We start from the raw sequence: 144179 nt of genomic DNA on the forward strand, positions 1-144179 counted from the left end.
TGTGGGTGTCTTGCTTTCGCGTTTACACTTGAACTCCAAAACAAAAATTGAAAATCTTTTTCATCTCATTAAGATGAACAGGATGCATGGAAAACAACCCAGAAAACAAAATTGAAGATTTAAACCATTTAAAAACAACCTAATGTTTTCTCATAACAATTGCTCTTCACATAATTATATTGAATAGAATATACTTAATGAAAATGAAAATGAAAATTAAAAATTATTTATATTTCAGCTAACTAAATCCAGGGAAAAAAAACTGAATTAGAGCTGTCAAAGATATATAACAAGAAGTAAGGTAATAATCAAAGGCAAAAGTAGTTAGCCTCTAGTATATATATTTTGGACCTAACATGAACCCCTTAAATTTAAAATAAAAATAGTAATTTAAAATTTCATACTCTAAGCACTATGAATGCGTTCCTCCTAATGCCAGCTCCAAAAACAGTTTTAAAAATTAGGTAAAGCTTATAATTAAGATTAAATGATTGAATTCAAGAAATTTCAATTTTAAAAACTTGTACAAATTTTAGTTCTAGAAAAATTTAATGTGGAAAACAAAATGCAATAAATTTTAAAAATTAAATTGCTATAATTCATATTAAAAATTTTTAATATTATGATTACTTGCTACTTAATTAGTACAACAAACTGAAGCAAATAATTTGACTGCAACTGTGCCTATCCAGTGCAACCAACTGTTTCCAACTGGAAAAAAAAAAGGTCAGCCCGGTGCACAAAGCTCCCACGTATGCAGAGTCCGGGAAGCGGCAGACCACAATGGGTCTATAGCGCACAGCCTTAGCTTGCATTTTTGCAATAGGCAGTTTCCACGCCTCGAACCCGTGAGGTCACACAGCGACAACCTTACTGTGTGGCCAATACAGAGTGGAAGCTCTGGGTTCAGATCTACCAAATAGGAATAAGGGAGAGGGACAAGTCAAAACTAACCTCTCTAAGTATCGAAAAATGCACTTCATGTGTTGCCAAGGCTAGCATTATAAGGTCAGCATCCTGCATGCAAATTCCTCAACGATTCAAATTTTAAAAATGAAACAAGGTAACTCCTTTAAAGTGAGTAAGGCGGAGAGTTATCATACTAAACCATAGAGGCAATGCCGGGTATTTGGATCATAATCTGGAGAGGTACGCTGTACGCGTATAAAAGACATTATCTTGTGTTCCCCCTCACCAGGAACATTGGCATCTGAAAGGATCACCTAATTACAAAATGAAGATTAGAAGCTTTTGTGGAAAGAAGTAACAAAGAGATGAGAGAAAGGTGGTTCACAAACTCTATTTTGGTTCATAATTTAATATATATATTGATTTATTTATTTTCTATTAAGTTATAACAGGTCATATTTTTTCCAACTAAAAATACTACAAAGATTAAAAGTCGATGAGCATGCAGATCAAACCTTAATATCTTTCCAACCTGAATCATTTCTTAGCCTTTCACTGATGTAAGATTGCAGGGCCTTCGACAATTCAAACATAAATTTCGTCCCTGGAGTAATTATGTTAGAATCTGTAACTTCAGACTCTACTTTTGGAAGAACATGTTTGCCTTCCATTTCAAACATTTTTTTTATCCTGCTTTCCTCTGCTTCCTACATATTACAAAAACACTCAATAAACTACCCATCACAAAATATCCATACTGTAAACTAAAAGGAGATGCTCCAAATCATTTAAAACTGTTTTTTGGAGCAAGCAGTTCAAGCCTTGGATTTGGATTTCTGCAGAATTCAATGAAACACAACACAATTTTGTCTTTTATTTTGACCAAATCCATATAATTCCAAATTCAAAGTTAGAAATCCATGCTAATGCAGTCTAAGGGAAGAGATGACACACGGCAATTTCATTGTCTTTTGCAGTTCTGAATCGTCTTGATCGTTGTTGGTTCATTTTCGCACGAGGTGCTACTCCATCTGTGCCAAATAAATAATAAATAAGCAGCATCTTAAAATAAAATTTTCACCTGATGCTAACATAGATAGGGTTAGTAATGGCAATTATTTTGTATATATGCAAAGAAATTAAAGCAAAACTAGTCCTACTCTGTCTATTAAAAAGTACAATGCGTCTGAATACTATATTTTAAAATTGAGGTCTGATATCAATCCATAAATCAGCTTATCAAATATAGTTTCCCCAAGACAGAGGAGAAGAAAATTTAAATTTTTTAACATTCCTTCACCAATATTGAAAAAGAAAAGTTAAAGATCACAAAGTTCTCCTTTAATTTGCATGCATCTTCTCAGCAACCACTCGGTTAACTGTTCTCTTTGTCAATTATATTAATAGAAAGGAATAAGTATCTGAAAACCAATAAACCATGGCCAAATGGTCAATGAGACAATCCAACTTTAAATCGGCTCAATGCAGCAACTATTTTTTTAATTTGATCAATCTAACCTGATCTAGCACAGGGCAAATGAAGGTGCACCACACACACTGCAGGGCCTAAATGTCTTGCAAAGATGGATTTTGAAAATGAGTTTCAAGTTGCAAGCTGCATGATAGTCTCCACAGATTCTTACGTTTTTGGCCACTTGATGAACTGTTCCAGGGCTTAGGTTGATAAGATCAAAAGCAGTAGTAAGCTTCTTCTCACAAATTTCAAAATTATACTCACTCTTCTTCAATAACATCACACAACACAAAACTAGCATCTGGGATGTAAGTAACTGCCTTTATCCTCACAGACAAGGCCTCAAGAATACATAAATTTCCTTCTTCTACGGGTGAAAAGTGTCCTCCAGGAAGCAAATGAGCTTACCCATTTAACTCCAATATGGCTGGACCCATGATTCTCTCTTATGCCTTCAAGTTCTAAGAATAGATCTTAAGTATGCAACCCCAGCTCCAACAAACATATTCAAAAGCAGTACATAACTCCCACTGTTTCCCCAGTTCCAACACAAAAACAGCTTTCTAGCTGCTATCTCTGCAATCTCTAAATTCCAATGGTTCTGAAAAGCAGCCAATAGTGTTGCCTTATTTCAGCTTAATCTACAAACCCTCTTACATCATCTCATCAAACACTGATAGCACCCATTCGGCTACCCATTCTGAGTGAACCGACGTATCATTGCAGTCCAAGAAAAAGTATTGTTACCAGGCATATTCCCAAACAAATCCTTCCTTCAGGCAGCCTGCAATCAACTTCAATGCATTCCACAACGAAATATCTTCACTATCCATTGCATCAAACATCTCTCTCACATCTATCTTGAACCCACATTTCACATACACATCAAGCAGGGACGCAGAAATTTCCAAAATAAGTAACAAATTCCGATCTCTCGGAATTGTATCAAAATTCTATGCATTTTCCTTTGCTTGTGTTGCAGTTGTTCAACCTTCACTGACAGATAGAAATACCAAAAGAAAAAATGGATACCCAAATGCCTCACTGAAAACTTGTGTACCCTTAAAGGTGTATAAATGTTTGTCACCTCTTCTTCAGGCTCCCAAGCAACGTGCACACATGCAGGAGGACACAAGATAGCTGGTTGCTTGCGCACAACTCCGGTGCGGCAGTAGACCACATACCTTTACCTCCAACTTCAAATTTTTTACAATCAAATCTCCTAGACTCCTACTTCCAATAATAACTAGTTGACTTTCTTTTCTATCTGGGCAAGTATATTAAGGCATACTCCTCATCACTGTCAAACGTCTTTCTAACCAAGTTCAGCTCTGATTTAAAATTCAGTTAACTACAAATTTGGCGGCCACCCAGACTCACCCTAACTATTCGGGCATTGTTAAGTGGGTTTTAGGATCATGATCGTAATAGAAATACGTGCAGTAGCAAACTAAAAGACTAAATCCTTGTTGCATAGAACGAAAGTTCATCATTCATATCAAAATATTGAGAACACAAAAGAAGTGAAAAATAATAGCTCACCGATTGCCATGTACAGTAGCTTTCGTGGACGTACAATGCTGAAAAGCCTATCGATGTACTCAAAAATGCTCTTGAACACCTCCCGGAATGTCGTCGGAGGAAAAACCTAGTAAGAGCAGTGAAAAAGAAAGTAAATATTCAATCTTAAAAGATCGCAGTATTATCAACATTACTTGGAAGATGCAGAAAATTGATAGTTAGGAAGAGAAGGTAGGTACGCTATCCTCGGGATGGAAGCAGGGATGGATGATCCCATTCATATCGAGATACAAATTATCGAATCCCCCATTTGGGTTTGGTGCAGAACTATCCGTATCATCCTTCTCTTCGATTGCTCTCACCACTATGTTCGGATATTTCCTCACCAACCATCTGTAAAACGAAGGCACGCCCATCTCTCTCACTCTCTCTGAGCTCAATCAAGACTTTCTGCTCAGTGATGGACCGAGAACATGAAATGGGAAAGTTATAATAGCTCGATTATCCAAAAAGTACACCCAAGGAAAGAAATGAGCTACAGAGGCATTAATGGGACTTAAACTGTCAAACTGGATGAATCTAGAGATGGGTCGGTGACGATTAATCGCCTCCAGTGCACAGCTCTAGGCAAGCATTTATACTTTCTGAGAGGACAGCCGACAGGACTGATTTTCAAATTATCGTGAAACTCAATTTACAGCAAGTCAACAGCAGTTTCATTTCAATTGGCTTTCGCGGCGGGCCCCTCCACTGCCGGAACGAAAGCGGGATGACGATCAGTTAGTGTTTTTCTTTGTTGATATTTTGTCCTTTGTACTCTTCCGATTCATACGCATGCTATTAAGCTTTACCTTCGAGTGAAGGAATGCCCCATCACCTCAAATTTACAAAAAACAGGGCAGGGAAGGCATTCTCCTTTCGTACTATCTTTCCCTCTACAGACTGAAAGCATCTTTCGACATTAACCCTGTTGGAATTTAGAAGCAGTGACATTTTGAATTTAAATTTTTATGAACTCGAATGAAATTTTATTCATACTATAGTCGCAGGCACGCGGTTGCTCCCATTCTATTTTTATAATTTTAAAAAAAATTATAAAAAATTTAATGGTATAAGAATATTTTAAAATAATAGTAAAAAATTATAGAGTATTTTTAGATAATTATAATAATAAATTTGACATTATGATAAGATTATATCGAGATAATTGTGGGTAAGTAAATGAGCGTTTCAGAATAATCATTGATTATATCGGGATAAATTTAATATTTTTTAAAATAATATCAAAGGAGAATCTCCTTTATAGTAAGTATTAGAGAGATTTTATTGTTTTCTGCCGAAACTTAGATTTATGAAATTTTAAAATTAGGATTTGTCAAATTAATAGTAAGTGCCTATAATTTTAAAATATTTAAGAAATATTTGAATTCTTGCTTTTGAATTTCAAGAAAAGTAAGTATTTTTATCATAAAAAAAATTTAGGGAATAAAACTTTTATTTCCATACTTATTTTTGTCACACATTAAGTATATATGGGCTTCAACATTAACGACGATCATATTAAAATACATGAAAAAAATTATATTAAACTAAACATTGATATTAATATCTTGCAAAAAAATTATATAAGATACTGACCAGGCTATGCGTCCCTACGCTTAATTATTTATACACAACACATAGTGACGAATCCTAAGTCCTATAGCTGCCTCCGGTGAAATGAGTTAAGAGAAAGAAAATGGGAACTTGTTCAATGTAACAACCTTAAGGATATGTGGACAAATCAATTCTAGAATATCTGGTCATATCAAATGGTAAATTTTGAAAATTTTACAACATAAACTAATCAAAATATTTTCACAATGCAACCATCAGCCATCTCATTCATATAAATGAGAATCTCAATAATTTCATTTTGTGAGAATATTTTAAATTTTGTGAACCACATAGCACACATCATCTAAAAGGGATAGGTATGTATCTCTAATATAATAAAAGGGATTTTACCTTTGATATCATTTTAAAAAAATGTCAAATTTATCTCTATAGCTATGAATTATTATACAAATATATTCATTTAAAGACTCACAACTATCCCAAAATATCCTCATTATTATGTCAAATTTATCCATATAACAGCTCATACTTATCTCAAAATGTTGTTGTATCTATTCACAACTATGCCAAATAGGGGTATCAAAACGGGTTAAGCGACTGAGTTCGGGCGGATCATAAACGAATCGAGGTTAAACGGGTTCGGGTTGACCCATTTATTAACGGGTGACCCCTATGTAAACTCAAACCCGCTCATTTAATATACAGGTCACCCGTTTTAAAATTATAATTTATTTATTTTAAAAAATTTTAAACATTTCATATAAAATAACATATTTAAAAATATAAAAAAAAACTCCATTTTATTTTTAAATGGGTCGCCCGACAGGTGACCCAACTCAAACTTGCCTAACTCGTCTAATAAATGGGTCAAATTCGGGTTGACCCGTTTATAAATTGGTCAGCTTGTATTAAATCCAAACCCAATTTAAATAAGGGGGTCACAGATCACCCGTTGAGTTTTGACCTGTTTTGCCACCCTTAATCCCAAAATACCTTATACTATTTAATTATTTATTATTTTATTTATAAATTTTTTAAAACATTTATAAAAAAAATGGAGAGTTGTGGAGCACACATATAGTATATGTCCATGGCTAATATTTAATAAGAATAAAAAATTAATCAGCAATTCTCATAAAAAAAAAAACTAAAAAAATACAAGACGACAAAGAATATAAAGAGAAATTAGAACAAACAGGTTGCATGCATTAGAAAAATGTTGGAATATATGTACAAAGTCTACTCCTCTACAATGAATATTAAAATAAAAACCTATAAACTACTCAATGGGATAGTAATAAAGATTAATTGAACATTCACAAGTTAAAAATAGATTCGAGAAAGAAATTAAAAATATATTTAGCATCAAACTATTTTGTACATGACAACAACAAATAAAGCTTTTAAGTCCACAAAGTCAAATGACTACATGAATATTTTCATGACAATTTACACAACCTTACAACTTTGTGGATGTAATCAAATAAATTAAAGGAAAAAAGTAAAATTGAATAACACAAATAAGTCAGTTTCACACTATATTTTGATAATTTACATTAAGCCCAGCACTATGAAAAACTCAATCTCGTACAAATAAATCCAAAATTATGGAGCTTTTGACAAGAAAAAGATGAATCAATCGCAAGACAGAAGTAATACCTTACAACAAATGAGAAAAAAAGATTTTGATCATTAAAGGAGAATAATTTTTTTTTTTTTGAAAGATCCAACGAATACCAAGGCTTGAGATTTTGTACACGAGCGCTATCGAATTGAAGAAAATGCATATTTGAATGACAAATGTTTCAATAAAACTCGTGAACAACTAAAATTATAAAGAATTACCAAAAACCATAGTATGACATTTAACTAATGCATAGCATATCAAATATTACGATACTAGAAAAAAAAATTATCAATCAAATGCAGCAGTGGTAATAAATTTGAAGAATAGAGGTTGAATCCATTTCTCTAACAACAATGGAGAAATTTATGGTGGTGAAAATTAGCCATTATGGCTGGAAAATTTTTTAAATTTGATTCAAGGATCAAGAGGAGATGAAGGTTTAGCTGTAGGTGAAAATTTTGGTAGATTAATTAAGAGCAAAAATTGAAATATAATATGAAATTATATGAGAGTTACGCTGTGTTTAGGAGCATGAATTTTGGACCTTAGATATGAATTTGAATAAATTTTAATATAATTTTGTATTACATCTTATATAAATCTAATATAAAACCAAATCCAAGATTTCTTCAACTATAAGATTATCTTGTGTTTGAATAGCGTTTAAATTTGGATTTGTATAAGATGTAATATAAATTTTTATTAAAATTTATTCAAATATACCAAAATCTAAGTCTAAATTTTGAAATCCATATTCCGAAAACGCAATATTAAAGTATTTTATAGTACAACAAATAACCTTCGAAGAAAATTTGAGAAAATGTGACGCGAGGCCAGTGAATGGAAGGTGCAAAAGGGAGGCATATATGTTTTTGTAAACGAGTCTTTTATTAATTAAATCCTTAACTCATTTTTGAAAAAGTGAACTAACGAGAATGAGATATCCAAACAACACCATGAGATTTTAGATAGGGTTTTTTTTAATAAGAAAATCCATAATTAGAGATACATTTTGGAGGCCCGTATTGCTTTTCATGTTGTTTTTTGCACTGCCACTAGCAAATTGCTTATAGAAGAGAGAATAATATCTATAGAAAAAAAAAAATCTATGGTAGAATACCGTAAAATATAATATTAACGTATGAAAAGGAGAAAAGGGTAATATTTCGTAAAATATAATATTGACGTATCTAATGCTAATAGTATTTTTTTGGATAAACGATTTACAATATTAGTTTTTTTAGAAAATTATATACATTTATTGTGCACATTTTTTTATAATCGCAATACAATTAATGAAGCATTATACAATGATTTTGGTAGAGCATTTGTTTAAGGATTTTTAATTTGGGTAATGTGCATTTAAAAAAGGACCCTTACTTAGCTTTATGTTGGACCGCAGCTTTAGCATCGCATATGAGGGGATGAGATTCGTAAAACAATAAGAATAACATTAAGAGTATATTATTATTCTGAAAAAAATGTGAGGAACAAAATTCCTATGAGTCCGTTTAGTTGTTTTGAAAATAATTTTTATTTTTAATTAAATTAAATTAGATTATTTTTATAATTCTTTAGAAATTTAAAATTTAAAAAATTAAAGAATAATTTTCACAATGAAACAAATCATACATTTGTAGGGAATGGTATTCATTATTTCTAATAAAATAGAATTGCAATTATCATATATTATGGAATATACAACTAAAATTTAAATTTAAATTTATGTAAATTTAGATAAAATATTTAATATAATTACTTTAAATTTACACAAATTCAAATCCAAACCTCGAGATTAATACTCCCAAAGATAGCATTAATTAATTATTACACGTATAGTATAGAGTTCACAAATAACAAGATGTTATTAAAAACACAAAAAAATTAGGCCATCATAGAGCACCACGCTCTCCTGTTTGTCATTTCCAACCACTCTAACTTTATTACCCCTACTAAACCATTGGCGTGTGGGTCCTACTTGTCTATGAATTAATTTTGTTGGGTGGAGAGGGCAAAAAAATAGTAAACTGTTATAAAATATGCAGGAAAATTAATAGATATGAGATAGAAATTTACGTGATTCGACCATGCCTACACCATAAGCAGAAGGGATAAAAAATTTCACTATCTCGGGAGGAATTGTATGATAATTTGGAGCCGGCCTTATACAAAATATCTTTTTTCTCTCTATATCTCCTCTTCTCTAATCCTTTTTATGTGCTCCTCACTGCAAGCATGCAATATGCATATATAAGCATGCAATATGTATATTACAAATGAGAGAGAGAGAGAGAGAGAGAGAGAGAGAGAGAGAGAGAGAGAGAGAGAGAGAGAGAGAGAGAGAGAGAGAGGATGCCCCTTTTGAGGGTAAGGGGTAAAAAATGAAGGGGTGGAAGAAGAAGAGGTGAAAATTGAAGTGGTGACATCCACATTTTTTTTTCATAACACTCTCATTTGGATGTCACCCATATATTAACTTATTCTGTTAAGATCTTCAAGATGTCTCATTCCGATGAGATGAACCAATTTCTTGAATGTTATAATAGGCAAAGCTTTTGTGAACATTAATTGATAGGATTTGCCGAACATCTATATCACAATTCTTTTGAAGTTCATGTGTATAGAAGAATTTTGAAGAGATATGCTGTAACATCCTCAAAATTCTTACCATTGAGTTTAAGCACTATTTGTGCTACGGGATTCGTCGACAAGTCACGTCACCTCGTCAATAAGTCCTTCAATAATTTCGTCGACGAACTTCCTCCTTCGTCGACGAATTTCAGTCTGTCCCAAAAACCATTCTTGGTATCTTCTCGTGGACGAGGTCCCCTTATGCACTCATCAACGAACTCCCTGTGTTCATCGATGAGGCCCTGTGGAAAATCTTTCAGCTTATTCCATCCAAAATGCAATGTCATCGATGAATGCCTACTACCTCCTTCTGTTTCTGTTTCCATTTCTCTCTCTCTTTATTATTTAAATACCATTATTTTTCGGGTCATTACATTCTCCCCCCCTTATAAAATTTCATCCTCGAAATTTACTATCTGTATTTCTATCCATACACTCCATCATCTAGTGAAGGAAAAGGGTCTACTTATTTTATTACCTGCCCACACTTATGGCGGAGGAATACCGTGATTACATGGGTAGTTCTGGGAGATTACAAATATAAAATAAAATTCTCCCAAAATCGAAATAGTACCTATCCTATACACTACATTACAATTCCACTATGCTAAACAAAATAAAATTACTATTACTTTAATTATACATTACTGCTATGACCCACTAAATAAGTGGGGATATTTCTGTCTAATCTCGCTTTCAAGCTCCCACAAAACTTCTTCTATTGTGTGATTCCTCCACAACTTTTACCAACTGTATCTTCTTATTGCGCAATTCATGTTCTTTCCTATCTAAGATCTGTACTGGAACTTCTTCATATGCTAAAGCCTCACTGACTTCCAGTTCCGCATGACTGATGATATGGGAAGGATTTGGGACGTATTTCCTTAGCATAAAAACATGAAATACGTCATGAACTCAAAATAGAGATGGCGGTAAAGCTATCCGATAGGCTATTGACCCAATCTTCTCAAGTATCTCAAATGGGCCAATAAATCTAGGCCTCAACTTACCCTTCTTCCCAAACCTCAAGATCCCCTTCAGTGGAGTTATTCTCAAAAATACATGATCACCCACTTCAAATTTCAGTTCTCGGCGACGAGTATCCGCGTAGCTTTTTTGCCGACTCTGCACTACACTGATCCTATCTCGAATAAGTCGGACTTTATCACACGCTTGCTAAATTATCTCAGGACCTAAAACTCGTCTTTCACCTACTTCATCCCATAAAAGAGGAGATCGGCATCTCCTACCATATCATGCCTCGTAGGGTGCCATGCCGATGCTAGTATGATAACTATTATTATAAGCAAATTCAACTAGCGGAAAAAACTGAATCCAGCTACCTCCAAAGTCTAACACACAGGCACGAAGCATATCTTCTAAGACTTGGATTGTTCTCTCAGTCTGACCGTCGGTCTGAGGGCGGAAAACAGTGCTGAATGCTAACTGAGTCCCCAATGCCTCCTGTAAGTTTCTCCAAAACTGTGATGTAAAACGTGGATTGCGGTCTGAGACTTTGGATACCGGCACTCCATGATGTTGAACAATCTCCTGTATGTAAATCTCTGTTAACTTGTTCATAGGGTAGCTAACCTTAATAGGCAGAAAGTGCACTGTCTTCTTCAATCTATCAACCATCACCCAAATAGCATTCTGACCATGTGACACTGGCGACAGCCCAGTAACAAAATCCATGGATACGTGGTCTCACTTCCACTCGGGAATGAAAAGTGGCTGCAATTGACCAACCGGCCTCTAGTGCTCAGTTTTAACCTGCTGGCACATCAAACACTGTTGCACAAACTCTGCTATCTCCCTCTTCATGCCACTCCACCAGAAATACTCTCACAGATCCCTATACATTTTCATACTGTCGGGATGAACAGTGTATAGAGATTTGTGTGCCTCCTCTAGAATCGTCCTCCTGATGTTGTCATCCGCAGGCACACACAATCTGGTGCGAAATCTCAAAGCCCCATCGTCAGAAATGCTGAATTCTTCCCCTTGACCATCCTGTATTCTGGCTATCACTTCTATTAATTCCGGATCATCCCTCTGAGCAGTTTTAATTATCTTATAAAGTGTAGGTTGTACAACCAAACTAGCAATAAACGGCTGAAGATCATCTTCCACTAACTCCACACCGAGTCTTTCCAATTCTATCTGAATTGGATGCTGAACTATCGTTGTTAGCTATGCTGTGTCTCCTAATTTATGGCTCAAAGCATCAGCCACCATATTTGCTTTACCTGGGTGGTAACTGATAGTAAAGTTATGATCCTTGATAAGTTCTAACCACCTCCGCTGCCGTATGTTCAACTCTTTTTGTGTGAAGAAATACTTTAAGCTCTTATGATCAAAGAATATTTCACACCTCTCACCGTATAAGTAATGTCTCCAGATCTTTAGTGTGTACACCACTGCAGCTAATTCCAGATCGTGAGTAAGGTAGTTCTTTTCATATTCTTTCAACTGTCTGGACGCATACGCCACCACCCTATCATGTTGCATCAATACACACTCAAGTCCTTTCAAAGATGTGTCACTGTAGATAACAAAACCATCACCTCCCGATGGAATCATCAGAACTGGTGCAGTGACGAGTTGTTGCTTTAATTCTTGGAAGCTCTACTCGCATTCTTCATCCCACACAAATCTAGAATTTTTCCTAGTTAATCGTGTGAGTGGTCCTGACAAAGCCGAAAACCCCTTAACAAAACGATGGTAATAACCTGTCAGCCCTAAGAAACTCCTAACTTCCTGCACATTCCTCAGCCTGGCCCAACTTACCACCGCATCGATCTTGCTGGGATCCACTAAAATACCGTCCCCTGAGATCACGTAGCCTAAAAATGTCACCTTCTCAAGCCAGAACTCACACTTGCTAAACTTGGCATAGAGCTTCTCCTCTCTGAGTGTCTACAGCACCTGCCTCAAATGCACCTCATAATCCTCAAAACTCTTCGAGTACACCAGTATATCATCAATGAAAACTACTACAAACTGATCTAGATACTGGTGAAAAACTCTGTTAATCAAGTCCATGAACACAGTTGGAGCATTCGTTAGACCAAACGGCATAACGAGGAACTTGTAGTGCCCATACCTGGTCCTGAAGGCTGTCTTCACGACGTCCTCTACTTTTACTCTCACTTGATGATACCCGAATTTGAGGTCGATCTTGGAATATACCTGTGTACCCTGGAGCTGATCAAACAAATCATCTATACGGGGTAGTGGATATTTATTCTTAATAGTAACCTTTTTAATTTCTCTGTAATTGATACACATCCTCATAGACCCGTCTTTCTTCTTTACGAACAACACTAGAGCTCCCCACGGTGATACATTGGGTTGTACAAACCCCTTGTCCAGCAAGCCTTGCAACTATTCCTTTAATTCTCCTAATTCAGCTGGAACCATACAGTAGGGAACCTTAGAAATCGACGCTATCCCTAGAGTTAAATCTATCCACCTCGCGTACAGGAGGCAACCCAGGTAATTCCTCTGGAAAAACATCTGAAAATTCTCGTACCACTGGGGTGTCACGTCCTGAACCCAGAAATGGGACCTAGGGGTGAGTTTAGTAACCTAACATGTCTCTGTATCAATTAAAACATACATGATACAACATAAAAAGAGGGTCCGACCCCGTAGAGTGAACGGATGTCCTAATACATACATACAATCGTCCATACTCATCAAAATATACAGCGGAATACGGTCTTTCTATACATAAACTGTACCATACCAGAGTCTATACCATACAAGGATATACATCCCTATGAATATCATACATACTACGGGCGTCTACAAAATCCATCACGACAACCCGGTTACAAAAACTCGTACCTATCAGACACTAGTAGTAGCTAAACAACACCCCTCGCTTCCGGATGCTAGGATGCTAGTTTCGGTTACCCGAAGGACCTAAAAAACATTTGTATATATTCGGGGTGAGAAACCTCTTAGTAAGGGAGAAAACAGGTTATATCAGTGTGTGGCATACCAGTGTCATTTTACATACTTCATAACACTATGCATATGATACAGTTGAAACAATTCGTACAGTTTCAAAACAGTTCCATATAGTTCTAGTATTTTCACAAAAACCATTTCAGTTCATACGATACCCAAATACATACATACATACATACATACATACATACATACGATCAATGTCGTCACACTAGTTCGCAACAACACAAAGTCACCTCGTCTCATAGCGATTACATTGTGTTAGCTTTGGTGCAATCCCAAGAGGGGGGGTGAATTGGATATTTAAAATTTATCACCTAGGTTAAACCAGATAAACAGTATTACTTAACCTAGGGTTTGTTTATGCAAATGTAAACCTAATCATTCACAATATAACATACACGTGCAGTAAGTAAATTGCAAAAATGTAAGTGAACATGCACGATATGTTATCGAGGTTCGGCCAACAGTGCCTACGTCCTCGCCTCTAACTCGCAAGCCAGAGGATTCCACTAATAGATCACTTAAGGGTGGAGCGGCACCGTTTACAACTAGGTCAAATTAACACAGGGCTGACCTCAACCTTAACCAGGTCAATTAGCGGGGCTGACCTCAACCTACACGCCTTAACAGGACGACGCACCTAGCTTTCCTAACCGGGTCTAAGCCAATCCGGGACTATTCCAGGGCTAGTCTCCCTCTTCAGGCCCATGCTTGGAAATACAACCAAAGTGTATAAAATTTGTACACGGAAATATGCTTCTAGAAAAGCAGATGTGTGCACCAATACAGCTCAATCAATAAAGCAAGCACGAATGATATGTAGATATGCTCAGTGCTCTAATGTGTGCTAAACACTCAATCAAGTATGATAATCAATCAAGATCTAGAGTGTGTATCTAAGAAAGATTTGAAACACAATATTCGAATATCACAAAATCAGATCAGGGTTTCAAATATGCTAAGCAAGATAGATCAAACAAACTCAATACGATATTTCAATGTCTAAAGCACAATGGAGTTGTTTGAAAGATTAACTTTTCACAAAAAGATTTTTGCACACAAAATTTAGGTTTAGGTATCTTGCAACAACAATGCAAGAACCACAACCCTTAAAGTCTTCCCACACAAGATTTATCAAATGAAATCCGTGGAAGAACTTTAAGCTATACTCTCAAATAAAATCAATCAAACTTTATACCAAAAGAGAGTATTAGCTAGAAAGATTACGCACTATAACCTTATAGAAATACTCACAATGCTTAGAGAAATAAAGATTGGAGAGTATGTGAGTGTTTGCAAGAAGTTTTTGGCTAATATAGGGTTTTAAGAGTTGAGAGAGTTTTGCCCTAATCAAGTTTGCTAATACTTGCTAATAATGATAAATGAATGGGTATATATAGGCAAGGAGGTATTTTTGACCGTTGGGGACCTATTGGGTATTATTAAGAAAGATTAATGATGTTTAAAGCATTTTAACCCTATTTAAAAAATATTAACTACGATAAAAAATCAGGGCAACCCGAGAGGTCCGGTCGACCAGAAATGGTTCGGTCGACCAGGACTCAAATGGCTCGGTCGACTAGGGGACTTTTGAACTGAAAGGCTCGATCGACCGAAGAGGACGATTTCCCAATTTTTCGAGTTTCGGTCGACCAGGGCATTTTGAACTGCCTGGTTCGGTCGACCAGACCGCTGGAAATTCTCCCAAATACCTTTCGGTTGACCAGGTAGTTGTAGTTCAAAAGCTCTCGGTCGACCGGATGGTCAACTGTTGACCCAGGAGGGTTTCGGTCGACCAGGGCCTTTTGAACTACAAGTTTTGGTCGACTGGGTAGTTAAAATGTTGACAAAAAGGAGTTTCGGTCGACCGTAGTGAAGGCTCGGTCGACCGTAGTGAAGGCTTGGTCGACCGGGGCTGAAATCAACGAGTTTCGGTCGACCGTAGTGAAGGCTCGGTCGACCGGCCTCTACTTTTCTGCACAGAAACTGTTCAGTGTTTTAGCCATAACTTTTTATATACAACTCCAAATTGGATGTTATTGATACCAATAGAAAGGTAAGAGAAAATACCACAACTTTCATGTTGAACACATTTTAAGAAAATGACTTTTGAATTGAGAAAAATGTCCATCAATGAGACGGAAGAAACATGAAGGGAGTTTTTCTCTTACCGACACATTTCAGTGTTTTGGCCATAACTTTTTCTATGTAACTCCAATTTGGACGTTCTTGCGATCAAACTCAAGCTATGGTAAAATTCCACAATTTTCATTTTGAACATGATTTGATATGACATCCAATTGAGTAAGAAAATTGTTCATTTCTAACATTCGGTCGACTAGCCGGTTGACCGACCCCTTTGAAAATTTTAGTTTTTGCCTTATTTTAACTTTAAAACCATTTAAAAACCTTTGTATAAGTTAGGCATTTTATGAAAAAAGTTTTTCATGTTATTTGGAGGTCCTATGGTCAATCTAAGGTCAATTTGAGCATATCTACCTATCATGCATGATACAAATTATTACAAGCCATATGAGTGTACAGTCCATAATAAAATTACATCCGAGAATGAAGAAACTGAAAAATAAATACAAATGCAGCACAAGATTCTTCATTCATCGGCACGAACACCGCACGCCATCATAATAATTCTTTTAGTCCTGAAGCGCGCACAAGGTGATCCTGCATGTAGTTCTTAGTACAACCATTAGTACCAAGAGTATTTGTCATTATCAAAACAAGGTGTGACCAATCAGGTCAACATTCTCCCCCTTTTTGATGATGACAAATACTTTATGCAAAAGTGGGTACAGCCAAGAAAGGCTCCCCCTAACTTTGTGCATAAAGATAATTAAAGTAATGGGTAATTAAAGATTAAGCATGATTAAGCATTGTTTTACCCACTTTTGCCTTTTCTCCCCCTTTTGGCAACAACAAAAAGGGTTTAAACAATAAAACTCGAAGGCAAAGGATGTCATTTAGATACAAAAGGGATATTGGGAGGAATTTTTGAAAAATTCAGCAGCATGTCGTTTGAAAATAAACCATTCCCAATCATAACTTTGTACCTAAGTGACCTGTGTTGAGTTCCAATCAATAGCATATGGCACATATTCATCACGTAACTCAACTAGTACAGTATTTTCAACACACAAAAATAGAGGTATAACTTTTAGACATTCAAGAAATATACTAGTCATACAAGGCAAACAGAATGACGAAAATAACCTCAACAATTAAGCACACAAGTAATACAACTGGTCATTTAAATATTTTAAATGTCATGAAAAACAAAGTTAGATTGTAGATATGCACCGACCATTTCAATTGACACATATCATAAGACCCGTGAAAGATTTGAATAAAAAAAAAAAAAAACCACGACATATGATACCAAACAGGAAGTTTAAGCATAAACACAATCTAATTAGTTCGCATGCATTTTTATGTGTAGGTATAGAACCAGTCATGCGACTTTAAAACAATATATGTATGTAATAATAATAATAATGAGGCAAGAGAAAAAGTTTGAGTTTTGAAATTGGTTCTTGCCATAAAGTAATAAATATATATATGTATATGTATATATATATATATATATATATATATATATATATATATATATATATATATCTCCCTTATGATGTTTGCCAGATGGTGCTGGGGTTAGCTTGTAGAAAGGAAGCTTTAATTAAAAACAAGCAAGCATAAATTTTCTGGTTTGTCAATTAAGTACATACAAAAGTATAACCAGAAAATCACAACCATGATGATCCTAAAGATTTAATAATTCACATGCGGGATCATATGGCAAACACAAACAACATGTGGCAAAGGACTATAAGTCAATGTAAGATTTTTAACAACAACATATCAGTTAAGCACATGCCACATTTGATTCGACACCATATCTAAGCTAAAAAGTTGGCAAGCATAATGTGATAGGCATTTCAATTTTAGATGCTCCCCCCTTATCAATTTGAATTATTGCTTAGATACTGAAAATTACTTATACTTTGAGAGGGATTGATTTCATTGAATATGCCAAATTATAAGTGAGCACACAAACCATTCTTCAACAACTATACTGGATGTCTATTAACAACATTTATCTCAAATCAGTATAGTCATACTTATAAATAACAAGTGCATCGAAAATAGATATTAAGGCACTCAATGCAACTCTTGATCCAAAAACATTTCATATCAAAATATAGGACTTTACGTGCAAGATACAATGTTCAGGGATATAGGAAGAGCCTCAATATTTCAATAAACAATGGTGATGCATGTGATACCTATAAGTTCTTTCTATAGGGTAGGTGTTCAGCTCTTTAAGTGTTTGATGATTATACAAGGATGACATTTAATTTTCAATTAGTTTTCACTCATCCTTTCAAAAATATTTTAAATTTAATTTTATTATAATCATCTTTAACACAAGGTTTTATATGGGAAATCCTAGCAAAATTCCGGCAGCATGCCGTTTGTATATAGGACATTTTCCCATACAAATTGTACCTAGTAGTAGGTTGCTTTCAACAGATAAATTACATAACGCAAGCAACAACCTAATATCCACAACTAGCATGCACAATATATCACTGCATCCGCCATGCAGGAGGCATTCAATACAAGCATGCTTTCCAGTAGTTCAATCAACAACTCATAATAGAGATGAACTATCCAACATATGACATGACCAATAACTTAACAATGGACAGTTATGAGATAAATGCAGAGTTGTTCTCACAAAGGCATACAAACATATAAGCATAAAAAATTTGAGAGCATTTTAAAGAATATGAAAGATGAATGCTCCCCCTCAATTATGCGCTAATTCATTTTATGCCTTTTCTTATTTTTCAGGTTCTTTAGGCCAAGTGTGTTAAGATATTCAATGTTATATGCTTGGCTTTGGATGAATAGGCTTAGAGGACCAAAAGGTCACAAGATATTTATCTTTAAATAAGCTAAGCTAATATTTGCCTCTTTTCTTATGGTTTACAATATGTGAGAGGCTCAAGTTTAAATGACTTTTCATTTTAAGGTTCATGCATAGGTTTCTTTGAATTTTTGTTCTATCATCTAGATTGAAACCTATATCAATTAAATTAGCCATTTTAACTTAATTCATGAGGATGAAGCTCTTAAATGATTTTATATAAACTTTGAGAGCTTGGAAGATAATTGAATACTCTTAAAGATTAAATGTTTTATTTGGCATTTAAGTTCAACGAAGGGTTTAGGATTAAATGATATATAGTGTGAGATGGATTCCCTAAACCACAAGATAGGCAATGGACAAAATGTATGCTTAACTTTTAGATATTCATATTTACGCATGAGTTAAGCAATTTGAAATTTTAATACAAGGCAAAAATATCATGTCCATTTGGAAGTGGATTTTCATTCAAGCAGCCAATAATTTCATATTTCAACCAAGGAGTGTATGCATTAAGTTCAGATTGGTTATATGCTTGGATTTGCAGATTGGCTTGATTTTTCAAAATACTTAGTATGTAAGATTTTAAATAGTTGGTATATACTAAGATTTTACATTTTCAGTCCCGAACCATCTCCTAAGCCTTTAGAAGATACTACCCCCTATGGCTAATCCTAAACGATAAGGAAGAATTATGTGATTATGTAATTCCTGTTTGAGCAAATTCTTCATTGAATATCAAGGAGTTTTCTATCTTAACAACCCATATCATTTTTCTACCTTTTATTCTCGATGGGTTAGGACTAGGTGGTACTTTGACTCTCCAAACTTGTTTGGGTTTTACACCTTTTCTTTTAAATGGACAATCAAATTTTGTGTGCCCTTTCTTTTTACATAGAATGCATATGGTGTGAGTGTATGGACGGGAGGAGGTACTAGCATAATGTTTTGATTCTTTTACAAAGTACCCCATGTATAGGTTCTTCTTTTTCTTATTTTCAATTCCATTAAAACCTATACCCTCCTTATCTAAGGTCATTTTTTGTGAGCCAAGCAATTTATCAAAATTTTCTTTGCCTCTAGTGAACGTGTAGATGATCTTAGATTGGTCTTCTATTTTCTTATCTAGATCTTGAATTTTTGAGTTTTTCAGTTCTTTGCAAACACTTTGAAGTTTCATAAGTTCTTTTGACATATTGTTTGCTTTATTCTCAAGATCATGGATATGAAGATCCTTTTCATTTTCAATTGTAAGTTGGGATCTTACTGCACTCAATTCTTTTTCCAATTTTTCATTCTTGTTTACTAATTGTTTGATTTTAAGGTCATTTTCTCTTTCAACAAGAACTTTTAATTCACATTCTTTCTCACATGCCTCATACTTGTTTTTCAAAGCAGTATATTTTTTATTAGCTTTAACAAGTGACTTATGAGTTCTAACATATTCAACTTGCAATTCCTCATAAGTAGGCATGCTTTCACTATCAGTACTATTACATGATTCAGTATCAGATGCATCATTCAATTCATCACATGAATCATTACCAAATTTATCTACTAAAGCAGAAGGAACAGAGATAACCTCATTATCTATTAAGGCAACAAAGCACTGGTTACCTCCTTCAGGATTAGTAGGGCCTGAGTCACATGGAGAGATCACATTGTTTTGCATAGGTGCTCCATATCTTCTCTCAAGTTCATCCCAGATCTGCTTAGCATTACTACACGCCATGACCTCACATAAAACATTAGAATCTAAAGCGTGCAGTAAAGTATTCATGGCATCAAAATTTATTTGCACTAAGTTCCTATCATGATCATTCAGTTCACACTCAGATTTAGGAACACTAGTACAACCAATGAATTTAACAGGTACACTATCACCCTGATCAATGACATTCCAAAATTTCCAATTTAAAGCTTTCACATACACAGTCATTCTGAATTTCCATACAACAAAATTATCACCACAGAATACTGGTGGGTGTGTGACTAACCTACCCTCACATGCATAGGATGCACTAACATGAGCCATCATGATCTTTTACTAAATAATATTTAAATCTAAGTTACGAGGCTCTGATACCAATTATTAGCTTTGGTGCAATCCCAAGAGGGGGGGTGAATTGGATATTTAAAATTTATCGCCTAGGTTAAACCAGATAAACAGTATTACTTAACCTAGGGTTTGTTTATACAAATGTAAACCTAATCATTCACAATATAACATACACGTGCAGTAAGTAAATTGCAGAAATGTAAGTGAACATGCACGATATGTTATCGAGGTTCGGCCAACAGTGCCTACGTCCCCGCCTCTAACTCGCAAGCCAGAGGATTCCACTAATAGCTCACTTAAGGGTGGAGCGGCACCGTTTACAACCAGGTCAAATTAATACAGGGCTGACCTCAACCTTAACCAGGTCAATTAGCGGGGCTGACCTCAACCTACACGCCTTAACAGGACGACACACCTACCTTTCCTAACCGGGTCTAAGCCAATCCGGGACTATTCCAGGGCTAGTCTCCCTCTTCAGGCCCATGCCTGGAAATACAACCAAAGTGTATAAAATTTGTACACGAAAATATGCTTCTAGAAAAGCAGATGTGTGCACCAATACAGCTCAATCAATAAAGCAAGCACGAATGATATGTAGATATGCTCAGTGCTCTAATGTGTGCTAAACACTCAATCAAGTATGATAATCAATCAAGATCTAGAGTGTGTATCTAAGAAAGATTTGAAACACAATATTCGAATATCACAAAATCAGATCAGGGTTTCAAATATGCTAAGCAAGATAGATCAAACAAACTCAATACGATATTTCAATGTCTAAAGCACAATGGAGTTGTTTGAAAGATTAACTTTTCACAAAAAGATTTTTGCACACAAAATTTAGGTTTAGGTATCTTGCAACAACAATGCAAGAACCACAACCCTTAAAGTCTTCCCACACAAGATTTATCAAATGAAATCCGTGGAAGAACTTTAAGCTATACTCTCAAATAAAATCAATCAAACTTTATACCAAAAGAGAGTATTAGCTAGAAAGATTACGCACTATAACCTTATAGAAATACTCACAATGCTTAGAGAAATAAAGATTGGAGAGTATGTGAGTGTTTGCAAGAAGTTTTTGGCTAATATAGGGTTTTAAGAGTTGAGAGAGTTTTGCCCTAATCAAGTTTGTTAATACTTGCTAATAATGATAAATGAATGGGTATATATAGGCAAGGAGGTATTTTTGACCGTTGGGGACCTATTGGGTATTATTAAGAAAGATTAATGATGTTTAAAGCATTTTAACCCTATTTAAAAAATATTAACTGCGGTAAAAAATCAGGGCAACCCGAGAGGTCCGGTCGACCAAAAATGGTTCGGTCGACCGGAGAGAGCGATTTCCTAATTCTTCGAGTTTCGGTTGACCAGGACATTTTGAACTGCCTGGTTCGGTCGACCAGACCGCTGGAAATTCTCCCGAGTACCTTTCGGTTGACCAGGTAGTTGTAGTTCAAAAGCTCTCGGTCGATCGGATGGTCAACTGTTGACCTAGGAGGGTTTCGGTCGACCAGGGCCTTTTGAACTACAAGTTTCGGTCGACCGGGTAGTTAAAATGTTGACAAAAAGGAGTTTCGGTCGACCGTAGTGAAGCCTCGGTCGACCATAGTGAAGGCTCGATCGACCGTAGTGAAGGCTCGGTCGATTGGGGCTGAAATCAACGAGTTTCGGTCGACCGTAGTGAAGGCTCGGTCGACCGTAGTGAAGGCTCGGTCGACCGGCCTCTACTTTTCTGCACAGACACTGTTCAGTGTTTCGGCCATAACTTTTCCTATACAACTTCAAATTGGATGTTCTTGATACCAATAGAAAGGTAAGAGAAAATCCCACAACTTTAGTGTTGAACACATTTTAAGAAAATGACTTTTGTATTGAGAAAAATGTCCATCAATGAGACGGAAGAAACATGAAGGGAGTTTTTCTCTTATGGACACGTTTCAGTGTTTTGGCCATAACTTTTCCTATGTAACTCCCATTTGGACGTTCTTGCTATCAAACTCAAGCTATGGTAAATTCCACAATTTTCATTTTGAACATGATTTGATATGACATGCAATTGAGTAAGAAAATTGTTCATTTCTAACATTCGGTCGACTAGCCGGTTGACCGACCCCTTTGAAAATTTTAGTTTTTGCCTTCTTTTAACTTTAAAACCATTTAAAAACCTTTGTATAAGTTAGGCATTTTATGAAAAAAGTTTTTCATGTTATTTGGAGGTCCTATGGTCAATCTAAGGTCAATTTGAGCATATCTACCTATCATGCATGATGCAAATTATTACAAGCCATATGAGTGTACAGTCCATAATAAAATTACATCCGAGAATGAAGAAACTGAAAAATAAATACAAATGCAGCACAAGATTCTTCATTCATCGGCACGAACACCGCACACCATCATAATAATTCTTTTAGTCCTGAAGCACGCACAAGGTGATCCTGCATGCAGTTCTTAGTACAACCATTAGTACCAAGAGTATTTGTCATTATCAAAATAAGGCGTGACCAATCAGGTCAACACATTGCTACCTACGCAACTACGCTGTGACGATCAAGGCCCAATAGTGAATCCATTGCTTCATACGCAACTACACAAGGTCACCTAGTCTCACAGCGATTACATTACTACATATGCAACTACAAAGATCTACTACTCAGGCCCAATGGTGAATCCATTGCTACATACGCAACTGCACAAGGTCACCTAGTCTCACCTCGAATACATTGCCACATGTACAACTATGCTGCGACGACCTAGACCCACTGTGAATCCATTGCTACATACGGTGTAGATCACACCCACTGGTGACCAGCCGGAACATACTGGTGATATTTCACACCTCGGATATAGAGCCAGCCACTCTCGCCACGGTAACTACCCGATACCTGGCTGTTTTACAAATCCCTGAAATCATTTTGGAACTCACGTTCCTATACATTTCAGCGTATGGTAATTAGCCGCCACATAGCTGTTTCACAAATATATGGAATAAAATACATACATACCACACTTATTTGGTTTATGGCAAATCATATCGTTTACAAATTCAAGTATACAGTTTATGCAAATATGGATTACAGTCACCTCAATAATACAGTTTTAATACAACCAACAATTTTCCAAACAAAGTAGAGATGATACCCAAAATTTCCAATTTTCCCAAAAACTGTAACCCAAAAATCCTGTATTTTTACCCGATAGATTTTCCCAAATAAGTAGCCAAAACGTATATATGATCGTAACCTACAGGCTTACCGATCCTGATTTTGAAAATGAACTGATATAAACAGAATCCCCTTACCTTAACCCGAATTCCAACTACGAACTCTACGATCCTCAAAACTACAAACCGAGACTCCAAAACCTACAAACCACAGTACACAACATACTTACAATCCGTACTACTACATATATACCGAATCAGAAATGAAAATCGAACCTTACCTCGATTTTAGCCCGAAACCCGAAAATCTCTGAAACGAGATTCCGATCCTCTAGAAACGTAAAGGATCCTTCGTTGATCCTCGTAGTAACGTTGAATTTGCGATTCAAGCGACAAACAACGATGAAATCGAGGAGAGAGGGAGAGAGAGAGAGAGAGAGAGTGAGAGAGGATTTCCAAAACTTAGCAATGAAGCAACCAAAAATATCCTTATAATGACCTTTAACCCGAGAGGCTTTGTCGACGAATTGGTGTCTTCGTCGACGAAGTCTTCAGGGATTTCGTCGACGAGCCAACGATTTCATCAACGAACCCTGATATTTAAATTTTCCAAACCTCTAGGATTTTCTTCATCGACAAATCTCTGAATTTCATCGACAAAAAGCCTTCTACCTGCGTCGACGAATTATGGCCTCGTCGACAAAGTCTATGCAAATTCCATTTTTACCCCTCTTTTACATATTAAACCTATATATCACAGTTCGGGTTCTTACATGGGTGTTGTCAATCTTCAATTCATTTTTGGGTACTTCTTTCACAAACGCTATAAATCCCTAACCTCCGTCCAGAAGTAATCTGCTCGCCTGCGCGGCTGACACCAGCTGTGTTGGAGCACGTACCTATGAACCAATGCATCTGAATTCCTACATACCAGGGGATCTGAAAATTACCTCTTTCCGACAACAATCAATGCTGGTGTGATTGGCAGCCAACCAGTCCATACCCAGTATTACATCAAACCCACACATATCAAATACAATCAAGTCAGCTGGTAACACTTTCTTCTGAATTTCTATCAAATAACCCCTAAGTACCCTCTGACATCTGATCACTGACCCTGATGATGTAGCTACTGACAGCGCTATATCTAATAACTAGGTCTCACTCTCAGATAATTTAACATAAGATGCAGAGATGAAAGAATTAATAGCACCTGAGTAAAAAAGAACAATGACTGAATATGATAAAATAGCAAATGTACCTGTCACCACATTCCCAGCAGTCTCAGCATCATCTGGCGTCAGAGCGTATACTCTCGCTGGGACCATATTCCTCTACTGGCCACCAAGAGATGCATGATATCCTCCCCGAGCTTCCTGATACCCTCCCCGATAGGGCCTGGGAGCTGGGACCTAATCTGGCAGACCTGGACATGTACGTGCCGTGTGGTCGGGCCTCCCACGTCGATAGCATACATCACTATTTACCTAGCACTCCCCTGGATGACGTCTCCCCCACGTCTGACATACCGGACGATCGGTGCACCCTAATTTCCCCGAGGTCCCGCCATCTGCCTCTGGTCTCCCCTATCGCTACCTCCTCTCCATGGACCCCTATTGGAGCCAGCCTGAAAACCCTTAGGTGCAGGTCTCTTCCTCTGACTCTGAGCTGCTACACCCTTCTGTATACCACTTTCAATGACTGCAGCTCTATCTACAACCTTCGTAAATGTCTAAGCTCTAAAGCCAATCACCTGCTCAAAAAAATTCTGCCTCAGTCCTTCCCCAAACTTCCTTGCCTTTTTCTCTTCATTAGGTGCTAGATGTGGAGCAAAACGCAACAACTCGATAAACCAAGCTGCATACTAGGATACGGTCATCTGCCCTTGTACTAGATGCAGAAACTTTGTTGTCTTCGCGCTTCGAAAGACAGAAGGAAAATATCACTCAAAGAACAGCTCCTTGAATCGATCCCAAGTCACTGGCACTGGAACCGGCCTTTGCTCCTCTATCAGTTGCGTTGCTCTCCACTAGCACTTCGCCTCCCCTGTCAACTTAAATGCTGCAAATACTACCTTCTGCTCATCCGTACATGGAAGCACTGCCAATGTCTCTTCGATATCCTGGACCCAATTCTATGCTACAATCAGATCATCTCCTCTAACAAAGAATGGGGGCTGCATCCACGTAAACTGCTCGATCGAATAGCTACGCTCCCCTGAGCTCCTGGCCATCTCAGCCATCACCTGTTGAGTGACGCTACGCAGTACAAAATTTGTATCTCCTCCACCTATGCTGGAAGGTCCTAGCTTATCCACCCCAGCATTCGTGCCACTGCTTCCTGGGTCCATCCTGAAAACAAGAAACACACTTAAGCACTTTATCTCCTATACAGACCTATCCTGTACCAATTCAAAATTAATTACCTTCTTTGACCTTAATTCAATATGCAGTTCTGTCACCTAGACACACGACCCGAAAATAGTTTATTATGGCTTTCCTGAAATCGTCACCCCAAGAAAAACATAGAAACCACCACGGAAATCCTATATCCAGACAACCGAACAAACCTCAAATCCTTTTCCTATACTCTGGTATTGCTTCTGTTGCACTCTAAAGTCTATAGAACCTAGCAACCTAGGCTCTGATACCAAATTGTAACGACCTGCTATTTAACTAGGGTTTTTATTTATTTATTTTATATATGCTATAACATTTAAAATGCTCTGATACCATACTGGATTAAACCCAATCATCAACCTAAGCAGCAAGAAGCAGAAATCAAATAAAACAATAACCATATGTAGTTAAAGTACTAAAGTGTTTCCCAAAATATACATATATGTTTGTTTTTCAGAATACCCTCAACTGACTAGGGCTATACAAAAATACTCCAAAAAATACTCACACTACTGTCAGGGTAATATCGAGGCCCCTCTATCTGTGAGTCTGATTTGCTCGCTTACCTGGATCACCTGAAAAATGTTAAAGTAATTAGGATGAGCCAACGCTCAGTAAGACGAAATATGCTATTACTAGTGTGTGGCAAATGAGTTACAATACCGTGAAAATATATTACTATATAGTCATGTATCACTGAATCCGTAAAGTACAATACCAATAATATAAATTTTCATCTTTTACCTGTTGCTTAACATTTCTATACTTTAGGTTTCTACTCAAAATACTGCTAATATATAATTTTTATTTCTGTAAACCTGTATAAACATAGTAATAACTATAAACTTCCCTGTGGATAACTGTGTGTCATGATTTAACCCCTCATGACAAGGTTGTGCGGCCCGTAGGCGAGATTTATCCTGGTTGGCCAACCAGGAATAAATCACTATACTCCATAGTCTGATCAGCCCTCCTCAACCCATATCTGATGGGGAGCCTGTCCACTTGTGGGCTCTATGCGATCGACCTTTATACCACATATTATCTAAATAGGTGGTTGCACTCTATAACTGTATGTAGCTACGGTACCGTGTTCTGTAATTGTATGGTCCAACAGGGTCTGATACTATATAATACATTTCTATATACAACTATCTGTTTTACCATGATTCTATAATAATTGTATAAACCATGACGTTGTAGAAAACTGTATCTATATCAACTGTGTTTTTATAATTAATTGTAAATCTGTATGTCATGGTATTGTAAAACTGTATAATCATGGTATTTCTATAATTGCTGTAAAATATATTCACTGTACATATATTCTGTAAAACATAACTCAGGAAAATGCTGTAAATATTTCTGTACTATATCTATATTCTCAAGCCACACAGTAATTTTAAAAAATATTAATCATACTTGATAAAATGTATAAATCTCTACTGTGAATAATACTTTCGGAGAACATTTATAATTTTATACTGAAATCATATTCAAATAACCTAACATAGCATATTTCGCTTACCTATTTCCTGCTAAAAATCCCCTACTATAACGGGTCCAACACCCGCAAGGTTCTCCACTCAACACCTTGAAAATCATAAATTTCATAACAAAACATTACTATTTTTACATCTATTACATTTCTTACAACTGCTGAAAACTCAAATTCTGAATAAAAGACCTTACCCTGGATTTGGGATGAATCCCAACTTCGTTCCACTGACAATCCGCTCTGGTAGACTTGAAGAGAACTGCGCCAGGAACGTCGTGGTGGCTTTAGATCGTCGATCCGGGGACTGATGGGGCCGAAATCTAATAGAGAAGAGGGAGAGGCCGTATGAGAGAGAGAGAGAGAGAGAGAGAGAGAGAGAGAGAGAGACAAGAGAGCGATGCGGAAATTCTGCATAAAACTGAGTTTAAACACTATTTATATTGCAAGATTCGTTGACGAGCCACATCACCTCGTTGACAAGTCCTTCAATAATTTCATCAACGAACTTCTCCTTCGTTGACGAATTTCAGTCTATCCCAAAAACCCTTCTCGGTATCTTCTCATCGATAAGATCCCCTTATGCACTCGTCGATGAACTCCCTGTGTTCGTCGACGAGGCCCTGTGGAAAATCTTTCGGGTTAGTCCATCCAAAATGCAATGTAATCGACAAACACTTACTGCCTCCTTCTGTTTCTATTTCCAAAAGTACGTAGGTGCTTGTGTGGGCCACATACTGACATGTATGCAATTGCTCTGTGTAGGCCACGTACTAAGGACATTGGAAGATGAAGTATGAGATGCATGATTCCTGTGTGGATGTGTTGTGCACATGTGAATTTAATTATAGCATAAAAATAATGGTATAGCATATTGTGAATGCATGTGTGTGCATACGGCAAGGTAAAAATACCACCGGGGGCTTGTTAAGAAAGGAGAGTGCTCTGCTAGGTTGTTTCTTGGTATCAGTGCAAAGGGATGCTACTTGTATGGGCAGGTAGACATCCCGACCCTTGGAAACCTTTGACTTTAAAATAATAAAGATGTGTGTATTGGCAGCGAGGTAATACTTCACTTGAGGGCTTACTGAGTAAGGTGACTGCTCTGGTAGGTAGTTTTAGTACCAGAGCAGAGGGAAGTGTATGGGCGGGTAATCTTCCCTATCTTTGGGGACTTTCGCCTGCGTAAAAATTATGTACTTGTGCATATTGGATGTGTGTATGATATTAGATGTCGGGGATGTTATTAATGGTACATTTTTTCAGTTGTTATTTGTAAGAACCCGAAAAATGTAGAATGGTTTCTGCATATTTCGTCGACGAAGGCAGTAGACTTTTCATCGACGAAATTCAGAGGTTCGTCGACGAAGAGAAGCCGAGAGGTCTGGAAAAGTTTAAATATCAAACTTCGTCGATGAGGCTGCCGACATCCGTGACAAAATCCTTGACTTTTCGTCGACAAAGGTACTTTTCATCGACGAAAAATCAGGCGGGTCAAAGACTTAAAAAAGGGATATTTGGGTTTTCTTCTTCACTAAGTTTCTCTCTCTCTCTCTCTCTCTCTCTCTCTCTCTCTCTCTAAACTCTCTCTCTCTCTAAATTCCCTCGCCGGTCATTAATAGAATCAAAAATCTAAGGTTACCACGAGGATCGGAGGGATTCTCTACAACTTTTGTGGATCGATATCTCGGTTCGAGCATTTTCGGGTTTCGAGCCAAAATCGAGGTAAGGCTCAATTTTCATTTTTGATTCGGTATATGTGTAGTAGTATGGATTATAAGCATATTTAGTATTGTGATTTGTAGATTTCGGAGTCTCGGTTCATAGTTTTGAGGGCAGTAGAGTTCGTGGTTTGGTTTCGAGTTGAGGTAAGAGGATTCTGTTTATATCAGTTCATTTTCATAATTAGGATCGGTAAGCCTGTAGGCTACAATCGTATGTATGTTTTGACTACTTATTTGGGGAAATCTATAGGGTAAAAACACGGGATTTTCAGGTTACAGTTTTCGGGAAAATTGGGGATTTCGGGTATCATCTCTTATTTGATAGGAAAATTGTTTATTTTGTTTAAACTGTATTATTGAGGTGACCGTAATCCATATTTGCATAAATTGTATACTTGAAATTGTAAACGATATGAATTGTCGTAAACCAAATAAGTGTGGTACGTGTGTATGTATGTATGTTGTTCCAGATATTTGTGAAAAACAGCTATGTGGCGGCTTATTACCGTACACTGAAATGTATAGGGATGTAAGTTCCAAAGTGATTCCAGGTTTTGTGAAAATCGGCTAGGGGCGGCTAACTACCGTACGCAAAAAACGGCTAGGGGCGGCTAACTACCGTATGTCGTAACAGCTAGGGGCGGCTAACTACCGTACACTGTAACAGCTAGGGGCGACTAACTATCGTACGCTATGCCCTATAATGGTTAACTACCGTGGGCCACTCTAAGTGGCCAGCTCTATATTTGGGGTGCGAAATATCACCAGTATGATTCGGTTGGTCACCGAATGTAGCAACGGACCACGGTGGGCCTAGGTTGACGCAGCGCAGTTTGCACATGGTAACGTAATCAGGGTTAGACCAGGTGACCTTGTGTAGTTGCATATGTAGCAATGGATTCACTATTGGGCCTGAGTCGAAAACCTTCGTAGTTTAATGTGTTGGAACGTAACCGCTGTGAGACTAGGTGACTTGTGCAGTTGTGAGTAGTTTGACGACACTGACCATATGTATGCATGTATGTATTTGAGTATCGTATGAACTGGAATGGATTTTGTGGAAATACTGGAATTGTATGGAATTGTATGGGAATGTATGGAACTTGTTTTGAAACTGTACGTATGTGTTTCAAACTGTATCGTATGTATGTGTTATGAAGTATGAAAATGACACTGGTATGCCACACACTGATATAACCTGTTTTCTCCCTTACTAAGAGGTGTCTCACCCCGAATATATACAAATGTTTTCAGGTCCTTTGGGTAGCCGAAACTAGCATCCTAGCATCCAGGAGCGGGGGTGTGTTTAGCTACTGTTAGTACCTGATAGGTACGAATTTTGTAACCGGGTTGTCCTGATGGATTTTGTAGACACCCGTGGTATGTATGGTATTTGTAGGTATGTTCAACCTTGTATGGTATAGACTCTGGTATGGTACAGTTTGATGTAAAGAAAGATCGTATTCCGCTGCGTATATTGATGAGTATGGACATGTATTGTATGTATGTATATAGGGCATCTTTTACCCCACGGGGTCGGACCCTCTTGTATATGGTATCATGTATATTTTATATTAATACAGAGATAATATTAATACAGAGATAGGTTAGGTTACTTAATTCACCCCTGGGTCCAATTTCAAGGTTCGGGGCGTGACATTATTGAATTATGTGAGAAGCAGTTTATTTTGATATGTAAATATTGAAACTCAGTTGTCACACACTGTTATAATTTATTCCACCCTTACTAAGAAGTGTCTCACCCTATTGGATTAACAAATTTTCAGGTTCTTCTGAAGACCGGGTTTGAAGGCTTAGGCTGGGATTGTATTTGGTGGTTTCTTTTTGGGGTATTGTGAGATACTGGTATATATATACAGATGTATTTGTACTGGGTTATGTTTTAAATACTGGTTGTGGATATGGATATCTGGATGTTGTAGTGTTCGTTTTTGGGTTGTTATATAGAACTCTGGTATTTATTTGAGGTTATTTATTTTTGTTCCACTGCGTGCATGTTAATTATGGTATCAGATACAAGTGATTGGAACACGTGGCACCCAGGAACCACTTGGAGGGTTTCGGGGCGTCACATATGTGACCCTGTTTGCCACAATTGTAGCAGTTACCACAGAACAGCTGGCATTCACCGTCATGCCATTTACGACACTTGGTGCATAGTGCAGAGGATGGATCCCCCTGAGAACTTTACCGTTCGATATTCTGGCAATAACCCGAACCATAGTTCTTCTTCTTCTTCTATTGTCCCTATCGAGGACCAGTCTGAGAACCATAAGATACTGACCTCTTCTTCTGTTCCTGTACCACCTCATCCCCCTAGAGGTCTGCCTCAACTATGGTGGCTTTATCCACAAAAACAGAAAACTCTTGAATCTGTAGCATACCCACAAGTCTGCGGATGTCCTTCCCCCTTCTCAAACCTTCGAGTCTTCTCATACTCATTCGAGATCAAATACGACACGAAACGAGATAGCTTAACATATCTGGTAGCATATCTCTGCACCATCAGGGTTCCCTGAGTCAAGATCAAGAACTCATCAGCCTTTGCATCACGAGTGAAAACCGGGAAGTATCTCTCGGAAAGTACCTCCTTGAAGTGGCTCCAAGTCATACCAAATGGACCAGCTCTCTGCTTCTCAAGCAGACTCACAGTCGTCCACCATATTTTCGCTTCTCCTGCTAGCTGAAAGGTAGAATAGAGAACCTTATGCTGGTCAGTGTAGTGCAGAACTTCCAGCATCTTCTCGGTCTTCTACACCCAGTTCTCGGCTACTATCAGATCGGGTCCTTCTGTTAACGTCAGAGGGTGCATGCGGGTGAACCTCTCTATGGTACAACCCATGGCGGTAGGAAAATGCTCACGTCTCCTAACACTTCGCCTCGATCTCCTGCATGACCTGCCTCATCAAACCCCGAGGCACAGAAGAAGACTCGTCACTCGCAGTCCCCTCGGAACCACTTTCCAAGTTGTTATTCTTGGGCTCTGTTATGAAAATAGAATATAATCTATCAGAATTCCTATATTATACACAGTTAACACAATCATTGAAAACTAATCATGTTAACTACAACTCTCACAGGTCCAAGTCTATCCTACCACACCGACACGAAACCATCAATGGTTTACCATGATTTTACTAAAGTCGTCATTCTAGGAAAAACACAAAAAACTACCAATGAGTCCCCGTCTAGAAACAAGACAACCCTCGACCTACTCTACCCTTTTCCTACATCCTATACTCTGGTATGTACACATAACTACGCCTAACCAAGTTTACAAGACCTGACAACCTAGTTTTGCTCTGATATCAAGTCGTCATACCCCGAACCCGCAAATCGGTCCCAAGTGTGATTTTAGTAACCTAACATGTCTTTGTATCATTTAAAACACACATGGTACTACACTGAATGAGGGTTCGACCTCGTGGGGTACACGTAAACCCTATACACATTCACATACACATACATACACCTCAAATATGCAGCGAAAATATTCTTTCTTATCCATACATCGTACCATACCATACATGACTACAGCTTATGCTCCAAAATACAGTACATATCCCGGGTGTCTACAAAACCCAACAATGACAACCCGGTTACAAAATTAGTACTTACTCAAGCTCTCTACGTAGCTAACCGACACCCACGCTCCCAAATGCTAGGATGCTAGTTTTGGCTACCCGAAGGACCTGAAAAACATTTGTATATTCGGGGTGAGACACCTCTTAGTAAGGAATAAAGCAGGTTATATTAGTTTGTGACATACAAGTGTTATTTTGATATAAAACATAACACAATACAATTCCAATATTTTTCACAATCTAGTTCCAGTACATACGATACCAAACATATGGTTAGTGTGGTCACACTCAAGCTCCCGATACCCTACAATAACCGTAGCCTCACAACTATATCATGCTAATACGGTGTCCACTCACACCCATCAGTGACCATCTGGAACAAACAGGAGATATTTTACACCCTCAGATATAGAGCTGGACACTCTCGCCCATGATATTTAGCCGAGACATGGCGTTTTCCCATGGTAATTAGTCGAGACGTGACAAAATTTTACAAAACCTAAAACAATTTTGGAACTCATGTTCCTATACCTATCAGCGTACGGTAATTAGTCGTCCCTAACTGTTTTACAAAACTTGGAACATTTTACATACAACAGTTCATTTCACACTTGTTTAAGTATACAACAATCATATCATTTTCAATTTGAGAATACCGTTTAAGACAAATACAGGTATGGTCATCTCATTACTACAGTTTTATACAACAGATGATTTTCCAACCGAAATAGAGATAATACCCAAAACCCCAAATTTTTCCCAAAACTGTAACCTGAAAATCCCGCATTTTCACTTGATAGATTTTCCTAAATAAGTAGCCAAAACATACATGCAATCATAAACTACATGTTTATCGATTCCGATTTCAAAAATAACTGATATAAATAGAATCCCCTTACCTTTTCCCAAATACCAAAATATGAACTCTACGGTTCCAAAACTACGAATCGAGTTCCTAAAACCTAAACATCCAAGAACTATATTTCACTATAATTCTTACTACTACATATATACTGAAAAGAAAATAAAATCGCACCCTTACCTCGGTTTTGGGTCAAAACCCAAAAATCCTCGAAATGAATTTCTAATCCACTGTAAATGTAGAGATTCTCCTCCTAATCCATGTGGTAACGTTGGATCGTTGATTCCGGCAAATGACAGCCTGAAATCCTAGAGAGAGAGAGAAAGAGGTTTTTGGTTTCTTAATCATTAAGCAAGTGAAAAAGATATTTATAACCCTTTGACCCGGCCAGTCTCGTCGACGAGCTGCAGAAGGAAGTTCGTCGATGCCAAGGTGGCCTCGTCGACGAGCCTGAGATTTCAAGATTTCCCAAAATCTTTCGGCATCTCCTTGTCAATGAGCTACTGAATCTCGTCGCCAAGCAAACAAAAGGCTTCATCGACAAGCAAGGAAGCCTCGTCGACGAGCCTTGCAGATTTTTTCCTTTTAAATTTTCCTTCTCTTTTCACCATTAATTTAATACACTTATCTTGGGTCGGGTTCTTACATGCGCAGTCATTTAGCGATTGCTAGCCCAATTGAGAATCTAAAAGTGATTCCATCCATTACGGGAGAATATGTTTTCTTATAATCAATTCTGGGTTTCTAGGAAAAACTTGTGCCACAAGCCTTGCTTTATATCGAATAATTTCATTATTTTCATTTCACTTGCGCACAAATACCCATTTGTATCCAACGGGTTGAACATCTTCTAGTGTCTAAACTATAGGTCCAAAAACTTTTCTTTTTGATAGAGAGTTTAATTATGATGTGATAGTCTATTTCCATTTTGGCCAATCACTTCTACACCGACTTTCATTAACATATTTAGGTTTAGGATCCTCATTACTTCTGGTAATGGTATTACTTCTGATAATGTCATCATTACTTCTAGTAATGTTAGTAGATACTGCATATGCAAATGTGTTGTTGAAAACAAATTTATTTTTTATTCCTTATTTCTCTTGTGTAATGAATTAAGATCTCATTATTATTTTCAGGTACCCGTCCCTTTTCAAGGGATATCTCCTCAGGAGTTTTCTCTTCAGAAGATTCCTTTTTAGGAGGTTCCTCTTCAAGAAGTTCCATAATAGGAATTTTATTTTCAGGAGAAACGAGTTTGTGAATGTTGAATGGATTATCCACCTCTGTAACTTCTTTTGAAATGTTTACAGATTTTAATTTTCTTCTTCTGGGAGTTTTATCTTTTGCACCAAAAAAGTCTTCCACATTTAACTTGCAGCTTAAGTTTATTAGCTGGTTGTTGTCCTTTAGGGACATCAATACCTACTGTAATATTTGTAACAGGTATATTAGATTTTAATATGGCCTTGGTATCTGCAAAAAAAATTTAGTAACTGATTTGCAATCCCTTGCAAATGTATAATCTTCTGAACTTCAAGTTCACTTTGATTTGTGCGAGAATCTAAATGAGAAAAACTCATGACATTCCACAATATTTCATGTTGTGCTTCAGGTACTAACTTTTCTCCCCCTAATGTAAGAAATACTGTTTTATTAAAATGATAATTAATTTCTATTAAGAACGGTCAATACACATGAAATCAGTTGATAAGAGAATCTTCTAGTTCTTTGGTGGATGATCATGTGAATTTTCAATGATTATTTGCATTGTTACATCTTCAGGATGTCCAAGATGATTAGGCCAAAGTGTAAATAACTTTGCATAATTGCACTTCTGGTGCAAGACATTATATGATTTAACTGCTTTAATATTTGTATAATAGAAATTAGAAAATAAAGTTTTTCTAAAATTTGTTTCTTCTAAAAACAAATAAGTGATATAAAAAAATTATTTATTGCCTTCATTTGTAGTTTCAATGTGATATCCATTAAATCTTTAAAGTTTAACAGATTTCTTCTAGATCTGCTGGAATATAAAGTTTCATCAATTTGTAATAAAGTACAATTGAGTAACTTTATATTAATTCTTACGGAGTCTTCCATCAAATTTGTAAAACTAAATATTGTATTAACATTTGTTAAAGATATATTCAAATAATGGAAATATTTTCCATCTCGAATAATTGTGTGTTGTGGTACTGTCATCTAAACAAACTTTTTTCCATAGACATCTTAGAATCAATCAAAACTTTAGGACAATCCACGGTGCAATACATATTTTAAAAACCCATTATTATAATTGAATATAGTAATAATATATAAGATAATAAATCCAAATATCATATTGTTTACTTTATATCTTAAGATATTTCACTATTATTTTGATTTGTAAGAAAATTAGCAAAATTTGTTTCAATTTCTTTACTTTTTTTTTTTTTATGGAGGCTTGGTATAAATCTACCAAGTGTCTGGGCATACAACAGGTATGCGCCCAATGATATGTTTCTCCGCATCTGTAGTATTCATTTTTATGATGCATAAGTCATTGATTTTGATCATTATTCCGCTTTTGGGGGTCATCCCTCTTCTAGGGGTTATCCCTTTTATAGGGGATTGTAACCTCACATCGATGTCTGTGGTTATTTCGACCACAGCCATGATCATGCCCACGACCATACCTACAACATCGTCCTGAACAAAGAAATGTGTTCATATTCACTTAAGGGAAATTTAGTAAAAGTTTTCTTAAACATGTATTCGTTAGTAATATTTTCACCATATAATTTTAGTTTCGAACTAATTTTATGTAGAGCTGAGTAATATTTATTGATTGTTTTAAAATCTTACAACTTCAAGTGCAATAATTCATATTGAGTTTTTGGTAAAATTACAGTCTTTTGATGGTCTAATCTATTATTTAAAATTTTTATAAGATAAGTGGGTCTTTGATAGTAAGGTATTCAGTCTTTAATTCTTCTTCTATAAATACAACAACAACAATAATAATAATATATGAGAGAGAAAACAATTAGAGAGAGATAACAATTATAAGAGAGAGGGGAATTATTAATTAGATAGGGAACTGAATGTAAAATAGAAGAGACAAATACGTCTGAGCTTATGCATGATTATATATATAATAATATATAATATTTTCTTAATAAGTCACCCACTCTATGCACTTTTCACGCATCATCATATATACACGTGTAAGGAAGATCATGACTTTTGCACGATCCTATAAGGGATGCAATATTTCCATCTAAAATAGTATTTCCAAATTTCATGGCATTTAAATGAATTTCAATATCAAGAATCCATTATAGATAATTATTGTCTTTGATGTCTAGGGAAACAAATTAATTTTGCTTATGTTTGACATGTGAATAAATTAACAATAATAAGACAATTTGTAAAAACAGAATGTAAAAACTGAAATAATAATATAATATTAATTCTACCGTTTTGGGGTACTTAAATATGTTTTACTCAGGAACATTATTTTATTTTTCTCAATTTGTACTCTTCAAGAGTATGATTCCAATTTACAATATTAAATTGGGTAATAATTTACTACCTCTTTTGAAGGTTAGATATACTACCTCATATAGAAGATAAACATTTCACATCTTTAGAAGGTTGATTTGAACATCTTTTCGAGAGGTTAAAAATATACCCTCTTCGGGAGGTAAATATTTACCATATCTTATGGAGATTAGATATATATAGTCTATCCAGGAGGTTTATCTCTTCGAGAGATTAAATATGTTGATGAGAAATTTAAATATATTGCTATTAAGGAGGTCTGTCTTTTCGGGAGATTAAATTATGGAAGATTTAAATATATTGTCTTTTCAGGAGGACTATCTCTTCGGGAGATTAAATATATAGTTTTTTCAAGAGGTATGTTTTTTTTTTTTTTTTTTTTAAATAGAGGCTTGGTATAGATCTACCAAGTGTTTGGGCATACAACAAGTACGCGACCAATGATCTGTTTCTCCGCATCTGTAGTATTCATTTTTATGATGCCTAAGTCATTGCTTTTGATTATTATCCCACTTCTGGCGGTCATCCTTCTTCTGGGAGTTATCCCTTTTATAGGGGATTGTAACCTCACGTCAATGTTCATGGTTATTTCAACCACAACCATGACCATGCCCACAACCATACCAACGACATTGTCCTGAACAAAGAAATGTGTTCATATTCACTTCAGGGAAATTTAGTAAAAGTTTTCTCAAGCATGTTTTCGTTAGTAATATTTTCACCATATAATTTTAGTTTTGAGCTAATTTTATGTAGAGTTGAGTTATATTTATTGATTGTTTTAAAATCTTTCAACTTCAGGTGCAATCATTCATATCGTGATTTTGGTAAAATCACAGTCTTTTGATGGTCAAATCTATCATTTAAAATTTTTATAGGATAAGTGGGTCTTTAACAGTTAGGTATTCAGTCTTTAATTTTTCATCTATAATAATAATAATAATAATAATAATATATGAGAGAGAAAGCAATTAGAGAGAGATAACAATTATAAGAGAGAGGGGAATTATTAATTAGACAGGAAACTGAATGTAAAATAGAAGAGGCAAATACGTCTAAGCTTATGCATGATTATATATATAATATTTTCTTAATAAACCGCCCACTCCATGCACTTTCTACGCATCATCATATATACACGTGTAAAGAAGATCATGACTTTTGCACGATCCTACAAGGATGCAATATTTCTATCTAAAATAGTATTTCTAAATTTCATTGCATTTAAATGAATTTCAATATCAAAAATCCATTATAGATAATTATTGCCTTCGATGTCAAGGGAGAAAAATTCAATTTTACTTATGTTCGACATGTGAATAAATTAATAATAATAAGACAATTTGTAAAAACAGAATGTAAAAGCTGCAATAAAACTAAAATAATAATATAATATTAATTCCACCGCTTCGGGGTACTTAAATATATTTATTCAGGAACATTATTTTATTTTTCTCAATTTGTACTCTACAAGAGTATGATTCCAATTTACAATATTAAATTGGGTAATAATTTACCACTTCTTTTGAAACTTAGATATACTACCTTATTTGAATGATAAATATTTGATCTCTTTAGGAGGTTGATTTGAACATCTTTTTGAAAGGTTAAAAATATACCCTCTTGGGGAAGTAAATATTTACCATATACTATATAACCTATCCATGAGGTTTATCTCTTCAAGAGATTAAATATGTAGACAAGATATTTAAATATATTGCCTATTCAGGAGGTCTGTCTCTTCATGAGATTAAATTACGGAAGATTTAAATATATTACCTCTTCAGGAGGACTATCTCTTCGGGAGATTCAATATATAGTCTTTTTAAGAGGACTATCTTACTATCTCTTTTGGCGAATTTATACTCTTTAAACTTTTAAAGACATATTTTCTTTTAAAGAATATTATATTATTGTGGAGTTAAAAACTTATAAAAAAAATAAATTAAATAAGAATTAAAGAAATTACTTAGTTGATTAGAGTCTCGTATTGATAACGTATTATAAAATATGCAGGAAAATAAATAGAGATAAGATATAAATTTACATGATTCAGTTATGCTTACTCTATGGGCGAAAGGAATCAAAAACTTCACTATTTCAGAAGGAATTATAAGATTTGGAACCAACCTTATACAAAATATTTCTTTTTTCTCTATCTCTCCTCTTCTCTAATCCTTTCTACATGCTCCTTACTTCAAGTATGCAATATGTATATCACAAATGAGAGGAATAATGTGTCCTTTTATAGGACAAGGGGTGGAAGAGGAAGAAGTGGAAGATGAAGGGGTGACATCCACTGATTTTATTTTATTTCATGACATAAACCGCATTAGTCCTCACCTAATTGTCATTATAGAAGCTCAAATTTAAGCACTCATGGAGGGCCCAAATATTGTTACACATAATCATTGATTAATTAAAAAATATATACAAACAAATCACATATCAAACATAAATATAAAAACAAAAAAACTGATATTTCGGATTAACTTTAAACCATAGTTCTCCAACAAAGAATGATATAATTTTAAAGGAAATAAAAAATTAAAGCATAAGAAAATTTCAAAAACCTTTTCAAATATCTAGATTTATTCTCTACTTGAGGTTTGATTGGGGACATTCTAGCTACCATAGACTTTTGTGGACTATCAATTTAATTATTTAAATCATGACAAAGATCATTGAATGAAGTTTAAAACGTCCTAATGTTTTAACTTTTTATTTAATAAGGGCAACCTTAAATCTTAAATTTGATTATCGCCGGCCTCCATTCAAAATTAAATTCCAATGGCGTTCCCGTCCATTCCTTTTGCCCCATTATGTTTTTATAATTAAATTCTCGGGGATGCATACTCAGTATACATGCATCTGTCTCTCATCACAAGATTCAATGTATGATTTTTTTTCGGTTCATTTTTATACGAAGAAAGAAAATTAGGAACAGAATTTGCCATTACCGCATGTGAATGGCACCGCAGTATTAATGGCTACCGTGCGAACAGGCGAATACCCTCTTCTTCTTTTTGTTCTATTGAGCTTCCATGATGTGCTTAATAGATTTTCAGGACATCATCACATAATTTCTTCTTAAGCATGTATTAAGTAATAATTACTAAACCATTTGAGCTACAGCTTGTTTTCTCATCATTAATAGAAGCTTAATATTAATCCGCTGATTTAGATCTACAATTCTTATAATATATGATCAAAACATGAAGAAGGAGAGAGAAAAAAAGCGAGCAATCTTATTGATAGTAAAGAAGTTCCCATAGACGCATAACAAAGATCAAGGGCTCAAGGGCCACACACAAACTTCTGAAAATAGAAAAAGCACAACGCTACCACCACCACTACTACCCAGATTTCAAACAAGCAGAAAACTCCTTGACTACGTAGAAACAGAGAATTCCCAAAGCACTAACCCACATAATATAACACCCACCACATCAAATCACGTCACAGTCCTCAAAACCCATGTATCTTAATCTGCTCTTTCTTCACTATCCCCGCCTGCAATTCCCAAACAATAACCAAAAACGTGAATCAGCACAAAGCAAACACAACGGCACATACGTTCGAAGATGGGATTTGGTTTACCTGAACAAGGAAATGGGAGGCGTTTTTGCGCTGATCGCCTTGGAGTTGAATGACCTTGCCGAGTTCTTTGTCGTGAACAACATTCCCATTACAACAGAACTCCTTCTTGAGGTCCTTCAGGATCCTCTCGTAGCTAAAGTCCTTTTTCAGTCCCTGCACTGTCGTCAGGCTCTTCTTCCCATTCCTCTGCTGTATCCGGATATGCACATACTCCTTGGCCCCAGGCGCACCTGTGTCGTTTGCCTCTGTGAATGGGTCAAATGCTCCAGGGATCTGTGCGTCTATGTCAACCATATATATGCCTTTGGGTACCGGTACGGTGATCGAAACTTTTAGCTCGGACTAAGCGGAGCCGCGCTGCTCGACTGGATGCAAGTAAGAGCTGAAAATTGGAGAGAGAGAGAGAGAGAGAGAGAGAGAGAGAGAGAGAGAGAGGGAGAATTTCTAGACGAGTAAGGATGGTTTCTTAAAATGAATCGCAAAAAAAAGGAAGCAAACCCTCAAGTTTTCGGCTCGAGTGGTTCAAATCTTTGAGTTTGAAAGAATTTAGACAAAACTAAGTAGGTATTTACATTAAACATTGTCTAAATTTAAGCAAATTCAGCTTCAACACCTAAAATCATGCTCCAAACACAGCCATAATTGAGAAAGAAAAACCAAAGGATTAAAAAACCTACAGATCCAATTTAACTAAACAAAAATGTACAAACCCCCACAAGAACATATCACAGAGAGTTATTCTTAGATATTCCAATTCCAAAAAAACAAAAATCATAAAGAAAATCGATGCACACAGAAAAGAAATCGAATAAAAAAACACATGTTCTTCCTCTAACGTCAATCAAATCAAACAAATAACCAGCACACGAAGATCACATAAGAAGAACCAGCGGTGTGAATCAAATAAGGAAAGAACGAATTTAAAAAAAAAAAATACAATACCAAAATTTGTATAACATCAGCCATAAAAATTAGAAAATCTGTACTAGAACTCTAAAAAGAAAAGAAAAGTAGGAAGGATTATTAGATTACCTCAGAATCAAAACGCGTAGACGAGATCGGACGAACTCAAGAAGACAATGAGAAAAGGAAAGAGCGGAGGGGCAGAGTTTATATAGGCGTGGAAACCGGAAAGTGGCGGTGGCCGCATACCCTTCTCGGCCACCAAAAAACTAACCGGGATTAAGAGTTGGGTTGCGTATTGGGACACCTGGGGTCAGTTAACCATGGATCGGACGATGGAGATGAGAAATGAGAAGTTCAACGGGTGAGATCCGTGCTGACGTGGACAATGAGGTTGGGTTGGGTGGGGTTTGCACACGACGAACGCACCACGCCATACGGCAGAGTACAGCACGTTGGGATCACGGAATACTCCAGATATGGGGCCCACCAAAATATTAAAAATATAATCTGAAGGACCTGTTTGGTCAAGTCGTGAAACCCAACTAAGACCGAAAAATATGTCCTGTATACGCGTATTGGGTACGTATTGAGTGTTAATATGGTTTGAATACGGCTCAATATAAATAAATATACCTATAAATACTTAAACATTGTTAAAAATAAACGATAAAAAATTAAAGAAAGAAATTGCGAATGCTAAAAATGTACCTTTTACTAAATAAATTGCTAATACACCATGTGTAACGATCCGAAATCTATACTATTTTTTTTTAATTAAACTTTACTATATGTTGAAACTTAATTTATTCTGATACCTTTGGATTATTTATTATAACATCTCAGACTCCAAATGAGCACTGAGGAAACCCTGTTCATTTTGCACACCTATGTAATAGAAAATATAAAACTGTACATCCATATTTATAATACCAAAATTCAATAATTCTCCAAAATATACATACACATAAACACATCTCTTAGTAACATCTACCAAAATTCCTGAAAAACTACCCAAAAACACATCTCCCTAAAAACACTTACTCCAGAACCAGGGCAGTGCAACAATCCCTCTATCAGCGAACCTGATCTGCTCGTCTAGTTAGATCACTTGAAAAATGTTAAATCACTAGGATGAGACAACGTTCAGTAAAAGGAAATATGCTATTACTAGTGTATGACGACTGAGTTCCATAGATACTATACTGATAAATATCTGAAACTGTAAAAGTTGGTAAAACAATATACAGTACAACTTGCATCTATTATAATTTAAAATACAACTGTATTATCTTAATTTTCTACTTCTTCATACTTTTAGTATCATAATATATCTGCTGATATTCTATAAATATGTATACATATACATAACTGTGATATTTATCCTGAAAAACTGTACATCATGATTTAACCCCTGATTACAGGGTAGTGCTGCTCATAGGCGGAACTTAACTCTAGTTGGCCTACCAGGATAAGTTAACTGTAACTCTATCAATCCACAACCCGACCATCTGTAATCCCTCTAAGACAAGGTACTAGTATCTACCTCGTCAAATTGACCACCTCAACCCAGTTTTTTTGGGAGCCTGAAATCTCTCTAGGAACGATTGACGGAATCCTCCACACTTTTTTTTCTTTTTTGAAAAAAAAAAGAACGACACCTCCTATTTTTATTAGAAAGCCCCTCACTTATGGCGGAGGAATACCGTGGTTCCAACCTTATGATTTGGGGACAACAAAATCAAACCCCAAGACTCTAAAACTAACTTAACCAACTTATTCAAAACCAATAATGTAACAACCCGAAAAATAATGGTATTTAAATAATAAAAAAAGGGAAAATGGAAACCGGAAACAGAAAGAGGCAGTCGACGACATTGCATTTTGGGAAGGAAAATCCTGACGAATTTTTCAGCTCCTCGTTGACAAGGGTATAACAGGAGCTCGTCGACGAGGCTAGGATTCGTCGACGAAAAGATACCGATAGAGGATTTTCAGAAACCTAAAATTCGTCGATGAGGATTGACGTTCGTCGATGAACTTTCTACAGGACTCATCAACGAGGTGACGTGGCTTGTCGACGAATCCCGTAGTATAAATTGGGTTAAACGTGATTTTTAGTCCATTTTGCTGCGCCGAATCCCTCTCTCTCTCTCTCCCCATACAGTTTCTCTTCCTTCTCTCTTCGATTTTGGGCTGGATTTCCTTCGATTCGACGATCTGAAGCCACCCCGATGCTTCTGGGAAAGTACTCTGCAAGTCTGTTGGAACGGATCGTCGGTGGGGCTGAGTTAGAAACCATCCCAAATTTAGGGTAAGGCTTTTTACTCAGTATTTAGTTATTTGACAGCTGTAAGAAGTGTTATACGTGTAGAAATACTGAACTTTAGTTTTGGCAAATGTTGTTTCTAGGGTGTTGATTTGGGAATCTTATTGGTGCGGGGCAGATTTTCTTAGGGGCTTTTCAAGAATCAGGTAAAGGGATAAACTAAGTTAGTATTTTATGATAATATGTATATTGTTATAACATTTGATTTCAGGAAATAAATATATATTTATATATGATTTATATTTGGAAAAATATTGTTGAAAATGATGGTGTTGAATATGCGAAAAACCTGTTAGTGTGGCATGAGTAGAAATTGTTATGAAATGCTGTTTTCTAGGAATGTGTTAATGATACAAAATTTTATAATGGAAAACCAGTGTATGGGCTGAGATTTTGATATATTTGTCAGCATACGGGCCGAGCTATGTGTAGGACTTGTCAGCGCGCGGGCTGTGCTATGATTTACTAGTGTACGGGCTGAGCTATGTGTATGATTTGCCAGTTTACGGGCTAAGCTATGGATATGTTTGTTGGCATAAGGGCCGAGCTATGGAAATGATTTGCCAGCATACGAGCTGTGCTATGATTTTTCGGCGTACGGGCCAAGTTATGGTAAAATGTGTAATACCGACGTACGGGCCGATGATTTTCATGATATACGTATATATGCAAAATGATATGATTGATTTAAAAATTAATGATATGAAATATCCATGTATCACAGTTTCAGTATATGTTATATGATATCAGAACCTAGTTGGCTTGGTCTAGGCTAACATTTGCACGGTACCGTTGCTATGTGTCCATGGTCTTCGTGATCATGATATCAGTGTTAACGCTGTTGTATGAAGTGGTGTGAGATTGGATGGTCGATGTGGTTTTTAAGAAGTGTGTGAGCGCCCCTAGTGTACGGACCATGTAACGTCCCTCAATTTCTTAACATAAAATATGACATAATAAATAAAATGGTCAACCCGAACCCGTGGGTAGCGGGACACCTGTCAAACACAGCAGAAAACCTAGCAGCAGTAAACATAAAATCTCAAACATTCAATCATAAAACATAATACCAGAGCATTCTATACATCCTCACATACATCCAAATATCTCTAGGGTCAAACACAAAATAACTCTGACGTTATTACAAAATCTTACCCTTCTCACAGGGTAATCTCACTAGCTCAACGGCGGCCCTGACTCGCCAGTCTCTCAGGAGCTCCTGAAAAATTAATTAAGTTTGGGGGTGAGACACTTCTCAGTAAGGGAAAATAAACTAAATACAGCTGTGTGGCAACATGAATATTTAATGCATTTGTACGTATACAGTACATTTCATAATTCTATAAACATAATCATATCGTACTGGGTAAACATATATTTTCACATCTGTTAATAAATCATATCATACATAAAATCATCTGTTATAACTGTAGTACTGAAAACAAACCTAGGATGACTAGTTAGCTGGTATCATGTATTACCCTCCATGACGGGTTGTGCAGCCCGAAGGCGGGACCCGACAATGGCTGGCCGACCACTGCCGAATCAAATATGTCTGTAAGTACGATGAGCCCGCCACACCCTAGTCTGGACTGCCAGGTGGACGTCCACACTCTATTGAAAGCCACATCGACTATCCATCTCCCATCCCCTCGTGGGACGGTAGTACTAATAAGGCCTCGGGCCAAAATTAACCCATAGCTACGGTACCGAACTCCTGGTCTGAACTAAACTAACATCCTGGTTGTGAAAATATATAATACATGATCACACGTAACATCATTACGGCCTCGTGCCGAAAACATAGATACGACCTCGCGCCGAAATCATACATATGGCCTCGCGCCAAAATCATAGTAAATATGGCCTCGCGCCAATAATATAAATACGGCCTCATGCCGATAGCATAAATACGGCCTCGTGCCGATAACATAAATACATGGCCTCGCGCCAATAACATAAATACGGCCTTGTGCCGATAACATAAATATATGGCCTCGCCCCACAAACATAGATACGGCCTCGTGCCGATAACATAAATATATGGCCTCGCGCCAAAATTGTTTCAGGTATATATATACTGAAAATACATCATTTATTACATAATCGTCAAAACCATCACAACATAACTCATATTTTCATAATACCTGAAATCATGCTTGGTTCGTAAAATCTTTCACATCATAATACATTTCACATAAAATAATATTCATGCCACACATATGCTGTTAAAAGTCATACTTCATATTCTAAAATCGTGAATTCCTTACATCTCATACATACATACATATATATTTTAATCATCATAGCAGTATTTTCCCAATCGTACATTTCATTCGTAATACACAATATAACATGTGCTTTTCTGAATATAAATTTACTCATAATCAATAATAATTATTATGAAAAATTACTGCTTTAGTTTATTCCCTTACCTGACTACTGAGAAATTCGTTATGACCCAAAATTTCACGCCCTTGGCACCCGAAATTTAACTCCTGAAATTTACATTTTTCCCAGATCAATTAATCTATTTCTCCAAAATAATACTCATCTAGTCTTCCCTAGGCTCCATATACCTCAAATTAATATTTAAACTATTATTTAACATTCCTACTTAATTTTTCAAATTTTACCTGCGGGTCCCAAAATTACACCCGCGGCGCTCACTCGGGGCCTAAATTCCAGAAATCTTATTTCAGTCCCAAATGCTTAATATTCTAGTATTTCTAAATTAATTCTAATTAATTAAAAATAAGCCCCTTAATAATCGCCGCACCCTAAATTTGGAGTTTTGGCTCGACACCCCCATGAGAATTTCGTCCCACTAGACTTGTAGAGAATCATCTCTAGATTCTCATGGTGGTGTCTGTTCGTCAATTGGGCTTATATTTTGCAAGAAATTAAAGAAAAAAGGAAAAATAGCTTACCCCAGGGAATATGCTTATGCCGCTCCTACCACCGATTCGCTCCTGTAGAAATGACGGTAGCGGCGAATGGAGTCCAGTGGTATCTTCGGATTTTCGATCGGGCGAAAATACGTCACGAAATTGAGGAGAAAGGGAGAGAGAACGTGAGGAGAGAGAATGTGAAAGCTGCGTTGCAACAAAAAGAAAAGAAAAGAAAAGTAAAGAAGAAGAAGAAGAAGAAGAAGAAGAAGAAGAAGAAGAATAAATATGAATCTTTGAATCTCCTGAAGCTTGTTGAAGCTTCAGGAGGATAATAATAATAATAATAATAATAATAATAATATTTAATTAATTTAATTAATTATTAATAATAATAATATTTAATAATAATAATATTTAATATTTAATTAATATTAATAATAATATTTTTTAATAAAAAATTTAATTTTAATTAATTAATTTTTTTTCTTTTTCTTTTTCTTTTTAAATTCTTTTAATTAATTAATTAATTAATTAATTAATATATTTATTTTTTATTTTTTTATTTTTTTGGAATCATTCTATTAATCTTTTATATCTCTTTTTGGGTTTTTACATTCTTCTCTCCTTATAAAAATTTCGTCCTCGAAATTTGCCATTTCCCTATTTCCCTTCCTTAGTGAAAACACTTCCAATTTTTATTGATTACTCTCACTTATGGTGGAGGAATACCGTGGTTACAACGAGGGCTCTGGGAGATCACAACTATTCAAAATTCTCCCAAAACCATTCACATTTCAAAACTAAAAACTCTATCTATCTTACGTTACAGTATACAAATAAAAACTACAACAATATTCCATTCACTTGACTGACTCAACCTTAACTCCACTGAATAAGTGCGGATATCTCTGGCGCATCTGATCCTCTAATTCCCAAGAAGCCTCCTCAATGGCATGGTTGCGCCACAGAACTTTTACCAGTGGAATCTTCTTCGTACGTAACTCCTGTTCCTTCCAGTCAAGAATCTACATTGGCACTTCCTCATAAACTAAAGTATCGCCCAATTCCAGTACTTCATATCTAATCACATGGGAGGGGTCTGGAACATATTTCCTCAACATAGAAACGTGGAATATGTCATGGATCCTAGATAGGACCGGTGGTAATGTCAAACGATAGGCAACTGGACCCACTCTATCAAGAATCTTGAATGGTCCAATATACCTAGGGCTCAGCTTACCCTTCCTCCTGAACCTCATAACACCCTTCAACGGTGCCACCTTCAGGAACACGTGATCTCTTGTGTTAAACTCCAATTCTCGCCAACGAGTATCAGCATAACTCTTCTGCCGGCTCTGTGCTGTCCTGATCCTGTCTCTGATGAGTCTGACTTTATCCTGAGTCTGCTGTATCAGCTCTGGCCCCAATACTTGTCTCTCTCCAACCTCATCCCAGTACAACGGGGATCGACACCTCCTGCCATATAGTGTCTCATACGGTGCCATCCCAATGCTGGCCTGGTAGCTGTTGTTATACGCAAACTCAACCAGTGGCAAATACTGCATCCAATGACCTCCAAAATCCAGCTCACATGCTCGCAGCATATCCTCCAAAATCTGTATCGTCCTCTCTGTCTGAGGATGAAAAGTTGTGCTGAACGACAACTGAGAACCCATGGCCCCTTGCAGACTCTTCCAAAAACGAGATGTAAACCGTGGGTTTCTATCTGAAACTATGGACACTGGGACGCCGTGGAGTCTAACTATCTCCTGGATGTATAACTCAGCCAATCTGTCCATGGAGTAGCTAACTCTGATCGGCAAAAAGTGGGCAGTTTTCGTCAATCGATCCACCACTACCCAAATAGCGTCCTGTCCATGCAATACTGGCGGTAATCCTGAGACGAAATCCATCGCTATATGCTCCCACTTCCACTCAGAAATGTGGAGTGGCTGCAACGGTCCCGCCGGTCTCTGATGCTCAGCCTTCACTTGCTGGCACATCAAACACTAACCCACAAACTGAGCTATCTCCCTCTTCATGTTGCTCCACCAGAAGGACTCTCGGAGATCCCTGTACATTTTAGTGCTACCCGGATGTACAGTATATAGGGATCGATGTGCTTCCTCCAGAATGACTTTCTTGATCTCAAGATCGGCAGGAACACATAACCTGGTATGGAACCTCAGGGTTCCATCATCTAAAATGCTGAACTCTGGTTCCTTACCATCATATACCTTTCCCATAAGCTTTACTAGTTCTGCATCATTCCTCTGAGCTGCTTTAATCCTATCCTGTAGAGTCGACTGCAAAACCAAGTCAGCAATGAACGCCTGGTGATCGCCCTCTACCAGATCCACACCGAGCCTCTCCAGATCCATCTGAATCGGATGTTGAATCTCCACTGCAGATACAGATGATTCCACTGATTTTTGACTCAAAGCATCAGCAACCACATTAGCCTTTCCCGGGTGATAGCTAATAGTGTAGTCGTAATCCTTTATTAGCTCCAACCATCTCCTCTGCCTCATATTCAATTCCTTCAGCGTGAAGAAATACTTTAAACTCTTATGGTCAGTAAATATCTCACACCTACCCCCATATAGATAGTGCCTCCAAATCTTTAGCACGTAAACAACCGCCGTCAACTCCAGATCGTGGGTAGGGTAGTTCTTCTCATATTCTTTCAACTGTCGTGAGGCATAGGCTATCACTCTCCCCCGCTGCATCAACACGCATCTGAGCCCTTTATGGGACACATCATTGTAAATTACGAACCCCTCTTCTCCTGAAGGAATCGTCAACACAGGCGCAGTGATGAGTCGCTGCTTCAACTCCTGGAAGCTCTGTTCACATTCATCAGACCACTCAAACTTTGCTCCTTTCCTGGTCAATCCGGTCAACGGGCCTGACAATCGAGAAAAGCCCTTAACAAACCTGCGGTAGTACCCAGCCAATCCCAGGAAACTCCTGATCTCATGCACGTTCTTTGGTTGTACCCAATCAACTACCGCCTCAATTTTACTCGGATCAACAGAAATACCACCCTTGGATATAACGTGTCCAAGGAAGGTAACCTGTTCCATCCAAAACTCACACTTCTTGAGCTTCGCATATAGCTTCTTCTCTCGCAATACCTGCAACACTATACTCAGATGCTCCTCTGGACTCTTCGAATACACCAATATATCATCAATAAATACTACCACAAACCGATCCAAGTACTGGTGAAAAATCCTGTTCATAAGATCCATAAACACTGCAGGAGCATTCGTCAACCCAAACGGCATAACTAGAAATTCATAGTGACCATACCGTGTTCTAAATGCCGTCTTCAGAACATCTTCAGCCCTGACTTTCACCTGATGGTACCCGGAGCGTAAATCTATCTTCAAAAAGATCTGTGTCCCCTGTAACTGGTCAAACAAATCATCAATACGCGGAAGCGAGTATTTATTCTTGATAGTTACTTCATTGATTTCTCGATAGTCGATGCATAATCTCATCGAGCCATCCTTCTTCCTCACAAACAAAAATGGTGCTCCCTAGGGTGACACACTAGGTCGAATGAAACCCTTATCTAACAGCTCCTGCAACTGCTCTTTCAATTCTTTCAGCTCTGCCGGTGCCATTCTATACGGCGCCTTCGAAATCGGCGCTGTCCCTGGAACCAGATCAATAACAAACTCTACCTCACGATCAGGAGGTAGTCCTGGCAAATCCTATGGAAATACATCAGGAAAATCTCTCACCACTGGGATATCCTCCACCCTTAGTTCCCCTTCTAATACAGCCTTCACATAGGCTAAATATCCCTGACAACCTTCTGATAGCAATATACACACCTGAATAGCAGATAATAACTGAGGTGGGGTGCGCACACGTGATCCCATGAATCTGTACTCCTGTCCCTCTGGAGGTCTAAACACTACCATTCTCTGATGGCAATCAATGCTAGCATAGTGGGTAGCTAGCCAATCCATGCCCAAGATTACCTCAAACCCAATGTCTAAAATCACCAGGTTAGCTAACAAATACCTCCCTTGAATATCCACTGGACAGTCCCTGAGTACCTTCCTACATACCCCTACGGTCTCAGTTGGCGTAGCAACAGACAAGCTAATTTCTAATTGTTGAGGCTCAAACCCACATAATTTAACATAATCCCAGACGATAAATATGGTGTTGCCCCAGAATCAAACAAAACAGTAGCTTTAAATGACAGTATTGAAACAGTACCTGTCACCACATCTCCTGCCGCCTCAGCATCGCCTGGTGTCAAAGCAAAAACTTTGGCTGGGGCCGTATTCCTCTACTGGCCTCCTCGTGGTGCTTGGTAACCTCCTCTTGCAGGTCTAGGAACAGTACCAATCTGTGTCGGACACTCCCTCATCATATGTCCTGGCTCCCCGCACCTGTAGCAGACACCTCGCCCAGCACGACACTCTCTCAAGTGTCTCTTCCCCCAAGATGGGCAAGCGGGAGATGGCTGTGCACCCTGGAAACCGCGATTCTTGGTCTTCTGTCTCCGGTCCCTATAATAGCCACCTCTCTTCCACGCGGCACGGTCGGCTCCCTGCTGGAAATCAGAAGGTATGGATCTCTTCTTTTGCCTCTGCTCCTCAGCCTCCAATCGCTCACCAATCTCTGCTATAGTGGCTTGGTCAACCAACTCGGTGAAGTCCTGCAACTTCAATATCGATACCTGCTTGTAAATTTCTCTCCTCAAGCCTTTTTCAAACTGTCGTACTTTCTTTGTCTCATTTGGAAAAATGTACAGGGCGAAGCGAGATAGCTCGATGAACCTCGCCGCGTACTGCTGACAGCTATCCCTGCTTCAGATTCAAGAATTCCGTAATCTTAGCCTCCCTGGAAGAGGCTGGAAAATACCTGTCGAAGAATATCTCTCTAAATCGCTCCCAAGTCATCTCTACAGGTATAGTCCTCTGCTGCTCTAACAATCTCACTGCTGACCACCATCTCTCGGCCTCTCTAGTCAGTCTGTAGGTGGCAAACAGCACCTTCTGCTCCTCTGAACACTGCAGTACTGCAAATATTTTCTTCATCTCTTGCACCCAATTCTCAGCGATTGCAGGATCCGTTCCTCCTGAGAAAGCTGGAGGATTCATCTTTATGAACTTCTCGATCGTACAACCGTGGCCTATAGACGGACCACCCTGTTCTCTCGAACTCCTGGCAATTTCTGCCATAACCTGCTGTGCTACGCTGCGTAAGACTGCATCTGAATCACTATCCGCAGCGCCTGAGGGTCCAGCACCCTCACTCCCACTGGCGTGGGCACTATTTCCACCGTGGTCCATCCTGAAAGAAGAAATAACTTAACTCAAAACCTCTTTTCCTACGTGTATCCCCCAACTCATATAGTATATTTTCCTAATTAACTCATCACTCTTAATCTTAATTCAAGGTTCAATCCTGCAACCTAGATACCCGACTCGACGATAGTTTACAATGAATTTCCTGAAATCGTCACCCTAGGAAAATCATACAAACCACCACGGAAGTCCTGCATCTAGACTACAAAACCAGACCTCAAATCCTCTCATCCTATACTCTGGTATTATTACTGCTGCACTCTAGAGTCTACAGAAACTAGTATCCTAGGCTCTGATACCAAATGTAACGTCCCTTAATTTCTTAACATAAAATATCACATAATAAATAAAATGGTCAACCCGAAGCCGTGGGTAGCGGGGACACCTGTCAAACACAGCGAAAAACCTAGTAGCAGAAAATATAAAATCTCAAACATTCAATCATAAAACATAATACCAGAGCATTCTATACATCGTCACATACATCCAAATATCTCTAGGGTCAAACACAAAATAACTCTGACGCTATTACAAAATCTTACCCTTCTCACAAGGTAATCTCACTAGCTCAATGGCGGCCCTGACCTGCCAGTCTCTCAGGAGCTCCTGAAAAATTAATTAAGTTTGGGGGTGAGACACTTCTCAGTAAGGGAAAATAAACTAAATACAGCTGTGTGGCAACATGAATATTTAATGCATTTGTACGTATACAGTACATTTCATAATTCTATAAACATAATCATATCGTACTGGGCAAACATATATTTTCACATCTGTTAATAAATCATATCATACATAAAATCATCTGTTATAACTGTAGTACTGAAAACAAATCTAGAATGACTAGTTAGCTGGTGTCATGTATTACCCCCCATGACGGGTTGTGCAGCCTGAAGGCGGGACCCGACAATGGCTGACCGACCACTGCCGAATCAAATATGTCTGTAAGTACGATGAGCCTGCCACACCCTGGTCCGGACTGCTAGGTGGACGTCCACACTCTACTGAAAGCCACATCGACTATCCATCTCCCATCCCCTCGTGGGACGGTAGCACTAATAAGGCCTCGGGCCAAAATTAACCCATAGCTACGATACCGAGCTCCTGGTCTGAACTAAACTAACATCCTGGTTGTGAAAATATATAGTACATGATCACACGTAACATCATTACGGCCTCGTGCCGAAAACATAGATACGGCCTCGTGGCGAAATCATACATATGACCTCGCGCCAAAATCATAGTAAATATAGCCTTGCGCCAATAATATAAATACGGCCTCGTGCCGATAGCATAAATACGGCCTCGTGCCGATAACATAAATACATGGCCTCGCGCCAATAACATAAATACGGCCTCGTGCCGATAACATAAATATATGGCCTCGCGCCAAAAACATAGATACGGCCTCGTGCCGATAACATAAATATATGGCCTCGCGTCAAAATTGTTTCAGGTATATATATACTGAAAATACATCATTTATTACATAATCGTCAAAACCATCACAACATAACTCATATTTTCATAATACCTGAAATCATGCTTGGTTCGTAAAATCTTTCACATCATAATACATTTCACATAAAATAATATTCATGCCACACATATGCTGTTAAAAGTCATACTTCATATTCTAAAATCGTGAATTCCTTACATCTCATACATACATACATATATATTTTAATCATCATAGCAGTATTTTCCCAATCGTACATTTCATTCGTAATACACAATATAACATGTGCTTTTCTAAATATAAATTTACTCATAATCAATAATAATTATTATGGAAAATTACTGCTTTAGTTTATTCCCTTACCTGACTACTGAGAAATTCGTTATGACCCAAAATTTCACGCCCTTGGCACCCGAAATTCAACTCCTGAAATTTACATTTTTCCCAGATCAATTAATCTATTTCTCCAAAATAATACTCATCTAGTCTTCCCTAGGCTCCATATACCTCAAATTAATATTTAAACTATTATTTAACATTCCTACTTAATTTTTCAAATTTTGCCTGTGGGTCCCAAAATTACACCCGCGGCGCTCACCCGGGGCCTAAATTCCAGAAATCTTATTTCAGTCCCAAATGCTTAATATTCTAGCATTTCTAAATTAATGCTAATTAATTAAAAATAAGCCCCTTAATAATCGCCGTACCCCAAATTTGGAGTTTTGGCCCGATACCCCCACGAGAATTTCGTCCCACTAGACTTGTAGAGAATCATCTCTAGATTCTAGTGGTGGTGTCCGTTCGTCAATTGAGTTTATATTTTGCAAGAAATTAAAGAAAAAAGGGAAAATGACTTACCCCAGGAATATGCTTATGCCACTCCTACCACCGATCCGATCCGGTAGAAATGACGGCAGTGGCGAATGAAGTCCAATGGTATCTTCGGATTTTCGATCGGGCGAAAATCCGTCACGAAATTAAGGAGAGAGGGAGAGAGAACGTGAGGAGAGAGAACGTGAAAGCTGCGTTGCAGCAAAAAGAAAAGAAAAGAAAAGTAAAGAAGAAGAAGAAGAAGAAGAAGAAGAAGAATAAATATGAATCTTTGAATCTCCTGAAGCTTGTTGAAGCTTCAGGAGGATAATAATAATAATAATAATAATAATAATAATAATATTTAATTAATTTAATTTAATTAATAATAATATTTAATTAATATTTAATAATAATAATATTTAATATTTAATTAATATTAATAATAATATTTTTTTTAATAAAAAATTTAATTTTAATTAATTAATTTCTTTTTCTTTTTCTTTTTAAATTCTTTTAATTAATTAATTAATTAATATATTTATTTTTTATTTTTTTATTTTTTTGGAATCATTCTATTAATCTTTTATATCTCTTTTTGGGGTTTTTACAGACCAGGTCTGGAAAACCTATCAGACTTACAAACTGTACTTTTGACTAGGCAGTGGTCGGCCAACCATTGTCAAGTCCCGCCTTCGGGCCACACAATCCAATCATATGGGGGTAATACATGATAATAGCCAGCTAACCTATCAGGAATGTTTTTATTATTATTATTATTATTATATGAGATGATATATGTTTGTGAAAATACAGTACGTTCTGTCATGTTTTGATGATATATATGTTTTCCTAGATCTGACATAACAATTTTACTGAATATGTTTTGTATGATATATGTATAACACAGAATACTCATGTTACCACACACTAGTATTAGTTTATTTCCCTTACTGAGAGGTATCTCACTCCAAAATTTTATAAACTTTTTCAGGAGCCCCAGATAGGAGAGCGGAAAAAACCTCGTTGATCTAGAGATGTTTGTTGCACTCTTTGAAAGGTAAGTTCTAGTTGGGACAGTTGGATTTTGTGGGAAATGTCGTTAGATTTTTTACTTGTCCAAAATGGATCTTAGCCAATATTTAATATCAAGTCACATAGTTCTCACTGAATCATGAATTGATTCCATCCTGGTTCTACATCGACGAGTCCAAAGTCTCCAAATGATGAGACTAGTTATGAGACCTACCAAAATGCCTAACTGTGAGGTCCGTCTTGCATAACTAAACTAGACATTAACTCTAGCTTTCCATGTATTTGTTGCCATACAACTAATACCTAGCGCCACTGCTACTTGTTTCCATACCTCTTGAGCAAAAGATCCCGTGCAGAACACATGGTCTAGAGATTCAATCTTAGAATTTGAACAGCAATCACATCGAGAGGCCATTTGAACACCTACTTCTTTAATACGAGTATCAATTGGAAGACAAGCGAACTAAGACTTCCACATACAAATTGACACCTTTTTTGGCAGCATAGGGTGCCAGATCCATTTTGCAACTAAGAATTCCTCTTTACACTCCCTTATAATTTCCTAAGCATTTGCCTTAGTAAATTTTCATCTATTGAAGGCTTCCAAATTACTATATCTGGACCCTCCTTGTAAGAAATAGCAGACTTCATTACTTCCTCAGCTTGATCTTCACTCAATAGATCTACTAATAAATCAACATTCCACCCATTTATATCCCAACAATCTCGTGTTCGTAGCTTATGGTTTCTAATTTTCTGAACCTTAGCACAAAGGAGACCAGAGGCTAACCATAGATCAAACCATAAAAAGATCGACCCTTCTTTAATTTGAACACGAACATGCTCTAATACTTCAGCTATCACACGAACAATCGATTTCCAAAATCTAGTTCCTTGATCTAGTTTCATTTCTCTTAAGTGGTGTCTATTATACAAATACTTGGCTTTAAAGAATTGAGTCCACAAATTATCCATAGTTAACAATCTCCACACAAACTTCATATGCAATGATTTTTTTACTTCCACAAAATTCCTAATACCCAAACCACTCTCACAAATAGGCTTACATATATTAGACCAGGAACATCATTTCCTTTTCCTTTTATCATTTACTCTAGGCCTGGCAAAACGGGTCATAACCCGTCGGGTCACCCGGACCCGTTCGTTTAAAACGGGTTCGGGTTTAAGAATATTAACCCATTTAATAATTGGGCGGGTCACGGATCAACCGGTTTATAAACGGGTTAAGTGAGTCTGGGCGGGTCACCCGGCGGGTGACCCGCTAATTCGCTATGCGGCTATGCCTTCGGCCCTTCACGGTCTTCACCTTCACGCCTCAGTGCCGCACGGAGTCAGTGAGTCACGGTTCACTGAATCACTCTTCGGTCATCACCAACACAATCACACACACTTGAAAAAAAGAAACCCCTAACCCTAACCTGCGCTGCGCCGCGCCTCTCCACGGACCACAGTCCACTCCAGTCTCCAGCCTCCTGGCCCTCCTCGTCTGGCCGTCTGGATCGTCTCTGAGAGAGGCTCTCGGCTCTCGGCTCTCGGCTCTCGACTCTCAGCTCTCACTCTCTCTGTCTCTCAGATTCTCCTCTCCCTCCGGCAGTCTTTCCTCTCCTCTGGTGACTGGTGCGCTGCTACGCGCTGGATCTGCCAGGCTACCGGTCATCGTCTCCTTCGAACGATCCATAGACGCGCACAGAGGACCAGCTGGCAGCCGACCAGAGGTGGTCTGGTGGAGCCGTGGTGTGTGTGTGTGTTTTTTTTTTAATTTTACATTTTTTAAAAATTGTATTCATTAAAGGGTTGTATTTTTTTTTACATTCTTTTTATTTAGAAATTAATAAATAAATGTAGTTTTTTAAAAAATAAAATGTCATTTTTTAAAATAAAAAAATCATATTTTTTAAAAGGGTGACCCATTACCCGCCCGTTTATTAAATGGGCGGGTTAGGGTTGGCATGTGTGTGATCCGTTTAACATCGACCCGTTAATGACCCGACCCGTTTATGACCCGGCCCGTTAGTGACCCGCCCAAACCCGGCCCGCCCGCCCGTTTTGCCAGGCCTACACGGACCACAGTCCACTCCAGTCTCCAGCCTCTTGGCCCTCCTCGTCTGGCCGTCTGGATCGTCTCTGAGAGAGGCTTTCGGCTCTCGGCTCTCAACTCTCAGCTCTCACTCTCTCTGTCTCTCAGATTCTCCTCTCCCTCCGGCAGTCTTTCCTCTCCTCTGGTGACTGGTGCGCTGCTACGTGCCGGATCTGCTAGGCTACCGGTCATCGTCTCCTTCGAACGATCCATAGACGCGCACAGAGGACCAGCTGGCAGCCGACCAGAGGTGGTCCGGTGGAGCCGTGGTGTGTGTGTGTGTTTTTTTTTTAATTTTACATTTTTTAAAAATTGTATTCATTAAAGGGTTGTATTTTTTTTTACATTCTTTTTATTTAGAAATTAATAAATAAAATGTAGTTTTTTAAAAAATAAAATGTCATTTTTTAAAATAAAAAAATCATATTTTTTAAACGGGTGACCCGTTACCCGCCCGTTTATTAAATGGGCGGGTTAGGGTTGGCATGTGTGTGATCCGTTTAACATCGACCCGTTAATGACTCGGCCCGTTTATGACCCGACCCGTTAGTGACCCGCCCAAACCCGGCCCGCCCGCCCGTTTTGCCAGGCCTACACGGACCACAGTCCACTCCAGTCTCCAGCCTCCTGGCCCTCCTCGTCTGGCCGTCTGGATCATCTCTGAGAGAGGCTCTCGTCTCTCGGCTCTCGGCTCTCAACTCTCAGCTCTCACTCTCTCTGTCTCTCAGATTCTCCTCTCCCTCCGGCAGTCTTTCCTCTCCTCTGGTGACTGGTGCGCTGCTACGCGCCGGATCTGCCAGGCTACCGATCATCGTCTCCTTCGAACGATCCATAGACGCGCACAGAGGACCAGCCGGCAGCCGACCAGAGGTGGTCCGGTGGAGTCGTGGTGTGTGTGTGTGTTTATTTTTTAATTTTACATTTTTTAAAAATTGTATTCATTAAAGGGTTGTATTTTTTTTTACATTCTTTTTATTTAGAAATTAATAAATAAAATGTAGTTTTTAAAAAAATAAAATGTCATTTTTTAAAATAAAAAAATCATATTTTTTAAACGGGTGACCCGTTACCCGCCCGTTTATTAAATCGGCGGGTTAGGGTTGGCATGTGTGTGATCCGTTTAACATCGACCCATTAATGACCCGGCCCGTTTATGACCCGGCCCGTTAGTGACCCTCCCAAACCCGGCCCGCCCGCCCGTTTTGCCAGGCCTAATTTACTCCACTCCAAAAAAAAAAAATCTATAAAATAGAATTTCTCTTTATGAAGACAATATTTGGAATGTCCATTACCGCCAATTGATGAACCGCCATTAATGATAATACATGCTTAATTAAAATTAAGTGGCCCCTTTGAGATAAAAGCTTAAATTTCCAACCTGCTATCTTTTTCCTCAATTCAGAAACTAGAGGCTCGAAAATACGGGCCGTAAGACGACCCGATACTAAAGGAACACCCAAGTATGTAGTAGGGAATTCTCCTTCTACAATTCAGACGTCCTTAACAAGGATCTCTTCCGAGCATAAGCAATTCTCTTTGACAAAAAAAATACTTGACTTGTCTTTATTTATCATTTGACCAGACCAATCCTCATATTTCTCTTCTCTTACCATTGGCAAAAAAAAGAATGTCATCCGCATAAAGAAGGTGAAATACCAAAGGCGCCCCACGAGGATGATAGTAACCCCCTATCTTATTCTCCATAAAATTTTTCTTTAGAAGCCAAAAAAGAACTTCTTGTAAAATAATAAATAGATAAGGAGATAGAGGGTCTCCTTGGCGAAACCCTCGAGAAGGTTTAAAGAAACCTTTATAAGTGTCATTCATCATAATGGAGAACCAAGGAGAGGAAACACATTCCGCCACTAAGCCACAGAATCTCCGCGAGAATCCAAAACTTTCCAGAACCAAGTTTAAAAAATCTCAATCGACCCTATCATATGCCTTAGCCATGTCCACTTTGATCATTACATTTCCACTATTAGACTTCTTATATAGAGAATGAATCATTTCTTGCGCCAATGAAATATTCTCAAATATACTTCTACCGGGAATGAAAGTTCCCTACTCTGGAGAAATCAATGCAGACAATAAACCTGTCATCCTTGCAATAATAATTTTTGAAAAAAAATTGTAGATAACACTACAAAGACTAATAGGCCTAAACTTGTCAAAACTTTGGGGATTCTGAACTTTTGGGATTAGAACAATGTAAGATGTATAATAAAATCTAGAAAGAGGAGACCTAGCAATAAAATCTCTAGCTGCATTGATCACATCTTCTTTTACAATATCCCAACAATCATGGAAAAAAGTTGAACCAAAACCATCCGAACCTGGGCTACTACTTCTCGGGATAGAAAGAATAGCATCCCTTACCTCCACCTCAGACGATTCACGACAAAGAGCAATATTTTCCTCTTTAGAAACCATAGAAGATATTATATCAATGAGATTAGTTGTTCGATTGGGGCTTACACCTGTTAAGAAGGTTCGAAAATACTTTACTGCACCTTTATGAACAACCTCCATAGAATCCAACACTTCTCCATTCAAAAGTTTCAATGAATGAATCATAGTCTTCTTCTTTTAGTTAAAAGATGCATGAAAGAACTTTGTATTGTTATCCCTCTCTTCCAACCACTTCTTTTTGGCTAGTTGAGAAATACGAATCTCCTTCCTCTTTTCCCAAACTTCCAACTCGAGTTTAGTAAGGAAGAAATCTTCCTTCATTTCTGGAGAATACCTTTCTTGAAGCTGAGCCTCTATAACCTCCATACTTTCCTCCAGATTTTTAATGTTCTAAGCACATGTCCAAAAACCTGTTTGTTCCAGTTTTGGGTTGCAACTTTTGTATTCAATTTAGTATCAAGTCTAACTAAACTCGTGTCATGTGAGTCCTCCCTCCAGGATTCCTCCACGCAAGACTTAAAAGACTGATGAGTGCTCCACATATTCCAATATCTGAAAGAAGAATGACCATACCGATGCAAATTTCTATGAAATCGAATAATCAATGGGTTATGATCTAAAGTCTTGCTGTTTCCATACTCAAAATAAATATTTGGCAAAGATTTGAGAAGATTCGAATTATAAAGGACCCTATCCAATTTTGCCTAACTCTAAGAATTTCCACTATGACCATTACACCAAGACATGTTGCTGCCAGTACCAACCAAATCCATAAGACCACAGTTGTCCAAGCAAGTATTAAATTCCTCCATAGTCGATAACGGTCTCGAATGACAACCAATACGTTCTGAATCTGAATGGATGATATTAAAATCTCCCGCCACTAACCAAGGGAAATCATCCCTCTTTACCAACTCCAACACATTCCAAAGTTCCCGGCAATCTGTTAGACGACATTTAACATAAACAAATGAAGCCAAGAAATTATGTTCCACAGAACTAAAAATACCCGAAATAACTTGATCAGACATATGTTGTAACTTAAAGTGCACTTCCTCTTCCCAAACATCCAAAGTTTACCCCTTACTGATGCATTCGCACAAAAAATCAAAAAATTTAGAAAGTAAGCCCTTTGCGACATCACACTTTCATCAGAAAATGGCTCTAAAAGAATCAACATAGAAGGTGAAAATTTTCTCATTAACTTTTGTAAATGGATTTTAGAGGTACCTAAACCTCACACATTCCACACTAGAATTGTATTAATCATATGTAACGCCCCGACCCTCTACGTGGGCCTGGAGTGCTACTAATCCATTCAATTACCTGATAATTTACATTTTAATATCATGTACGCAGCGAAAAATATTATTATAATCTTCCAACAAATATAATACCAGAGTTTTCTAAATCTATCTACACACTATAATAAACCATGCATCCACCTGTATTCCCATATATACACATATCTCCCAAAAATATTCAATATTCACAATATTAGTATGTTTCACAACCATTCATCTATCTGAAGACTTCAATACATAAACATAAAATATACATATCAAAATTAACATAAAAATATACCATTTTCTCTTTCTATTTCCCAAAAATGTTATAAAACCTCGAGCTCTCTAAGCTTAATCTTGAGGAAATCCTAAAAAAGATAAATTCATATCCGGGTGAGATACATCTCAGTAAGGGAAAAAACAATATAGTAAAACAGTGTGTGGCTAATATGAGTTTATATAACAACATATTAATAACATTTGCAAAACACTTCCATAAACACTGAAATCATTCTCTGAACCTAATAAAAAACATACAAAGGTTTAACCGACGAGATTACCTAAGGATAAAGGTGATTACCCGCTCATACAAGTAGCACCCCTTTGCTTTGATACGTTAAGCAACCCAAAGGTCACAGCTAAAGCATAACCTTACTCAATAAGCTCTCAAGTGATAAATTAATCTCGTACTTACATGGTTCATACAAAAGTTTACTAGCGAAGGCTCCCAAGAATAAGAAAATCTACCTGCTCATACAAGTAGTTTCCTTCTTCCCTAGCACGTTATGCAACCTACTGCTACACCTGATACAACTAAGGCACTCGCCATTCTCAGCAAGCCCTCGGGTGAAGAGTTTGCCTCGCCCAAACGTAACATGTTCTACTAGCATAAATACTACTAATACCATAATACATTATTTTATTTGTCATTATTCTGTATCTCTCAACTGTTCATGTTTTCATATTTTACTTTTCATTTCATTTCACTTTACATGACTCTTTCCCATTTTACATTGTTCACATTTCACATTTCATTCATTTCCATTTTCATTTCATTTCATACCCAATATCTTTCAGCTGTTTTATCCAGCATCTTTTAACTGTTTTACCTAACATTTTTCAGTTGTCATACATTTACCCAACATCTTTCAGCTGTTTTACCCAACATATTTCAGCTGTTTACATGGTTGCATTAACACACACAAACAACATAGTTCATATCGTATTTCATTCTCAATGTATTACTAACTTAACCTGCATCTCATACATTTAACATATATTTGCATAGAACTTACATTTACTCATGCCACACAATTTAATAATAAAATTCATACACTGCCTGTAATATAAGCCAACCAGCATTTAATGTTTATATACTGAAAATACCTTTCATTTCTTACGTAATTATCCTGAAAATATTTTCCACTTTTATCAGTTCATTTTCACATATACGTATTTAATAAACAACCCTAAATTCATAAAAACATAATTTAAATGGTTGACATTTTAAACTCATACTGAGACATATACACGTATATATAATACAATTCATTTTTCATTAAATTCATAAACATTCTAGTTTAATATATATTTTTTCCCTTACCTGGTTTCTTGAACTACGCCAATAGGGACAATAAAAAATACTTGTGGTGCTCACCCGGATCCTGAATAAAAAATCCTAATTCCATTAAGTTAATCATAAATAAAATATTATTTTAATATTTTCTAGGACCATAAATTCCAAATAAATGGTTATACCCTCAAATAGAACTAATTTACCAAAATTTTCAAATCCCACTCTCACTTTGGAGTGAGACCTAGAAAACTCAAATTGAAAATTTACTCATGTCAAAGTGACGACGATCATTCCCCCTTGGCAATATCTACCTCAGTTGGGATCAACGAGTACACTCGTACTGATCCACCTCCACTTAGAGGTACTTGCTGATTTCCTACGATACCATAACCTCTGAAAATCAACTAGCCAACCTCATACCACACATTTCCATATACTCCAATTTAAATATCAAACACCCAACTTGACCAAAAACCATTAAATCACATCACTTAAATTATTCCCCTTAAAAAATTTTCCTCTACAAATCAATCAATCTAACCTTCGAGTTCAAATTACAAGTTCTAATTTTTCTACTCGGAAACATCACCATCGATGGATTTACCATGCTTTTCTGAAGCTAACTACTTCTTCAGAAAAACACAGAAGACCATCAAGGAATTTTTGCCCCTAAGCTTACGAAACACAACTCAGAATTTGTAACAGTATCTTAATCTATCCATTTCTATCCTTATCGCAACTCAATCCTATACTCTGGTATAAATCATTCCTAACCTAATATTCTAATATTTTCATATCTAGGCGATGTGAATCTAATCACACTTCCGGCTGAACAATGCTCTAATACTATCTGTAAAGCCCTGACCCTCTACGTGGGTCCGAAGTGCTACTAATCCATTCATTTACCTGATAATCTACATTCTAATATCATGTACGTAACGGAAAACATAATTATAATCTTCCAACAAATATAATACCAGAGTTTTCTAAATCTATCTACACACCATAATAAACCATGCATCCACCTGTATTCCCATATATACACATATCTCCCAAAAATATTCAGTATTCACAATACTAGTATGTTTCACAACCATTCATCTATCTGAAGACTTCAATACATAAAACATAAAATATACATATCAAAATTAACATAAAAATATACCATTTTCTCTTTTTATTTCCCAAAAATGCTATAAAATCTCGAGCTCTCTAAGCTTGATCTCGAGGAAATCCTGAAAAAAGATAAATTCATATTCGGGTGAGACACATCTCAGTAAGGGAAGAAATAATATAATAAAACAGTGTGTGGCTAACATGAGTTTATATAACAACATATTAATAAAATTTGTTAAACACTTCCATAAACACTGAAATCATTCTCTGAACCTAATCAAACACATGCAAAGATTTAACCCACGAGATTACCTAAGGATAAGGGTGATTACTTGTCCATACAAGTAGTACCCATTTACTCTAATATATTAGGTAACCCAAAGGTCACAGTTAAAGCATACTAGGGCACTCACCTTACTCAATAAGCCCTCAAGTGATAAATTAATCTCGTACTCACACAATTCATACAAAAGTTTACCGACGAAGGCTCCCAAAAATAGGAAAATCTACCCGCCTATACAAGTAGTTTCCCTTTACCCTAACACGTTATGCAGCCTACTGTTACACCTGATACAACTAGGGCGCTCGCCTTTCTCAGCAAGCCCTCGGACGAAGAGTTTGTCTCGCCCAAACGTAACATGTTTAACTAGCATAAATACTGTTAATGTAGTGACCCGGAGAATAATATTATTTTAATAATAAAGAGGGAGGAAAATGGAAACAGGAATAGAATGAGGCAGTAGACTTCGTCGCATTTTGGAGATAATAAATAATATAATAATTTCAAGAAATTTTCAGAATTTGTCGACGAATACAGGGGTTCGTTGACGAGAAAATACTAAGAGGCGGATTAGGCTACTCTGAATTTCGTCGACGAACACAGGGAGTTGTCAACGAATTTACTGAAGGATTCGTCGACGAAGTGACATGTCTTGTCGACGAATCTGGCCCTATAAATAGCTAAAAATCATATTTTTATCCATTTTTCACGCCGCTCTCTCTCTCTCCTACGAACTCTCTCCCTTCTCTCTTCGATTCTGACCTCGTTAGTCGTCGGATTGAAGATTTTAGGTTATCATGACGCTCCCGGCGAAGTTCTCTACAAGTCTGCCGGAGCTGATCGTTGGGGAAACGAAGTTGGATTTCATCCCAAATTCAGGGTAAGACCTTTTAGCCCATTTTTGGCCTTATGGTAGTTATAAGAAATGATGTAGGCGATGAAATACTGATATTATATTTTGAAAAATATTATTTTCAGGGTGTTTTATAGGAGGCCCTGCGGGTGTTAGGTTAGTATACCATAGGAGCTTTCCAATAGTCAAGTAAGAGAAATATGCTATGCTAGGTATTTTTAAAATATTATTCAGTTTATTAAATGATGAAAATTATGTATTAAAGTATCGTGTGACTTGCGAATAAGAATATAGTACAAAGATATGTTTTACGATATTTCAGTATTCTGATTTTATGATATTTCAGTACCATGATTTTATAAATTTCAGTACCATGATTATATGAATATCAGTATTATGATTATGCAATTTTAGTGTTATGATTATACAGTTCTCAAAATTACAATACAGTTTATGCATCATCATGGTTATTACGATTATTTCAGAATCATGGTAAATCAGATAGTTGTATATAGAAATACATTATATAGTATCAGACCCTGTTGGATACAGCAGAGCACGGTACCGTTGTTACAGATATTATGTTACTTTATGAGTGCAACCACCTATTTAGATAATATGTGGTAAGGTCGATTATCTAGACCCTTGAAGAGGATAGGCTCCCCATTCAGATATGGGTTGAGGTGGGCAAATCAACCGATGGAGTATAGTCATTTATTCCTAATTGGCCAGCCAGGGTAAATCCTGCCTACGGGCCGCACAACCCTGTCATGAGGGGGTAAGTCATGACACACATATATCCACAGGGAACATTTTCAGTTACTATTACGTATGTACAGATTTATAGAAACAGGGAATATACCTATGTATAATAGAAGTATTTTGATTAGTAACCTATGATACTGTTATGTTAAGCAACATGGAAAGGGGGGTGTATTTTATCACTTGTACTTTATTTATATACTTAGTTATACATGTTTATTTGAAAATATATTTTCATAATATAGTAGCTTATTTGCCACACACTAGTAATAGCATATTTCGTCTTACTGAGCGTTGACTCATCCTAGTGTTGAACCATTTTTCAGGTGATCCAGGTAGGCGAGTAGATTAGGCTCGCAGATAGAGGGGCTTCAGTGGTGCCCTGTCAATGAGTGAGTATATTTTGGGAGTGTTTTTGTATATCCCAGCATGGTTGAGGGTATTTTGGGTAAACAGTGATATGTGTATATTTTGGGAACCATGTAGTACTCTGGTATTGTGTGGTATTGGTTTTTGTATTGTGTATATATTTTCATATGGTTATGTTTATGTGATTTATGCTTCTCACTGCCTAAGTTCATGGTTGAGTTTATCCCAGTATAGTATCAGAGCATGTAGATTATCATAGTATATAAAAAAAAAAATCAGTTTATTAAGCAGATTGTTACAGCTAATACCATAATACATTATTTTGTTTGCCATTATTCTGCATCTCTCAATTGTTCATGTTTTTATCTTTTACTTTTCATTTCATTTCACTTTACATGGCTCTTTCCCATTTTACATTGTTCACATTTCACATTTCATTTTTATTTCATTCATTTTCATTTTCATTTCATTTCATTTTATACCCAGCATCTTTCAGCCGTTTTACCCAGCATCTTTTAACTGTTTTACCCAACATTTTTCAGCTGTCATACATTTGCCCAGCATCTTTCAGCTTTTTTACCGAGTATCTTTCAACTGTTTTACCGAACATCTTTCAACTATTTTACCCAACATCTTTAAACTATTTTACCTAACATTTTTCAACTGTCATACATTTATCCAGTATCTTTCAACTGTTTTATCCAACATATTTTAACTGTTTACATGGCTGCATTAACACACATAAGCTGCATAGTTCATATCATATTTCATTCTTAATGTATTACTTACTTAACCTGCATCTCATACATTTAACATATATTTGCACAGAACTTACATTTACTCATGTCACACAATTTAGTAATAAAATTCATACACTGCCTGTAATATAAGCCAACCAACATTTAATGTTTATATATTGAAAATACCTTTTATTTCTTACATAATTATCCTGAAAATATTGTTCACTTTCATTAGTTTATTTTCGCATATACGTATCTAATAAACAACCCTAAATTCGTAAAAATATAATTTAAATGGTTGACATTTTAAACTCATACCGAGACATATACACGTATATATAACACAATTCATTTTCCATTAAATTCATAAAAATTTTGATTTAATATATATTTTTCCCCTTATCTGATTTCTTGAACTATGTCAATAGAGACCTCAAAAAATACCTACGGCGCTCACCCAATCCCTGAATCAAAAATCCTAATTTCATTAAATTAATCCTAAATAAAATATTATTTTAATATTTCCTAGGACCATAAATTCCAAATAAATGGTTATACCCTCAAATATAACCAGTTTACCAAATTTCACAAATCTCATTCTCGCTTTGGAGTGGGGCCTATAAAACTCCAATTGGATATTTACTCATGTCAAAATGACGACGATCACAACTAGGACCCCGTAGTGGTGTCTGATCGTTGATTTAACAACATATTTAACGAGAAATTGAGAAATTTGGGGAATATTATTTTGCCCCTGAAATGGTGCTTACTCTGCTCCCATGACAAATTCGCTCCAGTAGAAATGTCGGTGGCGGAGTTAGGAATCCAAAAACACCTTCCGTTTCTCGATTGGCGCTCGTTAGGCCGACGAAATTAAGGAGAGAGAGAGAGAGAGAGAGAGGCAGAGACGGAGACAGCGGAGAGACAGAGAGAGAATGAGAGACGTCTGTTGTTTCAGGTCAACTTCTTGAAGATGCTTTCATTTTTTTTTTCTTTTGCTTACTTTAACTTAACTTATATCATATACTTATATATATAATCACCATTTTACTTAACTTAATTAATTCAAGTTAATAATATTTAACTAATTAATTACTAATAAATAATTTTAATTTAATTTAATTATTTTTTTTACTATTCCTTTTATTTGTTCATTTAATACATTAATTTAATAATATTTAACTAATTAATTGATTAATTTTTTTTTATTTAATAACTTTTTTTTTCCGAGTTATTACATCATAAATCAAGTTTCTTTGGACAGGTAATAACGTTGAGATTTCTTCTCACTTTGCCCATTAATATCCTTCAACTTAACCAACGGAACATGTAAATCATCATCTGAACAATAACCTTTTTTCCAATGGGAGTTTCTCTAAAGTATTTGTCTCCACCTCCCTTATTGATTCACAATTATGTGGGACATAACTAGGCATAATTGTACACTCTTGTTCCAAGATTTCTGAAACCATATTACTAGATGTCATCAACTAATCACGCATTACTATACCATCTTCCACTAATAGAATATCAGCGTCGGGAGCACCCATGACTGGTTCAACAATCTCCTCCCTCTACACAATCTTATAATATCTTGTGTTCATCTGTAAAATCTCCACTTCAGGCCTTGGATCTTCAGGAACAAACTCCCCCTCTTCCATCTCACTTTGCGAAACTGTCTCAAACACTGGCAAAATTTGTGATGTCGTTGCACCCTCTTGAACATGAGCCACCTCTAAAGGTTCTTCAACAATGCATAGATCTATCAATTCTCTCTGAACTTCCTTCCCTTTATCCAATTTCTTCACATGCCAAACTTCTTGTCGATTTCCTTGTCTAGCATTTTTCGTATCCTCACTTCTATCCCCAATTTTCTGTTTCCTTTCACCCACTCGACATACCACCTTTGAATGATCTTGTCTATGACATTTCTCACAATAAAATCTTTGTTTTTCATACCTCACTTCTTGCCAAATTTTTTGATTTGAAGAAACCACAATTGGGAAAGCATCCACCTAATCTGCCAATAAATCCACCTCCACACATATTCTCGCACCCGTAGCCATAGTTCAGTTAAGCGTAGCATTGTCAGTTCCCAGGTATCGACCAAACCTCGTGACTAGAATTTGTAAACAATCAGACTTGTACATATGCATCGAAAGACCAGGGAGAAATAACCATTGAGGGACCAAGGATGGTTCCTGCTATAGATTAAATTCCTTTGTCCATCGAAAAAGACAAAACGGAAACCCAGCCAAAATCCTTCCTTCACGAGACCATTCATGAAGAAAATCTTGTTCATTCTTCATCTGAAACAATACGTGAAAATCATCTATGAAACTAACAGAAGGGATCTCTGAAAGGCCCCATGACTTTATGATATTCAAATGGATAACGTCAATGAATGGTCTAGAGCGCAAAAAATTTAAAACCAACGCAAACCAGAAATCTGCCGCCACTTTGTTCATCTCAGCCTCAGAGAATATGAAACCAATATCTCCATCCACATCAACAGGATATCTCATGGGTAGTTTGAAAAAGGAAGATGGCGAGTTAATAGCATAAGAACATAATACTACATGGACATACGACAAAGGTCCTGAACCACCTTTTGAAAGAGGCCCCATTGGTGGAGGATCCCCTAGAGGACCGGAAGGCACCACCATTGAAACTCTAGAATGTAGGCGTCTTACTTCAACGAAATCTTAGATGGTTGAAGAGAGACATGCTTGATTAAGGGAGTTTCGAGTTTCGGTAGAAAAATAGCTTGCCAAATTCAATGCCCTAGAGATCCGGATGGCGGCGAGATGGGAGACCGTCTGTGGTTGTAGCTAGTGACTATGCTCTCTGGAGAATCGCGCAAAGTAGGAGGAGGCTAGGGATGTGGATGTGGGATGCAAGCGGGAGAGAGGTAGAGCTCGAAGTCCTCGTGGATGTCAAACTTCCCTTGGTTCTAAAATTTAGACCACTGTCACGAGACTTCTCTGCAAAACCCGGAACTGCACAAGTCACCGTTTAAGTCTCCTCTACAATCCCCGAACGGGTCCCTCATGTTCTTGAAATTGCCGTCGTCTCGAAGCCTTCGTCACAAGAGCTTCTCCTCTACAAGTCCTGGAAATGGCACAAACCGCCATCGGAGTCTCCTCTGCGAATCCCCAAACAGCATCAAGTAGCCATTGTCGTCGTCGCGAGAGCTAGGGTTTATCGCCGTCGTCACGAGGGCTAGGGGTCCTCTTCGGAATGGGAGGAAAGAGGTGAAGAGCCTGGAGAAGGCGAGGCAGGCAAGGGGGAAGGCAGAATCCTCCACACACTATCTGAGATGTGTGGTTGTACTCTGATCTGTAATAACAACGGCACTGTGCTCTGCTGATATCTGAACTGATTCATTAGGGTCTGATATTGTATAATACTATTTTCTATATATACATCTTACTGTTTTATCATGATTCCAAAATAACCATAACACTGTAAACTGTTATGAAAATATTGTAATATCTGAACTGTAATAGCTATAATAATTGATATGTAATATCCGAACTGTATAAACTGTAATATTATAGTGTTATGACTTTAAAATTTTGGGAATCATGGTAATATGTAAATGCTATAAAATATCTGTCTGTATATACACTGTAATTCATAATTCTGTAAAATCTGATAAACATATTTCTGCATAAATACTGTAAATCATAGTAATCTGAAAACTGTAGGATTTTTGTACTGATCTGATACTATCTCATGCTATACAACTAAATAAATAAATATTCCATATTCTGAAAACTGTATCTTCTAATATACAAATAATTTACGTATTGGATAATAATCTGGAAAAATATATAATTTATTGATAAAAATTTGAAAATTCCTAACATAACATATTTCCCTTACCTATCTCACTAGGAGGCTTGCCTCCAATTCAACCCTCATGCCATTAGCATACCAACCTCAAAATCCTGTAATTACATATATATAAATTCCCTAGTAAAACACTGAATTTTCCAGAAAATCATCATACTCACATTTCCTGAATTTGCATATTCGTAATTTCCTTAACTATAATTTACCTGGATTCCTAGAAAAATAACCACTGAGGTCTCCAACCCATGCTTGCAAGGTTCCAAAAATACCCTACCCCTGAAATTATAACACCTTAATTTTACTCCATAAAACACCAATATATTCTCATACAACACAAAATCTAAGGTCAGATAAACTTGATAATATTGAAAATACCAAAATAATCTACTTATCCTGAAATTGGCATGGTGCCCGAACTTCTCAAATCAACATTCTGCTCTGTTTAGGTTATAGAGAATCTCCTCAGGATCACCGTGGTAGTTTCTGACCGTCGAACCAAGGAGAAATGGAGTCGAAAATCTAGTGAGAAGGAGAGAGCACCGAATTCTAGTGAGAGAAAAGGGAGGAAGATGAATTCGTCGACGAACACATAACCCTCGTTGATGAATCGCAAACCCTGAAATCAACCCTCTCGGCAAGTTCTCATTCACGAGACACGTGTCCCCATCGACGTGCCCTAGAAGACTGCTCGTTGACGAACGTTTTGCGCTCGTCGACGAGACCCTGTTGAGTCCCCCATTTGAAATTTCTTTTTCTCTCCTTCATTTTATTATTTAATTGTAATAATTCTTCGGATCTCTACACGATTACTTGATAGGTATCGAGTATATATTTATTAATTAATTTATTTTAAATTAATAATTATATTTTGCATAAAATTTATGCAGCTAAAAAATAAAAGAGAAACATTATTTGCACTCTAAAAAAGTCACTCAATAAATTATTGTTTGCTCTCAAACTCTCCTATAAAAATAAAAATTAAGGGGTAATGTAACGATCCGAAGAATAATGCTATTTAAATAATAAAAAGGGAGGGAAATGGAAACAGAAACAGTAAGAGGCAACAGACTTCGTTGACGAAGGCTTCACATTCGTTGACGACATTGCACTTTCGATGTAATAACCCAAGAATTTTCCTAGGACCTCGTCGACGAACATATGGGATTCATTGACGAGGGTACATGAGGACCTCGTCGACAAGGACGTGTTTCGTCGACGAGAAGATACTGAGAGAATGTTTTGGGCGATTCTAAATTTCGTCGACGAAGGGGAGAGTTTGTCGACGAATTGATTCTTAGACTTGTCGACGAGATGACGTGGCTCATCGACAAATCCCGCAGTATAAATAGTGCAAAACTTAGTTTTTCACTCAGAAAATTCGGTGGAACACTCTCTCTCCCCTCCCCTACGATTCCTCTTCTCTCTCTCCTTGATTTCAACCCTGTCTACTGCCAGATCGACGATCTGAGACCACCACAACTCTTCTGGGAAGTTCTTCCTAAGTCTGTCAGAGCGGATTGTCGGTGGGACAAAATTGGATTTCAACCCAGAACCAAGGTAAGCCCTTTTTGTTAAAATTGGCATTCCACCAGTTGTAAGAAATGCAGTAGATATAGAAATAGTAATATTTTGTTATAAGATATATGGTTTTTAGGGTGTTGAGTGGGAAGCCCTGCGGGTGTAGAACCCGATACAGTAGGAGGTTTTAGCCAGAATCAAGTAAGAGAAACATGCAATGGTAGGAAACTTCATTATGCTTTCGGTACAAAATATAGGTTGTTATCAAATTATTATTCAAATTATATATATGGTTTTCAAAGCCTAATTATGATAATATTTATTAGTATGACTTGAATTGATTAGAGTACAATACCATATTTATACAAACCATGAATACCATGTTTACAGTTTATGAATAGAAATACCATGATATTTACATGCTTATAGAATAAAGGACTTTCAGTATACAGTATACTCAGAAAAATATATTGTCAGTAATTTCAGAATAATCAGTTTTTCGGTACCATAATGCCTCAATATTTAGTTATACAGATAACAGTTCAATTATACAGAAATCAAATTTTCAGTTAATTAATTTAGAATTTCAAGTAAATTCTATGAGGTTATGGTTATTTCAGAAATCATGGTAAAATAGTATGTTAAAGATATCAGCTACCTATATAGTATCAAACTCTAATGGATCAGATTCAGCAGAACACGGTACCGTTGCTACAGACATTCAGTTTAGAGTGCAACCACTTTACTCAGGCAGTAAGTGGTATGAGGTCGATCGTGCCCACGTCGGGACAGACTCTCCATCAGATATGGATTGAGGGGGCCGATCAGATTATTGGAGTTCAGTTGACTTACCTTGGTCGGCCAGCTAGGATAGGTCTCGCTTTTGGGCTGCACAACCCTGTCATGAGGGGTTAAATCATGACATACAACCCATTCAGGGAAATTTTCTCAAATATTACAAGTATAAGTAGATTTTTAGAAATAGTAGTAGTATTATGATAAGTAAATTTATATAGTTTAATATATGTTATTTATACAAGCATTTACAATTTAGTTATCCATGATATTATTTTCAGATCAGATGATTTATATAGAAATATAACTCAGTAGCCACACACTAGTAATAGCATGTTTCGTTTTACTGAGCGTCGTTTTATCCCGGTGTTGAATTATTTTTCAGGTGAACTAGTTAAGCGAGCGGATCAGGCTCACAGGTAGAGGAGCTGTTAGTCTGCCCTATTAAGGGCGAGTAGTATTTTTGTATGTCCAAACGTCATTAGGGAATAGTTTTGAGGAGAACAGTGAAATTTGAATAATTTATGGGATATGGCTTTCTGCTTTTCAGGTTAATGTTTGGTATTAAAATAGGGGAAAATATTTTATTTTATTAGCAGGTCGTTAAATTGTGATATCAGAGCAGTGAAATTTCATAGTAATTATTATAAAAAAAAAAAGTAAGGAAAATCTCAATTAATTTGGCAGGATGTTACAGGTAAAGTCATTATTTAGTACATTAAAAAATAAATTTGAATTGTTAATGATATATTTTGAAGTGTAATGGTGTTCGATTTTTTTTTAAAAGTAAAGTCAAGGTATGATATAAAATCTATGGTTAATAATTTTTCCTATTATTTTATTTTATTTTTCAAATTAAAAATGACATATTTAATTGTTTGTTCCATGATATGGGTAGGATATAAGAAAAATTTTAAATAATTTATTTGGTTATTATTTTTGTACATCATAATAATTATTTTTGTTGCATTATTTTGGGTATCATCTTTTAAAAATATATATAATTTTCCTAAAAAATTGATCATTTGGTCATAGTTTAAATCTTAAAAATTTTTGCTAAAGCAGTGGTTTAATATGAGATATAATTTGACACGTACATAATTTACAAAACTATCTAAAAATTTTGTATTTTTAATAAACATAATTGTATGTTGTAATTTTATTGGCCTGGATAAATGAAGATAAAAAAGTATGTACCTTTTACTTATTAAATTCTTTATTTTGGAGTTCATGAACTTAAAGGAGATATTTTTTTTTTAAGTGCTTTACTTGGTCTTGTTACGCTCTTAAATGTACATCTAATTTGATATGTTAGCATACATTAAAAGGTGTCACGGGCTGAATATTTCATGCCTTTGTGAAGATATCGTGTGGTGTTAGCTAAAGTATTCTTGTTTAACAAGGCAACCTAACCTTTACCACAATTTACCAATAAAACACTTTCATCGTCATTAAAGTAAATATAAATAGAAGTAATATGCAACTTATGAAAGCAATGACACTTAAGGAGTAAACATTGAAACAACGTAATTCGTTATTAACACTTCTGTTAACCATGTGTGTCTAACGAGGGAGACCAGTAGACTAAACATGTTGATAATAGCTAATGAGTTTGACAAGTTGATGAGTACTCACCCTCCCCTAAGTTATTCTTACTCTGACACTAAAAAACATCAATATGACCGATGAGTCGTACTCCCTTTTTTTGTTTAGAAAAAAATTATTTATGAAAAATAACTCTATATTAGTATTTACATGATGGAAACTCTCCCAAATGTACAAGATAAGTGGTCACAGGCGAGCATAATATCCTGAACAAGCTCAGCTCGTGATGAACTATAAAAATTTAACACATTTAAATTTTGTTTTATGCTTGAATCATTAATAGAGATTGATTGAAATTGTTTGATTTGAATAGTTTAAGGTTTGATCAATTCGGAATATAATTGCAATTTTTTCAAGTTATTGTTAGTTTGATTTTTATTTTAGAGTGAAATTGAACATCGATATATATATATTGTTATGAAATAAAAAAAAAACCTTTAGGGGACGTTGAAAAATAGCTCATACGATTGAGATCTAAAACATAATAATACCTATATTTTTTAATTAGTTGATCAAATCAATCTTACCTACTTAAATAATAAATAAGAGGAGCATTGGTATATAAAAGACAATTACATATGATTCATGAATTAATTTCAATGAAAAGTAAAGACAATGATAGGAGTAATTATAAAGTTACTATGCAAAAGTTAAAAAAAATAAAAAATCTTCCCGAGAATAGAATATAACACAATAGAATAAAATTAAATTTATCATGCTTTTCATTGAAATTTTGATTGCATTCCATTTCATTTTATAAATTAAATATGAAAAAAAAATGTTAGCAAACATTAAACAAATTATAAAAATTTTAGATATTTTAATTTTAATTTTAATGCTTGAACCATTAATACAGATTGACTTAAATAGTTTGGTTTAAATTGTTAAAATTTGATCAATTTGAAAATTGCAATTTATAATTTGTTTAAAAAATTATTAATTTGGTTTTTATTTTATGGTGGGATTGAATTAGACATCAAAATGCTAATTATTATAGAATAAAAAATTAAAAATATTTGCGACGATGACAATAGCCGCCGTAATTGAGATCTAAATGTAATAATATTTATATGTTGAACATATCAATTTGGGCTCTTGTATACAAAAAGACAGTTTTTATGAAAGAGTACAAAGTTATAATACAAAAAGTAAAAGCCAAAAAAAAAATAATTGCTATCTATTAAAGTATGCACGGAGTGTTTATTACTTTACTTATTATTTAAAATAATTTTACAATTTAAATATTAGTTCTATGTTTATCATAATATAAAGTGATTAGCTAATTACATGTTTAGTTCACAAAAATGAAATGCAATTAAATTTATCACCTTATTATATTATACTTTTTATTTAAATTTTTATTGCATTTTTTTTATTCTACGAACCAAACATAATATAAAAATGCAATACTACTAACATAATGGAATCCAAATTTTTAAAATTTTTATATCATTTTTATTTCCGAAATGAAATGTAATTGAATAAAAATTTAAATATAAAACATATTAGAATTTAAAATTTTGAATACTACTACAATGTATTAAATACTATTCTTTAGTAATGTTTTAATATATTGACCGTTAAAATATTTTGGATATGCTATAAAGCACTCAAGAAATCATCACTAACTCTCTATCTTTGTTTTTAATACATTAAATAATATTTTATTCTTAATTTTTATTTTTATATTTTAATTTTCTCTTTACTAATTACTAAATAAAAAATAAGAAAACAATACAATAAAAAATATTTTATGTGAAGTTTATTTTCTAATAAATAAAAAATTATATAAATAGTATGTTGGAATTTGTGTGATCCCAAGAGAGGGGTGGATTGGGTTTTAAAAATATTTCGACTAATTTAAACATTTACGCCGATTCACCACAGTTCATATTCCATTTTAATTATGGTCGTATATGTAAAAACTGAATAAGTAATATAAGCAGGCATGCACGTGTATCTCATTTAAGATAAATGTGTGTATGCAATTTGTTATAACCATAAATAAATAAGGATACACATACTGAATTTAAAGTGCATAAATTAAATGAGATAAGTAGAGAGCGACACACGATATTTGTTATCGAGATTCGGCCAAATCAATCTACGTCCCCGCATTGGGCATATTCCCCAAGGATTTCACTATCCTTGCTTACTTAAACCGGGCGGAGTAGAAGCGGTTACAACCTCTTCTTAGAGAGTGAGATAAACCTTAACTCAATTACAAGCCCAAGCCCAACTTGTCTCACTTACAAGGTTGAGACTTCCCAATTCAATTTCCGAACTAAACCCAACCAGTCTCACTTACGGGGGTTAAAACTCTCCAGTTTAATTCCGAACTAAATCCAACCAATACAATAAAAATCATTTTTGTACATACAACATGCTTCGAAAAATAAGTTGGGATGTACACATTAAAACTCAATACATGCACTCTCTAATGATATGAAATATGTTCAGTAGAGTAAGGGTGTTTAAATATTTTAAACCCTAATAAATTTTTTTTTCAAAAATATATTTCAATAAAAATATAGGAGAGGCTAGAGTTTTGTTCTTCAAATAATTTTTGAAAAAATAATATATATAAATGAGAAATATGTTCTCCAACAAAGATTTTTGCAAATAAAAATATTTGGAGAATCTGGTATTTTAAGTTCAAGAAAATATTTGTGCTATAAATAATTTCTCCCAATAATATTTATCATGAAAATAATTGGGAGAAATCCAAACAATACACTCGAAGATGATTTTCAAAATAAAAGCTAAGTAAAATTAAAAGTTATGGATCAACAATACGAATGCCCAAAAATAAATGTACTCTTTTCAAAAAAAAATTTGAAATAAAAGAATGAAAGAGAGTTGGAGAGACATGTTTGAAAAATTTTGCCCCAAAGAAGATATTTTTGCAATAAAAATGATTTGGGGAAACTTTGATTAACAAGGGATTTGAGAGAAAATTTAAACTAATCAAAATTGTTAATCAAAGCAAATGAAGGGATATATATAGAGTTGAATGAAAATATGACCGTTGGGGATATGAAGGTCATTTTAGAAAAAATTTAATGATGTTTAGTTTAAAAATAACCTCGTTTACTATGGTAAAAAATTTTCTAACCCGAGAGGTTCAGTTGACCATATTAAAGGTTCAATCGACCATATTAAAGATTCAGTTGACCATATCACTAAGTTCGGTCGACCAAAGATAATTTGAACTACAAGTTCGGTTAACCATATTAGGGTGATTCTAAATCCCTTCGTGGGTTCGGTCGACCAAGACAAGGTTAGTTGACCGTACTTATAGATTTGGTCGACCAAGGCAAGGTTCGATTGACCATTCATGAGGTTCGGTTGATCAAGGCTATTTTGAACTGTGAATTCGGTCGACCAAGTAGTTGGGGGTCAGAGACGTATCAATTCGGTTGATCGTGGACGACACGTTCATTTCAGAACCGTCGACCGAGCGAAGTCAATAGGTTGACTTCTTGACCGTTTGGTCGACTGTGGTATTTGTATTGCCACAAGTTCGATCAACCGTGGCTTAGTCAACATTGACTTATAGCTAATAGAGGGTTCGATCGACCAAGCTGAATATTATTAGGATGGTTCAGTCGACTGGGGCTATTCAAAAACCTAATTTTGACCCTAAGTTTTATCTCTTTTTAGATAAGTGTGACATTGTAGTTTTAAAGGATATTTCATTAAGTGCAGGGGGGGTCCTAAGGTCGATTTATGGTTATCTGAGCATATTATCCATATCATGCAGATGCATGCATTATTACAGACCAAATGATAAAAATAAATGCATGTACAATTAAAATACATATGTCTTCTTTTCCTCTTTGCTCTTCTATCTTCATGGAATGCACCAGTAGTATAGGTTTTAAGTATTGCAAGTTTCCATTGCTGTTTCCTTAAGTGTGTTTTAAATTAATGGACCTGTTCACATGCTAAATACACATTGTTGACTCTACGAGTCCAATCCTGTTTTGATAATGACAAATCACTTGATATTTGATCTGTGCATTGAGTTTGTGAACAGAACTTACACTGAGCATGCACGGAAAGATAACAAGTCATGGATGCCATAAAGTAAAGCTTATACATATTAAAAAGTACCATGGAACTCAAAGAGTATGAGAATCAAGATGCAAGCGGCAAAGTTCAAGAATGTCTTGGGAATGGATATTTAGAACTCATGTATCTACATTTTCGTATGATTTATCTTGAGGCTCAACATAACTTATAAAGATTTTAGGATTCATGCATTTCATGTATATCATTAGGGAACCTTCATGGACTTAGAAATGTTTTTGAAATCATGGAAAATATGTTTTATAAAAGGCTCAAGAAAAAGAGTAAAGCATTTTCTAAAAATTAGAAAAAAGAAATAAAAATTTGGACTTTGGTAGCCTGAACTTCACTTCAGTAGCTTGGAGAATTTCTTCGGTTACTTGAAGATTAAGTTCGGTCGCCTAAAGAATTAAATGGGAAAGACAGAACCTAGCAGAGGTACCTCGGTCGCCTGACCTTGGAACCTCAGGCGCCTGAGATTGACACTTCAGGAGCCTGAAGTCGAGTTCGGTTGCCTGAACTCGCGGGAAAGCCTAAAAATCAGTTCTTTATTAAAAAGACAAACGAGGTATCTTATTGATCCAACGGCTGAGATCAATTCTAAGGGTAATACACTATATATTATGAATATCTAAACCCTAGAACAAAAAAAAAAGAGACACACAACAAAGAGAAGAGCACACCTTGTTGCAAGTTTGTTGATTATCTACTCTCAGTGCTATTCGTTAGCCTATACATCAATCTCATATCTTCAAAGCTTGGACAAATCAATTCAGATTTTCAAAGGGAACTTGGTTACTCTACCGTACTTCAATCTAGTATTGATGTTTGATCTTTCAAGTTATTAGTCTTGTGATTTTTACATATCATCTCATTGGTTGTTCTTGACTAGTATTGAAAAGTATTGATCTTGAGTGTGCCTTTCATACAAAAAATTAATTTTCTAAGAGATCATTACTTGAGAAAGTTTATCTAACTTGGTAGATTAAATCTTGGTTCAAGAGTATATAAATATGCATATATTTTCTCAAAGGGCTTCTTATTGAAAAACCTAGTTTTGATTAAAAGAGTGTTCTTGAAAGTATCATTATATATACCAAGCTATTTTAAACAAGATCATTATTTGTTTTATGGTGTGTGACTTATTGAAAGGTTTAATTCAAGTGTGTGGTTTCTAAAAAGATCTATCTTTAGATACATTAGAACTTGATTTAATATCCTTGACACTTATAACTATAATTTTAATTGAAGGATATTTTTCTGCAAATTAATATACTCAGTTTTGTGGTTGAGTACTTGAAATAAAACTTTATGTTTTTGATTGAGTGTATATTCAAGACAAAGTTTTTGACAACAAGTTCACGTCAATTATATAAGTGTGCATTTTTGCAAAGTGAACCAAGAACCCTAGATTATTCCAAAACGTTTTGAATTTATCTTTACTTGAAAGTTTTGATTAAATAGGGATTTGTGTGTTCAAGCATATTATACATAAAACAAGTTTATCGTTTTCATACATTCATGAGTTTCAAGTTATATCATATGTTAATGTGTTAGGAAATTGAATTGTACTCACAAGCTTTTGTTAGAAGCATTGTTTTGAGTGTTATTTTCAGATTTCATTGTGTTCGGGTTGTGAACCGGGTGTGACGAGGAAGCTGTACCTCTTGTGAGCAGCAGATAAGGAGGGAGCTGTATCTCTTGTGAGCAGCGGATAAGGAGAGAGTTGTACCTCTTGTAAGCAGCGGTTTGTAAGGGAAGCTCCGCCCCACTTTAAGGAGTAGAGTTTTTAGTGAATCCTTGAGTGGTTGCTCAAGACGAGGATGTAGGCCAAGTCGGCTGAACCTCGTAAAATCGCGTTTGTCTTCTCTCTTCCCTCTACTCTTTATTTTTCGCATTGTATTTAAATTGAGTATATTGCATGCACAGATAGGATTGCCACACACATACATAATTGAGCAACAAGAAGTAGTTAGTAAATTTATAAGAAGTGTGTAAAAAGAAATTAAGTGGCTTATTATTTTTTAATATCTCATTCACCCCCCCTCTTGGGATTACACCTGATTCAACACACATATAAGAAACATGTATTTTGTCAGCATCAAAATAAGGATTTGACTCAAAAAGTCAACACAGTATTTTAGATGTAACTTTTATCTGCGATTTCAAAGAGGAAGTTAGAAATAGAAAACGAGAAAGGCGATTAACAATTTCTCATTTTCTTGATTTTATTACAATTTTTCATACCAAAAAGGCGATTAACCGTCATTAATCTCTAATACTATAAAGGAGATTCTTCCTTTGGTGTAATTTTTTTAAAATATCAAATTTATTTCTATAACTATCAATTATTATTCCAAAATATTCTTTCAATTACACATAACTATTCTAAAATACTCTTATAATAATGTCAAATTTATTTTGATAACTATTCATAATTATCCCAAAATACTCTTATAACTTTTTACGATTATTTCAAAATGTCCTCATACTATTAAATTTTTTTGTTGTTTTCTTTATAATTTTTTAAAAAATTTTAAAAAAAGAAAGTCGTAAAGTACACACAAGGGGTGCCCATGTCTAATATTTTTTTTTATAGTGCTAATATCATTTTTTTATTTTTTCTCGTATTGATTTGGAGAAGTGGGTCCCACAGAAGACGTTATTGCGAAGCATCCAGAAAGGTTAAGAGAGAGACACAAAAGCCCATGCTCATTTGCCCTTTGTTCCAAATTTCAATTGGGAGGACACTGTCATTTGATTATTTATTTATTTACCCTAGAAAGGCATATTATCTTTTTCTTTTTCTTTTTCTTTTTCTTTTCAGTCCCTATAAATATAAATATTTTGACATTGCTCCCCTACATGGCACGCAATGTGCAATTTTTTGCCCCTATTCATTTTATTCGCATGCTCACGTCACATGCATTCTTCTTTTCTAAAGACTTGAGTAATTTTTGACTTCTACAGAATGCTTTAGTTTGAAGCATGCCGAAGGGGTAGGGCAACTTTTTTGTTAAATACCCAAGCAAAGCAATAATCAAAAATCAAAGTTTCATTCTTTTTTTTTTTGGGTACGACCCGGGTATCCGCCTACCGTCAACGACGTCCGTTTTACTGTCTGTCGCACCGGCCAGCGACTAATCCCACGCCCCGTGGATCCGGCCCCACATCACCACGAGGAGGGTAAACCAGGAGCCCAGGGGCAGAATCGAACCCGGGAGGCTCATTGCTGACCTCGTGAGAGGCACACCCGTAGTCCGCTCCACCACCTGAGCTACGCCCTGGGGGCAATCAAAGTTCATTCTTGTTAATTCTTAAACATGACATGAAATTTTTACTTCATGTTTGGTTTGTGAAATGATTATTCTTAGAAGTAGATTAATTATAATTAGTTAACAAAAAATTATATCTATATCATAAAATAAATAACAATATGAAACTTTTTATGAATCTATACGAAAGAAAAGATAAGAAATAACCCCTAACTTTATTATGAAAACGTTTTATTTCTTATTAAATGTTGGATGAAATAATAAGGAAGATATAAAAATATCTTCCTTGTAAAATATTTTATCATTTTAATGTAGATCGTATCCACTATTTTTCACCCTCTTATTGCTCATGTAATATTTTTTTTTTTTTTTTTGAGATCATGTGGTAGTAATACGATAAACCGTTGTGCCCTAATTTGGCTTGAATGGCAATGGATTAGAAATAGTCAAGACTCTTAGAGTAACCAATTAACATATCATAAGAGAACTAATTTATCAAGATCTGTTTTTTGAATTTGTTATATTTTTATTTGAAGTTTGAATTAACTTTGGGATTTAAATTGTATGGATGAAAGATTAGACATGTGAAAGAATCCAATATGTAATGGGTGGTCGAAAGAATTCTGAATTTTTAAGAGTATATTTGATAAATCTCGTCATTATTTTGTAATTCTTAAAAGAATAGCACAATTAAATTGACAGTGGATTTCACTTTCATATATCAATTGAGTAGCAAAAGTCATGGTTGACGATTCAATTCTCTAATCTGTCAAAGAGTAGTTCTGAATAATACTAGATTATACTTTTGAAGGCATTTGTAAATAGACACCTCTCTCTATCTCTCAAAATATACATATAATGGACCGTTAATGGCAAAAGCCGAATGCCATGAATAACTTTCAATCTTGGAACCAGGTCGAGAATAATGTATGTGACCCTCCGATCGAACCTCTTGTCTAATAAAATCATTCTAAACCGTGAATCTCACTAAATTACATACAAACTTAGAAAGAAAAAAGAAAGGAATTAAATCCTTCAGAGGAAAAGTGACCATTACCTGCTTAGGAAATGTTTTAACTAACCTAATGCAGGGGAAAATATCAGATTAACAGGAATCCACATGTCTTAGACAAGTGAGGAGAAAGAAAGGAAAGAGGTAAATAAAGCGAGGTAAAAAAGAAAGAAAGAAAGAAAGAAAGGGAAGTTGAGTTTTTTCAGAAGATTTTTTTTCCAGTCTCTAGTTACCATTGTACAAGAAATACAATAGGCTTCAGCATAAAAATGGTTACATATATTGGAAGGAGGGGCGGGTGGGGATTAGCAGATTAAACAAATGGCATTTGGGAAAAAAAAAAAGAAAAAAGAATTAAGTGGTTGGATGATCCGGGAGGTGTTTAAGGTCCATTTCAACTTGGCGAATCGTCCATTGCATGTTTTCCAATTTCTACAGGGAGAAAGACAAATTTAGGCCGCATTTGGAACTCGGAAAATATTAGGAAAAGGAAAATATGAAGGAATGCACATTTTCATGTTTGATTATTAAGAAAATTGAGAAAGAAAATAAAATTATACGAAATCTATGAACAAAAAATTGATTTTATACATCATTGACATTTAGTTTTTCCTAATTTCCAGTTATAGTAAAATAAACTTTTATTTTTTATAGTATTTTATATAGAAGGAAAAATACAAGGAAAAATAAGTCTTTTCCTTATTTTCCTTTCCTTCCCCCAAACAAAATCCTTAATCCAAACAGACGCTAGAGAATCCACGGAAAGCTGAATGAGAAAATTTGCAAAACAAAATGATATTTTACCTTCACAACGTCATGATATTGCCTTGCAATTGAATCAAAATGGGGATCTACACCTTGATACTCACGAAGACGCGTCACCTGGTAAAATTGAGGGCATTAATTTCCAGGGAAAGCCAACAGACTGTGTTCTTGTTTTTTTGTTCAATGGGTGCGGGATTGTTGCATCAAAGCCTCGCTGATAAAGCCAAAAAACTAAATATCTTGAGCATCTAAAATTACTGACGAGGTTGAATTCACTTTCTCATACTTTATCAATGCCATTTAACATTCAAAAGAGTAAAACCTAGGAGCAGCCAGCAAAACTGGTCGAAGCCCGTAACAGTTCCTTTTACCACTTCATTTTTCCCATTAATCCATGCATATCAAGACTTCATGCAGAACAATGGATTTAAAAACCAGAAAGTAAAACAGAGACAATATCTATCGTATCAATAATCAAACACAGGACTGACATATTAGAGGAACTTACAGCTTTCTTGTATGCAATTGAAGCTTCTTCTGTCGCCCCAACAAGATATTTTCTGGAAAAAAAAAAAAGAAAAGAAGAAAAAGAGTCAAGTTTATCAAAACCCCACCTTGAACCAAAGGATAAGATACTACCATGAATTGCAACAGTTAAGTACCTTATTTTATTGAGAGCTGGTATTGAATCCTTGGTGTAAGTCTCAAACAAGAGAATGTGCTCCAAAACCCTATGACAATAACAGAAAGAATCAGGAGCTATCAAAGCCTTAAACATTGGCTAGAAAGATTTTACAATCCTAATCAACTCAAGTACTCAACATCATGTGTAAGCTGGAGGCAGGAACTTTTCAAGAATCCTCTCAGAGCATTTTAAGCTGTTCTTGTTAAAATACACCAGTTCTTGTTTCTGATCGCGAATTTCTGACAATTTTCTTCGATTTGATTCTCAAGGCATTGTGATTCTTTCTTTTCTCATCTAATCAGGAATTGTAAATCATTCTGGTGCTGATTTCAATTCATTTTGATCTTAATCTGGTATTTTTTGCTGCGTAAGCAATTGACTAGCGAGTCTTCAATTAAGAAATCTACAGATTCTATCTTGGATTTGTTTGATTTCATCAAATTCAGTTTTTGTTTTTGTTCTGGAACTGAATTCAGTTTATCAGAAAGTTAAGTTTTGTGGAAGCAGATGGCTACTGATCCATCTTCAAGTGAGAATAAGAATTTTACAGAAATGAAAATTCATACAGGGTTTGATATAAATGAGATTTTATCTTCTTCGAAAGATAAGAGTTTCTTCTCAAAAGCAAATTCAGGAGGATTCTGTGAGCTGGGGGAATCTTTTCAAAAGTGAAGAAGTTTCCGCAAAGGAATTGGATCACTATAAGCCTTCCAATGTGACTGGCAGGATTCTTGTTGATCCTCCAAAGGATGTTTTCTCTTGGTTCACATAAGTGGAATGATGCTCTAATAGGGCAATTTCTCAGTAAGGCTCCTCCATACTCATATGTTCGTTCAGTTATAGACAAGATTTGGAAAAAAACTTGGGCAGATTAATATTTTCTCTCGATCTGGTTCATTTCTGTTCAAATTTCCAAATATGGAGGCTAGGAATTGGATTATGGAGAATGGGCCTTGGTTTATTGGAAATAATCCTATGTTTCTATCTCAAAGGGATCCAGTTTCTGAACTTGGTAAATTGAAGGTGGATAAGATACCTTTACGGATAAAGTTCTTCAATATACCTTCTGTATATTGGACTGTGGACGGTCTATGCTCTATTGCAAGTGCAGTTGGTAAACCTTCATGTTTTGATTCTGTTACGAAACAAATGAAGAATTTGCCTTTTGCTAGAATCTGTATAGAGAAGACCTAACTCCTCAATCTCCTGTTTGTTCAAAAGCACAAAAGATAACTTTCAGCGGATTTTCATATGGGTGTATGGCCCAGGTGAAGGACCCCCTAGGTCTCTTTTTTGGAGTGAGCTCCTCACGATTAGGAGTAGATGGGATGCTCCCTGGATTATTGGAGACAGCTTCAATATGATCGTGTATCTGCATGAAAGAAGCGGGTAGCTTAGAGACCAATAGCATGAGAGGATTCCTCAACTTTATCAATGTGAATGGCCTTATTGATCTCCTCTCATTGGTGGCAACTTCACTTGGTCTAACTTCGGGGAGCTGCCTTCCTTTTCAAGGATTGATAGGTTCCTCGGTGGAATGGGAACATCATTTTCCTCATGTGATTCAGAGTCTTCTTCCTAGGCCCATCTCAGATCATTTCCCCGTCTCCCTCAACAAGGGGGAAGATAAATGGGGGCCAACCCCGTTTCAGTTCGAGAACATGTAATTTAAACATGATGGTTTCGAGGAGCTAGAGAAAACTTGGTGATCTTCTATTTTGGTCTTAGGGAAGGCTAGTTTTGTGCTAGTCTCAAAGTTGAAAGGAATAAAAGAAAAGCTAAATATTGGAATAGAAACACCTTTGCGAATGTCTAAGCAAAGGAGACTGTTATCCTTAATGGCATCAAAGAGATTGATGAACAATAATTAATCCAGGGTCTTAATGATGAACAAAAAGCAAAAAAGAGCATGCTTAAGAAGGAATTGAATGAGGTTATTAATCTAGAAGAGATATTTTAGAGGAAAAAATCCAAAGCTCTATGGCCCAAAGAGGGAGCTGTAATGCAAAGTTCTTTCATTGGATAACTAACATTCACCATAGAAGTAACACCGTATCCAACATTGAAATTGGGGAAATCACCTTAACTAGGGAAGAGGATTTTAGGAAAGGCATTTGTCATTTTTATAAAGATCTCTACACTAAACTCGAGGCTTGGAGACCTACAATGGATGGCATCAATTTTAGATCTCTCAGTTCTTCCACTGCGAGGTGGCTTCAGAGACCCTTTGAAGAAGTAGAAGTCCTCCAAGCCATTAAAAATTGCGTAGGGGATAAAAGTGCCTGGACTGGACGGTTTCTCGCTGGCTTTCTTTCAGGCTAACTGGAGCCTTCTCAAACATGAATTGTTAAACATGTTCGAGGAGTTCCATAGATCAAGAAAATTCATCAGTTGCATAAATACCACCTTGGTCACTCATGTTCCAAAGAAAGTTGGGGCTGCTAACATCAAAGATTTTGCCCCATTAGCATGGAAAGAAGCATATGTAAAATCATTGCCAAAGTAATTGCTAAGAGGTTAAAAAAAGCAATACTAGAAGTCATTGGTCAGTATCAGCATGCTTTTGTGGTTGGAAAACAGATTATGGGTGCTGCCCTTATTGCTAATGAAGTGGTGGAAATCTACCTAAAGAAAAGAAAAAGGAGAATAGTGTGCAAACTGGATATGGAGAAAGCATTCGATCATGTCAACTGGAACTTCCTTTTTTATCTCCTCAGGAAAATGGATTTGGGGAGCTATGGCGTTGCTAGATTGTTCAATGCATCAAACCCCCAAGCTTCTCAGTACTCATAAATGGCTGCCCTTCTAATTTCTTTTGCTCCTCAAGAGGCTTGAGACAAGGAGATCCCTTGTCACCTTTCTTGTTTATTTTGGTCATGGAGGTGCTTAGCCTTATGCTAATGAAAGCTATTGAAGGAGGGATCTTTAGAGGCCTGAAGGAAGGCAGAAATGGAAGGCTCATAGAAGTTTCTCATCTTCTCTTCGCAGATGATACTATTATTTTTTTGTGAAGATGATCCACTCCATATCCTCAACCTCCAATGCATTTTGTTAGGGTAAAAGAAAACCTTGGCAAAAGTGAGCTTATTCCAATTAGGGAGAACACCGGGGGTGGGAGGTGGGGAGGAGGAGGAGGCTTCCCTTGCTGGTATTTTGGGTTGCAATATGGGAACCTTTCCCATTAATTACCTCAGTCTCCCCTTTGGAGCCAAATTCAAAGATAAAGGAGTCTAGGGCCCTATTATTGAAAATTTTGCAAGGAGATCGGCAGGATGGAAAGGAAATTTCTCATCAAAAGGAGGCAGACTCATTCTTATCAAGAGCACTTTGACGAATCTTCCAATTTACTTCATGTCTCTCCTTCCCTTATCTGCCTCAGTCACTAGGAGATTTGTAGGGAATTCAGTGATTTCTTTGTGGAAGCGTAGGGGAGGAGTTTAGATATCACCTTGTTAGATGGGAATAGTCAAACAACCCATTTGTTCGGAAGGTTTGGGGTTGAAATCCCTCCTCTCTTTCAATAAAGCTCCCCTCAGGAAGTGGTTATGGAGGTTCATGAAGGAGAAAAACCACCTTTGGTGGAACACTATTGTTTCTTGGGCACAATGATTGGACAACTCACAATAGTAGAGATCCCTATGGTGTAGAAGTATGGAAATTCATCAGGAAAGGATAGGATGAGTTTTTCCAAGTATCTATGAACGAGGACGAGTGGGAGTTACTTGATCGAAAAGCTCTCGGAGCCATCAGAATGACATTGTCAAAGTTTGTGGCATTCAATACAAGCACATATCATCCACAAAGTCTTTGATGGATGCGCTCTCTAATATGTACGAGCAGCCTTCAACCGCAAACAAGGTACATCTCATGAAAAGATTATTTAATATGAGCATGTCTGTAGGTAAAAGTTTTAGCAGACATTTAAATAATTTCAACGAATTGTCGGATCAACTCGCCTCAGTTGGGATAACATTTGATAATGAGATTCGTGCCCTACTGATTCTCAGTTAGTTGCCCGAAAGTTGGAATAGTGTTGTTACTGCAATCAGTAGCTCCGCAGGAAAATCAAAGCTTGTATACGATGAGGTCGTCAGCATGATTTTGACGGAGGAAATCAGAATGCAGTCAAACCATGGCTCCACTTCGAGTTCAACCTTGAACATGGAAAGTCGAGGCAGAGGAAACAGGCATGGACGATCAAACAATTGCGGCAGATCTAGGCCCAGGTGATCTAAATCTAGAAATCCTAAAGGTTCTCAGGACATAGGTTCCCAGAGCACAAAAATTATTGAGTGCTAAAACTGTGGAAAAACTGGTCATTATGAGAACCAGTGCAGAAGTCAGAAGAAAGAATACGAGACAAGGGCAAAGACAGAAGCAAATGTTGCTTCAGAAAATGATGATTTGTTGATCTGCTCTTTGGAGAGCAAAACGGAGTCTTGGGTGTTAGACTCTGGAGCGTCATTCCATGCCACTTGCAGTAGAGATTGCCTAGAGGAGTATACATTAGGTAATTTCGGTAAAGTATATCTGGGTAATGATCAACCTTGTGACATTGCCGGTAAGGGGATAGTGAAGATCAAAACGAATGAGTCAGTATGGAAACTGAGAGATGTCGGGTATATTCCAGACTTGAGGAATAATTTGATCTCAGTCGGTCAATTGGCAGATGAAGGATATAACACATCTTTCATTGGCGATGAATGGAAGATTTTGAAGGGTGCATTGACAATTGCTCGAGGTAAGAAAAGTGGTACTCTTTATGTAACTCCTGATGCATGTATGTCTATTACAATTGCTACAGGGAATGGTGATAGCAACTTATGGCATCAACGACTCGGACACCTGAGTGAGAAGGGAATCAGGGTAATGCACTCAAAGGGTAAGTTGAGTGATTTACAGTCGGTGAAGATTGACACATATGAGGATTGCATATTTGGGAAACAAAAGAGAATCAATTTCTAGACAAATATCAGTACCCCGAAGAAGGAGAGACTTGAACTAGTCCATTCAGATGTATGGGGACCAACAACCATTTCATTCACAGGTGGAAAGCATTACTTCGTCACATTTATCGATGATCATTCACGGAAGGTATAAGTTTACTTCCTGAAGTATAAATATGATGTTTTTTATGCTTTTAAAATTTGGAAAGCGATGGTAGAAAACGAAACTGGTTTGAAAATCAAGAAGCTGAGAACAGATAACGGTGGTGAGTATGTTGACATCGAATTCAAGAAATTTTGCTATGAGCATGGTATCAGAATGGAAAGAACTGTGCTAGGTACGCCTTAACACAACGGCGTAGCCGAGCGGATGAACAAAACGTTGACAAAAAAAACTAGAAGCATGCGTATGCAGTCAGGCTAACCAAAGATGTTTTGAGCAGAAGCAGTCAACACAGCAGCTTATTTGATTAACAGAAGTCCATCAGTACCATTGGACTATAGTCTACCAGAAGAAGTTTGGAGTAACAAAGAGGTAAGACTTTCACATTTGAAAGTTTTTGGTTGTGTTGCATATGTACATATCAATGATCATGTCAGGAATAAGCTGGATTCGAAATCCTGGAAATGCACTTTCATCGGTTATGGTGGAGATGAATATGGATACTGCATTTGGGATGATAAAAACAAAAAGGTGATCAGAAGCAGAGATGTGATTTTTGATGAAAAGGTGATGTACAAAGACAGACACACAACAGAATCTACAGAGTATGAAACAACCTTTGTAGATTTGGATGATGTTTTAGAAGGTGTAAGGACATGTCAGCTAAACACCGAGATTCCTCAGGCAGAGGAACATGCGGAGCAGATTGTTGCACCATCACCTCCTACTCCAGCACCAGAGCTTAGGAGATCTTCTCGGAGGCACGTACCAAACAGGAGGTATGTGAATCAATTACTTCTTACAGATGGAGAAGAACCTGAATGCTATGTTGAAGCATGTCAGGCTGGAGATGCGAGCAAGTGGGAGTTTGCAATGAAAGACGAGATGAAGTCCCTTAACTCTAACAAAACATGGGAACTAGCTAAGTTGCCTAATGGTAAGAAGGCTCTTCACAACAAATGGGTATACAGGATCAAAGAAGAGTATGATGGATCCAAGAGGTATAAAGCTCGGTTAGTAGTCAAAGGTTTCGAGCAGAAGGAAGGAATTGACTACACTGACATCTTTGAACCAGTTGTGAAACTGACAACCATCAGATCCGTTCTGAGTATTGTTGCCTCAGAGGGTTTACATCTTGAGCAGTTGGACGTGAAGACGACATTTCTTCATGGTGATCTTGATGAGGAAATTTATATGCAACAGTCAGAAGGTTTCTCAGAAAAAGGTAAAGAGAATCTTGTATGCAAATTGAAAAAGAGTTTGTATGGTCTCAAACAAGCTCCTAGACAGTGGTACAAGAAATTCGACAGCTGTATGCAGAGGAACAATTTTTAGAAGTGCAATGTCGACCACTGCTGCTACTTCAAAAGGTATCGTGCTAGCTATATTATTCTACTGTTATATGTTGATGATATGCTAGTCGCAGGATCAGATATAGAAGAGATCAGAAAATTGAAGCAGCAATTGTCAGAGGAATTTGATATGAAAGACTTGGGCCCTGCAAAGAAGATTCTTGGGATGCGGATTTCTAGAGATAAGCAACAAGGCACGTTGCAGTTATCTCAGTCAGAGTACATCAGCCGTATTTTACAGAGGTTCAACATGAGCAGCGCCAAGGCTGTAAATACACCATTGGCAGGTCATTTCTGTCTCTCAAAGGATCAGTCTCCCCAGAAAGATGAAAAGAAAGACTTCATGGCTAAAGTTCCATACGCCTCAGCCGTTGGAAGTCTAATGTATGCTATGGTCGGTACCAGATCGGATATTGGCCAAGCAGTGGGAGCTGTCAGCAGGTATATGTCAAATCCAGGGAAGACACATTGGGAAGCAGTGAAGTGGATTTTGAGATATTTACGTGACACTATTGATAAGTGCCTATGTTTTGGAAAAAGCGATATGAAAATACGAGGATTTGTAGATGCTGATTTTGTAGGTGAAATTGATCATCGTAGAAGCACCACTGGGTATATATTCACTATTGGCATAACAGCTGTTAGTTGGATGTCACAGATACAGAAGATTGTTGTTTTATCCACTACAGAAGCTGAGTATGTAGCAGTGACAGAAGCCAGTAAAGAGATGATTTGGCTTTAGGGTTTGTTAACGGAGCTTGGATTAAAGTAGGAGAGGAATGTTTTGTACAATGACAGTCAGAGTGCGATACATCTGGCAAAAAACTCCATATTTCATTCCAGAACTAAGCATATTGGATTACGTTACCACTTCGTCAGATCTTTGATAGAGGACAGGGTGTTGATACTTGAAAAAATCCAAGGTAGCAGAAATCCGATAGATATGTTAACTAAGGTGGTGACTACAGAGAAGTTGAAGTTGTGTTCAACTTCAGTTGGTCTTCATGCCTGAAGACATATTTTGAGCACATCATTTATTCATGATACTAGTTGTCTCCGTTTTCAAGTGGGAGATTGTTGTAGCTGGAGCCAGGAGACATAACTGGCCTGAGATGGAAAAGCGTTTTTTGCAAGCTGTGCGAGCTGCCATTTATCTCCACTTATCTCCATGATTGTAACCTCCCAAATTTCTAATTTATTGTATTAAATTGTGATTGATTATCAGCCCTATAAATAGAGCTGTGGAGAGTTGTGAAATGTACACAAGAGAGGCACAGAGAGCAAAGAGAAGAAAGAGAGGAGGAAGAGAGTGAGAGGAGAAAGAGAGTTGTGTTTTTCCGGCGAATAGTGAATTTGTGGTGTGCTCCATGGACGTAGGTCAATCTTGACCAAACCACGTTAAATTTCTGGTGTCATATTTTTCTGGTTGCTCACAGGGTCCTAACATTTTCTATGTATGGCAAACAGCCTAACACAGAAACAGTCAACCATATTCTTCTCCACTGCTGCTGGACAAGGAACTTGTGGAATTTGGCTCTTTCCTTGGCTGGGCAGCAATGGGTTATGGCAAATTCAGTTGGAGGGGAAATTTCGGCTTGGCAAGCCATTAGAGCCACAAAGGAGAAGCGAAAGGCTTTGAACCTCACCCTTCTAACCATTGTTTGGTGCACTTGGAAAGAAATAAGTAAGAAAGCCTTCAAAGATTCATCTACTTCACTTCAGACCTGCAAAGCCTAATGGATTACTGCTGTCTCCAGTTGGCTTAGTGGGAAATTTGTTAATGATCATTTTCTAAATCTTGTTTGTGACACTCTTTAGAGTGGTTGATGTTTTGTACCATGGGTTGGCATCCCCTTGATGCCTTGCTAATATAATTTCTTTTTGCTGATAAAAAAGAGTATATAGATAGATTTGAATGTTGATTTGTTTCACTTTGTTGACATTAAACTTCCTAATGGTGAATTGTTAACTATTGACTTGGAATACTCTTCAATTTCTATCAAGTATGATAAATGCAAAGAGTTTGGTCACTCATCTAGAGATTGTATTGTTCAAAAGAAATAGATTCCAAAGGAAGTCAATAGCAATAAAACAACTATGGAAGACAGTATTGTTGCTCTCAGTAGTTTGGATGCCTCTGGGAATAATGTTTCTAATGCTGATTCAGGTTTTAATAAAAACAGTTGTCATTTCAATAATTCTTCAGATATCGATAAAATAATGAAAGTGTTTGATGAAGATAGCAATGAAGGGATGAAAATGATTCTAAATGGAGGTAAAGATTCTTTTCCATCAACTGAAGCTGAGGTGAAGGTTGGGAGCCAAATGAAAACTGGTTGATATACAATGATAGTATAAATTGTAGTAATCAGAAAGCTTCATTGTCAAAATGATTGAATCAAAATAGGAAGTCCTTAAAGTTTGAGACCTGGTTTATCCTCGTGTTAAATTCAAAATAGGTGACGGTAAAAATGTGAATATGCCTTATGATAATTGGCATGACAATAGTCCTATTATTACTCATTTTGGAGCTCACTTTGCTGTAGAGCTTGGAGTTAATTCTAGATCAAAAGTAAAAGATATCATTGCTGAGAATTCATGGGTTTGGCCAAGAAGGCAAGCTGCTAGTTCTAGCTTTGAAAGAGTCTCTACATTTCTGTCCAAATAGCAATATACCTGATAAGGTCTTATGGAACTTAACAGCAAATGGAAGCTTCAATACGGACTGTGTTCTAAAACATGCTTTTTATTACTTGGTTGGCTGTTCTCAATAAATTAAATACTAAAGACAGGATTCTGTACTGGGGTAATTGTAATGATGTAAGATGCAGCGTTTGTTGGGATTTCACTGAAACAAGGAGCCATCTTTTCTTTGATTGCTCAGTTTTGGGTCAAGAATATAAGAAAGCAAATAAAAGGTTAAACTTGCAAGGAACTCTGTTGAATTGGGATGCTAACCTCATCAAATTATCTAATAAGGGAAGCTCAAAACTTGATATTTTCTGTAAAATGATCTGGGCAGCTTCAATTATCATTACTGGAAAGCTAGAAATGATTTGACTTTTGAAGGCACTTCTATTTGTTACGATCTATCGTGAATTAGGTTGTTAGTGATGTTAGTTTGACATGCTTGGGGAACAAAGGATTTGGATTTTGGAAGACAATAGTTGAAGCTGATTGTGCTGTGTTTCTGTTGGGAATGCTTTTTTTTTTTTTTATTCAGCAAGATTTTGCTGGGAGTTCTGTTTCTCTGTTTCTTAGTTGTTGAGTTTTTTTGTTCTATAGCTAGTAGTCTCTGTAGTTGTTCTGGACTGTTCTATGGCAGGCTGTTCTGCCTTTTCCTGCTTGGTAATATAAGAGTGCTCAATTCTTCCCAGAAGAAAAAGTACCTATATCATTTGAGCCAAGAGCAAACTTCAGCAATCATCTCATACAAAACAATATCAGGTCTCCTCAAATTGAAAAGCACATTATCAAATCTCCTTAAATTTGAAAATTACAACCATGTTCAAGTCAGCGATTAATAAGATCAAGAATGGAGGTACAACAAAGAAAAATCATATCTTGGTACAAAGCAATCCTTTCACCATATCTTAAAACTTAAGGTTTGGCAATACTGATGGAGTATTCAGTCCTTGTTAAGATTGTGTAAACTTTTAGGAGCTACAACAGAGAACTTTTTTGGTAAGACAGATTATGTTTATAATTTAAATCTATTTTTTTTATAAAAAAATACCCCATCCCTCCACCACCACCACACCCCCCCCCTGAAAAAAAAATAAAACAAAATGAGAAAAACATAAATGATTAATCGGCTTTACATCGTTTACTCCTTGATAAAAATTACTCTTCATCCATAATAAGTATAGTGCAATTCAAAAGACAAACAATTTGACAGAACAAACAAGGTTTTTAGGTGAGTAAATGTAGCAAACAAAGATTCAAAAAGTTGAAGACCCATTCTTGAAAATGAAAGCAAATTCATCCAAAGTTCTATCAATTATTACTGCTGCATTTTACCTTCTTGAAACTCAGCTAACCAGTAGACATGTTTATATACACATACTCTGTTTAGAGGCCCAAACAACATCAAACCCTTTCACAAGCAACATGCTGTCCCACACTTCAGTTCACAGGGAAAACTTCTAAGTTATTCCCTGCAGATTCTAAATTTATTATGAATGAAAAATCACTGAGTGGCATTACAGACTACACCATGAAGAAACATTTATAAACAGCAGTTATGCAACAAACCTCAGCTTTGCGTTCATGGTCTCGCATCGTTTGCACAGCCAAGTTTTTTGCAGTTCATCCTAAAAGATAGTTGGATAATTTTACGTTGCCCAAAAGGACAAAAGGATCAGAAAAACTGAAGGCAGTTGTTATACAGTTACTCTGTTGTTCAAATTCAGTGCCCAAACCAGATAACCATGAGAGATAGTTGACAAATAAAACACTTACATATGTATGTTGATGCTGCAATTTCAAATCTTTGACAAGCTTAATAAGTACGCCAAATATCTGTTCCAAGACCTAGAAGCAATAAATGAATTACAAGTCAGATATCACCATGAATAACATTTACCACCTCTAGTGAGCCAGAAATCAAAAATTTGCATTACCAGGCAAAACTTTACAGCAGAGACTATATATTATGTTGATACTATCATGATCTTAAATTTCCACGAAATTGTCGAAACTTCGGTCGAAATTTTTGGTTTTCGTCACCCTCGAAATAATAATGGCAGCCGATTTCCATATTTCATAATTTCTGTCGAAATTTCAATGAATCATCTGAAATTTATCGAAATCTCGAAATTTTAGCAAAACTTATTGAAATTTGAACTATGCAATGAAATTTTCCTGGAATGCAACTGAGAGATTTAGGAGTGAAGAGAAATTTCTCTCTTAATTTATTTTATTTATTTTTTATCGAAATAAAAGATTATTACAAGTGCTTTTGAAATTTATGAAGAAGTAAACTTGCAGCAACATTTTATTTAACCATTTGTGTATTTATCATTATTTGCATAATAAATAATTTTTAAATGATTTATGAATTTCATTTGTATTAACTGATTCACTAAATATGTTTAATGGACATTATCTTACAAATATGTTTGATGCACATATTATATTACAGCTTCTCCACCTTATACACAGCATAGATGTATTTACTTGTAATATATTAGTCCTAAAACTTACATTGTATGTCTATTAATCATTTCTAAAGCTTTGTAAAAGAATTCCAAGTTTTACTACTTATTTTCATTATTTTTTCAAATCGAAATCGAATTGACATCGAAATCAAAATTTCCGTCGAAATTTCCATACTTTTGGAGCTTCGAAATTTGAGTCGAAATCGAAATTTAAGACCTTGGATACTATATAGAGAGCACAATTACTGTTTATTTGAGTACATTGTAGTATTCTGCAAATTTTCGGTCTGCAGAATAAAGATCCTCCCGCAGAGCTGCTTCTTCTCTTTCAATCTCCTCTATAATCAACTTTACCCTGATGGATTCATGTTAAGAAAAGTCCAACAACACAAAGGTTAATGGCATATTAAGAAACAGAATTTTTAATTACGAAACATGCATCAAACAATTCTTCTTGTTGCTATGACTAGTCAATCAGCCAGTGCAAAAGATGAGATGAATGAATGCTTGAAACCCAACAACGATTTAACAGAATAATTTTTTCTTGTCTTGGAAAGTTGAAGGTCTTTTTTTTCTTTTTTGGCTGGGGGAGGGGGGGTGAGCCATGTTAAGGATCTTTTTCAACAAAGTTTTAACTATCAATTTTCTAGTGAAATATTTTTTTACAGTAACAATAATTAACATAATACCTACAGGGAGATCTTGCGTAATTCAAACTGAGTAGTCGAGTACACTGAAAGAGAAAACTAAAAATTTAGGAACACTTCATTTGCAATTTGTCTGTGGTTCATAGATCTGCTAATTTTCAAGACCTATGTTTTGCCCAAAGAAGAAATACCATATTATGCAATGACATTGCATGTTGATGTGGCATTTTTTGTCCACATAATATGTTCTTTCACATAACTTCATATTCTTGATGAATCATATTCTCCGTGTTCTGGGTGCACAAGAAGAAAATGGAAGTTTTGTAGTCCATTGCTTTCAAGGCTACACAAAAACCAATATCTCTATCATCATCAATGCAGTTTTCTTTCCCATGCATCTTTCACATGGATTCTGACTTTTAGAAGCATCAAATGGCACAGAACTTTTTTGTGTCATTTGTTATGGCCTTGCTTAGAACAGGTATTGGGAATCTAAATCATAGAATTCACACAGCAGAATCCACATCAATTAGATTGCATTTTTTTCTAAAAGAACTGTTCTGATGTAACAACAATGTGATCCTCTGAAATAATGGAATTGCCTGAAAAGCTAAAGCACATATACAGAGCAGCCCATGCATAGAAATGCCAAACAGAACTGCTTTGTCATTGAATTGCACATACTCAGCTGAAAGAAACACCTTATGCACTCCATGTGGAAGCAAAATTATTCAAACATGCTAGCAACTATCAAGAAAATAACATGAACCTTTCTGGAAGCCGAGCACCTAAATTTTGATTACTGGATGAAGAATCTGCAACACAACATAGGAAGAGTAATTTTTTTCGGATAAGAAAAATAACAAGGTAGGGAGTAATATAATGCACAAAATTATTATATGATGGATTATGTAATTCTTATATTTCATGGCTTGTGTTTCGTGAACCATCTTGTCAGGCCAATAGCTTGGTCACCCTGGCCTCTCCATACATATATCAGTACATGTATACATACATATATATATATATATATATATATATATACAGAGAGAGAGAGAGAGAGAGAGAGAGAGAGAGAGAGAGAGAGAGAGAGAAGAGTAAGGATATATGTGGGGCCATTTCCAGGCCTTTTGCCTTAGAATTGCTATATTGAAAGGTATCAGTTACAGATAAATTCCCATATTTCAGTGAATTATGATTTAAAAAAAAAAAAAAACTACTTAGCCCCAAAGGATGGTCACAATTACACAATGCCCATTACTCAATGAGAACATGGAATAGAGCATGGATGAGTGTATATAGGTGTGCATGTAAATAGAAGGAGGAAGCAGAAATATTTTAGGCTTACCCATGACATCCATCACCAAGGTATCTGCTAATTTATCACATTTAGCTTTTAAGCGCGCCTCAATCTCTTGGCAAAGTGCCATTTAGTAATCTGCCATGTACTATGGTTACATAGCCCCAAAAAATTTTAAAATATCTTAGCTAAATTTTATTATTTTTAGAAAAGAATAAGGATATATTAACTCAAATCACAGTTGAAGCAATGGAAGACCAGGTAGAAGAAGGTATCGAAGTGCACAAGAAATTCATCAAACACATCAACTAGAAATACTGTATACCATACCAAGGATGACGGTGTTTGTTGGAGCTGAGTCTGCCATAAATAGGCTGTTGTTATTCCAAGGAAGCGGTTAGGAACACCACCAACTCCTGGTTCAACTGTATCAGTAACAGTACTTGCCACGCCAGCACTGCTAATGGCAGAACTACTAGCATAATTTGTTGAGTTAGAGTTTGAACTGATAGTGACACTGGCACTTGTTCTATCAAGGGAGCTTCATGGCATTATACTCCATTTTTCTAACTCTTCCTCATGAATCTCACCATCTTTGGAAATAAGAGGAAGCCCCAATCTTTGAGCTGCTTCTGCCACAACCAACCGGTGCTCAAGAGACTCATAAACCTGCATTTTTTCCAGTTATATCAGCATGATTCTTGTCAACCCATAAAACCAATACCAAGACAACTACGAGTGCTGGATGAAGTATCATATTTTTCTGATTACATTTACTTTGCATCCAAAACCCACATATTAGTGTCACATGCCTAGTGTAATGGTCTCCGCCAAATCCCAATGAGGTATTGTCAGCTTTGGCCCAATCAGCCTCACGGTTTTGACCCATAAAAGGCACCTCATAAGTGAACCCTAAACCATTGTTATATGCCCAAGATCTCCCTAGTATTGTGACAGGCCCTCCCATTCAATCTTTGACACCCTCATCAGAGTGGCCCACACTGCTGTGTAAGAACTACACCTAAGATCCATCCACATGACATTACGCTATGATACCAATTACCAAATTTACCGTTGTTGGCCCAACTCTGGCAAGGTATTGTCTATTTTGGCCCAGAACCTCATGGTTGTGCCCCTACAAAAGCAGCCTCACAAGGTTGAACCCTAAACCATCCTCTATTGCCAAGATCTCCCTAGTACACGTCCAATGTGATATCATGACCTAGCTTATAAGGATTACCCTATGAAAGGGCAGATCACATTGGCAATTGGGTGCCAAGTGCCAACACAGGCTGCTTGTGTGGATATGGTCCTAGAAGGGAGGGCTTTATCTAGAGTAAAAAGATTTTTCCCCATGGAGAATTGTAGAGAATTCGAGGGATCTTGAGAGAATTTTTTATAGAGTACTATAGCTGGTTGATCTTAGTCAATACCCATCCATTGGGGTGATAGGTGGCATGACCCTAGAACAGGTGGTTGGGCAGGGGTGCCTAAAAAAATGGTTTCCACCTCGTTTATAAACAAATATCTGAAGCTTGTTACAGGATAGTGGAATTTCTCTTCTCCAATGCTTGTGTTTCTTGCTTTTACCATTTTCTAGGGGAATCTTGGGTGGATTTCTTCATCCAGCCAGAAGGAAAGGCTGACTGAGGCATTTCCTAGGTGAGGAATTGCTTGACATAGTACCTTAGGTATCAGCCAATGGGAGTGCTAACTCTAGCCCTTTGGAACTTGCCCCTAGAATATATATCTAACTGCACTGCATACCCATATTTATGTATTAAACGATAGGATATGGCCTCTGTAATGCCCAAATCCCAAACCAATCTTGCGTTCTTCTCTCATAGTGAATTTTCAAAGAATAAGAATGAAGACCTTTTTGGAGCTCCAAGTCTATATCCAGCTTTGTCGTTCTTAGTTGAATATTCTATTCACCTTAATCATAAACTGATCTGCATCAGTACCTTTTACTGCATTCCTAGCTCACATGCATCACATGATTGAAAATCACTAAACGTAGTTGTCTACTTGAGACAATGGTAATGAACAACTAAAAAAATTGCCAATGTACTGCTCCACTTTGATAATGAAACCATTGAAATTTTAAATCTAAGAATACTTAAAACAGGTCATCAATTGTTTACAAATCTCAAATATTTCCACAGATTATGTTAAGTTTCTAGTTGACGTAAAAGTGTGAAAAATTGACACCTGAGGAAAGTTCTTCAAGCCGAGTTGTGGGTATAAGACCTGAACATCTCGGATCCCTCCGAGGTTAGCGACTGAAACAGCTTGTTGATACTCCTCCACCATTCCTATTGCCTCACAATAAATTGCCTACATTCATTCCATCATTACAATAAGTTATAATACATAAATAAACAATTAATTCAATCAAGTATCAGTGTGTTACAAAATTTGTAAACATGGGAACAAAGACAAAGGCTCAGACCTAGGTGTCCAAAAGCAAATAGAATAACCTTTCAAATACACCATACCCTACCATTGCTTCCAAATAACGCAGTCGTTCTCTCGACATTTCCTCTCTTGCCTGCAATATCAATCAAGAAAAATTATACGTAATTTTTGAAGTGGTCATGAAAAAATTAGAAATGAAGATTTCAGTAAATCAATTTGGTTTTATGCTCGGGAGATCAACAACATAAGCTATTTATCTTTTAAGAAGTTTAATGGAAAAATTTAGGAAAAAGCAGAGGGACTTGCATATGGTCTTTATTGACCTAGAGAAAGCTTATGATAAAGTACCTAGGGAAGTCCTTTGGTGGGTCTTAGAAAAAAAAGGGAGGTCATTAAGGATATGTATGATAGAGCAGTGATTAGCATTAGAACTGTAGGAGGAGAATCTATAGATTTTCCAAACACAATAGGTGTACATCAAGATTATACTTTGAGTCCCTATCTTTTTACTTCAGTTATTGATGAACTAAGTAGGAATATCCAAAATGAGATTCCTTGGTGTATATTGTTTGCAGATGATATCATGTCGATTGATGAAAGTAGAAGCAAAGTGGAATCTAAGATGGAATTTTGGAAAGTCACATTAGAGTCTAAAGGGTTTAGAATAAGTAGGAATAAGACAGAATATATGAAATGTAATTCCAGTAATGTAAGGAGTAGCTACAGAGATGAGGTTAAACTTGATAATCAAGATATTAATAGTACTGATAGATTTAGATATCTTGGATCTATTATGCAAGCTGAAGAGGAAATTGAAGAAGATGTAGTACATAGAATTAAAACATGTTAGGTAAAATGGAGGAGTGTGTCAAGTGTGTTGTGTGATTGTAGAATACCCTTGAAATTAAAAGAAAAGTTTTATAAGACGGCTATAAGGCCAGCTATGCATTATGATTCAGAATGTTGGGCAACTAAAAAATAACATGTACAAAAAATAAAAGTGGGTTAGGTGCGAATGTTAAGGTTAATGAGTATTAAAAGATAAAGTGAGAAATGAACATATAGACAATAATTTAGGCATAACACCAGTTGAAAACAAGATAAAGGAGGGGCAGCTTAGATGGTTTGGGCATTTGAAATGAAGGCTTAGTAAAACACCTGTGGGGAAGAGCGAATTAGTTATTATTTCTGGCATGAAATGGGGTAGAAGTAGGCCTAAAATAACTTGAAATGAGGTAGTGAGGAAAGATTTAATAGCCCTTAATCTAATAAAAAAACCGCTTTTGATCGGGAAGTGGAAAAGAATTCATGTAGCTTACCAAATCTAGTTGGACTTAAGGCTTCTTGTTGTTGTTGTTGTACAGAGAATTAGATTTGAAAAAAGAAAGAAAAAATAAAAAACATTCGAATTCGGACATTACGATTCCAATTCTTCTAATTCTGTCCATCATTTTCTCAACAACAAAGCAGGTCATAAAGTAAAAGAATCTGAGAAAACTTTCATGATTCTGAGGTTTAAAAAAATGCTAATGAACAAAATAGAGAAGAAAATGTACAGGTAATTTCTTATCTCGCCCACCACGCCAAGCAATCATCATAACAAGAACTAGATTTACATTATACAATTTCAAGCAGACATTAAAACATAGAAGAAATAAAACTCCAAATGATCCTGTGTGGCTGCCAATTAAAACTGAAAAAACAACATAACATTAGTATTTCGTTCAATTTCATTAACAGCTACATTAGGATCTAACTAATAAAATCATAGTATTTCAAATCTACATTACAGCTTAGAATCTTTTCAATAGTTTCTCAGCAAAAAAACTGGAAATAACAAACCAACCACAAAAAAAATTCCAGGAATCAGTGAGAAAATACAGTCAAGAGAGAGAGAGAGAGAGGGAGTACGAGTTGGAGATCGTAGTGGGTGGATTTGGAGAGAAGAGATCCATCGGGAGCCAAGCAGTGCCGCTCCAACTGATCAATTAGCAGCGTTACATCCGGCGCTGACCCCCTTGCCATTGTTGAAATCAGAAATGTACAGACGGTGGGAAAGTAGACCTAACAAAGCAAATCAGATCAAATAATACATGCCGGATTAGGTGGATTATTGGGTGAAAAATCATAATTTATATTCGACTCATTTAAGTAGCGGATTGTTGGTAGTTCAGGTTTGATAATTTATGGCGGATGGCGGATAATCCGACATTCTCAAAGATAATTTTATTATCATTTTATTAATAATTTATTTTGTGTCCTAGTAATTGAAATTGTTTTCAAAATTAGAATTTAGTAAGTTATAAAACATTTAAAAATCAATCACAAAGTAAAAATTTATTTTACCTAATACCTAGTAAGTATGCGAGTATGATATAATGGTAAGTTGTTTCATTTGTGGGTTCTATGTTTGATAAATCTGACAACTGAATTACTTTTTCACCCATTTCATCATTTTGATCAATTGCATTTGCCTCAAACATTTTTTTCTAATCCTAGTACTTTACTGCAAAAATAGAGCAATGGGAAATCAAATGCAAGCATTGTTACTAACCAAACAAATAAAGGAAGAATGAACAAATAAGATTATAAGTCTCGTTCTTAATGTCATCCTTAAAGTCAAATAAATCAAGCAAAAATTAAGTGTATAACAATAATCAATATTATAGAACTATATTGAATTAAAACACTGAAAAATAAGCTAAAATATGTCCAAAACAGCAGGCAAATCCAATTGAGCTGAAAATTTGAACTTTATTTAAAATAATTAATCAGTGCAAGCTGCAAAATGACTGAAAATTTGAACTTTATTTTGAGCAAATAATAAATTCATGAGCCAAGCCATTACATATTTTAAATACAATTTTTTTTATCAATTAAAAAAAAAAAAAATTGTGGCCACGGTAAATTTATTTTGATGTAATTAATGAACATTTTAATTGTTACAATTTCAGTTACTGCACTTTTTAAATCAGTGTAATGTCAATTCAAATATGATTGAAAAGAAGGATTTCAAATGATTAATCAAGCTGAGCCGCCCAAGGTGATTGAAAATTTGAATGTTTTTTAAGGACAATTAATTTGTTACTCTTTGCAGATTTAAATATAGTTTTGATCATTTCATTTAAAAAATAAAAAAAAACATTTGGTTAATGTAAATTTATTTTAACGTGATTAATGTACATGTCAAATTATTGTAATTTCAGTTCCTATAAATTTTAAATTATTGTAATTTCAAAACAAATTAAAAATTACAATCTTTCATATCGACTAAAAGTATATTCCTCTCGTAATTGAATGTTAATTCACCAAATCAGCCGAGTTCAAATCAAACATTCATTGAAATTACAACCAAACACGATAGGAATTAATCAATTATAGATTTTTAAGAATCGATAATTTGCTAGAAAACAATTTGAGTTTGTGTAAAATTTTAAAACCTCACCACACCCAGCACAGGTGAGGGCAGCGGCGTGGGCGTGGCTTGGGTGGTGTCGAGCGGCAGCAGGCAGCAGCGTCGCCAATGGTGATCCTGCGCACGACGTCTCGCGCAGGAGTGCAGCGGGGGTGGGGGTGTACACAATTACATGTGAGAGAGAGAGCGTGAGGTGGGGGTGGTGCTGCTGCTGCAGCGCTAGCTGCGCTACAGATTAGGCTGTGAGCCGTGACGAGGGAGGGCGTGGGGCGCTAGACGCTGCGCGCCCGAAGGCACGAGGGCTGTGGAGAAGGGCCGCAGGGGCTGAGGCAAGCGCTCTAGCGCTGTGACTACAGTGTGCAAGTACGTAGCCCTAAAGATGAAGTGATGAACAGTGACTGAATTTGAAATTGAAAGTGGGTTGTGCCGGCTAAATTATTATATATTCAAATTTTCAATAATTAAATAAAAAACACAATCACTAATTGTTTGTCCACCTCGAGGCAAGTACCTGTTTCACTTTTTTTTTTTAGTAAAAACATAAATTTTACCTAAACAAATATTTTAATTAGTTTATATAAATTGTCAAAAACACTCGTTAAAATTTGACAAAAAGATAGATTCATTCCTTAAAGTTTAAAAAATGTCAAAAACCATCTGGGTTTCAAAAATATCATACACCGTTGCTGAAGTTTGCCAAAAAGACACATATCATCTTTTAAAAAAATTATCTTTTTACAAGATATAAGAGAATATTGTGTTTTTTTAATAAATTTCAATGGAGGTTCTTAAGATTTTTGAAACTTTAATAGAGATCCTTAAAATTTTTGAAACCTAGAGGAGGTGATTATCTTTTTGTCAAACCTCAAAGGAGGTTAGTTTCTTTTGCCCTATATAAAATTATAACTATTATTAATTCAAATTCTCTTTTGAAATTTATACCTAAATTATATAATATGAAATATTTTGCTCACAAAAAATATATTTATAATTTAAAAGTTGCTATAAGACTTATTAATTATTAAATAAAATTACATCTAGAAATAAAGATAAATAAACATTTGAATTTAAAAGAAAAATATATATTTTATTTTCTAAAAATAAATTATATTTATCATATATAAAAATATAAATAATGTAAATTATTATGTAAAAAAATATCCTTAATTTTCAAAATAGAGCAAAATATTTTTAAAAATAAAAATAAAGGATAAAAGACACTAACCTCTTTTGAGGTTTGACAAAAAGACAATGAACCTTCTTGAGATTTCAAATATTCTAAAGACCTTTCCTGAAATTTTAAAAATTCTGATATCCTCCTTTCAGATTTGTTAAAAGATACAAACATCCTCTCTATTTTGCAAAAAGACATATTTTTTTAGGACAAATTTGTGTTTTGACAAATTTCATGAAATGTTTGTGACATAGTTAAAACCTTATAGAAGGCCTGTAATATTTTTAAGGTTTTTGTTTTTTTATCAAACCTCATAAGAGATGAGTGTCTTTGTCAAAAAAAAATTCAACTAAAAATAAATAAAATTACATTTAAAACTCTATTTTAGACAAGTTAATATTTAAATTTTAAAAAGAATTAAAATAGTGAATATAAACAAACAACGAGGACAAATAAAATGGTCAATATTTTCTTATTTCATTATTTTCAATAAGTAGAATACTTGTTCATTGGTCCAATCCACCTACAATAATAATATATTGAGGAATTGGGAACAAGGATGCAAAAGGATTCAAGTAATAAAGGAATGATAAAAAGAAAGAAGTAATGAAATCCAATGATGCCTTCACTAGAGTTCTTTATTTCATTTATAGACCATGTTCTTCAAGGAGAGCCATTCCTCTTATAGTTTTTAGAAAAAAATCACTTCTTTCTATTTCATTACTTTGTCAAGACAACTTTTCTGCCTTACTCAATAATCTTATGCTTTATTATTTTGTTAGTGCATCTGTTTGTTTTATTTATTCTGTCTTTTTTTTATACCAACAGATTATAATCTTGTAAGAAATTGATTTTGAGATAGTGAGAAAGGATTTAATAGCCCTTAATGTAATAAAAAAAAACATTTTTAATCAAATGACAGAAAATAATTCATGTAACCTACCCATCTAGTGGGACTTAAGACTTTGTTATTGTTGTTATATTGAGAATTACATTTAAAAAATGAAAGAATAAATAAAAAAGATTTAGACATTATAATTCCAATTCTTCTAGTTTTGTCCAACATTTTCTTAGCAACAAAGTAGGTCACTAAGTAAAAGAATCTAAGAAAATTTTCATGATTATGAGCTTCAAAAAAATGCTAATGATCAAAATAAAGAAGAAAATGTATAGGTAATTTCTTATCTTGCTCACCACGTCAAACAATCGTCATAACAAGAACTAGAGTTACACTACAATTTCAAGTTGTCACGAAAACATAGTAGGAATAAAACTCCAAATGATCCTGTTCGACTGCCAATTAAAAACGGAAACACAACATAAAATAAAAGTTTTGTTCAATTTCATTAACAGTTGCATTAGGATCTAACCAATAAAAATCACAATATTTCAAATTTACATTATAGCTTATAATCTTTTCAACAGTTTCTCATCAACAAAACTGGAAAAAAAAAAAATCGAGCTATGAAAATTAGAGAGAGAATCAAGAGGTGTACACTAGAAAATTTTCTATTTCATTGTGTGTTTGGAATGGATCTGTACATGAGTAATTATATGGGGATTGGAGAGACAAAGCATTAAATTAGATTGATACAAATATGGAGACTCCTATGGAATGGTCAACTGCTTGATTTTGTGTGATTGCCAATCTCCTTAGTTGTTGATTGTCTAATATCTTGCCATGATTCTTGTGATTTCTCAACACTCCCCTTCAAGTTGGAGTGAATGTTTAAGATACCAAACTTGTTGAGGAGATGATTGAATTGTATCAATCCAAGGGTCTTAGTAAAAAAATCAGCTGGTTGTTGGTTTGTTGGTATGTAAGCCGTCTGGACAACACCATTCTGGACCTTTTCTCGAACGACATGACAATCAATCTTTATATGTTTTGTTCGTTCATGAAAGACGGAATTTGAGGCTATATGGATAGTTTCTTTGTTGTCACAATACAGTTTCACCGGCTGTTGATGCATAATATTGAGATATGTCAGGAAGGATTTTAACCAAGTAATCTCATAACATATGGAAGCCATGGATCTATATTCTACTTCAAAATCCCCAAATCTTTCAATTTGAAATGATCACTCAAATGTTTCTTGAGAGCATGAATATGTTCCAAACTGTTTCCTGCAATGATTATGTCGTCAACATATACTAAAATAGCAGTAAAATGGCCTTTGTGAGATTGGACTAAAAGAGAGTAGTTTGCTTTGGATTGGTTGTATTTGGCATCAATGAGAGTTAATGATAGTTTGGCATACCATTTCCTTGAACCTTGTATGAGGCCATACAAGGATTTGTTGAGTTTGCAGACTTGAGTCTCCCCTTTTTGTCTGAATCCTGAAGGGAGCTACATGTATATTTCTTTATCCAAATCACCATGGAGAAAGGCATTGTTGACATCAAGTTGGTGAAGGTGCCAATTATGAGCAACAACAGCAACAAGTGCAAGTAGAGTGCGAACAGTGACCATTTTAGCAACAGGAGTGAATGTCTCAGTATAATCAATGTCTTCTTGCTGATTAAGCCTTAAGCAACAAAAAAAGCCTCGTAATGATCAACGGAACCATCAACATGGTATTTGATCTTGAATACCCATTTGCAACCAATAGGGCGCTTGTCAAGAGGAAGTGCTATCAAGGTCCAGGTACGGTTCAGTTCTAGGGCGTCAACCACTGCACGCATGGCAGCACGCCGTTTGGGATCATCCATGGCTTGCAAGAAAGAGATGGGTTCGTTTGCAATATAAATGGATGTAGTGAAGGCATGATAAGATGGGGATAGATGATGATAGGAAAGATAATGAGCAAGAGGATAAGGTTTACCTAGAGAGTGGACCATAGCTGATTCAGAAGATTGGGCGGGACGATACGGTAGTACCTATCCAACATGAAAATCTCGTAAGTAGTGTGGAGCATGGGTAGACCGACTAGATCTCCGAGGCATAGGAGGTGGTGGTGAAGGGAGTGGAGAAGTGGAAGAAGGATATAGGGTGGGTGTGGGAAGATCAGCCAAAGTATTAGGAGTAAATATGGGACAGGGGAGGACAGGATCATTGGGAGAAGGTGGAGAGCTGAAAGGGAAATGGCCTTCATAAAAAATGACATTACGAGAAACAAAAGTTTTATTTGTGGCAAGATCATAAAGGCGATACCCTTTCTGATGATAAGGATAGCCAAGGAAAACACACTGATTGGATTGGGGATCAAATTTGAAAGGGCTGAGTGAATGAGTAAAGGCATAACATAAGCACCTAAAGACACGCTAGTGGGTATAAGTGGGTGGAACACCATGTAGTTTTTCATGAGGAGTCAAACCAACTTAAACCAAAGAAGGAGTGTGATTAATAAGTTATGCTGCTGCGAGAATAACATCGCCCCATTAGTGTTTGGGCATATGGGCTTGAAATAATAAACCCCAAACAACATTAAGAAGATGACGGTGTTTGCATTCAACCACTCCATTTTGCTGTGGAGTGGAGACACAACTTGTTTGATGTAAAATGCACTTGTCAACATAGAAATAGGGCATGTCAAATTCAGGACCATTGTCACTGCATATTATTTTAACAGTGATAGATAAATGATTTTCAATGAAGTTGATAAAGGATTGCAAAAAGGAGTGGGTTTTAGATTTGGGCGGCATTATATAAAGCCATGTGCATTGTGTAAAATCATTCACTATGGTGAGAAAATATTGGGCACCATTAATGGAAGGAACATGATAACCCCCCCCCCCCAAATATCAACATGCAGTAAATGAAAGGAAGTAGGTGAAGAAATTGAGCTATTTGAAAAAGGAAGACGAGTTTGCTTTGCTAAAGGAAAATTAAGACAAGGTTCTAAATTTGAGTTACAAATTGCAGAGTTATTATGTAACACCTCAACCTGGGTCTGCTAGGGGAGCATTGCATCTCTCCTCCTCCACGTAGACTAGACAACAAGGGGGCGAGCCTTATCGGACTAATAACCGGGCCCACAGACCAACACATGTCATTTTCAGTGTGTTTTATCCTCACTCACACACTTCCTAAGAAAACTTCTCAGAAGGTTACCCATCCCAAGATTACTTCAAGCCAAGCACGCTTAACGATGAAGTTCTTATGGGAAGACTCAAGAAAAAAAAAAAATGCACCTTATTGATATGGGTAGTAACATTAAATCCTTTTTAAGTCTTTTTTTCACGGGGGATCTCATTCTCCCCCACTTACAGAACACAACGTCCTTGTTGTGAACCCACATTTCCAAACTCAGGCGATGTGAATCTAAAATTAGGATAGCTTCCCAAGAGGGGGGTGAATTGGGAATTTAAAAACTTTCTTTTTAATTCCTTTTAAGAATACTTAACTTCTTTTATTGTTTAACCAATTCTTTTACTTGTTTGTTTAATTTGTCAAACACACAATAACTTGGTTTCTTTTATACAACCAACAATACAAGCACTTAAACAACTAAATCACCAAACAACCTTTCAATCAACCACACTATCTAAACTAATCAAACACAATTTGAAAGCAAACAATCAAACCAAAATTAAGATATATAGTAGTAAGAAATTAGGACGGTTGTTTGTTTATGTATGCTTTATAAATATGAATCAAGCCCTGTAGTTGAATGATATGCTTGTTAAAATAAATTTGCTTTTTTTATATGATTTACAACCACACATCCACACTCTTCCCAAAATTCAGAATTCAAGTAAACTATTAGTTAATTTTCATTGGGTGTTTTAATTAAGTAATGTACTCTCGTATGGTTTCCGCAAAGTATGATTTAACCAACGTACTCCCTTTCGGTTTCCGCAACCCAAATCAAAAATAAACTTTAAGTTTTTTAATTTCCAAATATACGTAGTGTATATGATTTCAAATTTAAACCATCCACGCAATATAAATATGCTAAAAATAAAGAGTAAGGGAAAGAGAGAGTGAGACACAGAATTTTACGAGGTTTGACTTCAACACAGCCTTCGTCCTCGCCTTTGGAAAAACCACCAAAGGATTCACTAAACCTGTTCATTTACTGGGTGGAACAATACCTTTACACACTCCTTCAGAAGGCTAGAGCAGCACCTCTCAAAGCGATAATCCCTCGCCTAGCCAACGATCCAAAAAACCTGGAATCGTCACAATCTACAAGAATATAATATAAATTCAATGGTTCGTTTAAAAGAGAAATGGAATTGCAACCCAGAACCAAGCTTTGATATTTTCAATTTACCAAAATTGTAGAATTCCTCTTGAGCAAAAGATGTGAGCAAAAAAGAACTTCAGGAGAATTTCAGCACAAAATGAATTTCAAATTTTATCAGATTTCTCTATTTTCTTGTGTTTTCTCTATCTTATTTTTTCATTACCCAAAGAGGTATTTATAGGTTTTTTCAAAGAATAATATCCTCATTAAATTAGGTAGCATTAAATTATTGAATTAATTTTGAAATTCAAAATTTTTCAAAAAATAATTTTCTCATTTAATTAGGTAGCATTAAATTATTGAATTAATTTTGAAATTCAAAATTTTTCCAAAGAACAATTTCCTCATTTAATTAAATTATTGAATTAATTTTGAAATTCAAAATTTTCCCAAGAAACAATTTCCTCATTTAATTAGGTAGCATTAAATTATTGAATTAACTTTGAAATTCAAAATTTTTCCAAAGAACAATTTCCTCATTTAATTAAATTGTTGTATTAAACTCTTCTTTGCTTAATTAATCTTGGAATATTAACTTGTTTAACCTTGAAAAATGTGTTCCAAGACTTAAACTAAAGTCTCTAAGTCTCTTTACCTAATGAGCTTCAAAATGAAAAAGAAAAAACATATTTTAAGCTCTTTTAACAAGGTGTTTCTTAGTTTCTTTTGACTTATGAGAGCTTTACATATTTAACTAGCATTTGGCTTTGAAGTACTTACAACAGTTCTTCTAATTATGGTCTTCTTAAATTCTTTAGCCTCCTTCAGCCTTTTGAGGTTCACTTTTGACTCTGGGTTTGCTTGCCCTTAAACTTCTTCATTTGTCATTCATTGCCTTCAACATTCTGAGGAGCTTTCACTAGATTAACATTGAGCTTCAACCTATCAACCTTGAGCGTTCTTTTACTTAAAACACATCATTTAATATCATATGTTAAAACATCCTTCATTTTGTTATCATCAAAACATGATTGAAAAGCCTAGTTAGGTCAACAAAATCTCATCACACTTTTGGTTGGGTAATTGCTCTAATACCATTTTGTAACACCTCGACCTGGGTTTGCCAAGGAGCACTACGTCTCTCCTTCTCCACCTGGACTAGACAACAGGGGGGCGGGCCTTATCGGACTAATGACTGGCCCCGCATACCAAAACGTGTCATTTTCAGTGTGTTTTGTCTTCACTCACACATTTCTTGAGAAAACTTCCCAGAAGGTCACCCATCACAAGATTACTCTAAGCCAAGCATGCTTAACTGTGGAGTTCTTATGAGAAGGCTCTCGAAAAGAAATGTGCACCGTATTGATATGGGTAGTAACATTAAATCCTTTTTAAGCCTTTATTCCACGGGATATCACATATTAGTAGAAAGAGATGATAGTGTTTTATCGAAAAGGTGACCAAGACGTTGATGCCAATGTTGAGATGTAGTCCGAGCCATTTGACAACGAGCAATTCTGGTGTTTGTGAAGTACTAGTATAGGTCATCCTACTCAGTTCCTAATCCAACCATTTTCATCGAGTGTAGGTCTTGAATAAGGCAAAAATCCGATGAGAAAATAATAAGACAATGAAGGGTCTTACTTAATGTACGGACAGAGATTAAATTAAAATGAAAGGTGGGAATACATAGGACATTATGTGAAGTGAGGGTAGGTAAAAAAACAACAGAACCAATGTGGGTGACTGTGGCATAAGAACCATTTGGCAGTTGGATGGTGCGACCAGATATGGGCATTGAATGAGTTAAAGTAGTAGGAGTGTAGACCATATGGTTAGTGGCACCACTATCCAAAATCCACAAAAATTATGTATTGGTTTTACCTGTTAAGGTAGTTTTGATGCTACCTACGTGCTGCGTAGGTACAAGTGGGGTTGGATTGCACTACTGACAACTCATCCCACAAACTCTTCAACTTGGCAAAGTAAGCGGTGACCGAATAGGATCCTTGGACAAGGCTAGCAATGTCTTGTTTGAGTTTGAATAGGCGAGGCCCATTAATTTGAGAATAAAGATCTTTCAAATCCACTCAAATAGCGTAAGCAGAATCACAGTAAAGCACACTCAAAGAGTTGTCATTGGAAATGGAATTGAGGAGCCAAGAGACTACCATGCCATTGCAGCGAGACCATTGTAGAGCTTCAATGGAAGAGGGTTAGTCCGGTGGAGTGAGGGTGCCATCAATGAATTTGATCTTGTTCTGAGCTTGAAGAGCAAGAAGCATGGCACGACTCCATGTTTTGTAGTTGTCTTTGATGAGGGGGTGAGACACAAGTACCGTACTAGGATGGTAGGAAGGATGAAGATGCAAATAATGAGCAGGATCATCATACTTGGCACTTTTATCAGCTATAAAAAAAAATTGAAATTGAAATTGATTCTGTTTTTTATTTTATTTTTAATTTGAAGGTCGAGCTAGAGTTCTAGGTCAGGTTGGATGTCTGGATCGGACGGGCGGTCTAGATTGGACTGAATGTCTGGGTCGGATTGGCGTGCGTGGGTCGAGCCGGGGTGGAAGCTTCTAGATGTGTGGACTAATTCTCTTGTGCTTGGGTCGGATTGAGGGCACTGGTGTACTAGGCCGAGGAAATGAAGGAGATGGATGCGCCTGTTAGTTGGGCTGCTAGGTTGGTCGCTCCTTTGGGCCCGCGAAAATAAGACCAAAAAAATAAAATAAAATTGGGCTAGTGTAATAACTTGTGTTGTAGAGGAACTAAACCCAAAGAGAAAAGAAAAAAGGCTTGTGGGATGATGCGCAAGAAAAACACAAAAACTAAGATAGTCAGAAAAAATTAACACAGCCTTGTGTTACAATTCGTGCCAAAGGGATTCTGTCAAAAGGAAAGAAAAAAAAAACAAGAAGGAGAATTCTCCTTAAACTATGCTGCTAGTGTGACAAAGGAGTAAAACTACCATACAACTATGATTTACGTTGTTGGCAGAGAGGGGCAAGCAAACGAAAGCCTTTGTTTTATATTATCAAAACAGAGATATAAAGAAGAAGAAAATTGACAACCTCGTAAATGATTTCTGCCATGTTTTCTAAGAGAAAGAATCAAGAGGTGTACAATAGAAAATTTTCTATGTCGTTGTGTGTCTAGAATAGATCTGTACATGGGTCTTTATACAGGATTGGAGAGACAAGGTGTAGTGATTCCAAAAAAAATAAAAAAATAAAAAAATAATTAATTAAATAATATAATATAAAATATATTAATATAATATAATATAATATATTAATATAATATAATATAATAATATTATATATATATATATATATATGTATATATAAACATAACATGAAGCTTAAGGAAGCTTCAGGAAATGTTTTCCTGATCCAGAGAACGCCCCCCTTCTCTCTCTCGCCAACTCTCTCTCTCTCTCTCTCTCTCTCTCCTCAATTTCTCGGCGATAAGTGCATCGATTGAAAAACTGAAAATACCACTGGGTTCCTATCTCGGCCACCAACATTTTAATCAGAGTAGATTTGTTATAGGAGCGTCGTAGGCACCACTCTTGGTGGGGTGAGGTAAGGAGAATATATTATGTTAGTTTATTTTGAAAATAATCCCGATTTAATTGTAGTATTTCGTTTCAAGAATAATATACATGATTTTCTGAGTATTTAGGCTTATGGGAATAGAAATTTTGAATTATTATACGTATGTTTTGGGGAATAATCGAAATTTTGAATTATTATACGTATGTTTTGGGGAATAAAGTTTAATTAAATTAAATTGCAGGGTTTTGATTAGATTGGGAATTTTTGGGAATATATTCTAATTAAGTTAAACTCTAGGGATTTGATCAAATCAGATTTTTTTAGGAATATTTCGGAGTTAAATTAAATTGCGGAGATTTGATCATATTTGGGTTTTAAAAATATATTAGGGATTAAATTTAAAAATGGGGAATTGATCATACCTGCGTTATAATTAAATTTACCAATTATATATTTTGAAAATTCTGTAGGCAATTGGTTAAATTATAATTATTGAATAAATCGTGTGACATGAGATTTAATTATATTTTACTACATAATTGAATTTGAGTATTTTTGGGGTATTATCGTGGGAAAAAAATGTGATTTATATTGATTGATGAAAATACTAGAAATGTGGGAAGAGGTGAAACTTTTAAATAACGGCTAAGTGTCGGGTTTTGATATGACAACTATATGTCGGGTTTGATATGAAGGTTGTATGCTAGGTTTGATATGACAGTTGTATGTCGAATTTTGATGTGATGACTGTATGCCGGGTTTTGATACGACAAGTTTTATACTGAATTAAGAAATGAGTTATATAAGAGTTTTTATTACTTAAATTGCATTATATGGTTTAAGAGCCCTGAGGATCAGATGTGATGAGAGCACGGTACCGTAGCTAGTATGTGAGATAGTGTAACCACATTGTTTTGGATATAAGTGTTGGTAATGAAAAGTCGATTTGACCACAGAAGGGTTGTGTACCCCCCTAAAGTCTAGACCAGGCTGGGTAGGCAAATCGGACTTGCAGACATGTGGTTTGACTTAGCCTAGTGGTAGGCCAGCCAAGGCTAGGTCTAGTTTTTGGACCGCACAACCCGATCATGAGGCTTTATACATGATGATGTTGTATGTTCAAAAGAGGGTTTCTTCTACGCATATATATGAATTTATGTAAATGAGGTTATTTAAACGAACTGTTTTATATTTTGAAAGAAATGTGTATTTTCAACTGTATAGGTGTGAGTTATGTTGTACAAATGTCAAATAAATTAAATTAAAGAATGTGTTTAAATTCATGAGAACTCATATTAGTCACACACGGACAATAATCTATTCCTTCTTACTAAGAAGTGTCTCACCCTATTAAATATACAAAAATTTCAAGACCTTCAAAAAACTGAGTCTAGGAGTTTCAGGGCGAGACCTAGACGAGCTAGCTGAGAGTGAGTAGTGTTGGGACAATATTTTGTTTATATCTAATTGTTTTGGTTATTCGAGGTTGTAATATGTTTTTGGGGAGATGTTGATATTAAGGTTGAGAGGTAGTACTCTGGTATGCATGGTTGTAAAAGTATATTTTGCTTCCGTTGGTTGTATGTTTAAATTATCTAAGAAATATAAGCACTTTGGGCCCCACTGAGTTCCGGGCGCTACAGTTGTAATTTTAGAGCAGACTTATTTAAATGAATATATATATATATATATATATATATAGCATAATTTTCGGGTCGATACACAAAGCATTAAATTAGATTGATACAAATATGGAGAGGAGCCTATGGAATGGTCAGCTGCTTGATTTTGTGTGATTGTTAATCTCCTTGATCATTGATTGCCTAAACATCTTGCCATGATTCTTGTGATTTCTTAACACCAAGAATCAGTGAGAAAATATAGTTGAGAGAGAAAGAAAGTACGATTTGGAGATCGTAACAGGTGGATTTGGAAATGAGAGATCCATCGGGAGCCAAGTAGTGCCGCTCCAACTAATTTGTTAGAATTGGTGTATTCCCAAGAGGAGGGGTGAATTGGGTATTTAAAAATTTATGCATATGTTCAACTAATCCAACAACAGTATACCACAACCTAGGGTCTGTCTAAACAGTTCCCAATCATTCACAATATTTAAATCATGCACACATTCATAATTAATTAAATCTAAGCATACATGTGCAGGAATTTAAGAGTAGACACAAGAAATGTTATCAGGATTTGGTCAATACTGCCTACGTCCCCGCCTCAAGCTAACAAGCTAAGTTACTCACTTGCGGGTGGAGTGACACCGTTTATAACACCTTATCAGCATGGTGCACCTAGTTCTATTAATCGGGTTTGAACCAATCTGGTGCTCTCCTAACCTGGTTTGAGCAAGTTCGGGACTATTCATAGGGCTAGTCTCCCTCTTCTGACCACACGTCGAGAATACAATAGATATAATAATTTGAGTACAATCAAGGTGTACAAATACAGTGCTTCTATGCTAAGTAGATATGTACCGATGCGCTCAAATGATAACCAATGCACTCATAGATAATGATATTTATGCTTAGGTAGGTTTGGTTAAGTGAAATATCAACACACAACAATTTGTGTATATTAATATACGTGTGAGTTAGACCTTTGATTCAAGATATCATAATTAACAAATTATCAAAGGAACCTGGGAAACTTAATCAAACATTCTCAACAAATATTTTTCAATATAATGCCCAATAAAGATTAGGATAAAAGCTTACAAAAATATGATATATATATATATATATATATATATCAATAAAAATATGCAAACTTTAGATACTAGCAATGAAGATGCATGACCTTAAGCAAATCTGGAGTTTTCCCAATCAATATTTTTCAATATAAAATATTATGGGAAAAATTCTTTAAGCTAACTTTCAACAATAATTTTCAAAAGATTATGCAGGATGAGAGTTGTATGCTTGAAAATGGATGGAAATATGCACAATACTCAAAAGTTCAAACTCCCTTTTAAGTTAAAATCTATTTGCAAAACAAGGAGTATGAGCAAATGATTCTCCTCAAGAATAATTTTTCAAATCAAAGAGTGAGGAGAGTAAGCAAATATATTTTGAAAGATTAAAAGAATTTGTTCAAAATGAGTAGTTTGAGCTAGAAGAATTTCATAGAATTTTATGGCAAATGATTTTCCTAACCACCACTAATTTGTCCAAATGAATGCATATGTGTAGTATTTGACAATTAAAAAAAAAAACTATTGGGATATGGTGGGAATAATTAAAATTTGTTTTAAACAAGTTAACCCAAATAACCCTATTTTACCGCAATTAAAAATTGAGCAATTCGAGCGTTTCAGTCACCCAAAGCATAGGGTCGATCGCTCAAACACTCACAGAACGAAAAGTGCATTTTATGCATTTGGGTGCCCGGTGAACAGTTCGGGTGACTAAACCAAGGTGATTTTCAAAGTGCTTGAGGTTCGGTCGCTCGGTTCTAAGTTCGGTGTGCCGAACTTCAACATTTGGTCACCCGAGGTCAAAATAAACGTGAAGTTCGGGCGCCCGGGGAAGGTGGAAAAGTCAATAACAAAAGTTCGATCGACCAAGAACGTTCGGTTCATTTCGGTTCGATCGCCCGACCTTTAGTTAACATTTTGACTTTTCACACGTTTGATCGACCGAGGCGTTTTGAACGTGCAAGGTCGGTTGCCCGAACTCTTTTCATTTTAGAACCTAAGTCATATTTTTACCCCTTATTGCATAGATAATGACTTATAGAATAGAGGAGATTTTTCGAAGTGATTATGCAAGGACTTAGGGTCTCTTTAAGGTCTTTGAGCTAACCCTAAAAATTCGGCGTCGGTCAACCTTCCCTACAGTCATTTGGTTCCCTATGGTCAATTTACAGTCATGTTGAGTATAAATACCTATTATGCATGTTATGCAGTTATTACAAATCATAAATTATTACAAACCACATAATGAAACAAAAATACATATATAATTAAAACAAATATCTTTTTCTTTTGCTCTTGACTTTTTATGGAATCAATTAGGATAATGTGTTCTAAGTCATTTCTGGCTTCCACTTCACTTTTATGTGTGTGATCTAAATGATTAACCTGTTCAAATACTTAAACACACACATTGGTAATATGCAGTTTGTCATAATCAAAATCAGGGATCAGACTCAAAAAGTCAACATAATTGATCAAACAGTGTTATGTGCGGCAGAAGGTTTTGATGCTAGGTGATCTCTTCACCATTGTCGAAATTAGAAACGCACAAAGAACACTAGATAGTAGGGAAGGCAAGGGCTTCTTAAAATTAGTCAAAATAGATGTCAATTTTTTACATGAACATTTTTCCAAAATTAAAAAGATAGTTTTTTTCCTTTTTTTTTTTTTTTTTTTTCTATTTTTACAATTAAACATATCCATGCCTTTTCTTTTTTCACATATTAAACCTAATTGTATATTTTTCAACTTTGTTTTTGAGATTCTACTAAATGGCAGATAAAAATTATTTACATGAAGAAAATGTTTGATGTTTTATTCCATCAACTCAAAACTAAATTCTATATTTATATTTATTTTATCCATAAAAGTATTATATATTACATAAAATTAGTGATGGTTCACTGTTGATGAAGATGCATCATATTGGAATGGATTGTCATGTGCAGAACTAATTCTATGCCTATGAAGAAATTGGAGTTGGCTTTGCATGAGATAAAGCGGGGGAAGTTGAGCAAAATTTGAACTGCATGCCATATATCTTCTGCTTTTCTATTGTTAATTCTTAAGAAATCGCTTGTCCTCGGTGTTGAAATAGTCTGAAAGATTGAATTTTACTTCTCCATACCTTCCTTATCACTGCACTGTTAGGAATCATGGCATCTAATCTATATATTTATTTACTCTTTCACCAATTCTTAGTCCGGGGAATGCATGTTTCACATTGGCTAATTTGTTTTTTTTTTTATATTGTCGGGTGTCCTCAGCTGGCATCTTCCAAATTATCCTGGGATGCAACACAGTCAAGACTATTTCCGCCCCCGTGAGACTTCCATTTGATTGTACAATTTCTGATATTTAGAGTCATTTTGCAGCCGATGTGGTAAAGTTACTACTGTTGGTGTTTCTGAACTTGAGCAGCACTGCCCGTTCATTGGGAATACTGAGATGCAAGTACACACTCTTCCTCAAACTCCAAGATTTACAGTTTGTCCTCATATCATGTTCAGATCATTTTTCTAGACACGTGGCATGTTTTGATTTAGGATCTTTCTGCCTGAAATAATTGATGCCAATGTGATATTGTTTGATAATATGTTGCTTTTAATCATAATATCAGTTTGTTGATCCCAAAACTTTGAACAATGTGAATATTGCAGTTGCAGGTACTGTTATTGGGGCTCGCCTCATTTATTAAAAAGGAAGCAAGAACACTTCATGGTCAGTTAGTGTGGGACATGGATTGAAAGTCAATGTCAAAATTGGCTAATTGGTGGTCAGAGTTTGGTGCAGTAATTCCACCCATCCTTTTGAAAAAGAAGGACAATTAATGCGGACTTTTGGAGGAAATTAGGCTGCGATAATCTCCTCATTCTCTCCTATAAAAGGAGTACTTTCCCTCCATTGTATGTGCACAGATAGAGAGTGAGAGTGAAGATATAATTAGTAGTGCGCTGTGAGCGTGTATTAATGTGAGTGAGTTGAGTGTATTATAATCCTCCTTCTCTTTCACTATATACTCATATATATATAGTGAAGTTACTCCTCTTCCGTGGATGTAGGCTAAATCAACCGAACCACGTAAATATTGTGTATTATTTGTGTGTGTGGTATTTGATCTTAGGCGGGATTCATATCCTAACAATTGGTATCAGAGCTACTAGTTTACTGCCTTGTTGGCAGGTTTTATTTTTGTATATTAATAACACCTTGATGGCAGGTTTTATTTTTGTGTATCAATACCGCCTTAATGGCAGGTTTTATTGATATGTATTGATACTGCCTTTATGACTGGATTTGTTTCTAACCTTTGAGATTATACTGTAGTAACATTATTCTCTGTAATTATCCACATACAATACTAGATCATATTAAATGGAGGAAAGTATAAGTCTTGGGAGCAATTTCATGATCAAACTTATAGAGACAAATTATTCCATCTGGAAGACAATGATGGAAGATTTGTTGTACCGTAAAGATATGTTTGATCCCATTGAATGCAAAGGGATCATGCCAAGTGGAAAAACTGAGTTTGATTGGAAGAAGTTCAATAGAAAAGCTGTCAATGTTATAAGATAGTGGATTGAGACGAGGGCAATTTGTGATACAACCAAATAAACGGATGCCTACAAACTTTGGCAACATTTGGGAGAGATGTACGAGTCAAAGAATGCCCAGAATAAATCCTTCATGATAAGAAGACTTGTGAATTTTAAATTATATGATGGACAAAATGTTTCAAATCATTTAGATAAATTTAACGAAATTCGTAATAATCTGGCAAGCATGGAACTAGCTATTGTAGATGAAATTCTAGCATTGATTTTACTAAGTTCAATGCCAGATAGTTGGGAGACACTGGTAGTAACTCTCAGTTTTTCAGCACCAAACGGAAAGGTAACCTTGAGTATGGTGAAGGATAGCATCACAAGAGAAGGCAAGAGATGAGTTAAGCAGGGCTTGCCCACTCACTCTCAAGGACAAGTGATGGTTACTGAGAGGAGCAAAATCAGATATTCCCAAGGAGACAAGAAGAACACAGGCAGGTCTAGAAGCAAGTCCAGAGGCAGATCAATATCAAGGGATAACTTCACCTATTATCATTGTAATAAGCTTGGATACATAAAGAAGAACTATTGGAAATGGAAGGCAAAAAAAGTCAACGAAGACAAGAAAGAGAAGGACAAAAGTAGTGCAGTTGTGACTTTTGATGAAGGTGAAACTTACGTGGTGTGTGAGGAAGGATGCGTTAACCTCACTTGCCAAGACACAACATGGACGATTGACTTTGCAGCATCATTCCATGTAACAGCACGAAGAGACTTCTTCTCATCTTACAAATGCAGTGATTATGGCTTTGTTTAGATGAGAAATGAAGTCAAATGCAAAATTGATGGTAAAGGAGACATGTTGATAGAAACAAATGTTGGCTGCAAGCTACTACTAAAGGATGTTCGGCATATACCGGACATTCGTCTTAACCTCATCTCCACAGGTCAACTTGATGATATGGGTTATGAAAGTTATTTTGGTAATGGAGTCTGGAAGCTCAAGAAAGGGAATTGGGTGGTGGCCAAAGGAAAGAAGGATGGTAGCTTATACTAAACTCAAGCTAAGCAACTTTGTGCAGGAGATGTAAATGCTACAGAACATAAAGTCACCACTGAGTTATGGCATAACAGACTTGGGCACATGAGCGAAAAAGGACTCGAGATTCTTGCAAGGAAAAATCTCCTTCCAAATTTCTCAGGTAATTCTTTAAAGAATTGTACTCATTGTTTAGCTGGTAAACAACATAGAGTTGCATTTCGAAAGAACCCCCGTTCAGGAGAAAGCATATTCTAGATTTGGTTTATACTGATGTGTGTTTTATGAATGATAAAAGTATTGGTGGATCATTGTATTTTGTTACATTCATTGATGACCACTTTAGAAAAGTGTGGGGTTATCCTTTGAAAAGTAAAGACCAGGTGTTGGATATGTTCAAGAAGTTCCGGGCCAATGTTGAAAGGCAAAGTGGAGGAAAGCTCAAATGTGTTCATTCAGACAACGATGGTGAATACATTGAGCCATTTGAAAAGCATTGTAGAGTCCATGGTATTAGGCTTGAGAAGTCAGTTCCCAAGAATCCTCAACACAACGGCATTGCAGAAAGAATGAATAGAACCATCTGCAACAAAATTATCTGCATGCTCTCCCATTCAAGGCTGCCAAAATTCTTCTAGGGTGAGGTGTTAATGATAGCAGTTAACCTCATCAACCTTTCTTGTTCAGCTCCTTTAGGAGGTGACATTCCTGAAAGGATCTAGACTGGGAAAGATGTATCCTATAAACACTTAAAGGTGTTTGGTTGTAAAGCTTTTGTCCATATTCCTCAAGATGAAAGAACCAAACTTAATGCAAAGACAAAAGAGTGTGTCTTCGTCGGTTATGGTATTGATGAGTTCGGCTACAGACTATGGGATCCAAAGAATAGGAAAGTCATCTGAAGCAGATGAAGATCAAACTATTGACGATTGTGAGAAAGCCAATAATCCAAAGCATGCCCTCAGGAATTCAATCGAGCTGATTCCAGATTCACCGTCACAGCCACAAGAAGAGCATAACGATAACACGGAAGTTGATGAACCAATAGCTGAAGGTGATCAAGAAGCTCCAGCAGCAAAACCCCAAATAAGAAGATCCACCAGGGAGTGTCAGCCTTCTAGAAGATACTCACCAGATGAGTATGTGTTGCTAACTGATGGGGGAGAACCAGAATGTTACAAGGATGCCATGTCATATGAGCACAAGATTGAGTGGTTGAAGGCCATGTAAGAAGAAATGAAATCCTTGCATGAGAACCACACCTATGATTTGGTATAACTACCAAAGGGAATGAAAGCACTTAACAATAAATGGGTGTTTAAATTGAAAAATGAAGAAGGAAACTCGCAACCAAGGTACAAGGCGTGACTAGTTGTGAAAGGCTTTGGCCAAAGAAAAGGCATTGATTTTGAAGAGATTTTCTCACCTGTGGTAAAGATGTCATCTATTCAAGTTGTTCTCGGATTGGCTGCCAGCCTGAATTTGAAGATTGAGCAGCTTGATGTAAAAACTACATTTCTCCATGTTGATTTGAAAGAAGAAATCTACGTGAAACAACCTGAAGGATTCGAGGCTAAAGGAAAAGAATAGTTGGTGTGCAAACTGAGAAAGAGTTTGTATGGTCTCAAGCAGACACCGAGATAGTGGTACAAGAAGTTCGATTCCTTCATGATGGAGCACGGGTATAACAAGTTCACAACTGACCACTGTGTTTTTATTAAGAAATTTTCTAGTAATGATTTCATTATTCTCATGCTTTATGTGGATGATATGCTGATTGTTGGTCGTGATACTAAGAAGATAGAAAAATTGAAGAAAGAACTAAGCAAATCCTTTGCAATGAATGATTTGGGTCCAAAAAAGCAGATTCTTAGAATGAAGATCTTTTGAGATAGGACAAATAGAAAGTTGTGGTTTTCTTAAGAAAAATATATTGAGAAGGTGCTAGAAAGATTTAATATGTGCTAAGAAAGACCAGTAAGTTGCCCACTTGCAGAACACTTCAAGCTTACTTTCAAGAAATACTCTACAAGTGAAAATGACAAAGAAGAAATGAAGAAAGTGCCGTACTCTTAAGCCGTGGGTAGCTTGATGTACACCATGGTATGCATAAAACCTAATATCGCTCATGCAGTCTGAGTAGTCGGTCGATTCCTTTCTAATCCTGGCAAAGAATATTAGGAAGCCATCAAGTGGATTCTTAGGTATCTAAGAGGTACTTCTCATTTATGTTTATGTTTTGGTCATAACAAACCTGTGTTGGAAGGTTATACAGATGCAAACATGGCCAGTGACGTTGATCTAGAAAGTCTACTTCGGGATACCTGATGACATTTTCAGGGGGAGCAGTGTCATGGCAATCAAAGTTACAAAAATGTGTTGCATTGTCCACTACTGAGGCAGAGTACATCTGTAACAACCTGCTATTTATTCAACATTTTTTTTCTTTTTTTCTGAATATAATAAATGTCATCTGTCTGAATACTAATAATAACATCTCAGACCCAAAGAGCTCTGAGGAAACTCTGTCTGTCATATACAACTAAGTAGCGGTACATAAAACTGGGAACTACTAAATACAATACAATATACCAGAAAACTATACTGCTCTGCAATATATTTACAATACAAAATACCCATTGACGTCACTACAATCTGAAGACTATCCTAAAAATATTGTTATCTTAAAAATACCTACCCTTCCCACAAGGGCAGCTCAAGTCAATCTCTACTTACGAGCCTGATCTGCTCGCCTAGCTGGATCTCCTAAAAAATGGTAAGTCACTGGGATGAGACAACGCTTAGTAAGTGGAAATATACTATTACTAGTGTGTGGCGGCTGAGTTAAATAGTTAATATACTGAAATAATACTGTAATCTGAGAAAACTGATAAACTGTACAAAATATATCTATCTATCATGAAATCTTTAAAATATAACTGTGTATCTAAGTTTACTATCTGAAGGTACTACTAGTATAATAATATAAATTGTTGTTGTGTGATATGTTTGTACATAGGAACTTCTGCTATACCCTGAGATCTGTATATCATGATATATCCCCTCATGATAGGGTTGTGCGGCTCGTAGGCTGGACTTACTCTGGTCGGCCCTCCAGGTAAGTCAATCTCTATTATCCACCAATCTATAATGATCTATGTAGATCCTGGCCCATTGTAATCACTCCGGGCTATCTCAAACCTCTGTCATCGTCTAACCGACTACCTCAACCCAGCATGTTGGGGAGACTGCAAAACTCTCATAGCACAGTTAGATAGAATCCACATGCTATCTGAGTCATGTGGTTGCATATGTCTGAAACTAGTAACGGTACCGTGCTTTACTGTAACTATATCTGTCTATATCTGATATCGTGTAATATTGTATACATATATATACATATATACTTATTTTGCTGTTTTTAACATGATTTCAAAAACAATCATAACACTATATTTCTGAGCTATATTATCTGAGATATCTGATTGAAATATATATATTTTTTCAATCTGTATCATCTGTGTTTTCAGTCTGAACTATTTGTAATATCTGTATAAAATATCTGTATGCTCTATATATAATATCTGTATGCTCTGTATATAATATCTGTATGCTTTGTATATAATATCTGTGTGCTCTGTATATAATATTTGTATATTCTGTTGTAGCATCTTGTATTATATGTCTGAGTGTTATGGTCTAGAAATCATGTTTTTTCTCTGAAAATACTATAAGTCTCATTCATTTCTAATATTCTGAAATATTTGAATATCTGTATATCTGTAACACTGTAAAATCTATATATATATATATGGTATCGTAATAAACTCATGCCACACATTTGAATAAACATAGTCTCATGCTCAATTTCTATAATTTTGCTATAAAAATAGTATTCATAATTTTCTGGAAAATAACCTGATATACATGCTCATAAATACACCTTTATAATCTTCTATATACATATTAAAAATTTCTAGCATAGCATATTTCCCTTTCCTTAACTCTGAAAAGTCCTTATTAAATTCTGGCCCTATACTCGCAGGGTTCCTAACTTAACATCCTAAAAACAATATCCTTCAGAACAAAATATCAGTATTTCCTTACCTACAACATTTCTCATAACTACAAGGAAGGCATAATATGAATAAAATACCTTACCCTGGATTTGGGATGAATTTCAAATCAACTTTCCCCATGATCTGCTCCGATAGACTTGCAGAGAACTTCGCCAGGAGCGTCGTGGTGGCCTCAGATCTTCAATCCGGGGGAAATGGGGCCAATATCAAAGAGAGAACGGGAGGGAGTCGTAGAAGAGAGAGAGAGAGAGAGAGAGAGAGAGAGAGAGAGAGAGAGAGAGAGAGAGAGAGAGAGAGAAAAGGGTTTCTGTGCGGAAATTTGATTAAAAATTCGAGTTTCAGCTATTTATAGGGCTGGATTCGTCAACAAGACACGTCACCTCGTCAACGAGTCCTATAGAAAGTTCGTCGATGAGCCTGCACCCTCGTCAATGAGTTTCAGTTTGCTTTAAACCCTCTCTCGGTATCTTCTAGTCAACGAGGCGTGGCTTCGTCGACGAAGCCTACTGCCCCCTTCTGTTCCTGTTTCCATTTCCTCTCCCTCTTTATTATTTCAATACCAATATTTTTCGAGTCGTTACAATATCACCATCATTGAAGCAAGCACATAGCTTCTATGGATGAAGAAGTTTTTGGAGGAATTTGGCCTTAAGAAAGAGAAGTATGTTCCTATTGTGATGGTCAAAGCGTTATTCATCTCAGCAAGAATCCAAGTTTTCATTCAAAGTCAAAGCATATTGATGTTCGATACCATAGGATTTTTGAAGCGTTGGACTCGAAACAGTTGAATACATAGAATATTCATACTGATGACAATGCATCAGATATGATGACGAAGACAACGTCCAAGTCAAAGTTTGAAACTTGTAGAACCGCAACAGGTTTGGTGGAACTCTCCGCATGAGTCAGACGGGGGAGATTTGTTGGGGCCCACCTCATTTATTAAAAAGGAAGCAAGAACACTTCATGGTCAGCTAGTGTGGGCATGCCTCACATGGATTTGAAAGCCAATGACAAAATTGGCTACAATTATTCAGTGATCAGAGTTTGGTGCAGCAACCTCACCCACCCTTTTGAAAAAGAAGGACAATTGTTGCCGATTTTTGGAGGGAATTGGGCTGCGATAATCTCCTCCTTCTCTCCTATAAAAGGAGCACTTCCCCTCCATTGTATGTACACAGATAGAGAGTGAGAGTGAAGATATAATTATTAGTGGACTGTGAGTGTGTATTAATGTGAGTGAGTTGAGTGTGTTATTGTAATGACCTGCTATTTAACTTGAGTTTTTTTTATATATATACTATAAAATTTACAATGCTCTGATACTGAATTGGATTAAACCCAACCATCAACCTAAGCAGTGAGAAGTAGAAATCAAATAAACATGACCATATGTAATTATATACAATACCAAAGTGCTAACATGCTTCCCAAAATATACATATATGTCTGTTTCCTAAAATACTCTCAACTGGCCAGGGCTATACAAATATACTCCCAAAAATACTCACTCTACTGTTAGGGCAATACTGAGGCCCCTCTATCTGCGAGCCTGGTCTACTCGCCTACTTGGATCACCTGAAAAATGTTAAAGTAATGGAATGAGCCAACGCTCAGTAAGACGAAATATGCTATTGCTAGTGTGTGGCAAATAAGTTGCAATACTATGTAAATATGTAGCTATATAATCACATATAACTGAATCTGTAATTGCAATACAAGTAATATAAACCACCATCCTTTCCAGGTTACTTAACATATCTATACTTTAGGTTTCTACTCAAAATACTTCTAATGTACATAAGTATATTCTATGTCTCTGTAAATCTGCATATACATAATAATAACTGAAAACTTCACTGTGGCTAACTGTATACCATGATTTAACCCCTCATGACAGGGTTGTGCGGCCCATAGGCGGGATCTACCTTGGCTGGCCGACTAGGGTAAACCACTATACTCCCTCAGTTAGATCGATCACTCCTCAACCCATATCTGATGGGGAGTCTGTCCACGTCTAGGCACGATCGACCTACGACCACGTATTATCTGAATAGGTGGTTACATTCTGAACTGAATATTTGAAGTTACGGTACCGTGCTCCGTTGTATGGTCCAACAGGGTCTGATACTATATAATATATTTTTATATACAACTATCTGATTTACCATGATTCTGAAATAACTGTATTAACCATGACACTGAAATAAACTGTAACTGTGTCAACTGAATTTCTAAACTGAACTGTAATCTGTAAGTTATGGTATTGAAAACTGTATAATCATGGTACTAAAAACTGTATAGTCATGGTATCCTATAATTACTATAAAACATATCCACTGGTTGTATATTCTGTAAGACATACCCTGAAAATACTGTAAAATATACTTTTATACTATATTTATATTCTCAAGCCACACAGTAATTTAACACATAATATTTATAATTAATAAGTTGTATAAAGTCCTACTGTGAATAATAACCTGGTAAAAATATACATTTCATACTGGAAATCATTTTAGAACTACCTAGCATAGCATATTTCCCTTACCTGATTTTTGCTAAAATCCCCCTACTGAGACGGGTCCTACACCTGCAGGGTTCTCCACTCAACACCCTGAAAACCATATATCTCAGAACAAAACGTCACTATTTCTATGTCTATAGCATTTCCTACAACTGCTGGAAAGTCAAATTATGAATAAAAGACCTTTCCCTTAATTTGGGATGAATTCTAACTTTGTCCCACCGACGATCCGTTCCGGCAGACTTGCAGAGAACTCCATCAGAAGCGTCGTGGTGGCCTCAGATCGTCGATCCGGTGACCGACGGGGGCCAAAATCGAAGAAAGAAGGAGGTGGAGCCGTAGGAGAGAGAGAGAGAGAAGAGGGTTCAGTGAGATTTCTGCGCACGAAAATGAGTTTAACACTATTTATACTGCGGCCTTTGTCGACGAGTCAGGTCATCTCGTCGACGAGTCCTGTAGAAAGTTCATCGACGAACCTGCACCCTCTTCGACGAATTTCAGACTTCCAAAAATCCTTCTCGATATCTTCTGGTCAATGAAACTTACCCTCATCGATGAGACCCTCTTGTATCCTTGTCGACGAATCCCTTGTGTTCGTAGACGAGGCCATGAGAAAATCCCCTGGGTTATTATATTCAAAATGTAATGTCGTCGACGAAGTTGACTGCCTCCTTTTGTTACTGTTTCCATTTCTCTCCCTATTCATTATTTAAATACTATTATTCTTTGGATCACTACAATTATAATTCTCCTCCTCCTTCACTGTATATATATATATATATATATATATAGAGTGAAGTTACTCTTCTCCCGTGGACGTAGGCTAAATTGGCCGAACCACGTAAATATTGTATGTTATTTGTGTGTGTGATATTTGATCTTGGGCAAGGTTCATATCCCAACAACTATTATTGTGTTGCAGTGTTAGGAACACAGTAACTTCATTGTTAGGTGTTGAGCAAGCCTAAGGTGGCAACTTTGCCTTCATTTATATGTTGTCAGTTTTTTGTTTCTCTTGCCTTAAGCTATTTCCGAAAAAAATTGAAAATCACATTTTATGGTTTTCAATTATTTTGACAACTCGTTACTAGAACTTTTAATATCTAAAAATAATTTTTTTGGATTAAATCATTCATTTTATACACTTTTAAATTAAAGTTCAAATAAAATAATCATATGAATTTAAATATAATTAATATATATATATATATATATATATATATATATATATATATACTTCAAAAGGACTATTTTTTAATTGTCATGTGCGATAAAATTTTTATTGTAAAGTAAAAATTTAAAGTGTAACAATTAAGTAAAATAATTATAATATTTTTTTATTTTCATTATAGTATTTTTAATGTGTATTATTTGTAATTTTATTATTTTAATCTTATTTTTATACTACTATTTGATTTCAAGATGAAATGAGCATTTTTTTGATTAATTTTTTAAAATTTGTATTAGTTTTATAAATGCTAACCAAACAAGTGGTTGGATTTTGTTTTTTAGTTTTTATTTTTGGTTTTTGGTTTTCATTTTTGTATTTTTTGATGGTCGCTTAGGGTTTATTTGGTATCATTTTTTTTTTGTTTTATATTTCATTTTTGTATTGTTAAAAAACAGTTTATGAAAATACATTTGTTTATAGTGCTAGCTTTTATTGTTTTTATTGTGGATTTACGATTATTTTCACAAAAACTGAAAATTAGATTTCGTGATTTTCAGTTGTTTTGACAACTTGTTAGAGTATATTAATATCCAAGATTAGTGTCTTTGAAATTAAGTTATTTATTCTATACATACTTTTTAATTAAAATTAAAATACAACGATCATATGAATTTAAAATATAATTAAATTAAGCATGCCCATAAAATTTCAAAAAATAAAATAAAATAAAATAAAACAATTTTCAAAATACTTTTCTATTTTCAATCATGTACAATAAGATTGTTTGGGTAAAGTGAATTTTAAAATATAATTATTAAGCAAAATAAATTTTTATTTTTGTTGCGGTATTTATAATTTGTATTATTTTGCACTTCTACTACTCTAATCATATTTTTTGATTGTTATTTGATTCAAGGAAACAAATGAGCATTTGTTTAATCAAGTTTTTAATTTGTTTTAGTTTTAAAAATATTAACCAAACAAGTTGTTGGTTTTCGGTTTATAGTTTCTATTTCTGCTTGTTTGTTTTCGTTTTTGGTTTTCATTTCATAATTCTTGACAATGATACCAAATGACCCCTAAGAGAAACAGGAAAAAAAATACTGTTTTATTGTTTCGCGTAGATCGGGCTGGGTAAAAAAAATGGTCCTTGAAAATTGAGAATGCCCTTGAGCATGGTAAATTGGCATATCACTTAAGTTTTGCCCAATCAGACCTGATTCCATCTTGCTTGCTTTCATTGTGGTTTTAAGTATCTATTTCTTGTTTGTTGAGAATTGCTGGATTGTAGCCAGTGATAAGTTAACACCTACAACACCTACCAGCACTGCTCTTCCAATCAAGCTTCCAGTCAAGCCGTCAATCACTCATCTGCTCAAGCTTCCATTATCTCCTTGAATCTTTGCGGAGATTACTCTGATCTTACTGTATATAGCTCCCGCATCCATTACTAAACATGTATAAAATCATGTACAACCATGTATCATTTAATACTTTGAAATATACAAGATTAATTACTTTTTTATGGTATTAAAGCCTACTGATCCTCACTAATCTTTATCTCCCTTCCCTTTCCTAGAGCCGTCGCAGCGTCTCCCTTTGCTAGTAGCCAACAAGTGTTGCACTCCCGCACCTACTGCTCCTCCCCTTCTTTTTCGCGAGGTTGCACCCAACTCCCACGGCCATTGCTGCCACCTATCACAGCCACCTTTGAATTTGACTCGGTTTCGTCGTAGCTTCTTCTGCCATTGCTGCATCTATGACTCTCCCCCTTCTTTCTCAGCATCTTCATCTTCGAGTTGAACCCAAGCACAGCCTATCACGTACCCTTCTCCGTGTTGTCGCCCAACACTCTCGGCGAGTTTTGAAAAATCAAAGGGTCTCATTAGCTTCCCTTATCTTCTACTAAGCCGACGGCTGTGAAATTTCTCCTCATCGGCGAAATCCCATCTCAACGGCCGTGAAACTTCTTCTCCCCAACACTCTCCTAACATCTTTGTCTTCCATTCCACTACCCACATCATATATTAATTCTTTTATCTTCCACTCCGCTACCAACATTATATATATATATATATCCGAATCTGGCTCAGTTTCGTCGCAGTTGCTTCTGCCATTGCTACATCTGTGACTCTCCCCCCCTTCTCTCTCAACATCTTCATCTCCTAGTTGAACCCAAACACAACTTGTCACGTACCCTCCTCTGTGCTGCCGCCCAACACTCTTAGTGAGTTTTGAAAAATCAAAGGGTCTTATTAGCTTCCCTTATCTTTTTCTAAGCCGACGGCTATGAAATTTCTCCTCGCCGGCGAAATCCCATTGCAACGACCGTGAAACTTCTTCTCCCCAACACTCTCCCAACATCTTTGTCTTCCACTCCACTACCCACATCATATATTAATTCTTTTATCTTCCACTCCACTACCAACATTATATATATATATATATTGTCTTCTACACCACTACCCACATCATATATTAATTCTTTTATCTTTCACTCCACTACCAACATTAAATATTAAATAATAAATATTATTTCTTGTTTTTTTTCTCCGCGGCAGCTGTGTGGTGCAGGTTCTCATCTCCAATTCCATATTTCAAGTTGTGTCTCCTCTCCCCTCTCAGCTCGAATTAAATAATCCCTTTACGGCAATCACCATCTTTCACTTTTCCAGCCATTAGTCCCCTTCCAAATTTTCTCTTAATAAATTCCGGACTATTGTACTCCTATATATACGTCTAATTAGCTTATCTTCTATCTTTTAGTTATGGTCGAATCTAGTGAAGTTACAGTTATATTGCTGGCGAAAATACCCATATTGTCTCAATCAATATGTAACGACCTCAAAAATATTTACACAAGATTAGTATAGTAATCCTAAATAATAATAATAATAATAATAATAATAATAATAAATTAAATTAAAAATTAAAAATTAAAATATTAATTAATTAATTAATAATAATAATTATCAATTAAATAATATAATATAATATAACATAATAATATTATATATATATATATATATAAAATTCACTCTCTCACTCTTTCTATTTCTTTCTCTCTTCTCTCTTCTCTCTCTCTCTCTCTCTCTCTCTCTCTCTCTCTCTCTCTCTCTCTCTCTCTCACACACACACACACACACGCGCGCGCGCGCACAATTTCTCTGCTATTTCTCGCCCAAATTGAAGAACGAACATCATTCCCGGGTCCAGCTCTGTTATCCAAAGATTTGACTGGAAAGATTTAATCATCTGCACGTCGTAGGCACCACTCCAGGGTTAGTGTAAGTGGACTAGATTATGTCAGAGTTTATTTTAAGTATATTTTTTATTTAAATTGAGTTTGTTAATTCAATTAAACCATATGTCTGGGTTTTTGGGAGTATTTTAGAATTAGATTAAACTGCAGAGATTTGATCATGTTTGGGTATTTAAATATATTGGGGATTAAATTTAAAAATGGGGAGTTGATCATACCCGCATTTTAATTAAATTTACTGAGTATGTATTTTAAAAATTCTGCAGGTAATTTCTGAAATTATAACTATTAAATAAAATTGTGTAGCATGAGTTTATTTAATTTTGTTGTCTAATTGAGCAAATCGGAATTTTACTGTGTTATATTTGATATGTGTTTGATTTGGAATATTGATGAGATTTATGACAAATTGTACGATAGAAAATGATGAGATTATTATTATATGGTGTGATAGTGATCACATGGCTCATTGGATATATTGATGAGATATTGTTTCAAATTATATGTTGAGAAAATGATGAGACCACTATATTGTGTTGTTGCATAAATTGCAACTATATGTTTTAAAAGTCCTGATGGGCCGTATGCGTGGAGGATGCTCGGTATTGTAGTTACAGATGAGTATTAGTGCAACCACATTGTTGTGAAAATGTTGGGGATGGATAGTAGATTTGGCCTGAGAAGGGTAGTACACACCTGTTTCCAGACCACAATGTGAAGCAAATCCCACTTAGATATGGGCTACCTTTGATTTAGCTTTGGTCGGCCAACCAAGACTAAGTCTAGTCTTTGGACCGCACAACTCGGTCATGGGGGTTAAACATGACATGCATCGGCCGAAAGGAGTCTTGTGTACATATTGGGTATTTATGTGATGATGACCTTGATGGGCATAAATTGTGTTTTGAAGGGAAGTACGAGTATTAGATTATATATGTGATTGACAAATTTCCAATGATATTTTTATTAAAATAAAACTGTGATTAAATAATTTTTACACTGAAACTCATTTTAGCCACACACTGATAATAGTCTAGTTCATACTTACTGAGAGGTGTCTCACCCCATTATTATCTTACATTTCAGATACTTTGAGGAGAATAGCCGAAATTAGAGTAGCGTAGCAGAAGTGTGGGTGGGATAGAAGATTATTTAGAATAGATATTAAATTAGTTATGTTTTTAATGTTTTAGAATTTCTAAGGATGCATTAAATTTGATATTAGAGATATTGTTGTAATAAAAGGTTTTTAGTACTCTGGTAAATATATTTGAAATCTTTCGTTGTATAAAATTCGGGTCACTACAGCTGGTATGAGAGCTTTGGTTATAGATTCTGTAGACTCTAAAATGATTTTTACCAGAGTATAGGTATTAATTAGGATAAGGGTAGGAATTGGTAGGTTAAGATAGTTTTAAACCTAAGATTACGTTAGATTTCAATTAGGACTATCTATCAAAATTTCGAGGACGAAATTTTTATGAGGGGAGAATGTAACGACCCCAAAAATATTTATGCAAGATTAGTATAGTAATCCTAAATAAAATAAAATAATAATAATAATTAAATTAAATTAAAAATAAAAAATTAATTAATTAATTATTATTATTATTATTAAATAAATAATATAATAATATAATATATATAATCAGAAGGAAGGAGTTCCTTCTAGAGACTCCCCCCCCCTGTGATGACCCTATTTTTCTACCATTTTTTTTTTCATACAATAATAAATAATAACATTCCATCCTTTACCACATATCCCTGATACCATATATCAATATAGCCCTACCTGAAATGGGATACCGGGTATTTGACCATCAATATACACAAACCATGTAGCGGAATACATAAAGTGTCTGGGTCTCAAAATACATTACTAGAGTACTATAACCTCTACACACATACATATACATCTCCAAAAATTCACAAAATACTCTGGGGGTCATAAAAAACACATCCTTAGCTAAAAAATGCTTACCCTAACTACTAGGGTACTATGGTCTCCTTTTTCTCGGAGCTCTCTCTACTTGTCTACCTTGGTTTCTTGAAATGTTTAAATTGTGGGTGAGACACCTCTCAATAAGACGGAATAAATTATTCACAGTGTGTGGCAACAAGAATTTAAAATATCATATAACGTTCATCATAAATAATTATATCAACTAGGAAAAATATACAGATTTGTACTCATAATAATATATATATATATATATATATATATATATATATATATAAACATAGTTTCATAAACTTTCATATCATTTCCATAATCATATACATAAGCTTTCATATCTCATACCATATTCATACTCTTTCATTTTTCATATCATATACATACTCATTGATTTCTTATATCATATACGTATGCTTTTATTTCTCATATTTGTAATCACATTCTAGCCCATGGGTATCCACCAGCATATAGCACAACATGTCTGTAACCCATGGTTGTTCATTTCACTTTTCATTTTTCATAAACATTTTCTAGCTTATGAGCATCCACCAATATATAATACATGCCGCTTCTGTAGCTCATGGCTATTTATCATATATGTCATATAATTATCACGTATGTAATGAGTAACCATCCTGAGAATATTCATATCACATCGTCATGTATTCACCCCACATGACTGGGTTGTGAGGCTCGAAGGCTGGACCTAACCGTGGTTGGCCTACCCGGTTAGATCAAAATGGGAAATGTGTCTGTAGTATGATTGGCCTACCCAATCCTGGTCTGGACCCCAGGGGGCAACACAACACTTCTCAGGCCTAATCGACTGTCTCACCACACTCTGTACAAGATGTGTGGTTGCACTAATCACAAATATTGACAATGGTACCGTGCTCTGTATACTATGGTCCATCAAGGTTCTCATTTCTACATTTCTGTATTCACATTTCATTACGTCTGTATATCTCATCATATCAGTATTATTCTCATAATTTCTGTATCATTTCCATTATATTTGTATTCATTTAATCTAATATTTGTATATGTATCAATTCAACATTTCTGTATAAAACATCTATGTGCATATCACGTATATCATCATTTCAGTAAAACATATTTGTATCTCACATTTTATCATATCTTAGTAAAAGCATATTTGTATATCATATTTCATCATTTCTTTGAAAAACATATCTATGTATCACATATATTATCATCTCTCAATAAAACCTATCTGTGTTTCTCATATCTTCATATATGTATTGTAAGAACCCATACCGTGGGATGTGGAATCGTATTGTAAAAGAGGGGTAAAATGGAAATTCTGCAGGCTTCGTCGACGAAGTCAGAATTCATCGATGAAGGTAGTAGGATTTTCATCGACAAAATTTAGAGGTTCGTCGACAAAGGAAAGCCGAGAGGCGAAAAATTGGAAATATCAGGCTTCGTCGACGAGGCCTCCGATTGCTCGACGAAATGTAGGATTTTTTGTCGATGACGACACCTTTTCATCGATGAAATCCTCTAGGTCAAAGGTCTATAAAAGGATATTTTGGGGGTTGCTTAGCTCCTAAGTTTGGTTTCTCTATCTCTCTCTCTCTTCGATTCCTTCGCCGTTTGTCGCCGGATTCACTAATCCATAGTTACTGTAAGGATCAGTAAAGTATTTTCTACATTTCTACTGGATCAGAATCTCGTTTTGAAGGATTTTGGGTTTTGAGCCAAAAATTGAGGTAAGGCTCGGTTTTCATTTCTAATTCGATATATGTATAGTAGTACGGATTGTAAGCATGTTTTGTACTATGGTTTGTAGGTTTTGGAGTCTCGGTTCGTAGTTTTGAGGACCATAGAGTTCGTAATTGGAATTCGGGTTAAGGTAAGGAGATTCTATTTATATCAGTCCATTTTTGAAATCAAGATCGGTAAGCCTGTAGGCTACGATCGTATGTATGTTTTGGCTACTTATTTGGGGAAATCTATCGAGTAAAAACACGGGATTTTCAGGTTACAGTTTTTAGGAAAATTGGGGATTTTGGGTATCATCTCTACTTTGTTTGGAAAACCGCTGGTCATGTTTTAAGTGTATTATTAAGGTGACCGTAATCCATATTTGCATAAACTGTATACTTGAATTTGTACACGATATGATTTGCTGTAAACCAAATAAGTGTGGTATGTTTGTATGTATGTATATTGTTCCAGATATTTGTAAAACAACTATGTGGCGGCTAATTACCGTACGCTGAAATGTATAAGGACGTGAGTTCCAAAATGATTCCAGGTATTTGTAAAATAGCCAAGTTTCGGGTAGTTACCGTAGCAAGAGTGGCTGGCTCTATATCCGAGGTGTGAAATATCACCAGTATGGTTCAGCTAGTCACTGAAGGTGTGATCTACACCGTTTGTAGCAATGGATTCACAGTGGGCCTAGGTCGTCGCAGCGTAGTTTGCACGTGGTAATGTAATCGAGGTTAGACTAGGTGACCTTATGTAGTTGCGTATGTAGCAATGGATTCACTATTGGGCCTGAGTCGGAGATCTTCGTAGTTTCATGTGTTGGAACGTAACCGCTGTGAGACTAGGTGACCTTGTGTAGTTGCGTATATAGCAATGGATTCACCATTGGGCCTCAGTCGTCGCAGTGTAGTTGCGTGTGTAGCAATGTAATCGCTGTGAGTGTGTGGTGACCTGGTGTAGTTGCGAATAGTGTGACGACACTGACTGTATGTATGTATGTATGTACGTATGTATTTGAGTATCGTATGGATGAATTGGAATGGGTTTTGTGAAAATACTGGAACTATATGGAAATGTATGGAATTGTATGGAAATTGTTTTGAAACTGTACGAATTGTTTCAAACTGTATCGTATGTATGTGTTATGAAGTATGTAAAATGACATTGGTATGCCACACACTGATATAACCTGTTTTCTCCCTTATTGAGAGGTGTCTCACCTCGAATATATACAAATGTTTTTCAGGTCCTTTGGGTAGCCAAAACTAGCATTCTAGCATCCGAAAGCGAGGGGTGTTGTTTAGCTACTACTAGTTCCTGATAGGTATAAGTTTTTGTAATCGGGTTGTCGTGATGGATTTTGTAGACGCCCGTAGTATGTATGATATTCAAAGGGATGTATATCCTTGTATGGTATAGACTCTGGTATGGTACAGTTATTGTATAGAAAGACCGTATTTTGCTGCGTATTTTGATGAGTATAGACGTATGTATGTATGTATGTAGGGCATCTGTTCACCCTACGGGGTCAGACCCTCTTTTTATGTTGAATCATGTATGATTTAATTGATACAGAGATAGGTTAGGTTACTTAAATTCACCCCCGGGTCCATTTCCGGGTTCGGGGCGTGACATGTATAAAACATGTCAATTTATCTCATATGATCATATTCATACAAAACGTATTTGTATATCTCATAACATCATTTCTATATATATATATATATATATATATATATATGTATGTATATCTCATTTCATCACATTCCCAATATAAAATAGTTATTTCATATTCCTCATGCCTCACAAATTTAGTCTGATAATCATAATATAATAATCACAGGGAAAATATCCATATTCTCAATTTCACATACTTTAATCAACCAGTTTATTTTCTAAAAATATTTGTTATAATTTATTCCCCTCACCTGCTTACTAAGAGAATTTCTGCGAAGATCCTAAACCCATGCCCGTGGCGTTTCAGAGCTCAAAACACTGAAATCATATTTTTCCAATTCAATCAACTCAACCCCAGAATAATGATCACATTCACATTTTCCAAGGCCCATATACTCCAATAACTAGTTAAACTATAAAACAACTAATAATTCATCTCCCTTACCTCAGCCTTGGAGTGGTGCCTAGAATGCCTAAATCAAAAATGTGCTTTGACAAACTTGCTCAGGGTCGCTCCTAGGTCCCCGTGGTGACGTTTGATCATCGAATCGGATTGAAATCAAAGAGAAATAAAAGAGAGAAGGGGAAGGGTTCTGCTGCCAAGGGAGAAAGAGAGAGAGTGATTTGATTTTCCAAAATAAAATGAGCTGCAGGTTCCTTTTTAATTCAACACTGCCGTACAAAACCGTCCACGATTTTCATGTGGACTTCAAAACCATCGACGGTTTGGTCTTTAACCAAACCATTTTAACTGTTTTACCCATTTACCCGACTACAGTAACACCTAACCGTCGACGGTTTTTCTGAGCTCCATGAAAGTGTCTATCGTTTGGTCCACACCAACCAAAAGTCATCTTTTCTTTATTCTCCTTATTATTTAAATTTTTCGAGTCTCTACATTCTCCCCTCTTTCCAAAATTTTGTCCTCGAAATTTGTTATATATTTTATATATATTAATCTCTAAGGAAAAGCTTACTGCAATTTTATTAATTACCCTCACTTATAGCGGAGGAATACTGTGGTTACAAGGGAGGATCTTGGGAGATTGCAATCATTTACATAAAAAGAAAACTCTCCCAAAACCATTCATAACCAAAACCAAAACACTAACTACTCTACATTGTACAAGTCAATAAATATACATTGTCATTTACTTTTACTCTTACTAGCTTAACTTTGGACTCCACAAAACAAGTGTGGATATCTCTGGCGTATCTTATCCTCCAATTCCCATGAAGCCTCCTCAATCGCATGATTACGCTCAAGTACTTTTCCTAATGGAATCTTTTTCATGTGCAATTCCTGTTCTTTTCGATCTAGAATCTGCACTAACACTTCTTCATAAGATAAGGCATCACCAAGCTCCAGCACCTCATAACTAATCACATAGATGGGATCTGGGACGTATTTTCTTAACATGGACACATGGAATACGTTATGGATTCTGAACAGAATTGGTGGTAAAGCTAACCTGTAGGCAATTGGACTCACTTTATCCAATATCTCAAATGGTCCAATAAACCTAGGGCTCAGCTTACCCTTTTTCCCAAATCTCATAATTCCTTTCATCGGTGTAACTTTCAGGAATATATGATCCCCCACATCAAACTCTAACTCTTGCCAACGAGTATCTACATAAATTTTCTGTAGACTATGAGCTGCTCTGATTCTATCTTTAATGAGTCTGACTTTATCATAATTCTGCTGTACTGACTCTAGCACCAAAATTTGTCTTTCCTTAATTTCATCCTAGTATAGCAGTGTTTGGCACCTCTTACCATACAATGCTTCATACGGTGCCATCCCAATGCTGGCCTAGTAGCTGTTATTATATGCAAATTCAACTAATGGCAAAAACTTTATCCAACTACCTTCGAAGTTCAGCACACAAGCTCACAGCATATCCTCCAGTATCTGTATGGTCCTCTATGTCTATCAATCGGTCTGAGGATGAAATGCTATGCTGAACTTCAACTGAGAATTCATGGCTGCCAGCAAACTCCTCTAGAAACGAAATGTGAACCATGAGTCTCGATATGATATTATGGACACTGGCACGCCATGCAATTTAACTATCTCCTGTATGCATAACTGTGCCAGTCTACTCATGGAGTAGTTAACTCTAATAAGAAGAAAGTGGGCAGTCAATTGATCAACAACTACCCAAATGGCATTCTATCCATGCAATGCCGGCGATAATCCTGTGACGAAATCCATCGAAATATGCTCCCACTTCCATTTGGGGATGTGAAGTGGCTGCAATGATCCCACCGGTCTTTGATGCTCAGCTATTACCCACAGGCATGTCAAACACTGCTCTACAAATTCAATGATTTCTCTCTTCATATTATTTCACAAAAAAGACTCTCGAAGATCCCTGTACATCTTAGTGCTTCCAAGGTGCACTATATAAAGGGATCGATGTGCTTCCGCTAGGATAATTCTCTTGATCTTAGCGTCAACAAGTATACACAGCCTGGCATGGAACCTCAAAACTCCATCCTCTAAAATATTAAACATTGCTCCCTGACCATTTTGCATTTTATCCATAATATTTAATAATTTTGCATCTTTTATCTGGGCAGCTTTAATTCTTTCCTACAAAGTGGGCTGAAGTACCAAATTAGCAATGAGTGCCTAGTGATTTCCCTTTACCAGCTTCACACCAAGCCTTTCCAAATCCATCCTGATAGGATGCTGAATCACCATTACTGATACTGATGAACCCACTGATTTCTGACTCAAAGCATCAGCTACCATATTAACTTTTCTTAGGTGGTAACTGATGGTGCAGTAATAATCTTTAATCAGTTCTAACCACATCCTCTACCTCACATTTAATTCCTTATGTGTAAAGAAGTACTCAAGCTCTTATGATATGTGAAAATATCTTACTTACCCCCATATAAATAATGCCTCCATATTTTCAACGCATACACAATTGCTGCTAACTCCAGATTATGGGTAGGGTAATTCTTTTCATATTCTTTGAGCTGCCGTGATGCATATGCTACAACTCTCCCCTGCTGCATTAGAACACGCCTGATGTAACAACCTGAAGAATAATGGTATTTAAATAATAAAATAAAGGGAAATGAAAACCGGAAATAGAAGGAGGCAGTCGACGAAGCATTCGTCGACGACATTGCATTTTGGAAAGGATAAGTCCTGAGGAATTTTTCAGCTCTTTGTCAACGAGGGTATAATAGGAGGTCATCGACGAGGGTTGGAGTTCGTCGACAAAAATATAATTGGGCTCGTCGACGAGGTGACGTGACTCGTCGATGAGGAAATACCGAGGGGATGATTTTGGGGTTTCTGAATTTTGTCGACGAAAGGGAGAGTTCGTCGACGAATTTTGTATTGACCTCGTCAACGTGGCTCGTTGACGAAGGCCACAGTTTAAATAGGCCTAAAGTTCATTTTTTGGGCGAAATTTCTTGCGCAGCATCTCTCTCTCTCCTACCCTTTGGTCCCTCCTCCTTCTCTCTTCGATTTTGGGCCGGATTTCTACCGGTTTGACAATCTAAAGTCACCACGACGCTCCTGGGAAAGTTCTCTGTAAGTCTGCTGGAGCGGATCGTCGGTGGGGCTGAGTTGGAAACCATCCCAAATCCAGGGTAAGGCTTCTACTCAGTATTTGGTTAATTGATAGTTGTAGAAAGTGATACACGCGTAGAAATACTGAACTTTAGTTCTGAAAATTTTCGTTTTCAGGGTGTTGAACGGGGAATCCTGCGGGTGTAGGACAATTTTTCTTAGGGGCTTTTCAGGAATCAGGTAAGGGGATAAATTAAGCTAGTTCTTTTTGAGAAAATGTATGTATATATAGCATTTGATTTCAGGAAAGTAAATATGTTCATATATATGATTTATATTTGAGAAAACACTGTTGAAAATGATGGTATGTTGAATATATGAAAAATATGTTAGTGTGACATGAGTATAAAATGTTATGAAATACTATTTTTTGGAAATGTGATTATGATACGGATTTTTATAATGGGAATTAGCATATGGGCTGAGCTATATATATGATTTGTTGGCGTACGGGTCAAGCTATGGATGTGATTTGCCAATGTACGGGCTGTGCTATGATATGATTTGTCGGTGTACGGGCCGAGCTATGGATGTGATTTGCCAGCGTACGAGCTGTGCTATGATTTGCCGGCGTACGGGTCGAGCTATGATAAAATGTGTAATACCGGCGTGCGGGCCGATGATTTTCATGATATACGTATATATGCAAAATGACATGATTGATTTGATAATTAATGATATGAGATATCCATGTATCACAGTTTCAGTATATGTTATATCATATCAGAACCTGGTTGGCTTGGTCTAGGCTAGCACTTGCACGGTACCGTTGCTATGTGTCCATGGTCTTCATGATCATGATATTTGTGTTAACACCGCTGTACAGAGTGGTGTGAGATTGGATGGTCGATGTGGTTTTTAAGAAGTGTGTGAGCGCCCCTGGTGTACGGACCAAGTTTGGCAGACCCATCAAACTTGCAGACTATACTTTTGACTTGGCAGTGATCGACCAACCATTGTCAGGTCTCGCCTTCAAGGCACACAACCCAGTCATGTGGGGGTAATACATGACAACAGCCAGCTAACCTACCAGGAATGTTTTTGTAGTATATTTTATGAGATGAATTATGATTATGAAAATGCAGTATGTTCTGCCATGTTATGATGATATATATATATATATATATATATATATATATATATATATATGTTTTTCTAGATATGACATAATAATTGTTAAATATGTTTCTATACGATATATGTATAACACAGAATACTCATGTTGCCACACACTAGTATTAGTTTATTTCCCTTACTGAGAGGTGTCTCACCCTAAAATTTTATAAATTTTTCAGGAGCCCCTAATAGGAGAGCGGGTAAAGCCCCGCTGATCTAGTACGGTAGATCTGCCCTTCCTGAAGGGTAAGTATTTTGATAGGGTTGGATGTATTTTGTGGAAATGGTCCTAAGACATCTTTTTGGGTTGAGTATTGTGTATATATGTATACAGTGATTGCAATAACTCTGGTATTGTGATGCATGGTATAATGAGATATATATGATTGTATGTTTCCTACTGTTTAGGCTTCCGTTTTGTGTTCTGATGTATCCCTGGTACCCACGGGTCTAGGTGGATTGTGATCTGCTGAGCTGGGACTTGTGATATTGATTTTATTATTATATTATAAAGAAAAAAATGTGGAAATTAAGCAGGTCGTCACACCCGAGCCCTTTGTATGACACATCACTGTAAATAACAAAACCTTCTTCTCCCGAAGGAATCATCAAAACCAGTGCAGTGATGAGTCACTACTTTAATTCCTGGAAGCTATGTTCGCATTCATCGTTCCACTCAAACTTCACACCTTTCCTGGTCAATTTTGTCAAAGCACGTGATAATTTAGAGAAGCCTTCTACAAATCTACGATAGTATCCTGCCAATCCCAAGAAACTTCTGTTTTCTGCACATTTTTCGGTTTTTCCCAGTCCACTACTGCCTTAGTCTTACTTGAATGCACCGAAATGCCACCTCTGGATACCACGTTTCTGAGGAAAGTGACTTGCTTCAGCCAAAAATCACACTTTTTGAATTTTGCATGCAACTTTCTTTCTCTCAGCACCTGAAGCACTATCCTCAAATGTTCCTCGTGCTCTTATGGGCTCTTCGAATACACCAGTATGTCATCAATAAAAACCACCACGATCTGGTCCAAATATCGATGGAAGACCTATTCATCAAGTCCATAAACACAGCAAGAGCATTTGTCATTCCAAATGGCATAACCAGAAACTCATAATGACTATACTGAGTTCTGAACGCTGTCTTTGGAACATCCTCCGCTTTAACCCTTAGCTAATGGTACCCAGATCGTAGATCAATTTTGGAGAAAGTTTGTGTCCCCTAAAGCTGGTCAAACAAGTCATCAATGCGGAGAAGCGGATATTTATTTTTAATGGTCACTTTATTGATTTTCCTGTAATCGATGCACATTCTCATCGACCCATCTTTCTTTTTCACCAACAATACCAGCGCTCCCCAGGATGACACGTTGGGCCTGATAAACCCCTTATCTAATAATTCCTGTAGTTGTTCCTTTAATTCTTTTAATTCTGTTGGTGTCATTCTGTATGACGCTTTAGAAATCAACGCTGTTCCTGGAGCTAAGTC

The 144179-nt window shown here is 36.1% G+C and overlaps 3 protein-coding genes across 8 annotated transcripts in view; all 3 read right to left on the minus strand.

Moving 5' to 3' along the window:
- Positions 1-4600, minus strand: part of LOC131150566 (5'-3' exoribonuclease 3-like) — a 20558-nt gene extending 15958 nt beyond the window's left edge. The window contains exons 1-6 of one of the 2 annotated variants that reach the window (XM_058101375.1): positions 4144-4600; positions 3926-4031; positions 1864-1940; positions 1425-1616; positions 1104-1223; positions 955-1017 (exon numbers count right to left, since the gene is read on the minus strand). In XM_058101375.1, the coding sequence (XP_057957358.1) occupies positions 955-1017; positions 1104-1223; positions 1425-1616; positions 1864-1940; positions 3926-4031; positions 4144-4320 (735 nt within the window). In that variant the 5' untranslated portion in view covers positions 4321-4600. The remainder of the gene's footprint in view (positions 1-954; positions 1018-1103; positions 1224-1424; positions 1617-1863; positions 1941-3925; positions 4032-4143) is intronic. The other variant, XM_058101383.1, reaches the window with a different exon arrangement.
- Positions 4601-40796: 36196 nt separating this feature from the next.
- LOC131162707 (protein translation factor SUI1 homolog) lies at positions 40797-42323 on the minus strand. The gene is made up of 3 exons (XM_058119313.1): positions 42197-42323; positions 41165-41546; positions 40797-41077 (listed from the first exon to the last, which is right to left on the minus strand). The coding sequence occupies exons 2-3, from the start codon at positions 41456-41458 to the stop codon at positions 41033-41035; spliced, it is 339 nt and encodes a 112-aa protein (XP_057975296.1). The 5' UTR covers positions 41459-41546; positions 42197-42323; the 3' UTR covers positions 40797-41032.
- A 3226-nt stretch (positions 42324-45549) lies between these two features.
- On the minus strand, positions 45550-104815 carry LOC131158226 (AUGMIN subunit 4-like). 5 transcript variants are annotated; one of them, XM_058112940.1, is made up of 15 exons: positions 104434-104815; positions 102900-103052; positions 101074-101121; positions 100782-100907; positions 98901-99239; positions 98619-98718; positions 98040-98085; positions 96885-96978; positions 95926-95997; positions 95719-95777; positions 84981-85049; positions 84827-84878; positions 84358-84435; positions 53166-53229; positions 45550-45615 (listed from the first exon to the last, which is right to left on the minus strand). In XM_058112940.1, the coding sequence occupies exons 6-15, from the start codon at positions 98698-98700 to the stop codon at positions 45578-45580; spliced, it is 654 nt and encodes a 217-aa protein (XP_057968923.1). In that variant the 5' UTR covers positions 98701-98718; positions 98901-99239; positions 100782-100907; positions 101074-101121; positions 102900-103052; positions 104434-104815; the 3' UTR covers positions 45550-45577. The 5 variants fall into 5 exon arrangements, 4 of the variants coding, with proteins under 4 accessions (XP_057968923.1, XP_057968941.1, XP_057968933.1 ...); XR_009137432.1 differs by lacking the exons at positions 45550-45615; positions 53166-53229 and adding an exon at positions 83732-83985 and having other exon boundaries at positions 84358-84532; positions 104434-104780; XM_058112958.1 differs by lacking the exons at positions 45550-45615; positions 53166-53229 and adding an exon at positions 83732-83985 and having other exon boundaries at positions 98619-98708; positions 104434-104780.
- Positions 104816-144179: the final 39364 nt, after the last annotated feature.

Source organism: Malania oleifera, chromosome 1 (assembly GCF_029873635.1).
Source record: "Malania oleifera isolate guangnan ecotype guangnan chromosome 1, ASM2987363v1, whole genome shotgun sequence".
NCBI lineage: Eukaryota > Viridiplantae > Streptophyta > Magnoliopsida > Santalales > Ximeniaceae > Malania > Malania oleifera.

What these genes read in the sequence shown, in the direction of transcription:
- LOC131162707 (XM_058119313.1), bottom strand. Translation starts at nt 41,458, where the DNA reads ATGGTTGACATAGACGCACAGATCCCTGGAGCATTTGACCCATTCACA. An exon ending in CCTCCCATTTCCTTGTTCAG is followed by an intron (nt 41,078 to 41,164) that starts GTAAACCAAATC and finishes TGGGAATTGCAG; the next exon opens with GCGGGGATAGTGAAGAAAGA.
- LOC131158226 (XM_058112940.1), bottom strand. Translation starts at nt 98,700, where the DNA reads ATGGCACTTTGCCAAGAGATTGAGGCGCGCTTAAAAGCTAAATGTGAT. An exon ending in AATATCATGACGTTGTGAAG is followed by an intron (nt 53,230 to 84,357) that starts GTAAAATATCAT and finishes TTAATTTTTCAG; the next exon opens with GAGCTCCTGAGAGACTGGCA. An exon ending in GAGATTACCTTGTGAGAAGG is followed by an intron (nt 45,616 to 53,165) that starts GTAAGATTTTGT and finishes TTAATTTTTCAG; the next exon opens with GAGCTCCTGAGAGACTGGCG.